Source organism: Ricinus communis, chromosome 2 (assembly GCF_019578655.1).
Source record: "Ricinus communis isolate WT05 ecotype wild-type chromosome 2, ASM1957865v1, whole genome shotgun sequence".
Lineage (NCBI taxonomy): Eukaryota > Viridiplantae > Streptophyta > Magnoliopsida > Malpighiales > Euphorbiaceae > Ricinus > Ricinus communis.
In genome coordinates this window covers 3,759,503-3,874,700 of record NC_063257.1, presented here as the reverse complement: position 1 = coordinate 3,874,700, position 115,198 = coordinate 3,759,503, and the positions used below count along the sequence as shown (strand labels likewise).

At 33.8% G+C, this 115,198-nt stretch overlaps 15 protein-coding genes, 1 long non-coding RNA gene, 1 other non-coding gene and 1 pseudogene across 22 annotated transcripts; 7 read left to right on the top strand and 11 right to left on the bottom strand.

Moving 5' to 3' along the window:
- Positions 1 to 5,933: 5,933 nt before the first annotated feature.
- LOC8288504 (LOB domain-containing protein 38) lies at positions 5,934 to 7,173 on the top strand. Its single transcript, XM_002510063.4, has 2 exons — positions 5,934 to 6,398; positions 6,517 to 7,173. The coding sequence occupies exons 1-2, from the start codon at positions 6,215 to 6,217 to the stop codon at positions 6,969 to 6,971; spliced, it is 639 nt and encodes a 212-aa protein (XP_002510109.1). The 5' UTR covers positions 5,934 to 6,214; the 3' UTR covers positions 6,972 to 7,173.
- A 2,573-nt stretch (positions 7,174 to 9,746) lies between these two features.
- LOC8288505 (QWRF motif-containing protein 2) lies at positions 9,747 to 16,433 on the bottom strand. Of its 2 annotated transcripts, XM_048371395.1 has the most exons (7): positions 16,184 to 16,432; positions 14,561 to 15,933; positions 11,718 to 11,837; positions 11,051 to 11,167; positions 10,877 to 10,966; positions 10,298 to 10,405; positions 9,747 to 10,168 (listed from the first exon to the last, which is right to left on the bottom strand). In XM_048371395.1, the coding sequence occupies exons 2-7, from the start codon at positions 15,785 to 15,787 to the stop codon at positions 10,094 to 10,096; spliced, it is 1,737 nt and encodes a 578-aa protein (XP_048227352.1). In that variant the 5' UTR covers positions 15,788 to 15,933; positions 16,184 to 16,432; the 3' UTR covers positions 9,747 to 10,093. The 2 variants fall into 2 exon arrangements, with proteins under 2 accessions (XP_048227352.1, XP_002510110.1); XM_002510064.4 differs by having other exon boundaries at positions 14,561 to 16,433.
- Positions 16,434 to 22,962: 6,529 nt separating this feature from the next.
- LOC8288506 lies at positions 22,963 to 25,889 on the bottom strand. The gene is made up of 3 exons (XM_002510065.3): positions 25,332 to 25,889; positions 23,620 to 23,681; positions 22,963 to 23,437 (listed from the first exon to the last, which is right to left on the bottom strand). Exons 1-3 carry the CDS (start codon positions 25,432 to 25,434, stop codon positions 23,240 to 23,242), a joined length of 363 nt encoding a protein of 120 aa, XP_002510111.1. The 5' UTR covers positions 25,435 to 25,889; the 3' UTR covers positions 22,963 to 23,239.
- A 112-nt stretch (positions 25,890 to 26,001) lies between these two features.
- On the top strand, positions 26,002 to 26,074 carry TRNAA-UGC. Its single transcript has one exon. It is a non-coding gene; the product is annotated as a tRNA-Ala (tRNA).
- A 6,123-nt stretch (positions 26,075 to 32,197) lies between these two features.
- On the bottom strand, positions 32,198 to 33,697 carry LOC8288508 (40S ribosomal protein S29). Its single transcript, XM_002510067.3, has 3 exons — positions 33,538 to 33,697; positions 32,928 to 33,027; positions 32,198 to 32,400 (listed from the first exon to the last, which is right to left on the bottom strand). Exons 1-3 carry the CDS (start codon positions 33,597 to 33,599, stop codon positions 32,392 to 32,394), a joined length of 171 nt encoding a protein of 56 aa, XP_002510113.1. The 5' UTR covers positions 33,600 to 33,697; the 3' UTR covers positions 32,198 to 32,391.
- A 12,269-nt stretch (positions 33,698 to 45,966) lies between these two features.
- LOC8288510 (transcription initiation factor TFIID subunit 4b) lies at positions 45,967 to 51,692 on the top strand. 2 transcript variants are annotated; one of them, XM_002510069.4, is made up of 14 exons: positions 45,967 to 46,331; positions 46,427 to 46,532; positions 47,089 to 47,633; positions 47,734 to 47,829; positions 47,921 to 48,802; positions 49,377 to 49,501; positions 49,625 to 49,712; positions 49,830 to 49,965; positions 50,093 to 50,148; positions 50,219 to 50,275; positions 50,367 to 50,507; positions 50,674 to 50,739; positions 50,815 to 51,082; positions 51,167 to 51,692. In XM_002510069.4, the coding sequence occupies exons 1-14, from the start codon at positions 46,293 to 46,295 to the stop codon at positions 51,337 to 51,339; spliced, it is 2,778 nt and encodes a 925-aa protein (XP_002510115.1). In that variant the 5' UTR covers positions 45,967 to 46,292; the 3' UTR covers positions 51,340 to 51,692. The 2 variants fall into 2 exon arrangements, with proteins under 2 accessions (XP_002510115.1, XP_015576120.1); XM_015720634.2 differs by having other exon boundaries at positions 45,968 to 46,331; positions 51,170 to 51,692.
- Positions 51,693 to 53,391: 1,699 nt separating this feature from the next.
- Positions 53,392 to 54,385, bottom strand: LOC8288511 (uncharacterized protein At2g23090). Its single transcript, XM_002510070.4, has 3 exons — positions 54,145 to 54,385; positions 53,892 to 53,932; positions 53,392 to 53,645 (listed from the first exon to the last, which is right to left on the bottom strand). Exons 1-3 carry the CDS (start codon positions 54,218 to 54,220, stop codon positions 53,526 to 53,528), a joined length of 237 nt encoding a protein of 78 aa, XP_002510116.1. The 5' UTR covers positions 54,221 to 54,385; the 3' UTR covers positions 53,392 to 53,525.
- A 10,957-nt stretch (positions 54,386 to 65,342) lies between these two features.
- LOC8288512 (acyl-CoA-binding domain-containing protein 3) lies at positions 65,343 to 68,886 on the top strand. The gene is made up of 5 exons (XM_015720407.3): positions 65,343 to 66,257; positions 67,041 to 67,146; positions 67,236 to 67,321; positions 67,435 to 67,501; positions 68,579 to 68,886. The coding sequence occupies exons 1-5, from the start codon at positions 65,509 to 65,511 to the stop codon at positions 68,588 to 68,590; spliced, it is 1,020 nt and encodes a 339-aa protein (XP_015575893.1). The 5' UTR covers positions 65,343 to 65,508; the 3' UTR covers positions 68,591 to 68,886.
- Positions 68,887 to 69,520: 634 nt separating this feature from the next.
- LOC8288513 (glycine-rich cell wall structural protein 2) lies at positions 69,521 to 70,063 on the bottom strand. Its single transcript, XM_002510072.2, has one exon. It carries the CDS (start codon positions 70,061 to 70,063, stop codon positions 69,521 to 69,523), a length of 543 nt encoding a protein of 180 aa, XP_002510118.1.
- A 5,086-nt stretch (positions 70,064 to 75,149) lies between these two features.
- LOC8288514 (subtilisin-like protease SBT1.7) lies at positions 75,150 to 78,425 on the top strand. Its single transcript, XM_002510073.4, has one exon. The coding sequence runs from the start codon at positions 75,819 to 75,821 to the stop codon at positions 78,126 to 78,128; it is 2,310 nt and encodes a 769-aa protein (XP_002510119.2). The 5' UTR covers positions 75,150 to 75,818; the 3' UTR covers positions 78,129 to 78,425.
- Positions 78,426 to 79,279: 854 nt separating this feature from the next.
- Positions 79,280 to 81,162, bottom strand: LOC8288515 (protein arginine N-methyltransferase 2). The gene is made up of 3 exons (XM_002510074.4): positions 80,798 to 81,162; positions 80,317 to 80,712; positions 79,280 to 79,729 (listed from the first exon to the last, which is right to left on the bottom strand). Exons 1-3 carry the CDS (start codon positions 81,072 to 81,074, stop codon positions 79,416 to 79,418), a joined length of 987 nt encoding a protein of 328 aa, XP_002510120.2. The 5' UTR covers positions 81,075 to 81,162; the 3' UTR covers positions 79,280 to 79,415.
- A 4,647-nt stretch (positions 81,163 to 85,809) lies between these two features.
- LOC8288516 lies at positions 85,810 to 89,516 on the top strand. The gene is made up of 5 exons (XM_015719065.3): positions 85,810 to 86,230; positions 86,440 to 86,554; positions 86,651 to 87,259; positions 87,371 to 87,554; positions 89,111 to 89,516. The coding sequence occupies exons 1-5, from the start codon at positions 86,154 to 86,156 to the stop codon at positions 89,134 to 89,136; spliced, it is 1,011 nt and encodes a 336-aa protein (XP_015574551.1). The 5' UTR covers positions 85,810 to 86,153; the 3' UTR covers positions 89,137 to 89,516.
- A 345-nt stretch (positions 89,517 to 89,861) lies between these two features.
- On the bottom strand, positions 89,862 to 90,782 carry LOC107261234 (annotated as a pseudogene).
- A 1,283-nt stretch (positions 90,783 to 92,065) lies between these two features.
- On the bottom strand, positions 92,066 to 93,706 carry LOC8288517 (protein TRIGALACTOSYLDIACYLGLYCEROL 5, chloroplastic). Its single transcript, XM_015719072.3, has 5 exons — positions 93,309 to 93,706; positions 93,134 to 93,226; positions 92,972 to 93,016; positions 92,567 to 92,599; positions 92,066 to 92,446 (listed from the first exon to the last, which is right to left on the bottom strand). Exons 1-5 carry the CDS (start codon positions 93,316 to 93,318, stop codon positions 92,265 to 92,267), a joined length of 363 nt encoding a protein of 120 aa, XP_015574558.1. The 5' UTR covers positions 93,319 to 93,706; the 3' UTR covers positions 92,066 to 92,264.
- A 321-nt stretch (positions 93,707 to 94,027) lies between these two features.
- On the bottom strand, positions 94,028 to 95,281 carry LOC8288518 (3-oxo-Delta(4,5)-steroid 5-beta-reductase). The gene is given in 2 exon segments (NM_001323774.1): positions 94,028 to 95,161; positions 95,243 to 95,281. Coding segments are annotated over 2 exon segments (1,173 nt in total).
- Positions 95,282 to 97,499: 2,218 nt separating this feature from the next.
- LOC8288519 lies at positions 97,500 to 100,210 on the bottom strand. Of its 4 annotated transcripts, none has more exons than XR_007214764.1 (2): positions 98,058 to 100,210; positions 97,500 to 97,951 (listed from the first exon to the last, which is right to left on the bottom strand). XR_007214764.1 is itself a non-coding variant. In XM_025157982.2 (2 exons), the coding sequence occupies exons 1-2, from the start codon at positions 99,964 to 99,966 to the stop codon at positions 97,845 to 97,847; spliced, it is 1,941 nt and encodes a 646-aa protein (XP_025013750.1). In that variant the 5' UTR covers positions 99,967 to 100,210; the 3' UTR covers positions 97,500 to 97,844. The 4 variants fall into 4 exon arrangements, 3 of the variants coding, with proteins under 3 accessions (XP_025013750.1, XP_025013751.1, XP_048226800.1); XM_025157982.2 differs by having other exon boundaries at positions 98,133 to 100,210; XM_025157983.2 differs by having other exon boundaries at positions 98,145 to 100,210.
- A 7,565-nt stretch (positions 100,211 to 107,775) lies between these two features.
- On the bottom strand, positions 107,776 to 110,080 carry LOC8288520. The gene is made up of 3 exons (XM_002510079.4): positions 109,414 to 110,080; positions 108,752 to 109,099; positions 107,776 to 108,659 (listed from the first exon to the last, which is right to left on the bottom strand). The coding sequence occupies exons 1-3, from the start codon at positions 109,867 to 109,869 to the stop codon at positions 108,051 to 108,053; spliced, it is 1,413 nt and encodes a 470-aa protein (XP_002510125.1). The 5' UTR covers positions 109,870 to 110,080; the 3' UTR covers positions 107,776 to 108,050.
- LOC107261237 lies at positions 109,841 to 110,595 on the top strand. The gene is made up of 2 exons (XR_001535213.3): positions 109,841 to 109,980; positions 110,148 to 110,595. It is a non-coding gene; the product is annotated as an uncharacterized LOC107261237 (long non-coding RNA).
- The last annotated feature ends 4,603 nt before the right edge of the window (positions 110,596 to 115,198 follow it).

Here is a 115,198-nt window from a genome sequence, read left to right as displayed (position 1 = left end):
ATTTATTAATAATCTATAGTAACAAAAAATTAATTATTTTAAAAAATTAATTAATAATTTATAAAAATAATAATAATGATGATGAAGTTCCAGAGCAAAATCTATTGAATTAATATAAAAAAATAAAGAGTTTATAAAGAAAGGGGGATCATTAACCTTTTTTATGTAGAATTAATATTTAATTTAAAATCAAAATCTATTTGTATTGAGTCTTTCAAATTCTTTTCTCTAAATTTATTCTTTTCGAAATTATTGTTGATAGTGTCATTAAATTAAGTCCATATACATATTAACTGTAAAGACAAATATAAATAGTTACGATAAAAGAACTATTAATTTAATTTAAGTAATGCATCATTAAATATAAATTAAATTTTATTTGTATTAATCCACTGACATTTCTTTTTTTTTTTAAAGCATGTTCAAGAAATTTAATTGGCGAAAATGCCACACGCGACATAATATTCTCAAATGCATTGAACTCGAATTTTATCGTTGAGAATAGGAAATATATAAAATATTTGGTACTGATTCTATAATTGGTCCCTGAATATTCTGCTTTGACATGTTTGGTACAATCAATTACCAAAATAATTTAATTTGTAAGCGAATTAATCTTTTAAGTATCTGCTCCATACATAGTATTGTTCGATTAGGAAAAATAAAAAATAAAAACTAAGAAAATTAATATTTAATTTTTTTTTAAAAAAAAACTATAACTTGTAAAAAGCTCTAAAATTTGTGATATTTTATAATTTTGAAAAAAATGGAGAAATAGCTTGGTGTTTAAATCGTATTGCAAAAGCTAAATAATTCAAAAACATAAAATTATCAGAATTAGAAAATTATAATTAAATTAAAAAATATGCTAAACTTAGTTATTTTTTATAATTAAATTTGAAGAAAACAAAAACTAAAAAGCAGGAGTTGAATGATAAGCATTCGAAACACATAGCTAAATATCATTATTAAAAAAAAAAGTAATAATAAAATATCAAAACATGTCGTTTCATGGAAATATGGTATCAAATCCATCGCAATAGCTTATTTCATTTTAAAAGCACACAGCAGAAAAATATGCAAAACATGGCAAAAGGTGCGATCACTAACATTACATTATTAAAGGAAAACGGTGCGAGCTGGCGCATCTTCAAAGGTGAAGACTTTTGAGTTGTGATAGACCTAAAATCTAAAGCCATGCAAATGGAAGTATCAGCCCAAATTACAAGAAAGCCTTTAGCAGATCAGCAATTAGCGAAGCCTTTATTCTTCTTTTTTTTGGGGTATCTACAGAGTATTAAAACACGAAAAGAAAAGAGTATGATAGCAGATGCAGAGTGTGTAAAAGAAGCGTGTGAATAGTGAATAGTAATCGGCATAACGCAGAGCTACACAGACACCTGCCTGCTGAAGGGTTACTTGTGGATCTAAACAAAGCCTAATAATAAAAGAGTGTGTTGAAACGTGTTTAGATTGCCTGGTGGTACTAATATCAAAATGAGGATCCATGCAACTCGTACATTTTGCGTGTGGGAAACGTATGTCTGTATATGCCTGACTAAGTACACTGCCAAATAGGAAAGGGGCTCTTGTAGATAATTGTTGTTTGAGAATGAAATGGCCGTAATATACCAAGAAAATCAGAGATTGCAACCAGGTGTAGCTATATAAAATATCATTAATGTTTTAGTTTTATCCCCAATTGCGAACAAATGATTTACAGATGGGTCAAGGATGAAGAAACATGCTAACTTATTTATGTACCAAATGGATGGTGAACTAGAGGTGCGAACCTAGGCACCATTAGATTATTAGCAATTGGTTTAAGGTGTTCAACTTGTTATTCAATAAGAATTTTAATTAGTTTTCTTGTATATAGTTTATAATGGAATAGATTCACTGTTACAAGCAAGATTCCATCTTATTTAGAAGCTTTATAGAAAAAGACTTCAAATATAAAGGAGGAGACTTCCTTTCAATTTTCCTTTTTTTAATACAAATAAAATTGAGTGTGAAAGTTGTGCCATTATATATAAATTTATGAGTGGCCACATGTTCTCAACTTGTAATTTTCTCTTGGCATAATATTTAAAATTGGCAGGTATAGATGACTCCATGAGATAGCCAAGAACGGGACAAACATGAAGCTTCATCGTATATTTCAGTAGCTTCATTTCACACTATAATTTCTTGAGATTCATAAAAGTTTTTTTGGTACTTAACTAACTATATCGATCGACGTCCTCCAGGAAGCTTCTTGTTCGCCAAGTTCCTTGCATCAATTTGACTGTACGGTATTGACTTGTATGAGACGGCGTTCTAGTTTGGTAGGCAGAGAAAGAACCCAATCCAAATATGAATGTCAAACCCTTGACTTCTATTTATTTATTTTTCATTGAAGGTTTCTAGATGACCAAGTCATGAACCTCTGCGGTCCTCACATTTTAGCAAGTAGACACATTAAAAAGAAAAGGACTAGATTCATTGCCCTTTTGAGTGCAGAATCCAAAGAAAACAGCCTACAGATACTTTTCAATTTACACTATGTATTAATTCTTTTGGCTAACAAGAAGCAGCAGAAAAAATTAGAATTATGAACACCAACTCCATATAGAAGTAACCATCCACCGGCTAAATCGTTAACGGTCAAAATAGGACTGATGCTAAGCTTAATTTCAGCTTCATCTCCAACTAAAAGCATTACAGTCCCTCAAATATTAAGATTTATGTTTATACCTAAGAAACACCAACACTTCTAATAGGATAAAATGTTGGTATTCGACAGTATTTCTAATATATTTAAATTAAAAAATAATTAATTTTACGTTCTATAAAGGGAATTTTTTTTCCTTTTCCATCATTGGAAGAATTCAATAGCCAAATAAGACAAATGAAAGATTTCCCTTAACTCACTCCCCTTCCCCATCATTTAACAATTGATTTTAAAAGCTAAATCTCCATCACAACTTAAGTATTGTGGTTTTGTAATATCAAATCCATCATATAGAGAAAGATCAATTCTCTCAACTAGGCTTCTACGATTGCCCAATCATTAGACAAAGTCAAAGGGCTCTCTTCCATAACCAAAATAAATATCTTCGAAGCTCGGAGTCTGCAGAAGTCTGAAGTTCGGTGATGCGCAGTTCTGAAAGTGGAATTATTGACGAGTGATCTGAGGCTGTGAGTTCAAAACAAATTTAATTGGAATGAACCGAGAGAGCGATGATGCTACCTGCAGTACATGACTAAGAGATTTGGGCTTATTTTCCATAAAACAAGCTAAGCTAAGGCGAGGCTTTACCATAATTCAAATAGAGAAATGAGATGGGTTTACAAATTCGGCCCAAAGCGAACCATGGGTGCCAGTAAATAGGTGTTTGTTGTTGTAAATAAACTTTCGGGAGTAATCTAACTCTTTTATAAATTAGGTTTGATTCAGTTTTAAGTTTTTGAAATTAAAACTATTGTATTTAGTTTAGTTCTTAACAAAAATTAATTAAATTGGATCGAACTGAATTTTTTATCCTTTAGTAAAATAAATATAATCGATTTAAAACTCAAAGTACAAAATAAAAATTATATGATTTGATAACCTAATAAATCAAATAAACTCGATGTAATGTCATACATGCGGAAGTCGATGTTTCAAAATAATTTAAATAATCTACAAAAAATAGAAACAAAATTAAGAATTAAACTGAGCCTAACAGTCTACAAAAACGTGTGATTATTATAGGAATAAAGTGAGAAGAAAACTGCAAGAGAAAGGCCTTAAGTTTGGGCGGCTAGTAAACTTTCATAAAAATGTTATTAGGTTTTGCATTCTTCCTTTTCAACTGTCTGGTAGTCGGAAATAAATTATGTGGCGTCACTGCCGATTACATCTGCTTTTTCCATTTCATTTTCTACTAATTCTCGCAATTTTCTTAGATTAAGAATACATTTGATAGATTTAATCATAAAAAAAGTAACTAAATTATTCTTTTAAAAGTAATGTAAAGTTTATCATTTTTTTTATTTTTTTTTAAATATGAATATTTCATTAATGGTAATCCACAAACACGTCTTAATATAGAACATCAAATATCAAGAAATACATATAAAGATATTTACTTTTAACAATCATCGATCGTAAATTATAATTCCATAGAAATAACGCTTCATTCAGTGGCACTAAGCCACATATCGACTTTATAGATATTTTTTAACAAGTTTTATTGTTTGAATATCATTTTTTTTTTTACCACTTCTACAGAAAGAGAAGTCAACACATCTTAATGAAGAACTATAGAACTCTTTAAAAAAAATAGTAATATTTATTTATAAAACTAATTAATAAAAAAAATCCATACCGATCTAAAAATGATTTGCAGTACAATAAAAAATAAAATTTTGATAAAAATAATAAAAAAAAGAGAAAAAGCGGTTAGAATTTTACATTACATTTATTTCAATATAAAGATGAAATAAAAAAAAAATATAATATTACATTGAATATATAAAAAAAATAATTGAGATTTTTTTCATTTAAAGAAAAGACATCTAGTTTGAAACAGAAAAAGAGCAATTCATTATCATTTCTTAAAAAAAATTATATAAATTGAACGTGTATACCACAATTAATAAGAAAATAATACGTGTATAGATATTTTATTATTTAAAACTAATAAACATATATATCAATTATTTATTAATTTAATATATTGACAAAATAATATACTAAATTTGAAAAAAAAAATCAGAGACACTTTACAGCTTTATTACATTATTATTTGATTTTTAAGCATCTTTTTTCTCTTTTTCTCTTTTTCGGGGAAAAAAAAAATATGGGCAACTATCTTTGGCCTTTAGTATGCTTTATTTGTTTATAATTGCTTTTTCTTTTTGAGGGGAGGAAGAAAGAGGTCTGCTGATTTATAATTATTGCTGAACTGCTTTGACTTCGCCAATAAGGAATTCTTCTGAATCCCTTTCTTCATAATTTTCTCTTTAAAATTTAAGTCCTTTAATGATTTTAAATCATAAGAATCTGGGAGTACCCAAGATAATAAATAAATAAAATTTTAAAATATACCATAGATATTCAAATGCAGAAGTTTCTAAACTAAGAACAGAAATCAAATCTTCTATTTATTTATTTTTCTTTAGATAATTTCCAACCATAGCTTCAACCTTCAACATGATTAATGTAGCTCATAAATAGAAAATTGTAAAATCAACCACGGATAAAACAAGTTGATCCATGCTCATTTTATGAGCTCAAAAGCAGGAATTTCACAGTTTCATTAATGATTTGTAGCAAGGTTTTCAGTGTAGATTGAAATTCTAAATTTACATATTATATGATTAAGAAAATGACATTAAGTAGTGAGTAGAATTATGTACTCAGATGCCTTTATCATCATGGCAATATCATAGAGTTGTTGTACTTGACATTAAGTCGCCCAATTACTCATTTTGTTTATTTATTCTAATTCCCATACATTAACTATTTTTGTCGCACAAAGATTGTTAAATTTCAAAGGTAATTAAATAAATTACGAATACAACCGTCTAATCTTATGACTAGTTTTGTCCCTCGTCCCCTTAGGCTGCTATTTCTTTATTCTAATGAATTCTTTAAACTAGAGTAACTACGGAAGGCCGAATTTTTTATTTTATTTTATTTTTTTTAAAAATAAGGATTCGCAGTTCTGTGTCACTGTCCACTTATTAGGGGCAACTTGAGTTCGTACCCGTACTTGAATAACAAGTACAAATAAAGAAATTGAAGGAGTGAACCTAACCAAAAAATATCCAACGCCACATATATATACAAGAAAATAGAAATCCAACGGTGCTGCGCGCCTGGCAGAAACAATCGACGCGAAAACACGGAGCCGCTCGTGCCCAGAGTTTGGAAGATATTCGTCTCGACAAAACCAAAAGAACCCTTGACCCCACCATCCTACGCCAAAATCGAAATCCCACCGTCCATTCCGATAAAAATCTCAACTCAATCATAGTTACTTTTTAACCATAGTTACTTCTCTCTTTTCCCCAATATTATTACCATGCCTCACTCTTCACTCTCGCGTCAATCTCTTTTCCCATCTCTTCTCTTTCTTTTCCTCCTCACTTCCTTACTTGTCAAGAAATCTCCGCCGCTACATAACACCGTCGAATATCAAGAATTTGATCATTTATTTTCTCTAATAAGTGACCAGGGGTGGAGATGAGCTGCAACGGTTGCCGAGTTTTGAGAAAGGGGTGCAGTGAGACTTGTATACTGAGGTCGTGTTTGCACTGGATCACTCCCCCTGAAGCTCAAGGTCACGCCACCTTATTTCTCGCCAAATTTTTCGGCCGTAGCGATCTCATGTCTCTCATCTCCGCAGTACCGGAATCTCAACGGCCTGGTAAACACACTATAATAACAGTACACGCCTACATAACTTATCATATACGCATTGATTTTTTTTAAAACATAATATAATTTAGTGGATATTAATAAATAAATTGTTCTTTTGCTTGTAGCCTTGTTTCAATCGCTGCTTTTTGAAGCGTGTGGACGAACCGTGAATCCCGTAAACGGAGCTGTTGGACTGTTGTGGAGCGGAAACTGGCACGTGTGTCAGGTGGCGGTGGAGACAGTTCTTTCTGGCGGAATTCTACGGCCGCTACCGGGATTACTTTCCGGAGTTTTAGCACAGAATCATGACGAGTCATCTGATAGATTCTCTGCGGAGGGATACAGGTTACGAAACATGATGACGTGGGCTCAATCAAAGCCGTATATTAATACGAATATGAATATGAATCAAGCATCGTCGGATCTCAATCTCTCCCTGACGCCAAAGCTAACAGGTAGCTGCAGAGTGAAGAGAGGAAGAGATCATGCGGTATCATTTTGTACTGAAGAATCATCAGAGATGACGACGTTTGAGAGTAATGGTGGAGATAGGAAGAAACTTTTGAATCTATTTGTTTGAAAAATAGAAAAGGAGAAATTAAGAGTAGTGTGAGTGATGATTATGATCTTCAGAGTTAATCAGTACCATCACCACCATGGCGGTGCAACTTTTTTTTTTTTCTTTCCCTCTATAAATATGAAGCCGGAATTTTAGGACCGGCGAGTTTTTGGATATGAGATAAAAACTAATTTTAATTAAAATTCGGGTGAAGTTTTGTTTTTGTTTGTTGTTGATGGATGATGATAAATAAATTGTCAGGTAGTGAAGGGATTGCCTTAGGTGGTTTTGTCCTGACCGTACATCTCTATGAAATTGTGAGCATCTGAGGATAGAGATAAGCTAGCTGCGCTAACCCAACCAAACCCCCAAGTGGCTCTTAGATTAAGAGACCTTTGCTTTGCCACGTATTTACTTTGCTTCCACCTAATGGTTTTAAGACACAGAAAGATACATTTTCCCACTGGTGTTGCCTATGCTTTGAGTTTGAGGTGTTCTTTGTTTTAGTTAGCTGTTCCTGGAACTTGCAACTTCATGTCTTGTGTTCTTGGTTCTTTCGTTGATGGTTGTGTATGTGAGTGTTTACCTGCAAGTTGTTATTCATCCACAATGATCAGATTCATATGCGTGAAAAGCAGCTAATCTTATGGGATTTGCTGAATCAAACTGAAAGTTGCCTATATATAATACTAAAGATGAAAAAGTCATCCTAGTCTATTGCACCACATGAGCACTTTGAAGCAAAGTGTGTTTTGTGCTAGTCCTGGCATTTCTTGGACCCAATAATTACATAAATGGAAGGGTTTGTGAGTGATGAAAATAGATAAATGTACATGTCGAATTCAATTTCAATTAAAATATGTAAATCTTTTGACCGACCATATAGAATCATTAACAAGAGGCTAGCACCAGGCTTTAATGGTGCAGACTTTTCAAACCATAAGGATGGACTGTGCCATTACTAGTGTCAATTATTTGCATTTGAACTATTGGCTGCAGCCGTGCGCTAATTGGGTTTTAAGACTCAAAAAATAGTTTGTCTTATATCGCCCCCCTAAAGTCTAAACCGAGCTTCTATCAAATAATAAAAAGGGATACCACTCTAACATTGATTAAAATTAAAATTTTGGACAGGAGATGCCAAATTACTCACAAAAGAGCATGAGCATCACATGAAGTCAGATGATTTTTGACCCATGGTCTCATGCTAACCAAGCAGGTCGATTCATTTGCGTACTTGGCATGGAATTGAAATAGTGTGATAGAGGGTGGGACCCAAATTAGAATTTGTCAAGAAATATAATAAAAATATTTGGTGCGGTGCACGTCAGCCTCCTCCTCCTCCATAGTCCTCCTCCGTTGGAAGTGGGTTCCACGGCATCAACAACCCAAAAGCTAAAAAAAAAAGGGGTTTTAATTTTAACTTATATGAAAAGGACATGATTGAAGAATTGAAAAGGGAAATTTTTCATATTCCAATCCATTCGAGTCGCCGCGTCTAATGGCATATGCTGTGGATCCCACGTCACTTTCACTGGATCACCATTCTCCATTCGCCTTTGTACATAACTAGTGGGCGATGCGAAAGAAGCAATTAGTTTTAAAGGCCAAATGCCAAATGTAAGGTACCCATTCACAGTAGTTCGGTTAAAAGAAAAAAAAGGATCAAATCATTTGAGTGAGAGGTAAAGGGGAGGAACTGCAAAGAAAAAGAATGTTCTCTAGATTTTGGTAGAAGAAGAATTCCATTTAGCTTTTATGCATTTCTTCTTATTTCGACCTCCTTAAGGATATCATTTTCATGGGCATCTTACTTGTAACAAAGGTACCTAATTCCTTATCTTTTTTTTTTTTTTTGAGCAATACCTAATTCCTTATCCTACACAACTAGCTTATACCATTTTCAAGTTTTATAAATTTATCTTTACGTATTTTTATTTTTATTTTTAGATTGTTTTATTGGAATCTTGAACTCTCCTTAGTCTAGGCTAAATAGAGAACAGGGGTATCCTTGTAAGAGTTGAGCAAATGAGAATCCCCTTAATCTGAGTCTCGTAATTGGTTAGGGGATGTGTCTCTGTTTTTTAAGGAAGAGGATATAGTCTGTGCGTGTATAGTTTAGGTCCATTGCTAGGCCATAGTGGGTTTCCTTTTGCTGGGCAGCAGTTGTGGCCTGTGGGTTCATCTACTTGTCCCCACCTCTTAGTCTGTCTCTCTTTTGTTAACTTTCTGTTTTCATAAAATTAAACTATGAATGAACTACTTGATAAAAATTTCTATTGCTAAAGAGAAAAAAGAAAAAAAGAAAGTAATTGTGAAAAAGACAGTGGATAAGAAGGGAAAAGTAGGAAGAAGGAGCGGGTACACCACCAATAAAAGAGTGGGCTTGATGACGCCATTAGACAATAGCAAAGCAAAGATCAAGAGAAATAAATCATTTAGGCTAAGGGAGCTAAATAAAGCCCAACAGAAACCTAATAGATGATGGCGATTGGCTCTTTCTTTTTCCCCTTGCTAATGAAAATAAGTTGTCTATACTTTCAACACCTAAATTTAAGAGAGTAGGGCAAGATAGGATAGACTTCATTTAACATAAGCTGTGCATAAAGAGGAACACTGAATTTTACCATTCACCAAATCAAGAAAGATACAGTTTAATCTTTCAAGTTATTTAATAGGGTAAAAAAGTTGCAGATAGTGACAGAAGGAATGCCTTGATATATATATATAGACACATGCAGAAAATAGTGTCACGTATTATGTTTCCCGATATCAAATGCACACATAAACACAGCGTTGGCAAGCGAAAACATCATCAAGAACACTACTGAATAAGAGAAAAAATTGGAAACATCATTACAGCATATTTACAATATTTTTCCTCTGCTCCCCTATAGAGAAAGTACCTCTATACAAATTACAATCTAATCAGAATATCGAGAATGACAACTTCATGCCATCTATGCATTTAATATAAGCTGCCCTTTTTTCGTATCTAACCTGCCATGTGAGCACTCTTCTGCTTTTACAAGCCAAGGACCATTCAATACTTTTTATTACATCTGGCTCCTTGAATCCGAAGAACAAAAAAAAAGGTCTGGGTTGATGTTAGCATTTTCCGTTGGCATCAAGTGACATGAGCTTTACACTTTTGCTGTTAGGCTGGAAGGTACACGTTTTACTTGTATAAAATGAGTTCTCAGGCTACATTCCTTCACCTGGCCATAAAGCCACTTTTCATTAGAAAACTAGGATCATGAAATATATGCTTCCTCTAAGCATAACATGACACTATTCCAGTCTGCTTCATGAACCTTCATGAAAGTAAAACCATAACACAAAATTACCTGCATGGCTGCAATGATTGATAAGAGATTCTTGCACTGATCAAGCAAAGCACGCTCCTTTGCAGCTACATTAGCAAGTTCAACCACCAGAGAGTTTACATCCCCAACCTATCAATTGAAGACGCTTTGAGATACAGAGACAAATTTACTACAATGTGCAGTAATTGGTACCCTCAAAACCAGAAGAGCAACCAATTTATGAGAGATAAGACATCATCAGAGGAAGATAAAACTTAATAGTGAAATGGGCACATCCTCGTGCAAATAGTAACATTCTCACCCTTTCTAATGCCTTTCATGAAATCCCATATAAACTACGCACAAGATTTTGGATCTTCACAACTCAACAATAAAGCTCTCATATAATAGAACCGTTATTTAGGACAAGTCCAGATTATATTAAACCTTATTTGAGAGAATTATGGCTATGTTATAAAGCTTATTTGAGAGCTATCTGAATTTTCACATTTGCTCTTATTAGGAACAGATCACAGCAAATAGGCTGATAATTTGCTACTATGGTTGGAAATGATAACTTATCCAGCCTAGTTTGATCCTGAAGTCTGGGGAGAAGATCACCTTTGATAATAATAAGCAAATTGAGGAGGCCATCGCCTGCATCACATCAACTGCTGAACAGATAGCGTCCTTTACATTTTGGATATCAGCCTGAAGAAATGATGCATCAAATGAGAAACTATAAACACAAGTTCAGGATAGTATCTTAATGCAAGCAAATAAAATGGCCCTTACCCTTGCCCCACAAACAACAGGTAGGCGGAGTGTGCTAGCTCGTAAAGCTTCAATAGCCCCAGATAAAGAACGGGAATATTCATGGTCTATAAGTGCTAGCTCTTCCAAATAAATCATCTGCATCAAGCATACTAAGTGTAAGATACAACAGCCAAAGAGAATACACAGTAGTCACATAACACATTGCTCAAAAACCATAAAGTAACATAACGCAATCTAGATATAGGCATTTATGTGAAATGAAACTCGAGAAAAAGAAAGAAAATGTTAACCTCAATTTTAATAAGTTAAAGCACAGGACCAGAAGCTTAAGAACATTGTAACTATTGGCTCCCAAAAAGTAACCCCACATAGTATATACACATTTTATTGAAAATTATATATTTATTGTAGAGAGAAGGGGCAGGCGGGAGAGAGAGAGAGAGAGAGAGAGTGTGTGTGTGTGTGTGTGTGCCCATTGGCCATAATTGAATAATAGGCATACAATTTAAAAATGTCCATTTAGGACAAGTAGCATAAATAATTGTAAAATCGTTATACAAATCATATAGAAAGATGAAGAAGCTCCCATGTAAAATAATAAAAGAAGTTCAAAAGACACAGGATCCATTATTATTTGTGCCAAATCCATATAAAACAAAACAAGAATATAGCACAAATTTCTTACCTGCCCCTTGAGGATGGAAATGAGTTTTAAATTTTGCCTGAGACATTGTAACTCCATTCTTTTTGCTCTAACAGATTCACGCAGCTTTGAAGTTGTTACACGTGCATTGTACAAGCTTTTCTGATAAAGAGAAGAACGTGTAAATGAGAAAAAATCACCTCATAAACTTGATTACAAAGTATAAAAGAAGCAAAAATAATAAAAAATAAAGGAGTTAACATAGATATCATACAAGTGGCAGGAATTCCAACCATAAAACATGTATTATCAATTGTATTTCCTTAAACAGTCAAATCTAGATATTACTATGGCAAAACTCACTATTACCATTGTTAAATACTTTCATCTTATCTTTGAACATAGGCTAACTAAAACAGCCAGTCAACTTAGAACAGAGTTGCTGCTGCTATAACACACATATCTCCACCTATGATCCAGTGATTGCTTAGATCAGAAACTATATTAGATAACTTTGAAAAAGATTATGGTAATTGAAATTTCATAAGCAGTACAACATATCATTTAATTTAACATTGTGTTTAGTTCAAATCCTACAAAGAATTCATTTCACTTATAAATGAATTTCTAATAGAACTTATTTGCAAATGAATTCCTTTATTTGGTGTTATATAATATGTATATTGTATTTAAAAATTGAATTAGAGTTGAAGAGATAAGAGAGAGAAAAAAAAGAAGGGAGATGAATTTAAAAAGAAAAGAGATGAATCAGAGAGGAAGGATGTATTTGAGATAAAGGAAGTTTTGTCATAATAATTAAAAAAATTCTCATAAGTTTAAAGTTCATTTGGAAATTCTATCAAATTTTATAGAATTTGGTTAGAATTCCAAGCACATATACATTTACACCAAATGCACTAAATATGGATTTGCAAATGAATTCTATAAAAACTTATTTAATTCATTTACACCAAACACAATGCGAGTCATCTCCTGCAACTTCGCATCATAGCAAGACAATGCCCAACTTGTCAATGATACTTTTCACCAGCCATACCATTTCACGATTAATAACATATTCTAGAATCCTCAGTTCCTGTATGCATTTTTATCAAACCTCCAATTGAAAATTTTAACTTAATATATTGGCATTTACTACCTAAAAAAGACTATGGCCTACACATGTAACCGGTCATTCTTTAGTATCACATCCATGAAGTAACCTCTGCAATCAGTAAGAATTTGTCAGTTTAACTATTATGTGCTCTTATGTGTCCATAAGCTTCTACCTTGATCATTAAAATCAATCAAACAGCACATCCCCAATACTGCAACATATACAACTTACATTGGAAGAGATTAAGGAAGCAAGGAGATATTGAATTTTCTATCAATGCAAAAAGTTAAATGAGAAAGAGAAATTACAAAGATCAGGCAGTTTGGAAACAACACCAGAGACATTTAAGATTATCCAATACCTTAAGCCAATTGTTAAGATCAGAACCAACAAGAACTAATGATGCCAGCTCATTTCCCTTAGACGACTTATCCAAAGATATATTTATTGAAGAAACAAAAACAAAAATTTATTCCTTTCCAACACTAGGCTGCCAGTCCCTCTATCATGTTAATAGCCTTATTTCGCAGTCTAGCTAGAATTTCATTTTGAATAATTATAAATAAATCATTCTTAATTTTATGCTACTTCTGCAAATTATACCACATAATCGCCAAAAACAGTTCATTCTGTGTGAATATGCGTTCTAGTAGCTAAATAAGTCAATAACCTCCAACTTCTGCCTTACAGCTAATTGCCTTGTCAATTCAACCTCTTCAAACCCATGCATAGAAAAACTTACTGACCACATAAATAGAATCTATCCTGAATATTGAACTTTTGGATCTCCAAATTATCTTTACACTTTTGCATGCTTACCACTACTTCCCTCAGAAATAAACCAATAAGCCACTACCATCTCCCAATACAGTAAAACCTCTCTATAGTCATACACTTGGAACCAAATAAAATTTATAACTATGAGGAGGTTATAACTTACATGAGGTTTGAGTTATAAATTTTTTTTTTTAGACTTTAAATTTGATATTGCTGGTCAAAGGACAGAAAAAGATATGTAAATATCTTGTCATACTATATAAATAAGATTAATGAGACAAAACAATGCTATAGTAAGATAAAACATAGCATAACATGCACTTCTTAAAGTTATATATATAAATATTACTATATAGAGGGATATTTTCGTAAAGCGGGACTTAAAAAATTTATAACTTATTATAATAGAAAGTTTATCTCTATTTATAACTGGTCCAAATTGGAACCGTAATTTTTTTATCACTATGTACAGGTAATTCCTATATAGAGTATCACTATAGAAAGGTTTTACTGTATACACAATGTGAAATAAAATTACAAAAAGGCCCTATTTTAAAGAATGAACACATATGGACACTAAAAGCAAGATTTCATGTGGCCATAATCCAGACCGATAAAACATGGCCGACTTGTTGAAATTCAGGCAATTATGTTAAACTATCCACCCCACCCCAACAAGCATGCAAGATCAACTATAAACACACACATTTCTTTCAAAATTACAAGTAGTTCATATGCAGAATGTGCAGTGTAGTCTTCCCACTAACTATTTAAGTCAACGGAAGAATACCATAGCTGAACAGTGTGAAAAGAGGGGACAACAATATGGATTCCAAGCAATAAGCCACACAAATAAACGACATATAATCACGTGAAACAATTTGATTTGATGCATCAACTGATATAGGTCACCAGAAAACAATGTTGCAATATAGCAAAATATACTAATTTGCCTACAACAGTGAGTTAAGTCCAGAAAGCAGGAACAAACCTCTGCATTCAACCTCTGGGCTGACAAGGAAGCATCAGCTCTAGCATTGACAAAACGCCATTGCAACAACCGATTATATAAAATCCTCAACACATGCACCTCAACAATCTGATGCTCTCCACTCTTGCCTCTCCGAATATCAGCGGCAAAGCTCAAAATTGAAGGCGTACTATTAATGGAATTACTTAAATTGCTACTCACAACAGCTCCTACAGCACTCCTCATTCTTGAAGGACTCACCCCTCTCATCGGTGAAAGGGTAGCTGTCGGTGTACCAAGCTTACTAGGAGAAGCAGGCCGTAGTGCACCACCACCACGAACAGGAGACAACTGTCCCCTATTGTTAACAACTCCTTTAGGAGATGAAACTGGACTATCTATTCCAACCTTCTTGGGTGCAATGAGTTTAGGTGGCACAGGTCCTTTCAATCCTCCGACAGTCCTGGAAGAGCCAGGCTCCGGCTGGCGCCGTAATCTGTTATTAGTCTCTTGCCAGAACCTTGCAGGAACAATAATCCCACGCCGTCCTTGTCCATTGCCAATAATACCCTCTGTTGTACTACCAGAAGACACACTCTCAGTATCAGAAGCAACAGAATGATCACGATCACAAAGTTCTGATCCATTAACTTCAATATTGCTAGAATCAGTGCTCAATCTACTCTCAATTGAAGACCTAATACTATTACCATTACTATTATTATCCACCAGAGAGCTTTGCAATGCCCTAACAACATTAAAATTCACAGCAGATCCAGTTAATCTCCTTCTATCATCCGTACAATCCACACTCCTAGTTAAAGAATTTGGTTCACGAAATCTCCCTGGCCATGGCCTCGAATTATTATTCTCCACTTGATCTGTTCCTCTTCCTGGCGTCGGTGTCGCTTTTCTCCTCTCCGGGGTACCTTTTCTAATCGGAGATGGAGCCGCGGGTTTTGCCTTACTCACTTGAAGCGCAAACGACTCTCCTTGAAAGGAAACCGACAAGCTTCTCGTTGAAGTAATCAGCATTTTATGTGTATTAGAAACCTCCGTTCCATTACCGTTAATCCTCAAATCTGTGGAATTTAAACGCGGCGTGTTAGGCCGTCTACGCTCGACTGATAACGACCGTTTGATTGTTGAAGGAGTAGAGGGAGTTAACGTCGTCATAGCCGTTGGTCGTGAAATCAACGGTGATGGTGACCGTTTTGGTGTTGAAGAAGAGGAAGATGTAGAGGACATGTAACGAGAAGTAACTTCTCGTGATTTAGGTCGGCGAGGAGGAGCGATTGCATTGTCAGGGTCTGATGGTAGCAAAGGAGGTCTTGCTGTCCGGCTGCTGTTGTGATTCGCTGTCGTTTTGGGATTTATCGTTGTGGAAACCGCAGCTACCATTGTTGAAACAGAAATTCAAAACTCACTTCTTCAACACATTTCATTCTTTAATACCTAAAAACCCTAATTTTTTTTTTCCACTTTCGGAGTGGTGTCTGTTTATCACACCATAAACCTCTATTAAGTTTAATTTATAATTAAAGAAGAGAGAAATAAATATTAGATAATTCCGTTATGAGAAGACGCAGCTCCGTATCGAAACTTTTTAAAAAGATCAAAATTGACCGGAAAAGTGACCGTTACCGTTCACCGGCGAGATAGAGAAAGTGAGAGTGTGACTGTGGGGGCTTCTTTAGGCGAGATTTGTGAGCATAACTGTCGTACTTGGCTTTTTTTTTTTTTTTTCAAAATCTAAATTGAATAAGAAAATAATAAACACGGGATTTGACGAGTTTGATATTTATTATTTACTCGCGGGTTATATAGCATGAGAAGAGACTCTCATGCTGGAGAAGGTGACGTGTTTCGGTGCGAGGGTACTTTTGGAAGTGGGCAAGCAAATGTTATGACGCGGGTACACGTGGAAGCGAGGTTATGGGTTTTAAATTGGCACGCTATTGAAAAAGAGTCGGGGAGAAAAAAGGGAATGAAAGGGAGTGGACGCCTCAGTTCTGTGCATTTCGGAGAGACGTTACGCAAACGACACCTGATTTTTGAAAATTCTCTATTCCTGTTTTTTAATTCAGGAAAAATTTATTAGCAACTAATTTGTATATCCATAGCCGTTTTTCTTTTTGCCTTTTTGTGATAATTGGTCCAAAATGGTGCTTTTCCAAGTCTAATTTTGACTTTTTCTTTTTATTATTTCAATTAATTAAAGGGCTACTTTTTTCTCCAAAAATATATTTATAAGACTTACCAATACAGCAAAAATGTAAACTGCGGGAGAAGAAGTGGGAGCGTTGCTTTTTGGAAGAATTACTGGAGATTTTTTCTTTTTCTTTCAGTGGCCTTCACCAAATGTCTTTTGCGTGAAGGCAACTACTATAGTATTTTTGTGGAAAAATAACCTATACTCCAAGTGATACTACAAGGGTAAAATGTAAAATTTGAAAATGTTAATGAATAGTATCAAAAAACTGAGATATTTGGAACAATTTCTTTTATTATAATCCTTTGATTCTTATACTGATACATGCAAAAAAAAACCATTTTATATTCGAGTAACAACGCTTATTTCAAAAGAGAAAAAGAAAACCAACTAATTATGGTGGTAATAAATTGTAACAATGGTATGGTCAAAGTTTATACTAAGAAAATATTAGACTAAATAAAACAGTGAGCTACGCAGCAAGGCAAATAAAAATGAAAGTGATATTCAAGTTAAAGACATTTGGAATGGGAAAGGGGGCAGACAACCTAGTTTTATTGAAAAGACACGTATGCATGATCTCTATTTCACAAAATAAGGCTAACATCTATTATATACATTTAAGTTTGTTTTTTGGTCAGATGAAAGAGCTCCTACAATGCCAAAGAATGCATCATTATTAATTATGATCGAGTACATGGACTATTACAAAGACAACATTAGATTCAATTTGTCATAACATGATGTTTTTTTCAACACAAAATTTACCTGATAAATTGTACAAAGTTACAAGTATCTATCATATTCATGTCGGATGGTAAGAACAAATTGCTGATCATTATAAATGGAAAATATAATATAATTGGAAATTCTTTTTTTTTTTTCTTTCTATTCTCTTCTTTTTCCTCTTTCTAATTTCCATCATTTAGCAATATGGTTAAAAGGGAATTGAGGTAATCACCAACTAAATTAAACCTCAATAATTAAACTTAGCTACTCAATTGCGTTATCAGTAATCAAAGCTTAACGAACCCTTAATCTTCTAATTGTGAAAAAGGACTTTCACCCTCTTTGAGTTATTTTGACTCAACTATACAACTTAATCAAAAGTTACTCATTTTTGTGATGTCAAAAGCCAACCCTTGAAGCCCAAACTATAACTTATTTGCACTCATTTCATAATATAGTAACTTTAGAATCCAACTTCACTGCAAAGAAATAAGTTAGCAAAAGCTTTATGGTTAAATTATGCAGTGTATCATCAGCAAATGAGATCAAATTAAATCATATAAACCCAATAAAATGCATTGTCCATTCTTAAAGACTAATATATGATTTCTCAATTTAGCAAAAGTTTCTATATAGAAAAAGAAAATCTGACATAAATTTAGTGCCTTGTGGAAAGGGGAGGTAGGGATCGAGGGTAATGGTAGGGACGCATACCAACTTGAGGCTCTTTATTCATGCCGCTGCATATGCCACTCTAGATAACATTTCATACCAACCCTAAACCCTTACCTAAACTTTAATTAGCTCTCATAACAACCCTCTAATTATTAATACCAAATTATCTTTTACTGTCTAATAATCCATCACACAAACTGCACAAACTGACTTTAGGGACAAGGGTTTATGATCCATCCATGATTTAATACTAGATTTCATCCATAAGTAGAAAGCTTAGTTAATCTTTCTCCAACTGATGACTCCTTTAAAAAATTGATGGATCCTTCGCCGGATTCCCCGACTGACTCCAGAGGGGCCATAAGATGACGAGCAAACAAGTTTCTAGTTTTAGAATGGGGGCGGGGGTGTTGAGTCTCAAATTGCTCCCACAGCTTTAATTATATAGATATTTTTTCCTGTATCATTTATGTATATTAGTGACTTTTAATTTGCAATTTACATAGCAAACTGGACCACTGGTCCAATTTAGAGCCACTTGCTGTGTCTATGCAGATAACCAGAAGATCTAGATGTTCCAAAATTACATGAAACGTTCAATGGACAAGTGTAAGGTCTATATATCAGAATCACATCCCGGACAGTAACACATGAATGAGTGCAAAATCAATGCACAAAAGGGCCACTCTCTCTGTGCAAAAGTTCATTTCTTCCTTCCTTAGCACTCAATTCAAAAAGGATTTCTCCTTCTTGTTATCTACAGGGAATATAATAAATCCTTTTCTTCCCCTCTTTACCAAAGAACTTAATCAGAGTAATTTTCTCATGTAATTTGTGATAGAAATGGAATTTATGAGCAGAAAGTCTATGGTAATCTTTATATATTAGAACAGTCCACAAATACTGTATATTTCTGCCATCAAGTTGTTACCATGAAATTATATTTAATCAGCCACATTAAACAACAACTGTGTTCCAGGTTGGACGGATAACAAAAAGAAGATATATGCATAATGAAATTATTATGAGGCATGATGGTAGAGACTTTAATTGCTTAATAAACACTACTTACGTGACAAGCAATCATTTTTGCAAATATTTGTCACAAGTGCATCATTATCTGCCCAATTGAAAGGGAAAAAGAAAAAGAAATGAAGAAAAAGAAAGAAGAATTATAGGACTGGACATGGATCCATTTTCCTTGTACCTGACTTGATAGATAACCACTGTTTTATCGCCAGTGAAGGAAAGCTTAAATTTAATTAATCCCCACTCCTGAAAATGCTGAACCCTACATGACATGGGCTAATTTTAAAAACAACAAAAGACACATCTCTTAGTTTCTAGGATGCTCCGTCCCATGCTGTCTATCCTCTGCCTCATTTTTTCAAAGAGGAGATGGTGCATTATTTGATGTCTTCCTACGATGAATTGTGAACATATCTTGCAGTTAAAAGAGCGTTCTTCTAATTGGGGTACGTTTAAATGTGAAACTTCATAGCTTGCTGATGACTCAGTATGGCTGAATTTCTTTTTAATTATCCATAGATGGGCTGTTGATCTCAATTGGGTCCCATTCTCAGTGGTACTGCAAGTATTGCAGATGATGACACAGCATTGCTCAAAATCCCATTCTAGTGACCGTTGGTGACTCTGGATTGGGAGTTTATCCCTGTCATCATTCATAGCTTGAAAGTTTTTACTGAATCATGCAGATTCTTCATCACCTTGGCTTCTTCTTCTTGTTTTCTTTTTTTTCCTTTTTTATCTTTTTTCCAATTAAGAACAACATAAACAGTATTATTACCCTTTCTTTTGCATGCATTTACATCTTTCAGTTCATTTAACAGATTGTTAATTAATAATTTAAAGATGCAAATTTTCTTGCTTTCCATAACCTTTATTCTCATTTAAGATAATTATAAAGTTGATTTAGTCGCTACCCCAATAATTAAAATTACTAATCGTTTATTCGTATGCTAAACGACTGTTATTATTATTTTGATTATAAAATAAATTTGATAGATACAATTTAAAAAAATATTTAATTTTTAATATTAATTTATAATAATTTGAAAAATAATAGAAAATTAATTATTTTTAAATATTTTTAATTTTGTAAAATTTTAAAATTTTATTAGTATAGTAATATAAAAATTACTTTTAAAATATTAATTAATTAATATTAGTATTATATAATTTAATACTATAATTGATATTACTATTTTTAAAATTAAGATTTTATTATATAATTAAAAATATTAATTTATTATTAAATATAATATTAAAAATATAATTTAAGATGTTATTTTTTAAAATTAGAATTATTATCTAATTAAAAAATAATATATTAATTAATATAATATAAAATATAAATAATATACTATTTTGTAGAATAATATTAGTATTATTATCTGATTAGAAAATTATTATTAGTTAATATAATATTAAAATATAATAAATATATTTTTTTAGGATGAGAACCAATATTTAATTAATAATGTAACTTATTAATAAATTAATTAATAAAAAAATAAATTTATATATAAACTTGAATTTTATGTGTCAAAAATAGTACACATCAAAATTTACAAGTTAAAAATTAAACACACGTGTTAAAAAAAATTTAAATTTTAAAAATTAATATATATATATAATAATGATTAAACCAACTAGAGACGATGGATTCTGAAAACTTCATATTAAATAGAACAAACCAAATATCCATTCCCAATTGGTAGCAATAAACACTAATGTCAGTCATCAGTAACCTACTGTGTCTTGCTAGCTAACCACTAAAACCTAACTTTCAAGCTTGAAGAATTTTGTAAATTTGCTTCTGTAATGTTAGATTTCTCTTCAGAATCCTCACTGGAAAGCAAGGAACGACAGTAGGCAATCCCCAAGCCAGTGATAAAATGACAGAGAGAGAGAATAACAAACTGCTAGAATGTCACTATTCAGTAAGGTCCAGGCTTAACAGTGACTTTAATTTAATGGAGGAGACTATTATGCCAAATTCCACAATAAAAATACACCTAAAGTAAACCAAATCTAACAAGGTTGATGGTACACTAACAATTCAAATCAAGAAACCAGTTAGTTAGAAAATCTAATCCTTCTACCTCTCCCTCAACTTCTATCAATTGCCAAAAAATGGGGAATTAATAATCTGCGCTGCAATTACTATGCGACCACAACAAGGAAAGTGCATCTAATATGAAATAATCAACAAAATTGAAAAGTTGACCATGACAGGAACTGGGTCCAGTCTGACATCTGCCACTAAGCTTATAGGTTAATTCGTTAACAACTTGTTAAAGGTTAACTTCAGCTAAAATCATATACTTTATCAACAAATGATGAAAGTTAGGAGTTTAGAAAGCTTCATGACTTCAGCAATACTTTGTCTTACAATTGGTTTTAAAGTAACTGATTTTAATAAGTACAATAGGCCATGTTAAAAGTTAGGATAAATTTTTTTTTTTTCTTTTTTAATTTGGTGGGGAGCTTGGCCCCATTGCTTTAGTGAGCAGATACTTCTTTCTTTATTTTCCACTACAGAAAACCCAGAAAGAAGAAAAAGGAAAAGTGTGACAGTTGTCAGTTGGGTCTCAAAAAGATAGTCGAGTTCCCTTTTAGAAATCTCATAATGATACCCATATTTATTCATATTATGCACTAGGTGAGACGTTGATGGATGGTAAAATGGAGGAAGGAGAGAAAATGGATGGATAAGGAAATTAGCTTGAAGAAGAAGAGAAGAGGCAGTCACAATTCAATTTCTATTTTTAAGCAAATAAGATTTCATTAAACCAAACAGGCATTTACAAGAACATTAATAAACTGAGGGGGAGAGCAAGATGAGCAAATAAAGCGTATTCCACAATTTCCATAATCGTCTGCGCACAAGATATTCATACGACAAAGCAACTAGTCATCTTTAGCACTCAATTCTCAGGTCCGTCTAAAAGGTGGCACCATCATTATTATTCTTTTCCATGTTTTCAGCTTGTTTTCTGCTGCTTGCTTACTCGCAGATGACAGTCTCCCTCCACATAGTCAATTTCGCCAGAAAAAGAAAAATAAATAAATAAAACCTTATTATTGTTACTCTGACTAAAGATAACTTCTGAAAGAGTTGGCACAATTATGTGCTAAGAATAGAAACAAACCAAAGACTGCGGCATAGACTTACTACATTTGTTGCTAAATTCTGGTTATTTATGGTTGATTGTTAGCTGGTCAGCTAAGGAGGTGTGCTACTGCTAGCTTTGATTTGCTAAGGTAGGTGTGCAGTCAAAGTGGAGGTTCAGTGACTTGGTGGAGAAAATGGTCCCCCTCCATAAATAATAACATCAGTAGTTAAAATATAGCTCATCACATAATCCTCATTTTCTCAATCTTCATTTCTGTTTTTTTTTTTTTTTCTGAAAATAAAATACTAAGAAAGTTTCTTCAACTATTTCCAAAATATTATACTATGTTACAATGCGATTGAATAGGTGATATATATATATATATATATATATAATATTTATAAAATATACCACTCTCTCATTGTACAAGTGAAAAATATTCAAATTACCTATCCTTCGTCCAACTATTAAGTGCAAGACACTGGAAGTACATAAGTATTTTCCTTAACGACTTCAATCTTCATTTGATACAAGTACATTGTTCCCGAATGTAATCAACAAGCAAAGACTATTTAGTTGCTCTACAGAGGAAATACAGTGATGCAAATTAATTTTGAGGAGATTATCATTTTCACACTTGAATCGCATTATTATGAAGATCTCAAATGTGAAATCAACTATTTTATGCACAAAAATATTCATTCATTTACTGAAATACATAATAGTCATTTCTCAAAGGATAACAGATTCCTTAACATTAAGTACATCAATTGCAAACATATTCAAACCATCTACACCGAACAAGACGACGCATAACTTAAGTTGCGCTATATAGACCATAAAATTGACAAAGTACTAAAAAGACCACATGAAAACTAAGAAGCTATGTTCTTTATGTTATTAGCATACTTCCATTTTGAGTAATGGATCAGTAAACTAGTTAAGCTAACCGACCTTCTTGGGAGGTGCAGGGCTAGGAGCAGAAGGCTTGGGAATAAATGGGTTCAGAGGAGTGCCATGCTCAATGGGTCCAGGTTTGATGGAAGCTTTTGAACTTGGAACTGGATCTATAGGGTGATAGTCATCTAGATTCAAGAGGCTAGTATCACCCTTCTTGTCTGTGCTAGGATAATAGTTGTTCTCCTGCATGTAAAAGAAATGACAAAGCCCAGGATCACAATATTAGCTTAGACTGCTTCTTGTTAATTTAACCCTAATAATAAAACAACAAACAAATCGCGTCACGGCCTTTTGTACAGCTTTTGCAGCTTGAATCAAAATAAAACTTTGAGTCCTCTTGTCCTCATATAATCATAGAGGTGTACCTTGAGCTTCCTGCTGGTTGCTGTCATTATCAGTTCACCCCCTCTGCCAGTGAAGAACACATCTGGAATACATTGTATCAGTATACCCAAGTAGAAGAAGATAAATGTTCTTTCCATTTACCCTGAACTATTAATTAGCAAAATCTTTGTGAACCATTATTGACCTAGTCCATCAGATTTGCCATTTCTCTGCTGTAAATGAGTTATCATATCTTATGCATTAAATTCATTTAGTTAATTTTGAACTGACAACATTTAAACTTTTACCAGGAAATAAATAGCATTTGCCAGCTGATCAAAGTTAAGCCAATTAGATTGGTTAGCACTGGGCTGCCACCAAATCCACATAACAAATGATCCATAACTTCACAAACATGATTATGACAGATGCACTTGGCGTATATGTAAATTGACCATGTAATAATGATGTAAAACATAATCAAGCACGATTATATAACTTTAGAGCTGTGACTGGGACTAATGAACGGGAACCAAAGGAAAGAAACCAGGAGGCAGCCAAAATTCTTATGATAAAAGACTAACGGCCAATAAATGAATGATGGTTGGTACCCATAGTCTAACAGACTATCTGCAGATTAGAACTTGTTATGCATCATAGACAAGAAGACAAGCTGAGAAAATCCATTCGATACAGCAGTATTAATCAGCAAAGATCACCCATAGAAAGAATCCTATAGCTGGAATTTTGATCTCTTCAGCTTGCCACTGTGCTGTGTCTTTTCTGGCAAGACAAAAAATAACTATGATTTTACGCTATTACTCGTAATCTTAGTCCACCAAACGCATAGACAGGCAAGTGCCAAGTAAGTCTTGACTTCAGAAGCATCACTTTTTTTAATGAATGATGATAAACAAATAGAAATATTCCTGAGTACATCCAAGTCTAATAACCTCTCTAAAAAAGAAGCTGATCTCAAAAGAACTTGTTTTTGAAATAAATTGCCCCAAATGGATCAACAATCATGAGAGCTAGTGAGAAAGGCTGCAGTACAAGTGATGCAAAGAAAATACTGATAATAAAAACTTCGTGAATTTGAGATAACTCGTGAAGTTTGACTATGATTTAGTTTGTATATGAATAACTGTATATCAAATGACAACCGAGTCCAAACAAAGATTGAAGAATCAGGCTAATAGGGATTAAAAAATTCAAGTTTTAGGTAGAAGCAAGGAAGAATCAGGCTAATAGGGATTAAGAAATTCAAGTTTTAGGTAGAAGCAAGGACTCAGCTATTAGTGACTCTTTAAATTTCAAGTACCACTAAGCAGTAGCATATAATAATCATTTGAATTTGCTGAAGTAAGAATCAGAAGCCATGATCTGAACACTTATAGAGAGCTGACGACACAGAGAAGCCAAAACCATTCAAGTTAACAGCCGTGAGAAAGAAATTTCTGTCAACATGCAAACATCACCATTCAACAAAGCATCTACGCTTCTGTGGGTATTAAAACCAAAACGAGCAGTAAAAAATACGAACTGGTTTTACAAAAATAAAAATAAAAAGAAGGGGGAAACTTCAGAGCCAATTTAACCAAAATATATAAAGACAATAAGAATTGCGACAAGATCTCTGAAGCATTTTGAGATATGATATTTAGCCTGACTTAAGAAACAAGCACAGTTATGTGTCCTTATATGGTAGTGTATACAAACCCACAAGTGAAGAAACAGTTATAAATGTACTCACCAGAAATTGACAAGCTAGTTGATGTAGTGGTGCAAGACAAGTTAAAGAACATTAAAGCTGTCCCAACAACAAAGTACGAAAACCAGATCCCAGAAACCTTCATAATGTGAGAATAACAGTAAATAAACACGCACCCACCAACTATCCAAACCAAACCACGCCGTCTCCACGAACCCAGAATGCAAGAAAATTCCTACCCTCTTAAGCAACTTAGCCCATCAGATATTTGACCAAAAATAGAAAACCGCCGGCCTTTCCTCACCCAAGATATTGAGAGAAAAAGAACACCAAGGTCTACGGGAAAATCCGTGGAGATAAGGGACTTGAGCATGTGTCAATAATGGGTGTATGTGGGATAAGTATGATTGAATTGCATTACTGTATTTATGAGGGTAAGTGATGATAATAAAAGAAAGCATGTGGTATCATTGTCTTACACTGCTGGAGAGAAGTCGAGAGTAAAATTGGGTTTGTGCTGTCTAGTGAGCAGCAGAAACAACGGGGAATGAATGAAAGTCTTTAATGCTATATCAGAAATACTCTGCGCTGGAATGTGAGCCGGTGGGCACGTTTGCAGTGAAGCTATAATATTAGCGCCTACTGCCTAGCATTTTTGTTTTCTAGCCCAAAATCCAATTATTATTGAATCTAACAAAACTCAACCATAGCCGGGGGTGTAGCTCATATGGTAGAGCGCTCGCTTTGCATGCGAGAGGCACGGGGTTCGATTCCCCGCACCTCCAAATTTTTGCTTGTAATTCTGAGGTTTTTCCTTTTCCGCAGCATGTTTTTTCCCCTCAAAGAATTCGCCCTTTGTCCATCATACCCGGGCAGGGCTGTAAACCTGTTTACTTCATTCTAACTGGTACCTTTTTAGTTTACGACACTCAAGCAGGCCGCCCGACCTATTGATATCATTCTTATTAAATAATGTAATTCTTTGTACATTGTAAGGGTAGTTTAGTCTTTTCTATATTCTTAGTATAGGAGTATATATAGCTCTCTTTTGTATTAGGGTTATAAAACAATTCATTTTTTCATTATACAATAAATCTTTCTTCAATCCTAACATGGTATCAGAGTCTCTCGCTCTTGGAAAACAAATTGTTCTTTCTTGGCGCAGTGTGTCTTCTTGCTGCTTCTATTCTTAAGTCTACTGGTGCGTCTTCTTGTTGTTGTGCGTCGACTGTTGATGTGCATCGACTGCTACTGGTTGCGTCGACTGCTGGTTCTTGTCGCAGTGCGTCTTCTTGCTGTTTCTGTTCTTAAGTCTGCTGGGTCTACTGGTGTGTCTTCTGTGTCCGTCATTCTTTGCGTCGCGTCTTTGTTGTAGGCGTCGTCTTCTCTTCTTCTTCTGCGTCGTTGTTTGCCTTGTTGTACACTTATTCTTGTTGTTATAAAGCTGCTGTGAAACGGTGTTGTTTCATATGAGCTAAAAGAAGGTATTCGGACTGAAATTGGTTTTGGAAATTGGTTTCGCTTCCGTTTGTTAGTGTGTTAGTGTGTTGTTTTGTCGATTGTTGTTGATTTATTGATTTTCTGTACAAAAAGGGTGGGCATTTTCTCTTTGTGCTAATCACTTTGGCTTGTTGGTACTATCTGCTAAACATTTTTTCTGTAGCAAGTTGACTGTTATACTTTGGGTAATTGATTACTGTTAATCTGTTGGCATGATGGCTGAAGTTAGGGATAACTCGCTCCAAGCAATCAGTGTTCAATTAGATGGTAAAAACTATGCCTATTGGAGTTATGTGGTGAAATTTTTTCTAAAAGGTAAACAAAAGTGGGGATATATTTCAGGTGCCTCCCTTAAGCCCCAAGATAGTGCAATAAGCGTGCAATATGTGGCACTACTGGATAAATGGGAGGTCGATAATTCAAAAATTATCACCTGGATCAATAATTCTATTAAACATTCCATAGGCTGAATGCTAGCAAAATTTGAGATAGCTAAGGAGGTTTGGGATCATCTGGCCAGACTGTACACAGTTTAATTTTGCAAAACAGTACCAATTGGAGTCTGACATTCATGCTCTTCAGCAGAAAAATATGAGCATTCAGGAATTTTATGAATCTATGACAAATTTATGGGATCAATTGGCTCTCACAGAATCTGCTGAATTACGAGCCTTTAGGGCTTATGTTGCACCAAAAGAGGAGTAGAGGTCGGTACAGTTTTTAATGGCCTTTCGTGATGATTTTGAGGGACTTCGCGGGTCTTTTCTGCATCGTCATCCACTGCCTTCTGTTGACTCTGTTGTTAGTGAGCTTTTGGCTGAAGAAATTCTTCTGAATCTGAAGCACTCGGTTGTAAAAGAGGTTTCTTCAGCTTCTACTCCATCTGTTTTTGCCATGCCTCCTCGAAACTTTAAATCTCACTTCAGACCATCTGGATCATTGCCGGGATGAATGCCCGTAGCAAAAGGTCATTGGAAATCTCAGTGTCCGAAATTGGGCAGAGGAAAACATCAGCAACAACAATAGTCTCAACAGTGGTCTTATCGACCACCGCCTCTCCACAATAGACCTCCCCTTCTACCTCGTCCTCACAATGCTCTATCAACCTCCTCCTTGGACCCATCATTGATCGAGCAGTTTCAGTAGTTCCTTGCTTCTCAGCCTCATGCCATGTCTGCTTCCTCTCAAATAGGTTTGTCATCTAGTTCTTCAGGTATATCCCCTTCCTCCTGGATTTTAGATTTTGGTGCTTCAAACCATATGTCACCTAATTTATCATCATTTACTTCTCTAACCCCTAAAGTTTCAGTCCCTCTTATGAATGCTAATGGTACACCTATGCCATTGCAAGGTGTTGGTTCAGTTATTACGCCTTCTATATCCTTATCCAATGTTTATCACATTCCTAGTCTTGCTTTGAATCTAGCTTATGTTGGTCAAATTTGTGATACTGGATGCTCAGTCTCTTTTTCTTCCTCTACTTGTTCAATTCAGGATCCACATTCTCAAGAGGTGATTGGGATTGGCCATAGAGAAGGAGGACTTTATGTATTGGATCAGCTTAAAACTTCTCATACTGCAGCATCTGCTTCTAGTGTCAATTTGCCATCCTTTCATTTAAGTTCATCCTCGTCTGTGTTTTATTTGTGGCATTCTCGCCTTGGTCATGTCTCTGTGTCTCGTTTGCAATTTTTAGTCTCTACAGGAGCTTTAGAAAATTTGAAAACTCATGATATTTCTGATTACAGTGGTTGTAAACTAGCAAAGTTTGCTGCATTGCCTTTTTCTAAAAGTACTACTATTTCTGTTACTCCTTCTGAACTTATTCATTCTGATGTATGGGGACCCTCTCCTATCTCTACAAAAGGGGGTTCTCATTATTATGTATCTTTTATTGATGATTACACTCGTTATTGTCGAGTTTATCTTATGAAACGTCGTTCAAACTTTTTTGACATTTATAATAAATTTCAATCTCTTATGAAAACCCAACATTCAACTGTCATTAAGAGCTTTAGATGTGATTTGGGAGGAGAATATACTTCTCATACTTTTAAAGACCTACTTACTTTAGATGGTACAATTTACCAGACTTCTTGCACTGATACTCCTAAACAAAATGGAGTTGCTGAAAGAAAACATAGGCACATTCTTGAGACTACTTGGTCCCTCTTGTTGTCTGCTAGCGTTCCTAGTGAATTTTTGGGGGAGGGAATTCTTACTTACTGTTCACTTAATTAACAGAATTCTGATTTCTCATAATTCCGTTTTGTCTCCCTATGAAAAATTGTATGGTTGTCCTCCATATTACTCTTCCCTTCATGTCTTTAGTTCTACATGCTTTGTCCTTCTTCCTCATGTTGAACATAGTAAGTTAACATCTCGCTCTACTGTATGTGTTTTTCTTGGTTATGGTGCAGGTCAAAAAGGATATCGTTGTTTTGATCCAGTCAGTCATAAGTTATATGTTTCTCGTCATGTTATTTTTCTTGAACATATTCCTTATTTTACCATTCCTGATCGTCCTTATAATATATCTATGCCTGATCTTGTCCATATTGATCCTTTTGCTATTGATATTGATGAGCTACCCTCTGCTGGCATTCCTGACACTTCTACTGGCTCTTCCCCTATATCATCTCCTGAGACTGCGGATACTACCGAACCTCGCTATCCTGTACTAAATCGTAAATCCACTAAACAACCTGATTTTGATTATTCTTGTTATTCGAGTTCATTTGCTTCTTTTCTAGCTTCTATTCATCGTCTTTCTGAGCCTTCATCTTTCAAAGAAGCCATTCTTGAACCGCTCTGGCAGCGTGCTATGGCTGAGGAGTTAACTGCTCTTCATCAAACCCATACTTGGGATTTAGTGTCCCTTCCTGCAGGTAAACGTTCTATTGGCTCTCGCTGGATTTATAAGATTAAAACTAAGTCTGATGGGTCTATTGAAAGGTATAAAGTTCGTCTAGTGGCTAAAGGTTATTCTCAGGAATATGATCTGGATTATGAGGAGACTTTTGCTCTCGTTGCTAAAATGACCACAGTTCAAACACTCATTGTTGTTGCTTCTGTTCGTCACTGGGATATAACTCAAATGAATGTTAAAAATGCCTTTTTGAATGGCGATCTTCATGAAGAAGTTTATATGGTTCCTTCTCCTGATCTTGATCATCAGCCTGGTGAAGTTTGCAAACTCAGGAAGGCTCTCTATGGTCTCAAACAGGCTCCTCGTGCCTGGTTTAAAAAGTTTTCTACTGTGATTACTTCATTTGGTTTTCATCCTAGCAACCATGACTGTGCTCTATGTACTTCGGCTGGTCGAATTTTGCTTTCTCTATATGTTAATGATATGATTATTAAAGGTGATGATGATGTCGGGATTAGTCTATTAAAGTCCGAACTGACTCGTTATTTTGCTATGAAGGACTTGGGTTCCCTTCGTTACTTCTTGGGTATTGAAGTTGCTTCCTCTCCAAAATAGTATCTTCTTTCTCAATCTAAGTATATTTTTGATATTTTTGAGCGTGCTCGGCTTTCTGATAATAAGACTGTTGATACTCTGATTGAGCTCAACGCTCGTTACTCTGCTTTTGATGGTTCTCTACTGCCGGATCCGAGTCTGTATCGGACTGTTGTTGGAAGTCTGGTTTATCTCACTATTACTCGTCCTGATATCGCATATGCTGTTCATATAGTCAGTTAGTTTGTTACTTCTCCTACTACAGTTTATTGGGCTGTTGTTCTTCGCATTTTAAGATACCTCTGCGGCACTCAATTTCAGACTCTTCTACTTTCATCTACTTCATCATTAGAGTTATGTGCTTACTCTGATGCTAATTGGGCCGGTGATCCTACTGACCGCAAATCGACTACTGGATTTTGTATTTTTCTAGGTGATTCCCTTATCTCTTGGAAAAGTAAGAAGCAGGACGTCATTTCTCGATCCTCAACGGAGGCTGAATATCGCGCTATGGCTTCCACTACTTGTGAAATAGTTTGGTTGTGATGGTTGCTTGCTGATATGGGTGTCTTTCTGCGGCAACCGACTCCTTTACATTGTGATAATAAGAGTGCTATTCAGATTGCTCACAATTCGGTTTTTCACGAACGGACCAAACATATCTAAATCGACTGTCATATTACCTGTCATCACCTTCAGAATGGCACCTTGACATTGCCTTTTGTTTCTTCTTCCTTACAGCTTGCAGACTTGTTTACAAAATGTTTTACTAGCTTCGCGGTTTCGTTTTCTGTCTGACAAACTCTCGATGTTTGTTGTATCGCCTCGTGAGTTTAAGGGGGATGTTAAATAATGTAATTCTTTATACATTATAAAGGTAGTTTAGTCTTTTCTATATTCTTAGTATAGAAGTATATATAACTCCAAATGGCTCAAGAAGGCGTAAAATAGTTAAGGAAAGATCCCGTAGACTGCTTTCTTAGTTATCAAAGTTGTTCCTCTAAAAAAGGAAATATTGAATAAATTGATCGTAATTTATGAGATTTCTCTTCCTATCCCTTTTAACTTTCAATGCTCAAAAGCTCTGTGGCAAACCGCTGCTAAAGAAGAATAGCTCCCTTTTGTATTAGGGTTATAAAACAATTCACTTTTTCATTATACAATAAATCTTTCTTCAATCCTAACAATTCTAATCATTATTGGCATCTTTGGGGATCCAGCTAACAATTGCAATTGTCGGTCAAAAAAATGCAGAATTTTTATAGTTACACTAATTCAATGGATGAATGCCTCAAAAGTCACAAATCATGGAAAACAGCTTACTGTTAAGTAGTCTAGTATCGTGCCGAAACCCAGCCGGATATCATATTACAAAGCTATGCACGAACCAGAACTCCGTAATTCCTGGTTTAGTTATTCCTCAAACCTTAAAAAGCAATATGGACTGCGTGCTTCAAAGACGAGAACGAGAATCAATTAAGCAGAGTGGCGTCCCATCAACTCGATTCTTTATTAGCGAAGACCACCTAAGCTGAAGCCTAAGGATCCGGAAAACAGTGCTCGAATGGATCTAGAAGTTGGAACTATTTTAAAGGCGTAATACCCTGCACTAAATTTGATAACAAGCATCAACCAGAGTGTTTAATATCCCTGCTTCCAAATCCAAAGAAATATCCCATGATAAAGGACAAGGGGCAAGAGCTAAATTCTATCCAAGGTTCTTTTTACCCCACGATACATCTACTTCAAATTTGCGGATAAACATATGAAGAACAAGAGAATATAGATGAATTTGCACATAAATACCTACTCAAGGTTCGAATTAAAAACAAGCCCAGAGGCCATTCTAAAACCACCATCTAATTAACCTTTCTTCACAGCCATCCATATGAATTTAGAAACAAAGGAGTATAAAAAGCAGTATAGAAAACTAAAACAGAAGAAATAACTCAAAGCAACTCTTTACTTAAATCCATATAACAAAATTACTCTAATACTGCTCGAGCATTGAACTAATAATACAATCAGCAATTCTTAATCCAGCATTACATTACTGATTGAAGCAGAAAAAAATGAAAATCTTCTCAGCGTCATACTGGAGGCAAAGCCTTGGAAATGCATAGCAGATCCATCGAACATTCAGCGATACTGGACAAACCATAACAAACAAAAGAAATATAAGTTTCAACTAGAAATAAAAAGGGAATGCAATCAACGACAAGTATCTGGTTAATTCTACATGTCAATACTTTGTTATCACTCATTTTTCTTGATGTGAGTTTTGGGGAAGTAAATAGCAGAAATACCAAAAAAAAAAACGCTCCAACTAAAGAGATTAGAAAATAATGTTAAACATTAAAGAGCATACTTCTCCTAGGAAGGAGCAGCTCAATCCATAGCTTTATATCCAACACTCCGGATAGGCAGAAGTCTTTCATAAATGCTTTATGGAAAGAATCATGTTTACAAGCTCGAGGAATCTAAGGAGCTTTCAAACTGGCTTTTAATTTTTAGTTATGACTCATAATTGGAGGGACCATTGATTCTTTGGACTATTAATTAAATATAAGTTTGAAATAAGTTTTACACTAGTGCTCAGAATACAGATGCGAAAATAATTATTATGGACAGAAAGCAAATCTCAACAAAGATGATCACTTATTTATACATCTTACCTTAATAAATCCAATCTCCTTGGCATTGCTGCGGAAGCACTGCCTGCAGCACATGAGGCCATACTTCCTAATCAATCCGTGAGGGTTTCCACAAACGCGGCTGCAAAATAAGAACAGTAAACCCAAAATCAAAATTGGCATATAATTACAAATAGATGAAATTTGACATGCTGTCAAGACTGATCATTAACCATTGCTACAAAAGGAAAATAATAAAATTACACACAAGATCAACATTATGCATAAATAATACTTGTCAGAGCCACAAAAAAAACTATAGATATCCTCAAGTAAAAGAAAAATCATGCAGTTCTTCCAAAGCATTATAAATAAACCTAAGCAATATTTAAACCCATCTTGAATCTAAGACACCAGTTGTATATATCCGTGAGAGCGAAGCATAACTGATTGATTTGATACTAAATATGCGAAATCGATTGAATTAATTTTAAAACTAGGGCTGCAAGCATGTAACCAAAACCTAATATCACATAATCAGCGCGCTTAAGATGTAAAAGAACACAATATTAAAATATTAAAGAAGGCACAATCAAAGTTGGACGTCTAAACAGTATACATCGAATTAAACAATGAGAATCAAAGAACGAACCAAGTACGAGAACCGGGACCGTAGTTCTTAGGATGCGAGTTCCAGACATTTGAGTGACCCATTGTTTTCCTGAGATTGAGAGATTGACTTGCTTCGCGCCGCCTCTCTGGAGCTAAAAACCCTAAACTCTGATTTTGTGGGAGGAAAATAGAAATTTTGTTGCATTTTATAGGTCTGGGTCTAAGCACGTGACCGTTTTTCCGAAAACGCACCGCCTTGGTCATAAATAACAACTATGCTGTATACATTTTTACTGTGCTATAAATTAGCCCCTAAATTTATGTTACGGGGAGAAACAAGTAAGAAATAATTTTTTATTTTAATAATCTCATGTTGCAATTTTTTATTCAATAGTCCCTCTTCTTCAATTGATGGAATAGGAAACTATATTTTTATTTTTACTCAATTAAAAAATTACTGTTTCATTTTCAATAAATATATATATTTTACAAATTGATACAAATATGCTAAAATAGATCACCTCAAGACGAGCCATAGCTCGCCACTATACCAATCATATTTCCCATCACAGATCAAGAACCACCCACATGACCGAACTACCGCAGTATACTTTATCATAATCCACATTCACCACTTCCTCCATGAATATAGGAACCTACTTACTCCATTATCAATACACTACTATTAGCTATTTTCTATGAAATAAACTCCCAACAATCATCATTATAAAAATCCAAAGATGTCACTTGCTCAAGGAAAAAGGTCATTTTAACTATTGTAAACACTTATATTCAAGTCTTATTTAAAGACTAATTTAAACTTCAGAGTGGTTCTCTAGACACATCGCATGGACCCTCCTAACTTGTGTTTTACAGGTAACTTACAGGTAAATTGTTTATCTAAAGATCAAAATTTTCACCAGTTGTATCATTTGGTGTAATGAAGGTGGAACACCTTTCTTTTGTGATTTAGTCTACTAGTCATTTCCATAGATTTCTTCCAACTCATAGAACTCGGACAACTTGAGAGCTTACTACCAATAAAGTACTAGAGTATTTGTTTCTAATAAATTTTTTTATTATTTTTTATTCAATAAAGGGCCAGTATCTAAGTTGCCTAATAGTTAATGTCAAGATTTTTTAAGATTCTTCATACATATTTTTTATATGATATTTGTTTCTGATGTTATGAGAAGATTCTACATTCAAGGTCTAAATTTTTTTGTTATGCTTCTAGCTATATAATTACAATTCTAAAAGGATTTTCGTAGAAAGATCTCCAAAAATCAATGAAGATTCTAAGAAGACTTCAAAGAGACCTCCCAGAAGATCTTTAACGAAATTTCTTCAAGAGACTTTCCAAGAATATCTCCAAAAAAAGATCTTATTGCAAGAAGATCTCCGAAGAAATATCAAGATATCTATCTCCCAAGAAGATCTCTAAAGAAAATTTTCAAAAATTTTTATAATAAGATCTCCAAAGAAAATTTCAAAAGATCTCCCAAGAATATCTCTAAAGAAAGTTCTGAAGAAATCTTCACAAGAAGATCTCCGAATAAAATTTCGAGAGATTTTTCAGGAATATCTCAAAAGAAAATCTCCAAAAGATCTTTAAAGAGAATATCTCAAGAAACTTCAAAGATCTTATAAAAGAAGGTCTTGAGAAAAATCTCAAAAAGATCTTCCAAGAGAAGATGTCCCGAGAATCTCCAGAAATATTCTAAGAGAAGATCTCTAAAATCTCCAACGGATCCTCCTAAAAAATCTCCAGCGAAAAACTCCATTATCAGTTATATCGTATAGACCTCCATAAATATTCTGAGCCTTTAACTCAGAAAACTTGTGAGGAGACATGTGATATAAATCGACTAAAATAGATCACTCAAAGGCGAGCCATGGCTTGCCATATACCGATCAGATTTTCATCACAGATTAGAAACCACCAACACGACCGAACTACCTAGCATACTTGGTCATAATCCATATTTACCACTTCCTCCATATATATAGGAACCTATTTAATCCTCTATCAATATACCACCACTAGCTATTTTCTAGAAAACAAACTCTCAACAATCATCATTATAAAAGCCCAAAGATGTCACTTGCTCAAGGAAGAAGGTCATTTTAGTTATTGTAAACATTTATATTCAAGTCTTATTCAAAGACTAATTTAAGCTTTGGAGTGGTTCTCCAAGCACATCGCCTGGGCCCTCCTAACTTGTGTTTTGTAAATAACTCACAGACAGATCGTTTATCTAAGGATCAGAATTAAGAATCGTTCTATCACAAATTGATACAACTAGCGAAAATTCTAATTTTAGATAAACGATATTGCCTGCGAGTTACCTGCAAAACACAAGTTAGGAGGGTCCATGCGATATGCCTGGAGAACCACTCCGAAATCTAAACTAGTCTTTGAATGAGACTTGAATATAATTGTTTACAATAGTTAAAATGACCTTTCTCGAGCATGTGACCTCTTTAGGTTTTTATAATGATGATTATTGGGAGTTTGTTTCCTATAAAATAGCTAGTAGTGGTGTACTAGTAGTGAAGTAAATAGGATCCTATATTCATGGAGGAAGTGGTGAACATGAATTATGACCAAGTATGCTGCGATAGTTCAATCATGTGGGTGCTTTCTGATCTGTGATGGAAAATATGATCGATATAGTCAAATGATTAAATTTTATACCTTAAACGTTACAAATTAAAAGAGTAAATATTACTTCAAGGAAAAAAAGGTGTGGTAGGCAATTGGTGTTAGTGATAGTTATAATGTCAAAATGCCCAACTATGATTAAATTAAGAAAGAAATTATTAATAATTTTTAAAAAAACTACTAAAATGAAGGATTTGTATGTCAATGTAGGGTTGAAAGATAGTAGAAATAATAATTTTGTTTTCAAAATTGTTTCTAATTATTATAAATAATAAAAAAATTATTCATGGAAGTAAGAAAAATGGATATTCTGTTTTTTTTTTTTTTGATAGGATATTGTGTTTATATATCAAAAACAATTCTTCTCTTTTACTTTTTTTTGACACCACGACACGAGTTCATAAGGCAATGATAAAGCCCATTGGCCCAAAAGAAATTCGAAAGTTAACGTAGGCTAGACAGGCCCCAAGCATAACTACAGTGTCAGTGAAAAATGAAAAGCTTCTGGCATGCTATAGAGAATCTAGTCATGGACCCCTTTCCTCAATTTTTTTTTGGATACAAAGGAGGGTTTAAAAAGTAAAGAGAGCAGGAAAAGCAATAATAAAAAAGAAAAAAAAAAAAAAAACACAAGAAGGAAACATTAAACAACTTTAGTCCATCTCGGCCAAACCTCACCAGTGATGTCCATATTCATCAACTGTTGAATATTACTGGATTTCTCATCCAACACATGAATCTGAATAGGAAACGCGAAAGCTATATTAGCCAAAGAGTCAGCTACTTGATTCATTTCTCTGAACGCATGCTTAATTTGCACATCCCACCTATTTTGCAGCAGATCAAGACAAGCTAAAACCAAGTTGGTATGAAACAGACTAATGTTAATTTCTTCAATAAAAGGAAAATAAAGCAGAGTTAATTTCTTCTGCAGAATTTATCTTAACTGTATATATAATGCCGCAGTATATAAATTATTTCGAATCAGACTAATGTCAGAGCATTAATTAAGATAATTGGAAGAACAAAGAAATTAACTAGATAAATAGCATTCTTCAATAAGGAATTGTGGAAAAACTATCGGATCGAGTAACGGAATGTAATTACATATTGAAAAATTATGCCATAATTAATATATATATATAACAGAATTATACAGCATTAATTATTTGAGAAAGCAAATTTTAAGGCCATTTAGGTCCGGGATGTGCTAATATGCATGATTATAGCTTATCGCACTGAGAATCTGATTGGAAAATGCAGCATCAGTGCGAGGTGTGAACGTATTAATGGTTAAAAGAGATCTGTGGAGAGACCAGGATTCAATTACTGCATTAAAAGATTTCATGTTCAGACAGCCTATAAGAAGAAAGTTGATGGATGATTTAAATCTGTATGGGTGGAGATCATATCATATCAATAATTGAAAAGTAAAATGAGAGAGCTTCAAACTTGTTTAAACCACCCAACCCAACTCATTAATCAGCTTACTGTTACTCCCAGGCCCAGTTCGTCGTTAATGTTTGTCACATGGCAGGCTTGGTTGTTGGATGAGACATTTCTAATCAGGTACAGTATGAGATCTAATTATTAAAAAAAAATTGAAGATGGTTTTAAGTCAATAAGTCAGATTTTGATGTCATGATTAACGACAGAAAATTGATGATTGTTGTGGAAAATAAAAATTAAATGATATTGACCTTCCATCGGCAGCTTTATAATTTTCAACAAGTGATGATCTTAACTGATGCATCTACAGAGAAAAACTCTCAGAGATCTGAATTCAGTCACCTACTCAAAAGAAGATCGAAGGAGTCGAAAGGAGAATGTTGTCAAGAAAAAGTGAAAAAACCATTCCATTCAAAAAGTATTCAGCACGTCAGTCTACAATTCATGTGAGCTAAAGCTTTAGATTACAATTTTTCACCATTTTTCTCCCTAGGCAAGCTTCGCGACTCCATGTGATGTGATCAGCCCAATCACCAAAACAGTGGCATGCTGGAGTAAAATGCAGGATTAGGAAGCACACCGAATTTAAAGATCTAACATGATTAAACGAAAAATGATAGGAAAGTTTGTACTGATCTACAACACATAAAATGACACAAAGTACTAATCTAAGACACATAAGACCATATATAGTATACTGAAGAAGTTTATTGCATAGGAGAATAAACACAGAGACAAGGAACTGATGAATCATATTCATCTAGGTGGATCGGATGATATATACAAACGACAGACATGAAGAGGAAACGAGACTATCTCAGCCCTCCTTTTCTCTTTTATTATCGACTGACACCCGTATCACATCCATTACGAATGCAGTGGATGAGCATATTTTGAAAGTTTCACATTACAGATGAAGAGAGATTAACAGTTGCGACCGAAATAAGGACTGCACCTAGCCCAGCTAAAGCATTTCCAGAAGCATCTCTTCTTGCTCTTCACTGGTTGTGATTGACGAGCACTTTCAGTTTCAGTTCTTCTCAGCATCTCCCACATTATACGCACATCCTCATATTCACATGCTCTTACATCATGTCTCAGCTTCAACAGCCCTATTTTTTTTTCCCACAAAAACATTATTACATAAGGTTAGATACAAAGTAAAACGGAACGTGCTCTGCATCTCATTTTGCAGAATAGATTAGACTAGACATTTGAGCATCAAGTACAATAGATTTGCTAGTAATTTTTTTGAACATTGATTCGCTAGTAATTTAAGTTGCTCAAAATCCCATATAAAATTTATTTCTAAAGGGGCTATATAATTTGCCCAAATGAGAAATGTTTCAGTATATTGTTGCTGATCCATTTAAAAGAATTGGAAAGATCAAGTGAAACCTAAATGTGGTAAAACAGAGATGTAACTCCTTTCTATTCAAGAACAGGCTCTAGAAAAACTCAAGTTTGGGCAACTGATATAACAAACATGGAAGGGATTGTCAAAGCAGCGCTGCCTTCACCGACAGCTGCCATAATTTGACTAAAGAGCATCATGGATCTTTATTTTCACTTTTACCATCAAAACCGGCAGTGAATATGAACCTTAGATCACTGCACTGACACCTAGTTTACTGCATCAACCATGAAAATCACCAATCACCTATTTTCACCTCAAAAAAGCTTCACCATTCATTCTGCTACCTTCCAAACATACATAACGGACACCCTAGCGGAATAGAACTAAGGTCGTGTTACTTAATGAACATTTCCAATACAATTGAGCCATCAAATCAATCAATTTGCAAAACAAATGGCAATACAACAGTGAAGAATAAAGAAGAGAGAGTCACCTCGTTTGCGAATACCAATCCGCAAAGCGACGCCTTTCCAAACTCTCCGCACAGGATGCATCACCTTATCCCACCACTCCATATTCTACTAGAAAGAATATATTTGTCCCTCTGGTTTCTCCTCCGGCCAAGAGGAGGAGAGAAGAAAGAGAGAAGGCGATCGAAAGACCGAAGAGATAGATATTACTGCACAAAAACAAAGCCAAACAATCTTGTAAAATCTTCGATATTTATAAAGTAATGCAACAATTTATTCCTAATCAAATAGAAACTTCGTAATTCGGATCTGGAATTAACTACTAGACAAAAAGGGAAGTTAAAAATTAAAAAGCCTGTTAAAACCAATATACTTGCTTACCCCTCCTCTCTTTCTCTCTGTCTCTCTCCCCACGCTTGGACCCAAAATCACTGAATTATTCACTTTTTCTACGTATACGGCTTACGCCATTACCCCCTCTAAGGATACCACGTGTGCATTAGCCCATGTCCGGATCCAATGCTTACATCTTGTTTGGAGAAGGGAAATAACGACGTCTTCTGGCGGGAGGAAACTGACCCGCTGTTTGATATTTATTACCACGTGGAGCATGATGATAGGCGGTAACTTTTTGATATAGTACGGCCATGTGGAGATATTATGCTTTATGGATCACCATCTGCTCTTCTAACGTTTTTTAACGGGTCCCACGTGTGGTACAAGATTTTCGAAGTCCAATCTCGTTGAAAGGCGTGAGGACAAATTAGTTAGGCTTTGTTAAGACTGGCCAAACAAATTGTCGCGTGCTGGTTACGTGCTTTAGAGAAGCGAGAGTTAGTGTTGCCTTTAGGTAGTATCAGTGGTCAGTACAGAGAGACGTGGCAATTTAAGACGGGTTGGCCGGAGAAATTATATCACCAGCGTACAACGGCACGCGAGGAAGCTAAAATGGAAAATGGGAGATCAGCGCAGTGTGTAGGTCCCATTGTGGTCAACCGAGAGCAGTGGAGCCCGACACGTAGACACTTATGTAAGAGATTTTGAATTTTATTTAGTAATAATAAATAATTTAAAAAGAAAAGAACAACGGGGTATGAATCACTAATTTGTTAGTTGTTAGTCTGTTACCATTTTACCTAACAAAGTGAACATCAGACTCATTTCGTCTGTCGGTTAAGTTAGCTGATTCAGTCCATTAATCATAAAAATAGATAATGAGTTTACAATTATGTAGTTTTCTTAATACGAGAAATACATAGGGGAAAATAAGTTTCTTTTCTTGTTTGGATAGATGGAAAATAAACAAGAAATTCATTCTTTACTTTTTACTCTCGTATTTTTTTTAATTTTTGTTTTATTTTTCTTCCAAAATGAAGAGAAGATATTTGATGGAGCAATTGTTATATTCTTTCCTCCCTTATTTTTCTTTAAATATATAAAAAAAAAAGTTTATTTTTTTCTTCTATTATCTTCTTTTATTTTTCCTCAATCCAAACAAAAGATTAGACTATATTTGAGAGGTGAAAGAAAAAAAAAATGCAAATATATGCGACTAAACGAGTTTATATATGAATAAAAATTACTTACTGTTTCTTTGGTTTGTGGCCTGAAAAATGTTTTTATTTGAGAAAAGGCTTTGCGGCTTGATAATGCATAAAGCAGAGTTAGAACAAGTCAAAGCATAACAAATAAGTATTGAACATCCCAGTCGTAAGATAATTACAAAGACTGGTGCATGAATTTCCACCACCAAATTGGGTTACCTTCACAGGTTAAATAAATAAAGCCAAACTGTATTTCTCCAGCCATACCAATACACGTTTTTATGTAAATAGGACTCAGAAAAACAAGAAAGAGAGAGAGAGAGAAAACGTCCTAAAAATTATATGCAATACAGAGGATTTAAAACACATTCTGACACAATTCATAGGGTAAAAATGCAATCCGTGCAATTATTGAACAATTTTATCAATCAACCTTTAATTTGAACTAGGAAGAGCACGTGCTTTGTTCGATACCAACAGCAAACAGAAGTTTCTTTTTTACCTATAAAGAATAAGAGCCAACCAACATTACCAAACACTAAACGAATTTTAACCCAAAGAAAAGTCAAAAGTAAAATATGAGTAAATCTCACTTTTTGTCAAAGTGAAGGGCGCGACGTTCTAAAAGAAAACCCCATGTCCTCTTTCTTCGATACCAAAAGAAAGCCAAAAAAAAAAAGAAGAATTCTTTTTTATTCAATTTGACTAAACGCCTAAATCTAAAAAATGCTAAGTGAAGAAAGTGATGAGTGAGAGAGAGGACATCATTCACCCTTGCAAGCAAAGATATTTCCGTCACAAAATTCTCGACTCTTATTTTGCATAATCTGTAAAGAGTTTAGAGAATTTTGCATAGAAATCAAAATGAGAGTTTCAAGAAATTACTAAGATTTATTAAGATTTTATATTCTTTTCATAATTAAATATCAGCAAATATATCAAATTTAAAGAAATTTATGATGATCGTTTGCTGATTGAAGTCCACCGCTAGAGACTTGCGGTTTATACAAATCATGTCAGTTGAATATGGAGAAGGTGGATCTTAATTAATTCATTTATCCATATATGAACTATATAGTATTTATATAAGTATCCAAACTTCTATAATCCATATAAACTTTTATCCAACCATTTATCTAAATAGTGTTAACTTAATTCTTTTTAATTAAAAAAAATTATTTTAAATATATTATTATTATATACTTTAAGTTCTTTTTATTATTAGTAGTACTCAAATTTGATGAATTATTATTATTATTATTATTGTTATTATTATTATTATTATTATAAAATATTTAACTCGCGCATTTCTTTATTTTCCTTATACAACTTTACTCGTATTATTTTTTTCCCTGATGAAGTTCTTTTTGTAGTTTCTTAATATATTATATGTTATTGCATTGAATATTTCAAAAAGAGACATACATAACTCACAATAAATTTTTAATGAAAATTCTTTATCTTTTTATTTTTTATTTTTTTTATGAATGAAAAACATGATAAGTCTAATTAAATAAATTTCGTATAACAAATATCTTTTATTTTCATATTTTTTTATTTTTTATTAAACTAAATTTTAATGAATTTAATTAAATACTTAAATATCATCTTCTCTGTAAATTATAATATGTTACTTCCTTCATCTTGAAATAAGTGTCGATTAAAATAAATTTTTTTATTTTAAATCAAGTGTTATTTTAAGCAACTAATGCAGTATTAATTATTTATTTTCTAATTTTATCTTTATTTATTGTAAGTCAAAATTATTAATGGATTATGAAAAACTAAATTCACTGAGGTGAAAAAGAACTTTGTAGAAATTTTATGTATTTTGATAAACTGATATTTTACTCATTTAAAATTATTTTTTATTATAATTGAGACAATTTAATGCTGTATATTTCTTAATCCTTGCATGTGAGCTTTAAAAAGACTTATTTAGGGACATAAATATTGTCAAACTAAAACTTTTTAAGTTTCATATTAAAAGTTAAACTTTATATATTTTATGTATTAAATATTTTTATAATTTACTTTTTATTGGTTGAAACCACTGATATTCGATTCCGATCAGTTTGATTTTTTTTTTTTTACTCACCTTTAGTCATATGGGATATTTTCAAAAGCTATTATAACTATAGATTTTTATTTAAAAGTTATATAACAAATGAAAGAATCGTTAATTTAAAAAATAATTAACAGTGGACTAAAGTTTTAGTAAGAATAAAAATAGAAAAATAGAGAAAAAAGAAAAAATGTCAAATATCAATGAGTTTTGTCTTATTAATATTAAAACTAATTTTAAAACTTTAAGATTTCAAATTTAAGTAATACTTAAAAAAAGGAAAGCACATTTAATTATTAATAATATATAAATTTTTTGAAATATTAATGTACATAAATTTATAAATGTACATAGTTTGAAAGCAAAATAGAAAGTTAAGCTTCTGAATTAAAGGACGAAGATCACTTATTAATCAATCAAACCTTCCCTAAATTTATTAATCAATCAAACAACTGATTTTATTAAAAAGGAAAAAAAATTAAATTTAAATAATAAATTTTGAGAGTGACAAAAAAGAGTAAGCATGATGGTCCAAATATTCGTTGATTCATTCATTTCCTTTTAAAAAAAATACATGTCATGATTGCTTTATAATTTAATGTTTTAATTTTAAAAAATATTTATTTATAATTTTTAATTCAATAAATAAATGAAATATAGAAATCATTCAAGACAAATAGTGGTTAAAGTATATCAATGTGGTATGGCAATTTTAGAGTTTCAAAATCTTAAGTATATCTTTTAATTATCTAAAACTATAAGCTACCGGAAAAAATATAATTATATTTGATAATATAGATTACATTCTTAAAATTTTAAAAATGAGTAAAGAAAAAAAAATATAAAAAAAAAACTGTATTTTTTATTTTTCAATAAATAGTTATTCATATCTAATCTAATTCACCCATATAAATAAGGATTATTTTCTTATTATCCTTTTATAATCCATTTAGTTATTATATGTTACTTATTTATTACTCATACCAATATTATAAAAATGGACTAAGATGGATAAAAAGGTAAAGGTGGAATTTGTCACCTCTAATTGGAGGTGGTCCTCGGCAGCTCATTAACTTATTAATATATATATATATATATATATTTATTATTTCTATAAATTTATAAAAATGTAATAAATAATTTCCACGTTTCAAAAAGAAAAGAAAAAAGAAAGAAAGAGAACTACATAAGTTTTCCTAAAAATTGAAAAGTAAGAATTTATTGTTTAGATGATAAAATTTTTCAAAAAAATATAATTTTGTAAATTTTTTAAAATATTATAATGTTGGAAAAAAATTCTATAGTTATTTTTTATATATTTTTTTTTGTTATGCATTAAAAATAGAAAACAGATTTTTTCGTTCAACACGAATTGTAACGTTTCTTTTCCTACTTTTATCTTTTTATCTATCGGCCCATTTCTCTGAATACATCAAACACATTAAAAAAAAAAAAAGAATTCTTTTTAAAATGTTTTTAACGAAATAAACTGGGCCTTTATATACTTTCGGATAAGATGTGATATTTTAATCCTATTATGCATGCATAATTTGCAGAGGAATTGAGGATTTTGCATATATTCCAAAAGATTAAGAGTTCAAACTAAATCTATAAAACTTGAAATGATCAAATTTAAGGTTTGTTAGTGTAAAAATTATTTAAAAAAAAAATTGAACAAGTAATTGGTCGTGATCAAGTTTCTATTACTTGAATATAAATTAAGGATCCAATCCCTTAATCACAAGCCTTCGTTTCAAATGTAGACCCTTTGATTTTAACTGCAATTTTAAAACTTCAAGAATCATTTCGATTTATTTTCAGAAAAATTTGTCAGTCAAATTCTAAGTTTGGGTTGACAAAGTATTATTTGATGAAAATCAAATGGACCGTAATGTTTGAAGGAGAACTAATCTAATGAACAAAAGATTCATTTAATTTAAGGAATGAGAGATTTCCGTCCATTAATTCTTTTCCTTGGGCCCGTAAAAGATGATGCTTTTCATTGGGCCTCTCATATTGAATTGGAAACATGATGCTTCCGAAATTTATTATTTACATTTGATTAATGATTTATAAGAAAAAAAATGGTTCAAATATGATCCTAAAGTTTTCTATCATTTGTCATATTCATCCTACATGTTTTTTTTTTTCCAATCATATTCGGAAAATCGATTTATTTAAACACTTTTCTAAATTGTTAATTGTTTACATCAACTCCGTTTCTTCCCCCAATAAATACTTTTACTTTTTGTATAATTAAATTTTATGTGTTATTTTTTTATTTATTCTAATAATCACTTCAATTTATTTTTTAATATATAAATATTTTTTTTTTCAATTTAACATGCATCTAAAATTTATTCTTTGCTAAACTTAAATTCCTATATATATATATATATATATAAACATATTGAATGAAAACACATGTTAACGAGAGCTAAAATATCGCAATAAATAAATATACGTGTCTATTATAATATCTTAAAAATCAGTTTCAAATTTATTAAATAAAAAAAAATCTTAGAAGCATAGATATTCATTTAACATTATTTTTAGTTTCAATTTCGATATTGTTCTTTGTTGAAAATACACGAGACAATAATTTATTTTTATTAAATTATTTCAATAAAATAAAAATCTAAAAGGGTCTAATTTTATTATTAATTTTCTATTTTTAACTATATTTTAGCTTAGAATAATGGTAGATATATTATTTCAATTTTAATCTTTTAAAAGGGAGTAAAAGTGAAATGGTATTATTTTGAGTAATTACTTCAACAAAATTTCCTGTTGACCATACTTCAAAGAAACGGGTGTCCCAAATCCAACCCAACTCCATCTATTTTATTATTGGGCTGGGCTCAGGCCTATCTTTTGAACAACCCAGTTTTAATCTCTTTATATAGTAAAGATTCGTGACTCCATATGCGGGAAAGAGACAGTTAAGACGCCATCCGATCATCAAAGCAGTTTCTCCCATTCTGCTCCCAGAAACACAGCATTCTTCATTTCATGGACATGGAAATATAAATCTACCTTATCCAATAACTTGCTCTTATTTATTTACTGTGTTAAAAAATCAATTCTCCTTTTTATAGATATGTATTCAACATTTTTGTATGTGTAGCTTTAATAGATGTACCATCCATAGATATTGATTCTATAAATGAATTAACTGAAGAATTATTATCTTCTGAGTCACCGTTCGGCGAGGCAGTGTTAGTCACAGGTTGTGACGAAGCATCATGGACCCTTCAATAATGAAGCTCCTCGAAGAAGACGAGGTAACCAGCTGAATTTTATCTCTTATTCGTAGTAATTGAGATTTTAGGGCAAAACATTTGGAAAATAGTTTTGGGTGTTTTTGATATGTTTACAGGACGAGAGCATGCATTCCGGTGCTGACGTGGAGGCTTTCCAGGCAGCCTTAAATCGGGATATTGGAGGTGACGCATCCACTTCTCAGCCGTCTGATACGGGTACAGGTATTGATTTTGATGGGAACCTATTTCTATTTAATTGATTTAGTTGTTTGGTACAAAAGTTATTTCTACTTGATTGTTTTGTTTGTTCGGTTGCAATTCTTTAAGGGTTTTGCTTTAGCCGTCATATCTTTTTTTTGGATTCAATTCTTGAAAGAAATAGGGATAATTAATAAAGCAGGAAACAAATTTGAATATGTTTTGAAGGCGATACTCCATCATGAATTTTGTTTTTTCTTTTTGTTCTTTAGGAGGGTGATAGTCTAATTAATAAATAATGATGGCAATTCATTTTGCTGCCCTGTAGAGTATCTATTCTCTGGTTATAGTTGTAAAAGGAATTTCTGTTATCATCTCCAAATATAAGAGCATAAAATTTCATAACAAGATAAAAGTTAGATCAGGCAATTGGGAATACTGTTTAGTGAAAACTATGAGAGCGAAACATTTCTCATTGGATTTATTTGGGAGTCTCTTATGCTCTTTCTATTTGCTTTTTTGTATAGCATACATGGAGATTTATGGGTTATAATAACATCTGCAACTCATAAAATTGCAGCTTTGTCTCATGAAACCAATCAAACTCCCAGTCTGCCATCCGCAAATTGGCAAAGTACCATACAAGATGAAAATGAGAATGCTCCAAGTCAGCAGCAGCAGCAGCAACCACAACAGCAAGAGCAGCACTCCCTTGTAACAGAACTAAAGCAGCATGAGTCTGCTGGTGAGAATCAGCAACTAAAGAATGATGTCAAACAGGAATCCAGTCACCTTCCATTACATCAGAAACAACCCCAAGATACTGTTCAACAAAGTCAGGCAGAACAAGCTCCTGTTCAGACTCCTCGAACAATCAGGACGCAAATATCTGAAACAAATACAATGCCAAAATCTGAGCCCGATAAAATGCAAATTCCAGACACTGAATCCCAATATATGAATGTACAAAATATGGGTAATCAGCAGACTATGGGCCCGGAGCAGCCTAGTAACCCAAAGAATCAATTCAAGCCGATACCATTCATGTTATTACTGCCTACCTTAAAGCCCCATCTCGACAAAGACAGGGACATGCAGCTTGAAATTCTGTTTAACAAACTGAGGGTGGGTCTCTGATATGAATACTGTGGTTCTTATCTATCTTGTATGCTTTGGAATGGGTTCCTTGTTTGTTATCCTGACTTTTCTTCTTTTTTATCGTTAGAGAAATCAAGTTCCGAAAGAACAATTTGTCAGACTCATGAGAGGTATTGTAGGGGACCAAGTGCTTAGACTGGCAGTGGAACAGTGGCAATCCCAGGTAATGAGAGGATGAGTTCAATGTAATTGTAGTGAACTCAGGAATCATCTTGTTGATCTTGAGCTAAAGGGCAGTCTGTCTGTTCTTGCAGCAAGGCTCCAGGCAATCCCAGTTACAGTCTCAAGCCTTTGGACGTCAACATAATGTAAGAATGCCTGTTAGTGCTACTGCATCTTCAGCAGTGCAAGTCCTGGCTGATTCTAGCTATCCACCTGCAGAAGGTAATGCTCATAGACCTCGAGGGGTGGAACATCTGCCAGATTCTCATGGAATGCAAGCAAGCCAATTTTCTTCCCCCAGTACTAGCACACTCAGTCAAGATAGGGAGCGATCTTCAATCTCAGTGCCAGGCCATAGTAAGCAGCAGCAGCAACATTTGCACTTTCCACAGAATTCTTTTTCAACGTATGGCAGTAGCAGTGGTACTCATCACCCATATTCCGGAACAAACATCAATACTTCTGGATCATCCATGAAGACTCAACCTCATGATTTACAGATGAGGCAAATATCACATTCAACCATGGCTTCAACTCAAATAGGAGGTTCAACGCCAACATTGAACATGGTGCATGTCTCAAAATTTGAGAGGCCAAATTCTGTTTCTGATCCCAGCAGAGTACAGAGTGGTTCTATGTCCCAGTATAATAACAAATCAGCATTGCCACAAAATTCAATTCCATGGCAAGCTCCCACAAACAAAGAGCAAACTTCTCCTCTGTTTCCGTCAACAAATTATGTGAAACAGGAACCTCTTGAACAGGCCACTGACCAGCAGCAGAAACCCCAGTTGTCTAACCCACAGGGTTTGTCTGCTGCACCTGGTGAACAAGGTAATGCAGTGCCTGTAAATTCAAAAGAGGACTCTTTAGAGAAGCCGTCTTCTAAAGTTGGTTTCTCTAACCCCAGTACTGCAGTGCCCTCAAATTCAGTTTCTCCTTCCATTGCTATCCAACCGGACCCTAACATCCAGGTATATTTTCATCTGCATTTTGCTATTTGGGGTCTCATTGTTTCTTTGCATTGTTACTTATGTGATTCAAATCCATGGAATGGACGCCTTACTTTTCAGGTCAAGAGCTCTGAACAGTACCCGTCAACAATGAAATAAAAGAGTTTAGGCATCATGTATAGCATAGAATTGCATCACATAGTCCAAAAGGGGAAAAAATCATAATCGCTTGAAATTTCATTGACTAAATACTGAATCATTGGAATCCATAAACATTGTATTTATAATCTCTAACTAATCTTAAACCTTTACGAAATTGGATTTAAAACTATTATGATCCTCTTAGGAATCTTAACTAAAGGGAATATTGTGATCTTAAAATAAGAAAAGCTCAAATAAAAGTTTAAGATTGCTATACTACTCCTTGCCAGTATTCCAAATTTCTCAAGTCTTTACTTGTCTTTTCCTGATCTTTTTGTTGTCTGCACTGCCTAATCAATTTTGTGGATGTAAATTTGCTTTATGACTTTAAACTTTGCTTTATTCTAAATGTCATTTATTGAGGAATTATAACTTCTTGTTCCACAATTAACAGGCAGGTCCTCGGTTCCCGTCTGGAGCTGCTTCTGTTGGAGTTAATGCAAGAACACCTACAAAAAAGCTTTCTATTGGTCAAAAGAAGCCTCTTGAAGCACTTGGTTCCTCGCCACCTATGTCAAGGTGCAATTGCTTCTTATTCTCACTGCGTATGGTTTGAGAATGGTTTGCCTGTTGATCTTCTTTTTATCCTTGATGAAAAATGTTATTTCACTACCTTAGAACATATTTATGTATCCTACACAGTAAAAAGCAAAAGGTATCAGGGGCCTTTCTGGATCAAAGCATTGAACAACTTAATGATGTCACTGCTGTCAGTGGAGTTAATTTAAGGGTATGTCATCTGTGTTTGCTGCAAGTATGATTTTTTGAAGTATGTACTAGTAAATGATGCATGTTGTGCTGTTTCTATGAAAGATGCTCATAGTCTGACATTTACACTCTTAAATAGGAAGAAGAAGAACAGCTATTTTCTGGGTCCAAGGAGGACAGTCGAGTTTCAGAAGCATCTCGGAGGGTTGTACAGGAAGAAGAAGAAAGGCTGATATTGCAGAAAACTCCACTGCAGAAAAAATTGGCAGAGATTAGTTAGCTCTTTTTCCCATCGCCAGTCTTATGTCTAATTAAAATTTATCATTTTTGCACTCTCTTATATATGAAATGAGCAAATGTCAATACAATAGCTTATAAAATATAGTATGCCTCTTGTTCCAGTGGTCAAATGTGGTTTGAAGAATATCAACAACGATGTGGAGAGATGCCTGTCCTTGGTAAGATGCTAGCTCCCAAGTTTTTTCGTGATGACTTTGGGACATTTTCTTATGAAACTGATCTTTGCAGTGCGTTGAGGAAAGAATGCGTGGGTTAATAAGTACCCTGATCAGGCTATCAAAGCAGGTCAGTTTTACTTTTCTGATTGTACTGGAAGTTAACGTGCTAGCCTTTTGTCTTCTTTATACTTCTCCTGATCTTATTTTAATCTTAACAGCGCGTTGATGCTGAGAAATCTAGACATCGGACTGTAATTACCTCAGATGTTCGACAACAAATTATGACAATGAACCAGAAAGCTAGGGAAGAATGGGAGAGAAAGCAGGCTGAAGCAGAGAAGCTCCGAAAAGTTAATGAAGTGGGTGCTATATCTGTAGTATGACATTTTAGTTAAGCAAGTTTTTGGAAGCAAAGAACATTGCGCAATGTTTTTGGGAGCAAAGAACATTGCATAATCGTCTTTGTATTAAATAATGTTAAGTGTGCATTCCTTAAATATCTTGGCTTGATATCTCTGAATGCAGCCTGAGGGTGACAATGGAGTAGAAGGGGACAAGGAGAAAGATGATGGTCGTGTGAAAGCAATTAAGGTATAACCTGGTCATGTAACTAAGAATAAAAAGTTTTTACCTTTTTAAGTATAATAATGAATGCCTGAAAAATAGGGAAATATCCCGGCAAACAAGGAAGAGGATGACAAAATGAGAACAACTGCTGCAAATGTTGCTGCCCGAGCAGCTGTTGGTGGAGATGACCATCTATCAAAATGGCAACTCATGGCTGAGCAAGCCCGCCAGAAACGTGAAGGTGGGATAGAGGCGGCATCAGGTTCCTACTCAGCTAAAGAAGTTACCCGCAAGCCTCAATTTACATCTGGAAAAAGTATGAAGGATAATCAGGAACCTGAAAAGAGGAGCCCTGCGGCTGCATCCAGTAAGTGATAACTATTGGAGCATATGCCAGTTGTGGGGCTTTTGCTTTGCTTTTTTCTTTTTAATGCTTAGCTTATGCTTTCAGCAGGGGTAAGGAAGGTTGGAAGGAACCAAGCATTTACGCCACAAAGTAAGGTGGCCCGTTCCATTTCTGTTAAGGATGTAATTGCAGCGTTGGAAAGAGAACCACAGATGTCAAAGTCTACACTGATTTATAGATTGTATGAGAGAGTGCAGTCTGATGCTCCAACAGAATAGCATTTTTAAGCCTCAAACTATGGAGGTGTTTAGAAAGATTGCAATGCTAGTCACAGCTCAGATGTCATAGGGGATGCTCTGATTTGTTGCTTTCACGGTATAATTTATCTGGTGCAGCACCATTGCTTGCATACTATAGTAATCAACTCGACTCAGCTGATATATTTGACAGATCATGGAAAACAGAAGTTGGGACGAAGTTCATACTGACTTGCTGACCAGAATTTCTGCTTGATTTAAATGTTCTCTTCTTGTTCATTGATTGCGAGGGCCGTTATTCACTCAGATTAAATTGCTACTCTGAATACAAATTTGGCCTTTATTAATATAATCACGATAAATTTCTACTGTCATTGCTTTAGTTCCTAAAGGAGTCCCTTGTCGATCTTCATGGAATTTTTTTAGGAATATTATATTTAAGATCTCTAGGCTATTTAAAATCAACCATCAGTGTCTCCCAAGATACTCGTAAACAGTAAAGTGAAACAAAATTATAACTACTATACATAACTGTTACAGAACAACAGTCATTGTTGTACGTCTGCGGTTTTATAAATTCTCTTCCAAAGGGATGAAGAAAATGAACCAAATGAAAAGATACAAGTTCAGTAAATTCTAATCCAGTCGTACTATTTCATCACTTTCGGACCAAGACTGAAACATCGCACAAATTTCGATGGTCTTATATTGGTTTCAAATGCAAAAGTCTAATTTGTTGTCTCATAAAATAGTCAGTTCCAGAAATAGTTAAATAACAATCACAGCAGCAACAGAGTGCATTGATTTTACTCAATTTTCTGCTTCTCCAGGTTTATATCTGATATTTACATACGCAGTCTTCTTTAACCTTTCTGCAGAGACGGCAGGAAGCCCTGGTCCAGATTTATCAATTCTGATAATCAGCATTTGGTTTCTTTAAAGGTCATATACCCTTTTGATAAAAGAAAAAAGCTTTTCAAGTAAACTTTATGTTATAGAGCTTTTTTTAAGTCTTTACCTAATGCGATTGCTGGTTATTTTTGTTTCATTTGTTTGACACACCCAGCGCACTTAACTTGGTCTATTCTTCAACCTGGATTTTGCCTTTTCTTTAAACTTTCTGAATATGCTGTTGTCTATCGTTCCGGGCTCTAACTTTTGTGAATTCATATCTGATAATCCATTTTCAATCCCACCATTACCGAGCTTCATGTTCATGATTTATCTTACTAGTTTAGTTTCCATTTGCTATGTTAGTCTCTCCCAACTTACTAATTTATGATCCGCTTGCCCTTTTATTGCTGAACCTTGAAACTATGATTTACTTCCTACTTCTAATTGTTTGTTAATAACCAAGTTCAACTTTCTCTGTCTCCCTTTCAGGCTCATCCGTACTTCTTTCATGTCAAAAAGTGTGGAGCATAGCAGAATACGGACACAATCACCATTGCTTTGCCTCTTCTAGGGCCCCTTTATTTGAGGAGATTCGTATTTCAGACTGTTATTACAGGATATCTGTGGTTTTGCATGACGAACCCAGTGTAGGCTGTCCTTCCAGATTTTCTGTTTGATATTGTAAATTTGAACTCTGATCTCTATTTTTCAATCAGTTTAATATTGTTAACATATTATAGTCAGCCGAGGTCTTTTAATAATATGTGCGCCACTTTACCGACGGATGTATCATTTTATGATGTTGAAAATTCTGTTCTTACACAAGTCTTAATAAAATCTTCCATTTCCTAACTTCCTTCGGACTTTTGGTTAAAAGAGCATAGGGCACAAAGGCCAATTCCACATCAAGTCTTGACAAGCATTATACTTTGCGTATTTGGCATATTTTCCACCATTCAGTTGATACCTCCACGTTTCAGGCCTGAAAACTTGAGAGGCTTAATTACAGTTTTGAAACTTAACTTTCGTCTGCAATGATATTGGTTTTTTATGCAAGGGTTCATCATTCAGCTGGACAGAAAGGAGTTGATTGAATCATCCAATTTCTGTTTTTAATTTTAGAGAAAACAAGAACCAGACCATAGAGACAGAACAAGAGAATAAATCATAAACAAGAAATTAAGGCCAAGCAAATAATATCAACATATTTCATAAACATAGCAATGATATCCAACAGCGTATGGAAACAAGGATATGATATGAGTGGGAGCTTGAAACCCAGCTCTACAATTTTCTTTTTTAATCTTATTGTTTCATTTCTTAAGGTGAGGGAAACAAACAAATAGGTCAGATTTTGGGTGTTTTGCTTCTGCATGCTCTCTGCACTTCACCTCTGAAGTGGTACAAATGAATGTCTGCATGCACACTTTGCACTGCAACCAAAATCACAAAAAATAAAATAAAATTTACCAGCTAAAAAATTTTAAAATTGTCATGCTGAATAAGACATTGTTTGCAAGTACATCGATAGACGGGCAAAATCGGATCCAAATCCCTTTCCTTCGTGGTAATCTTAGAGCAGAATAAGCTCAATTTTCAGCTTCAAAAACGGATGAGTTAATAACCTATGCTACTAAAGTTAATTAATGAGAATTTGCAGCAGTAGCCAAGAACAGTACCTGAATTGACATGGCTTTCTTGTTTGATTCAAGCTGGCTCCCTGCAAACAGATCGGACCATACTCGAGTGAACACATAACAATTACCAGATAGATCAAGAGGACCTATTGATCTATAAATAATAAAAAAGATAATATATAAAATTTCAACATCCAAAGAAGAAGAAGAGATAACAAACTTCTTCCTTCAAGAAAGAGAAAGCTTATAGAAGTTGCAATCCATAAAGAAAGAAAAGATAAGGCTTTAGTATTACCTTTAGCAGCAGCTTTCTGTTTCTCCATGTTCCTTTCGCGAGCCGTCTTTGCCTTCTGTCCATTGCCACCTCCCATTTCTTTCTCCTTCTTCTTTCTTTGATTGTATTAAAAGAGCAAAGAAGTTGGAATTTTGGCAGAAACCGATTTATTAAATGAAAAACCAATACGCCAAGCTTCTTGCACAACAATTCCTCAATTTTATATATCAGTGGTAGTGGAGGCCAGAAAAGACGGCCTTAATACCTACAATTTTTTCATATATTATTTCTTTTCAGAATTATCACGAATTCGTGAAGAAGGAAACATAGCGACGTCGTTTGCGCTTCTTGTCAGAAATACGTCGCCGTTTTGGTGCCAATGGCAGAATGTACGAAAGTCGCTAGGGAGTTGCTTAGAAGCTTCTCTTTTACGGCCTGCCGCTCACGTGATTAGAATAGCGAGTTGCTCTTTCGAGTTACTCTCGCACTTGTTCCTGTATAAAACACAATACAAAACGGAATTAAATCTATTTAAAAATGAAAAATACAATACTATTAATTAATTTATATATGCTTTTTTAAATTTAAATAATAAATAGATAAAAATTTAATATATTTCACTTAAACATGGCTTATTTTATTTTTACTTAAAAAATTCTATTTTTAAAATAAAAAATTTAACAAACGAGTCTTATATTTATTTCAAATGTTTAAAAGTTAAATATAATTAATTATTTCATAACAGTTATTGGTTGATTAGATTTAGAATTAATTATCTATTTTGTAAGTTTACAAATTAAATTATCATTTAGATAAAATCTTTTTATTCAATTAAACTATTATTGTTAAAATTATAAATTTAATTCAAAAAAGTCTTAGCCATTATCATTATTGTATTGAATCTCGAAAAAAAATAATAGTCGTGTTTGTGCCGTGTCAAATATAAGCATTCATTGTTATTTAATAGAACGAAAAGTAAAAAAAGAAAAAGAAAAGGAAAAGGAAAACAGTTGTCTATAATAAATAAATTTTACAATTGTTTGACTAGTAAATAAATCGTAATTTTATGGGATAGAAAACTGTATATCAAACATTTCAGAGTTGATAATTGGAAACTCAAATGTGAATTGGCACTAATCATCTTTCTAATATATTTACCCACTAAAAATATAATAACAATATTTATCCCACCAATCTATTTGATATAAACAAGTTTCATATTCTCAGGCCTTCTTCTTAATAATCAACTGGATAAGAATTCATACTCTATTAACAAAAGATTCAATGAATCACACTCTTCAATAATGTGCAGTGCAGTACGACGTTAGATTTAGTTAAAATCTGGGTCTAATAGCCATTAGATTAAACAATAATAATAGTAATAAAGATACTGTGCAAAGTTATAAAAAAAAAGCTCAAACTTGAGCCACTTGACCTGTTGATACAAGTGCACGCAGCAAATTGACCTTTGTCTCGTACTGAAATGTTTTTGTCTTTTTTTTTCTTTCTTTTTTTCTGAGCAAAATAGGTATTGACTTGACTTGATCAATCACTTTTATTAAACTTTTGTTTGTTTTAATCAGATTCAGCACTAGCGTTGGACTTGGGGTGCTGAGTAATGAAGGTGAACCAGACAGCTGGAGCTCACAATAATAAGTGGTAGTTACTCGTTACATAACACAAGCCTTACGAACACGTCATAGCACCGCCATTAGTAGTGGAACCCAACCTAATCAATGTCTCCACCAACAGTTTTACCATTAGGTTTCCTTTCTTCATTCATTACAGCCTAAATTTTCAGCACAATAAGGTTTATAAAGTCAAAGAGATTATATCACTTAGATGCCATTGGGACCACTAATCTTTGAGATTTTCAGATGCTCTGGTTTGTAGATTTCTACTCGTAAAACAAATTATGCTAGAGTTTTTTACTTGCAGGGCTTCTACTCATTTAACTTATCATTAAATGATACAGAGAGCCAATAACCTAATATGGGAAAAACAAAAGGTTCCCAAAACGAGAAGGGAAGAAGAGGATCATAAAACAACAAAACCAACAGTATACTGGAAGATGAAGAAAGTGAACAAATCCTTTTTCCTGTTGTTCCCTCTCTAACTGGATCTACAGCCAGGAAATAATATGCATAATTCTAGATGTTCACTTCGTGTTAAAAGCATCTTATTATTATTGTTTTTATTATAGACATTTTCATATGAAAATGTGGTCATCTGAATATGGATTCGTCAATATTAATCATGTATCGTTAATAAGCATTTAGGAAAAGTTGCACCTCTCTTGACGTTCTTAATTTTTTTAGTAAGTTAATTAATTTTATATAAAGTATATGTTTTCCTTAATAAGACATCATTTCCAATCTCATAATTCAATAAGAGAGGAAGTTTTATGTTAATTTATCTCTGCAAAAAATATTAGATGAATTAGAAGGTTATATAGAGGCTTCGAGCTCTCTAGCTAAGAAATGTGAGATAAAAGGAGAAATATAATATAAAAAAGTTTCTATATTAGTCCATCTAATAGAAGCTGAAAGAAAATACACTCTAAAATTATTTTAATAATTTAATCAAACATATATGAATTGAGATTAATGTTATATTTGCTTAAAATTTATTGAAGAAATTATTTTATTTGAGAATAAATAAAATAAAAACGATAAAGTTAAAGGAGATATTTTAGTATTATAAGATATACTAATTTATTAATGTAAAATTCATTTAGAAATGTAATATATTTTGTTATAATTTAGTTTGACTATAGTCAATTTTCATATAAAATCTAATTGTATAAGGTTTTAAATTAATTTTTAGTTTTTTAAAAGTGTATAAATTTTAAATTCGTAAATGAGTTCTAATAAAACATATTATAAAAGAACTAGCAGATTATAAAGGAATTTAAATAAGGAGAATAAGGGACTTTTTTTTATTAGCCCGTCTTCACATAAAGGCATTAGAAATTCAAAAGAAATAAATTTTAGAAAAAATAACAAAAAGTCTATTTTTAAAATTTGTTATCCAAAATATAATGTAAACTATTCTTTTTATTTTTATTGTGTAAAAATATTAAAAATATAATTTTTTTAATTTTTTTAATAATACAATATTAGTTATTTTTTTGATAAAATAATTCAAAAATAAAAAACAATCAAAATATAATTACACTGTTTAAAAAAAAATAAAAAAATGATATTCTAAAAACATACACAATAAAAATAATATTTTTGTTAATTTTAGAATATTTATAGAAAGCTGACTAAACTATACTACCATTGTAAGAGTCTAAAACCTACCTAAAAATCCAAGAGTCTAGCAAATCATAAAAGAGGTCCCCAACTCTTTGACTAAGAGATGTAGATGAAAGGGCAATAAGAGAGTTCTTTTTTTATTTATTTATTGACACGTATAATTATGGTCTTAATACAATAGGTTTTTATAATTTGCTCATAATACAATAGGTTTTTATAGGTTTGATTATTCTATTAAATTAAATATATTAATTTAATACACATCCATATAAGATAATTATAATTATTTCAGCAGAATATATTGTCCATTTTTATAAAAAAAAATATTAATAACGAGAAAATAAAAAACAAATTAAGAAAGACGGATATAGAAATGGAAACAACCTTCGAAACAAAGCAAGGGATCCATGAAGAATGGAAGAAACAGGGATATACACATCTCCATCTTGGAGCTGTCAGACTCGTCCTCTCTTATCATGGCAGGATGGGTTTACCAGTTACGGCCCGTATGTCACTTTTGGATACTAGGTATCTCAGATACGAGCATGCAGTAATCAGGACTATTGTCACAACACTTCACACTGGAAGTGTTGTTTTGACTTTCTTCCCAAATTTTAATTTATCTCTTAATGATCCTTATTTGTCCACTGCACTCAAAGTCCAAGTCCAGATTACTAGAGCAAACCAAGTGACTGATGCTCTTTCTACGACCCTGCACCACCAAATTGTCTACAGACTTCAAGATCATGTCTTTAATCTACAAATCCCAAGCTTCCAAGCCACCTCTGATGCTTTGTTTATCATGGCAGACTCTGACCAAGTTCTTACAATAGTCTAAGCCCCAAGGCAGTTGGAAAGAGAAGATCTGCAGAAGTTGATTCCAACTGAATGGGTGGCAAATTACGAGAAACTCCAGGCATCCTAAGCCAAGCCTGTTCAAGCTACTGATCCTCTTTTTCTCACACAAAAGGATGGTACTGTAAAAATAATTTTCACAAAAATGGAAGAATCTTCTTCTGCTCCCTCTATTTTCCAGCTTCGATGATTCAACCTGTGTCCGGACCTAGAGAAAAGATCCCTATTCATTCTTTTCAATCCTCTAGACATCATATCTACACTGCCAGGATTAAGGGGCACTTCATATGGGATATTGACCCAGGAATGTGTAAATCAGGATGCACCTACAAAGATGACCCTGATTTTGCTGAACCATGTTTTCAACACTCTAAGAAAACTCCAAGAGTCATGTCTTCAGAAACTCCGTGTTCAGTCACGGAACCGAGGCAAGATGACCGCGATCCAGACGGTCCTTGGATTGGCATCCATAAAAAATAGAAAGAAAAGCAGGATAAATCTCATCTTCCTATGTATAAAGAAGCTTTGGAACTTCTTGCAAAAGAAGGAAAGACTGTCTTTGACATTACCTTTGATGAGATGAAAGTACTTTTGGCTCAAAAAGAAATTATTTTTGGACAAAAGCCTTCTACTACTTGTAGACGGGAGATTTACTCTGATTTGCCAGCAGTCCAAACACCCCAGACAATCCAAAGTTATTTTATGTTCCAGCTTGAAGGTTTCCCTCCCCTAGGGAAGTCAGAAAATAAAAGATCAGAGATCCTCCCTTCAAGGGTTACTCCATCAGGATCCATAGAGCCTCTCACTCCACTAGAAGAAGTATTAAATTAGCAGACTTCTAATTCCATAGTCCAGAATTCTTATTTAAAGAAGATTGATGGAAAATTAGATCAGGCTCTCCATTTGGCTCACAAGTTGGACCAGAAGTTGGATACTTTCTCTCAAGAAGTACTCTAACTATATTCCTCTCTAACCGCCAAATATCAAGCCTTGGATAGAGAGCTTCGAGTTCTCCAACCAATTACACCAGCTTTCATCCAGAAGGAAAAAGAAATTACAAGGCTCAAAAGGCAGATTGATCAAATTGAACATGACCTTCGAAAAGATCAGTCTTCTACAATCCCTTCCTTTACATCAACGGTCTCTACATCTTCTGCAATTGCTCCTTCATACTATTCTGCATTTCCTTTCCTTCCAAAACCAGAACGAGAAGGAACTCATTACCAACCCTTTGGTACTTTCTCACACCTCTACCCAAAAGGCTCCACAACCCAACAAAAGAAAATATCACATCCTCCAGTCTTGAAAGAAAATAAATTACTAGATCAATCACTAATCAGCCCTTATGATTCTGATTCTTCTTCAAATACCTCTGAGATGGCTGATATAACAGAAATTCTCATGAACACCTCCACTACTGAACCCAACCCAGAAGTAGTAGAGCCTGAAGATGGCACAAAGGATGCACAGTCATATTTTATTCCTACTGAAGCTTCACACCCAAGGTCAAAATCCATAACTGGAACGGGACCTTGGTTCACCTTTGATGATTTGCCTCCATTAAAATAGAGAGATAAACTTTCTGAATTTTTGGTATGGATTGATCTTCAAATGACTTTTGATGGGGCCACACTCAAAAAGGTTCTTGCTAAATTTGTAACGAGATTCACAGGTAGTTTAAGAGATTGGTTTCAGTCACAACCTGAATACACCAGACTCCAATTTGTGACTTTGCCAACTCCATCAGCTGCGGTCACAGTCCTCCATACTCAGTTTCTTGAAAGTTATGATCTCATTATATGACAACAAAAACAGGAATACTTTGATCGAAAATGTTGTTCATTGAAGATCAAGGATTTGGAAAGACATTATTCTGCAATGTCCAAATTATATTATGTCATTGGAGGGCATGACAACGATGATACGTTGAAATATACTTTCATCACCTTATTACCAGATGAGATACAACTAGAAGTCAATAATATGATCGCCGCAACAAAGAAGCCAGTTACCTCCATTACTCTTGAAGAAATTTGGCAGTTTATTCTCTCCTCTATCAAGAGATTATGTGACTAGCAAGAATTGTTCAGAAGACTGTCTCAACGAGATTTGATTGTTCAAAAGGCCTGTAACAAAAGCCACCTCAAAATTAAATGCAAGTCCTCCAATTGTGTCTGCTCCAGTCAGAAGAAGAAAATCAAACACCATTTCCAAAAATACCCTCTTAACAGGAGTAAAGAATTCAAAGGGAAAAGGCCACATACAAAGAAGCTCAGGTACTTCCGGAAAAAGAGGAATCAAGGCAACAAATCAGAAAGATGCTACATCTGCTGAAAGAAGGGGCATTATGCTAAGGATTTTCCTCAAAATCCGAAAAAGACAGCAAGAATGATACAGCAAGTTAGCATGTCCATGTCTCTACTAGATTCATTTGAAGAAGATATAGAGTCTCTCTTATCAGAACAAGACGATCTCACTCCAGAAAGTCTCTTTGGTATAGAAGAAGAATATTCAGACTCTACTGAATCTTCAGAATAGTCATCTTCAGATTATGATAATGAAATTCCAATCTTGATGATTAGTCTCTCCTCAAAAGAAGAGAAGGACATTCTGGCAAATGTGATGCAGTACCCTTTTTCTCCATCTCCAGTTCCTGAATTATCTCAACTTACTACTAAGATTTCTCTAGTTCCTTATGTTCCTATACAAGTCTTACCTTCAAGGTACACAAAACCTATTCCAGTCATAGCTTTCTTTGACACTGGAGCTCAGAGAAGCACGATGAATTCTGAAGTCCTCTCATCTGAATACTAGAAATCTCATATTCCGTTTTCCAGAGCGGCAAATGGCCAAACTTTCAAGACTACCTTGATCACAAAATAAAAAATCGGGATACAGTTTTTTCTTGATTGTGTGGTATGGACGCACATCATTGGCTCAGATCCCCCAAATAAAGACCTCTTAATAGGTTTTGATGTTTATCATCAAGCTCAAAGGCTTCAAATTCTTCCCAATGGAATAAAGTTTAAGAGGCAATTTCATCCATACACAGATACATCTAATGTGTTCACCATAGCAGATACAGAACCAACATTCCTGCAATACAAGAAAAAATTCATTACTTTCTATCCAGAATCCCATTCACATTTTCAACACCCTCTATCCTTGTGGAAAAATTCCCAGTTCTATATCAGCCTTCCTTTCAAGCTTAACAAAGATATCAATCCAACAAAAGTCACCCATCTAGGAATGTCTCCTACAGATTTAGCTCTTGCCACATCGGAATGCCTGACTCTGCTACAACAAGGCCTCATCGAGCCCACAACCTCACAATGGGTCTGTCAAGCCTTTTATGTGGAAAAAAGATTTGAAAAACTAAGAGGGAAAAAGAGACTTGTTATTGATTACAAGCCTTTGAATCATTTTTTGCAAGACAACAAATTTCCTCTTTCCCGCATCTCGAACCTAAAAGTCCACATTCAAAAGGCCTAATTCTATTCAAAATTTGATCTCAAAGCTGGATTTTGGCAATTGGGTATCCATCCCTAAGAAAGATACAAAATAACTTTTTGTATCCCAAACGCCCAATATCAATGGACAGTCATGCCTTTTGGGCTCAAAACAGCCCCTTCTCAGTTCCAAAAAATAATGATAGAAATCTTTGGGCCTATCTTCTACTCCTCCCTTATCTACATTGATGATATTCTCTTATTCTCAGAAATAGCTGAAGAACATCATTAACTCCTGAAACAATTCCTTGCTATCATCCAAAAGTACGAAATCATGCTCTCAGAGAAAAAAAGTATTATTGGCTAGCAAGAGATAGAGTTCCTTGGAATGCATTTTATGGACGGCCAATATACGTATGGTCCACACTTGACAAAAGAGCTTGATTATTTTTCAGATGTGAATCTCTCTATAAGGCAAATTCAGCCTTGGGATACTCAACTATGTCAGGGAAGCCATACCACATCTATCCAGTTACACGTGCCATCTTTTCAAAATGCTCAAAAAGAACCCTCCCCCTTGGGGAACAAAACAGACAATAGCTGTCAAGAGACTGAAAGAATTGGCTCACAATCCTCCACCTCTTACCATTCCGTCTACAAGACATCTTATCCTACAGACTGACGTATCAGATCATGCATGGGGGGCAATTCTTCTTGAAAATCTCAATAACAAGGAACAACTGTGTGGATATGCATCAGGACAATTTTTTCCATCAGAAAGGCATTACCATTTAACATATAAAGAGATTCTGGCAGTCAAATATGAGATAAAAAAGTTTGAGTTTTTCCTGATTGGTCAACACTTCTTGGTACAAGAAACCTCATCCCAGATTTCTTATCCAGACTGTCAAAGCCATAACTAAAATCCCATACCAATGGAAAAAGGATCTCCTCAAAATCATTCATGAAAACAAATTGTTCACGGATAATGACTTCAAAGCTTCAGGATATCATGTCATCTATATTCTTCACAGGCCTTACTTCAAGCTCTCAGAAGACACCTATGCCACCAAAAACATCTGTCATTATTGGAAAACTATTGAAATGCCCTTGCATCTTGCTCCTCCGCCAATAACAAGGGAATTGAAGCTCACTCTACAATTTAGAAATGATTTAGGAAGGACCAATGTTTCTACACCACTTGTCTGCACTTACAATGGACCTAATAATCAATAGACTGAACACTCTATTATTGAACGATCTACTTTACCTATACTGCCGACTCCACTAGATGATCCAAGTCTGACCACTGAACAAAAAGATGCCATTCTGCAAGATTCTCAGCCCATGGATGATGATAGTGGTTCGTGGTGACTCATCCTTTTGCTGGCAATAAAGACAATCTCTCTCCTCTATAATTCAAGATATTAAGGTGTAAAAAGATAAGATTCTCATCTTATCTTTTCCGTCCTATTAGGAGTATTATTTTCTGCATGTGATATCTCTATGTAAGTGTATTATTTTCCGTCTTTTTAGGGATGTGATAGAGTTTATCTTTATGTAAGGGGAAAATCTCATTTTTTTTTATAAGGAAGACATGTATAAAAGATAAGATTCCCACCTTATTTTTTCTGTCTTATTGTTTTACGGCTCCTCTATATAAAGAGAAGTCTTGAGTATTGTAAGGCAAGCTTTTCTTTCATCTATCAAGAAATAAAATTCTCCTTATGGCTTTCTAAACTCTTCATCTCTTTCTCTCGATTCATTGGTTATGAGCTATTAGCTTGCACTATCTGTTCTTCTATGATTCAAAAGGACTAACTCAGCTATAAGAATCCAAAAGAGCACAAAGACCTCTCATGGCAAAGGTGCCTCCATACGGTCTTAGCTTGAGGATTTATCTTGCCTTGAGTTTACAGTATGAGAATCATTAGAATGAACAACTCTCGGCTTAAATATTTTGCCACCTTCAAATACAAAGAATATACCAATAATTTTTTATGCTCAGCACTGGGCCACCATAGTAAAGTCAAAAGCTGGCCCAAACTCAGGCTTCTAAACGACAAGGCCCAATCTGCAATGCAACAAACTCATATACCATCCGATCATCGGCCCATCTAACATTTCCCAACTACCAAATTGTTTCCTTCCCTGCAAGAAGAACTAGCTCACAAGTGCCATTTAGTAGTGAAAAATAGTAATAATTGTAACAACAGCTTTGAATTAATGAGAAACTCTAGTACGAGACCAAGAGGAAGCTGGAAACTGGAAAGCACAAGGCAAGACCCACATGGCTGCCTATCACCATCCACCTTCACGTTTATTATTATCAGGCAGCCTTCATCATCATCTCGCAAGAAAAATACGACTGCCACATAGATATTAGATAAGCTCGCCACTGCACCACAGGTTCTCTAAAGAACAAATGTCTTCAATTCTTTCAACTCTCATTTCACAGCACTCAATTTCAATACCGACCTTTTTAAGTCTGATTCAGCAACATTAACACAATTATTTATCAAATTTACACTTTCCATTTTCTTTAGTAATCATTTTAGATCAGGTTTTATAATTTACAATAACTGAGAAAATAAAATTAGACACTGCTATTAAACTTATAAGCGTTATTCCAACTTGATTAAGCTGTGTCAAAAAGTATAATTTAATAATACTTTGGACATTTGCTTATATACACACTATCAACATTTTTGAGCCAGTCAACCAATGACACGTACTCAGAGCTTGTGATTGCCAAACCGTAGCTATCCATTTGCCATTTAGACATTTTTCGTTTTGAACAACCTTCAGAGATTATGACTACCTTGATATGCTATTTAATATTTATTAATTCATTTTTTTTTTCTTTTTGAGAAATAAATTGATTTTAGATTATTTTATTTTATGCAATCAATATTTTTCAAAGACTCTTTTTAGAGAGAATTGGATATGGGTAACATTGCAAAAGCATTGTCATTACTTACATTGGCTAATCTACATAAATACATGTTAATTAAGTCCTTGACTCTAATATAACTCTAAGATAAATTTAAATAATTTTATTTCAAACAGATTGGAGTTAAGATGTTACTTTAGCCATTACTATCCTTTTTTAAACAATTTTTTTTTAAAACTTTCAGTTTTTCAATTTTATTTTATTATGTTATTTAAATTTTATTTTATTTTATTGAGTTATTATATTTATATTTTATTTTAATTAAGAAGTCATTAATAAAATAAAAATATAAGAACTTAATAATTTTTTTTTTATAAATAATACACAACATGTTATTAATAAAATTACAAATAAAATATAATAACTCAATATCATAAACTAAAAATTCAAAAATTCAGGAGTTAGTAATGGATTTTGTCAAAATAAATGAATAAAAAGAGTTGTGGCCCAAGCCCGATAAATAAATAAGCGCGCCTTTAGCGGCGAGTGAGGCTAGAAAACCTTGACGACAGTTAACCCAAACGGTCGCCAAGTAGCGACCTCACCATTTGGCGGATTACGCACTTTTCGGACACCTCCTCCGCGACATCCCCAACGTCTCTACTCGCCATACAGTCAGGCGGGCCCCATTTCCCCTCATAATTCTTTTGGCTAAAACTAAAAAAATTAAAGAAAAAAAAAGGCGAAAGTAAAGAAAGCAAGCAGAATATGCTTTGCTCTTCTCTGCAAATATCCCTTTATTAACTCTCTCACTCTATCCTTTTATTTTTTCTTTACATCTCTCTATCTACTTGCTCATTTATAAACAGCTTCATTTTCTTTTCTTTTGTTTCTTGATTCTTGAAACAAAGAAAAGAAAAGAAAAGGAATGGAGTTGCTTCAGGAACTCTTCGTCACAGTTATTGTTGCTCTTTTGTTTTCTTTTCTTATAGCTAAACTTGTTTCTTTAGGTGGTGCTGGTGATGCTGATTCTAATCAGAATTCTCAGTTATTAAAGAGTCAAAATACTGATCAGGAAAATACAAATGAAACTATCATGGAGGACTTATCGTATCGTGAAAGATTGGAAGTTAAGGGGTTTGAAAGTGAAAAGAAAGTGGAATTCGTTCAAGATGTTTCCCGGAAGGTGGATCAATTATGTGGAGAATCAAAACCAGTTAACGTTGATGAAGTAATTGAGACTGAATGCAGTGAATTGCCTCAAGATTCAATCCAAGAAGGTCCAAAAGAAGAGAATAATTTGGCTAAAGAAAACAGCGAAATTGAACCGATTAGAACGGGACAATGTTATGCTCAAAGCCAAAATGATGCTGCAGGAGAAGAATCAGAGGATATTAGAGTAGATTGTAAATCTAATAAAGAAAAAGACGAAGAGAGAAAAGAGAAGAAAATAGAAATCATTGAAAGTGATGATGATGATGATGATGATTGGGAAGGAATCGAGAGGAGTGAGTTGGAAAAGGAGTTCGCAAAAGCAGCAAAATTTCTGGAGTCTGATGACAAAGAAAAAGAAGAAGGTTTGCAAATGGAACTCTATGCTCTTCATAAGGTAGCTACTGAAGGACCATGCCACGAGCAGCCGCCTATGGCTCTTAAACTCGCTGCTCGTGCTAAGTGGTATTAAACTTTCTTATACCTTATTTGTTTTCTTTAAGCTATATTTTGGTTGTTTAATTGTTTTCTACTTATGTTTGTTAAATTGGCTAAATGAATACTTGATGCATAACTGAAACTTTTCATCGTGAATTCAAGTTTGTGAGAGGATAGTAGATTTAGTTGCAAGAAAGTTAAAAAAGAAAAAAGGAAAAATCTGGAAAATGCCAATCCAAATGGTTTAATTTTGGTGGGTTTGAATATAAAAGTAATTGAAGAACAAGATGAGATTAGCTATTAGAACCAGCCTTTACGGGAATCAAAACAAAGCAGGCTAGAAGGGAAAGAAAATATAGAGAAAAGGAATCCACGTTGGGGCACGTAGATGATAACTGTCCTCTTTGTATCATTTTGTCCTTTTCCATCCCGCGTACTTCCGCTATAATGTTTTGTTTTGTCTTTCTTCGGAAGAATTGAAATGTTCCCTTATGGTTCCAACTGTTTCACCATCTACCTCATTGCCTATCCGTCTCCATCCTTTACCCTTTTCTTTAGATATATCTGACTTGGGTATGTCCAAAATCCAGACAGCTTATCAGACATATAAAAAGTCTAGCCAGCCATCCACCTGTAATTTCTTGTATTAGCAAATTTGTCCAGCGAAGAAAAACAGTAGGAGTTTACAAAATCAACACCGTAGGGCCTACCTATACCAAATTGTACGGTATAGTTTGATAGTTAGCTATAATAACAGGGTTGACAGCTGCTATGTATGAGTGATGGAGGGCACTGCTTACGTTGTGCAAGGAATGCTTGGCAAAGGCTGGGAAACATGAATCCGGAGGTGGCTATGGAGCAGTATATCGCTCTTGTATCAGATAAAGTCCCTGGTTGGATGGAAGACACATCTACTGTACGTATTTTCCATTGAGGCATAGAGCTTTTTGGTTCTTTCAGTAGCTCTCGACTCTAAGAGAACATATGCATAATTTTATATTACAGGGCAATGGAAAACCAGGATCAGCTGAAGAAGTAAATCCTGGTGGTCTGGCTTCAGATTTAACCACAAAAAATATTGCAGAGGAAAGGTATTTCTTGGAATTTGTTAATCTTTCTTTTTCCACTGCTTTATTCTTTATTTGTTTGGTCTCGGTTGTCTTTGTTTCTTATGTTTCATTTTTCTGTCAATGTTCTCTTGTAGGAATCCAGAAGCGACAACTGATACTGAGAAAAATGATTTGACTGGAGTTTCAAACATGGAGAGCAGGGTATGTGCATGTATTGCATTTTCTTCTATATTGTCATCCTTAATTGTCATCAAGAATATGCAAGCCTGGTGTTTTTATAACAAAAATAGTTAGTACTAGAAGATGTAAACTGATTAAACCAATTTGTGTGCTTTGCATCAATAAAGTGTTGAATAACATTTGGAGCTTGTGTTTCTCTTAAACTAACACTCCTTTTTCGTAAGTTATCTGAAATTTATTAATGACGCAGAAAACAACTGGCACTCTGCATGATTGAGTTAACCCTTTCCTCTTGGAATGTCGGGAATGGCTCTATCTTTAAATTGGAATTAGGTTCAAAAGAGATTTTCATGCAGTTGATACCCCTTTCACATAATAGCTTTTATTGGATAAAACAGGACAGGCATAAAGGAAAACAGCAAATTAATAACAGAAACGCAGTTTATGGTAAGCTAATACATAAGCACCAAAACGAGCCATATGCATACAGCAAATTGATAACAGAAATTGTAACTTAGCTATAAGCCAATATATAAGACCACTGAGGAAGTAATACACGCATAATACTGTCGCTGTTACTTAACCACTTAAATACACAAGGAATGCGAATACTAGGTTCTCGTCTTAGATTAAGTTTCTAACCCCTCCTCCTTTGAGATCAGTCCTTACTATAGCTTGATTTAGTCATCATAACAAAGCCTGCAACAATGTGAGGCTGATATTTGTTATATTCTTGAATGTTTGTGCAGTCATCCTTAATGATTTGGTATATCAGGTCCTTCTGTTGTTTAGGATATCTCAAATCATTTGATTACTTTATCATTAATCAAAAATGTTAATTTGACTTAAAAAAGTTTCATAGTCTCCATCAGGCTTGGAGTGATGGATGGAACTCTTTCCTTTTCTTTCCTTCTCCAGTCAATCAGAATTTATGGCCCCAAATCACCCTGGATGAATCTGCCATCAATGATGGTCCATGTTTCACGAAAGTTGTGATTTACTTTTGTTCTTTTTCTTGGTTACTTAAATGCTTAGAGCAATTTCAGTAGGAAAATTTACAAACTGCATATAACTAAATTTTTCAGTACGCATTTTCAGGCTAAGGAATGATGAGCCTTTTCCTGCTTGATTTTCCCAACCACAGCGGTCATTCTACATTTGCTTGACCATGAACAAGTGAAGACTAATTCTTATTGCCAAGTATAAAACTGTTATTCAACTATGTAAGGTTCGTGCACTCTTCTATATTGATTTGTCTATCACTGGCTATATTGTCTGAAAAAATCTGGTGTGGTAATCAGAACATGATGTACATATATTACCTGTAATGTATATCCTACATTTATTTAACTGGACGGTTGGGATGGTCACACTATAATGATGTTAATGCAACTTCGTTTTCTGTATATGCTTGTTCGGGTTAGGTTGCTGTTTTTGAGTCCTTTGTTCTTGATATTAAGCGGGGATTTCGTGAAGGAATGTCTAAATTGTTGTTAGTCAAATAGTTGAAGCTGGAGAATTCAATCACATGCAGTTAACAGTTCCCCTCACGTTTAAAATTACATGAAAAAAGAAATAATAGGATAAAATAGTTGATGAGCCGTGTGTTCCTTCTATTTGACAAAAAAAGCATGGCAGATAGCTTGTCTTGTGTTTGATTATTTTATTGTTCTAGTGGTGGAAGATGGAAAGTTTCCAGCTTTTCTTTTCTTATAAGTTTGTCTGGAATCAAACTATAGATTTATGAAATGTAAAAATAAAAAGTCATTTGAGTGCAAATTTGAAATTGCATAATTTCATATCCATCTTGAATCAATTTTCATATACGTTTCCTGAATTTTTCGACTAGAATCGGTTAAAATTTTCTTTTCCTTTTTTTCCTGGAAAAACATTTAGAATCTTCATTAGAAATATAGAATTAAAATTTACGACAAACTTGCAAACATAGAGAATTCCTAAACTAGAGAACTTTCATCCTTATTGACTACATTAATTCTGGATGGGTGTAATGTAGGAGTCCTCCCATTCCCTTTTTAAGGGTCAATACCTGTGTTCTAATGCAGAATGAGAACCGGTGGCCATATAATGACCATATCCTCCGCCGCCACCTCCAACTACGCCCCCACTAACACCTCCACCTGCGCCCCCACTAAAACCTCCACCTACGCCAACACTACCATATCCATTTCCTCCACCGAAGCCACCACCACCTCCCCCACTACCACCTGCGAAACCAAAACCACCTCCTTGGCCGATGCCATTGCCAAAGCCCCCACCTGGTCCATAGCCACCTTCACCAGTGCCTGGCCCACCTCCTCTCCCGTAGCCTCCTGCGGGACCAGACCACACCCCTCCACTGCCCCCACCAGAGTTAAACCCGAAACCACCACTTGAACCTCCACCGTAACCGCCAGAAAGAGTTTGATAGCCAGCCTTTACACCATTCCTTTTGATAATCTCATGGCGCATATCACCCTCACCAATCATTAACCTCCCTTCTACCACAGATTCTAGAAGCCCAAAACTACAAAGCACTAATCCCAGGACAAGCATACCCCATGAGACCGCATTTTTTCTTTCCATGGCGCCTTTTCGCTGTGAAGTATCAACGAAAACAAAGAACGTGAAAATGAAAAATTTAATGTCTCTCTAAACTAAGCAAGCTTGAGTTGGATACTAGCTGTAGCTGTATTGTAACTCATGCAAGCAAAAGAAGAAAAGGATAGAGCGTGGGGTGGTTTTGAGGGTGGCCTAAAAGGACATATATAGGGTGGTTCGTCTTCGTCCTTATTGTTTAACTTGGTATGAGCAGCGGCGCGGAATCGGGGGGGGGGGGGGGGGAGGCAATGCCATCTCTGCAGGCTGTGCACAATGCGCCAAAGCGTGCGAGCTCTTTCTGTTGATGAGAGCGATTTGCATGACAGCCAGGCGCGATGTTGGTGTGAGAGTGTGCCAAGTGCCAACACAAGTCTGGAGTTGCTCCTCGGCAAGGGCCTGTGGTCATTCAGCGATTTGCTGAAGAGATTATAGCCACATAGGTGTAACCCATGGCTGCTGTGCTGAGCTATAGGGGCCTGGCCATGGAACGGCCTGACTAAAGAAATGATATCGATAGATAGACCTTTCAAATTATGATATGGGCTTATGGCCGATTGAGCAAAAGAGTGCTGAATCGGGCCAGGAAGTCTAATAAGATTGGGGTTAGTCGTGGAAGCTTTGAACACAAGGCTATGCACCTTGTACTAGGAGAACATTGAGCCCAGGGCATTGGTTCATTACTATTGAAGCTCTGCCGGGTATATGCTGTATGTTGAGCCTTATCACTTTTTTCCCCCGTTTTAAGCGGAGAAAGAAAATGAGGCCATTAGGAATTTAATCATGCACATCGAAGGCAACAAATCACAGACTAATGAATGTATGGCATGGCCATTTCCCTTAGAAATCTATGGTTTCCTCTTAAGCATTATAGAAGATGACAAAAGAAGAATACAGGGGGTCTTATAAGATTCTGAACGTAGTGTTGGTGCATTTCTTGACCAGGAATAGCTTCACTCTTGTCACCTACTTCTCCCTTTCTCATTCCATAACCTTACCAATTTTGTTCCACTATTATGGAAAAACTTTGTCAAAATATATTATTGCATGTTTTTTATTAGTCAGTGTAGATGGCAAGATGTAATAAATTATTATAATATTGTTATTTTTATAATTCCTGTAAATTTAAATCAAATTTATTATTTAACAAGTGAAAAGAGGATCATAGTTAATAGATCTTAAAAAATTCACCATCATGTAAAGTGCTTGTTTAATTTTCTTTTTTAGACGTAAAAAATCTTAGAATCTATCAATTTTATGTTGTTATAATATATATTTTTTTCCTTGTTCCAAAATCACGTCTACCAATTCTTAGATCTTATGCAGAGAATTCAAACATGTTGAATTTCATTAAATTATGGATTTCAAATGTATAATTTAAGTTGGAATTGCTTATTGTATAGTGCTTAATACCTATCAAGAAAGAGCCAAATCTAGATGCTTTAATAATTGGAACTACGGGATGAGCCAGATTTAACTTGTTTCTTTAAAATATATAAAGACAAGACCATTTTCAAATTGCAAGCAATCAAATGAGTAAAGACTAATTGGTGACTGCTTCTTCTCAATTATTTGGACATATGCATGGGAAAGTGACATATTATCAACCCTCATAAAAGACTGAAAAAACAAAAATTAATTCAATAATAAAATTGTTAGATAGGCACATCCTTCATTTCTCAAGTTTTAAACACTAAACAGTGGGAGCTCAATCTCAATCATGCATCCTTGCTTTCAAATCAGCCTCTAACAGCTCAAGAATTAATGCCTAACCATCAAGTCTAAATCAACAAGCATGTACTACCCATTGGTAGTTTACGTATATAATCACAACAAGCTTACAGTTGTATTTATATTATCTCTTTTTTTGTCAATTATTGTTGCTAATAAAGTGTTGAATAATCCACTAAGGATCTAAGGTGTTGAGGCTTTGTATCTCATAAATTCTACCCACCAAATATAGTTCTCTCTTCAATAATTGCCGACAAAACTTCACATAACTGTTGCATTTGCAATAGCTATTTGTGACAACTTATTCAATTAAAACAAATAAACTTTACTAATTCTTTTTATTATTATAATATTTAAGAGGGCCATTATTGTTTATCGCTTTCTCTTTTGATTACAGCTTAGGAAAGAAAGACTCAAATTATCGTGTCTTATAATAGTCTATCACTAATATTAGTAAATATGAAATGAAAGAATTCAAATTCGAATTTTTGGACTTATCATTAAAGTGAAAGCACTAATTAAGCCTTTTCTAATTGATTTTCTTTTTTTTCCTTTTGATTCTTTTTCATCTTATTTCATTGGCTCTTACCAAAAATTTGCTGCATTAACATGAATAAAAATGCAATCAATATTATATGTACAGAGCCACCAAAGTAGATGAGTGTAAACATGGAATGATGGAAATTATACAGGAAACAGGCATATACAAACATAATTATCAATCGGCCCATGACAGATTTGATTCCATAACTCAATTACACTGATTATTGGGAATCTTTTTATTCATTCTTAAGAATTATGGCCGACCATTCTTTTCTTTTCTTTCCTTTTTTCCTTTTTGTTTTAGAGTTGGCCAACTTGAATTAATAGACTACTGAAATTGATAAGAAACCAACATGAAAAAGAAGTATCTTCATTGCAACATGGTCCAATGTTCACGTTCCTCCATCTCTGTCCTTCCTTCCTTCCTTTCCACAAATTTCTTTCTATGATTTGGCTATCGTCCTGGCTCTTTCTCCTTTCCTTTTAACAAAAATAAATATGGGAATTTTAGATCTGTTGCTGTTAGTTTCTTTTTAATGAATTTTATTAGGTTTTTCCTAATGTATAATCCAATTTCATGAAATTTTGTAGTTATTCTGGAAGTACTTTTGGTTGTGATAATGATTATGGTGAGAATCTTTCAATTGGATTGATTTAAAGACCTGGGACGATTAGTAACATCAAATAATTTTTAAATGGAGCTTTTAGAATTTTAAATTATAATACAATTCAAAAATATTAGAAAAAACTATCACTATTTAAATAAAATTTATTTACGTGTATTTTTAGATTATATTTATAATTATACTTGTCTGTCTTTTATTTATTAATGAATGAATGAAAGAGATATAATTTTCAGAGATTATTGTAATTAAATGCAAAAATATAACTTTTTAAATCCTTAAAAGTTTTAAAATTTAACTCACCGAAAACTCACATATGGTTTTCGAAATCTCTTCTTTTCTTTTCTTTCCTTTTCAAATTTTTCTTAGCTTCTTTTTTTGTTAAAAGAAACAATATTATGAGTTACATTTTAAAATAGATCTCTATCAAAAAGGTATTTAGCATCTACTCTTTCTCTAATCACATGCAAAAGTATAAAAGCTTGTTGTTCAAAACATTATATCATAATTAATTTTTTTTTTTCTTGCCATTCTTGTTGCCTTGGATTTAAACAAAATTGATTCTTTGTCAATCAATTTCAAATATTACTTATATAAAAAAAAAGAGAGTAATGTTTTCTTTTTCTTTTAGTCGATAATTTAGATTTATTAACTAAATGTTTGTTTGAAATTCACTAAAATTTAATTTTGTTTGAAAAAAATACATAAGAGGGAGTGTAAAATAGAAATAATAAGATTAGAAGAGATATTTTAGTGTTATGTAATATTTTGACTTACTAAGTGAAATTTATTTAAAAATTCTATTTATTCTGTTAGAATTTAATTTAGTTATAATTAATTCCATATAAATTCGATTATATAGAATTGTTTCACTTCATCTAAATTTATAAAAGAATTAAAAAAAAAAAATTGGGAACTCACTCCCAATTCCCTACATAAATAGAAGAAAGATAGGTAGCTATGGGCTAGTAAACTAATAACACAACTTTTGACATTTGATTGCATATACATGAGATGACAAAACCCAAGCTTATTATATCAATTACTTTATGAATATATTATCAGTGGAAAATATATTAACTATAAGGCATAAAAAACAATTATTGGTGGTGGGGTGCATTCCAGCTAATTTGCTCAAAGATGTAAAGCAAGAGTTGTGTGGAACAGCCATATCCACCTCTGATATATGCTTATGATTATACGTTTCAATTATTCGATTATCTAATCACCCAAAGCCCTCTTTCTTATTTGCCTTTTTTCCATTTTAACACAACCTATTAATCTCTTTTACTCCCCTGCTGCACTATGTTTCTATAATTACTTATTTCACATTTGTGCTTTGGCATTAATGGGTCACTACTCTTATCATCTAACACAGTCTCCATCATCACCACCACCACCACTATTTATAATTCCCAACTGATAATTGCTTATTACTAAAGTAATTGGAAAGAATCATGGCCTTAACATTTTTGCCATCCTTGTGAGTCGGATGATTAGATTTAGTGGTCTTCCCACTACACCTTAGCAGATGATTATTTGTTTGGTAGGTAAAGGAAGAAAAAAAGAATATCATTATAAATTCACCAACTAAGGAGAGATAACATATAATATTACTTTCCTAAAAAACATAATTTTATATGTTTTACACCACTGAAAATCAAATAAGCTCGAGTCTTCAGAATTTCAAAAAAATTCACAAATTTGGAATTTTTGTTGGAATCCTGTTAAGTCAATGTGACTATTAATTAAACCGAAGAAGCTAAGGGGCTTTTCCAATACAATTTTTCTAAGACATTCATCTTCTTAATAAAGTAAAAAAAAAAAAAAAAAAAAATTTACCCTCTGAATAAAGTAAAGAAAGGGAAGTAGCAAAGTTGAAAGAGGTGCCTGCGAACTGCCTAATAAAAGCAGCAACAATAATGTCATGTTGATTGGGTGAGCAAAAGATGCATAAAATGGCATAAAAACATGAAAGGTACGAGAAAACTAAGAGCAATAGCTCGTAAAATATGGAAAAATGACATGTAAAGTTTAAAGTATCTAAAATGGGATATTTGGCAAGTCCTTGCCCACCCATTGAGCTCTATCTTATTCATCCACTAACAAAGATTTCTTCACATCCTCAACCTCTAAATTCAGACATGGATGTATGCACGTGTGATTACAAGAACTTTGTTCTTTCATCCGTGGTACTAAATCACTTAAATTATAATTTCTTGCACGGCGACACACGCATTGGAATCACTACTCAATGTCAATGGTGCTTTACTTGGTCACGAAGAGTATCATTACAGCCAGTATGCAGTAAAATAGAACTGAGATAATGTGTACTGCATTCATTATCAGCCTCATTCTGAAGCAGCCACCTCATCTTTTTCTTTTCTTTAAACACCCGCCATATATATTTATTTGAATCCTAGTGCTTTTACTCGTGGAAGTTCTGTTCTGACAACAATAATTTTTTTCTTTTTTCTGAAGTTTTTATTTTGTGAAAACTATAATGTATTTTGAGGAACCTAAAAGTAATAATTGCATCTATCAAAAACAGCTAATTATACAGCATCCTCTATTTCCCTTTTGGACTTGCAGTGTGCAAGGATCCATTCGAGTCAAACCTGGTGTCATTATGCATAATATAATATCTCCATCTGGTGCCCAGTGTGACCTACATAATCAGCATCATATTAGAATTCCATCAGTCGGCTAAAAGCCAAGAGAATCTTTCTTAGTGCTATATAAACCTTACTTTCTGTTCTCTCTGCATTTATTTTTCTTCAAATTTAAATATTATCACAAGTGATTCATAACCTGCAACTGAGTTTGGGCAAAAGCAGCGTGTGAGGATGAAGCTATTGAGTTTCAGGCTTCAACTTTTGGTGGCAGCACTTCTGTGCTTTTGTTACATGCATGTGATAGCAGGAGTAAAGAGCTCGCAATCCAAGAACACTTACATAATTCACATGGACAAATCCTATATGCCAGCAAGTTTCGATGATCACCTCCAATGGTATGATTCCTCTTTAAAATCAGTATCAGAATCTGCTGACATGCTGTATGATTACAACAACGTAATCCATGGCTTTTCCACGAGGCTCACATCTGAAGAAGCTGAATTACTTGAAAAACAAGAAGGAATTATCTCCGTATTGCCTGAAATGATATACGAGCTGCATACAACTCGAACTCCCGAGTTTCTTGGATTAGGAAAGAGTGAAGCTTTCTTCCCTACATCTGATTCAGTTAGCGAGGTGGTTGTTGGAGTGCTAGACACTGGTGTCTGGCCAGAAGCAAAAAGCTTTGACGACACAGGTCTTGGCCCCATTCCGCGTACCTGGAAAGGCGAGTGTGAGACAGGCAAGAACTTCAATTCATCAAGCTGTAACCGGAAACTGATTGGAGCAAGATTCTTCTCAAAAGGGTATGAAGCAGCATTTGGACCTGTTGATGAGACAGTGGAATCAAGGTCCCCCAGAGATGACGATGGCCATGGAACTCACACTTCAACTACAGCAGCTGGGTCAGCTGTCTCAGGAGCTAGCCTATTTGGTTTCGCTACTGGGATAGCACGTGGGATGGCCACACAAGCTCGTGTAGCAGCTTACAAGGTGTGCTGGCTTGGTGGGTGTTTTGGCTCTGATATTGTAGCAGCCATGGATAAGGCAGTTGAAGATGGCGTGAATGTCATATCCATGTCAATTGGCGGAGGACTTTCAGATTATTACAGAGATATTGTTGCAATTGGAGCTTTCACAGCAACAGCACAAGGAATTTTGGTTTCATGTTCTGCAGGAAATGGTGGACCAAGTCAGGGCAGTTTGTCCAATATTGCTCCTTGGATAACCACTGTAGGCGCTGGAACCTTGGACAGAGATTTTCCAGCTTATGTAAGGCTTGGAAATGGGAAGAACTTCTCAGGCGCTTCGCTTTACAGTGGAAAGCCATTATCTGATTCATTGGTGCCACTGGTTTCTGCTGGTAATGCAAGTAATGCGACAAGTGGTTCTCTTTGTATGTCAGGTACTCTGATTCCTACAAAAGTTGCTGGAAAGATTGTGATTTGTGATCGAGGGGGAAACAGTAGGGTGCAAAAGGGTTTGGAGGTGAAAAATGCTGGTGGGATAGGTATGATTTTAGCGAACACAGAGTTGTATGGAGACGAGTTAGTTGCAGATGCACATCTCCTGCCAACAGCTGCTGTGGGCCAAACTAGTGCTGATGTTATAAAAAGATATGCCTTCTCTGATCTTAAGCCAACAGCCACTATTGCATTTGGAGGCACACACATAGGAGTTGAACCTTCACCAGTTGTAGCAGCATTCAGTTCTAGAGGCCCCAATCTGGTTACCCCAGAGATACTCAAACCGGACATCATAGCTCCAGGAGTCAATATACTAGCTGGTTGGACTGGTGCAGCTGGTCCAACAGGGCTAACAGATGACACCAGGCGGGTGAGCTTCAATATCATTTCTGGTACATCGATGTCCTGTCCGCATGTCAGTGGGTTAGCCGCATTCATCAAAGCTGCTCACCAAGATTGGAGCCCAGCAGCCATTAGGTCTGCCCTCATGACCACAGCCTATACAGCATACAAAAGCGGGAAAACCATACTGGACGTTTCTACGGGGCAACCAGCAACACCATTTGATTATGGTGCTGGACATGTAAATCCACTAGCGGCCCTTGATCCTGGCCTTGTATACGATGCCACAGTAGAAGACTACCTAGGCTTCCTCTGTGCATTAAACTACAGTGCCGCCCAAATAAAGGCTGTCATAAACAGAGATTTCACCTGCGACCCAGCTAAGAAATACAGTCTGGGTGATCTCAATTACCCATCTTTCTCTGTTCCCCTTGAAACTGCTTCAGGAAAAGGAGGTGGTGCTGGCGTAACAAGCACTGTGAAGTACACCAGAACTTTGACTAATGTGGGGACTCCTGCAACATATAAGGTTTCAGTGTCTTCAGAGACTCCATCAGTGAAGATCTCAGTTGAGCCAGAATCACTCAGTTTCAGCGAACAATATGAGAAAAAGATTTACACGGTAACATTCTCTGCTACTTCTCTGCCATCTGGTACAACCAACTTTGCTCGTCTGGAATGGTCGAGTGGAAAACATGTGGTTGGCAGCCCAATAGCTTTCAGCTGGACATAAATCTCCAAAAAAGTTGGATGGGTTAATATTATTTACAGGACATGGAGTGCCTGAATTTATGTATAATGAATGTCTTCTACTTTCCCGTTCCAGATTCCCAATGTTCCAGCAACTGCTGAAGCAAAAGCCAGCCGTTGTGCTTGTAATTTCTCTCTCAGATGATCATAGGTCAAAGAAAAAGGAGGGAAAAAAATAACTGTACAGAAAACCAGGCACAAATTGTATTTGAACTTAAAAGTGGATTTGTAATCATATCTCATGCTTCTTAAATCAAGGCTTGTACCCCTTATGTCTTCACCATATACTCTCTGTTTCTTTATGGCTTCGAATCATCTAAATCATTAGAAGGAATGTAGTGGTTGTATAGCCAATACAGTTACATGAATTGTTAATACTAGTTTTATAAGGATATCATTGCAATGAAGCATTTACTTCTCTGTTGCATTTTGTTTTGTTTGTTTTTGTTTTTTTTGAGATAGAGGACTTGGTATTAATCATGGAGATCTGGTTTTGTGGTCTGGTCTATGTGGTACTCCTTATTAACTTTTATTTCTTTATTTGAACTGTTGTGCTTATCATTTACAACACAGTGTTGGAAGTTGGGCATGCGCATACAAACAAAGATTTGTTTCACCACCAGGGAAGCTCAGTCTTTGAATGGATTGAATCTGTTTTTTTCTTTTTCCTTTTCCATCTCATGAAGGATCAAGTTAAAGGATCTAAAGAAGGCTAGTATCTCTATGACAATCTATTCCCATATGGGTAGTGGATCAAATGAAATATAAATATAACTTCACGAGGAAATATCCATCAAGAAAGCCAGCTCCTGAAATGGGTTCTTTGTTGCCTCGTGGCTGCTTAGATAATGGTTGCCACATATAAAAAGTGAAGGAGTTTCTCGTTTGTTTCAGCAGGGTAAAAAATCAACAAGTCTGTCATTTTAGCTTTTAGTAGACGTGACATTAGGGATATAGAAAGCTTTGGCCTAACTCCAAGAAGGCTTGCAATATTAAACATAATTCATGAAATCAGCTCCAATTCATGGCGAACAGGGTGTGCTCAAGTTCACTCTTCAGTGTCAAGTGTCAATACCACCATTACCTTAGGCTCGCAACTAGTGACATCCAATAGCATTTAACGATCCTCAGATGTAGCAATAAGCAAACTACCTATCCAAATTCATTGGATGGTGTTCAACACAAGTTTCAGTAATTCAACAGCCCAATATTATCAATAGCATCACTAATGTTTAAGAAAGGAGAAAATTGATGGGCAAGAATTAGAACATCATTCAGAATCTTGTATAGACTGACAAACAGGAAGGTAATATGTATCAAGCTGCCAATACTTGTGTCTCACACCTTCCCAAACTTCTTCTGCCAAACAATCCTTAACAGGCAAGGGAATCAACTGGGTAGAGTAGCCCAAATTCTCGAGTTCTAGAGAAACTAGATTACAGTAAACAACATGGAAGAATGCATTACCTCCGCAAAGTCCATTGAAGAATGAGTAAATTCCTCCAGGTTTCAACAATACAGGAAGATGTTGATGGAATTCTCTCAGATCCTCGTAATACTCTCCATAAGTGTCAAAGAAAATACCTGAAAGAATTTGCCACTATTTGGATCATAAGTAGGCAAGCCAGATAATAAATTTTACTAGATCATACTCATTTTTCAGTCAAGAAACAAAAGCAAAAGCCAATTTAAATTTGTAAACTCGTTGCCTTTATTTTAATAAGGAAAGTCAAGGCGTTACAACAATATTTCAGGGCCAAGCATTCCAAGAGAAAAAATTCTAAGAAGCTGGTTAGGAAGATAAAAATAACACCAGAAGTTGGAAACTCAATTCATCACCAGAAATGAATCCACTTGCACTGCACAATTTCAAAGGCTCATCATGTTACTATCCCTATATAAAAAATGACCAAAAGGTAAATGTGTTTTAACAGAGAGTGAAATTTAACAATGTGCCAACTTCTTTTTCCCATACTCAAATATGGGATTAGTAGCACTAGCACTTGTGTAAACAATCTCGGGAAGTAGTGATTTTGCAGCAAATGCCACGGGCACATTAACTGATTAAGCATGCATTTCTTCCCATTAAATACATATAATGTTGCCTAAATTCACATACACAAAATGCATATCTGCAAGCTGACATATCTTTCGAAATAAAATTGAATTACCATCATAAGTTCCAAGTTGAGAAAGAACATCTTGCCACCGACCAAATACGATCTTAACATTATCTTTCTCACCCCAACCATCACGGATCATACGTTCATAAACCTCTGGATGCGCCTCAACAATTGTGTGAGTAGCTGGACTATACTGCTGAATGGCAGTATCAACTAGACCCATTCCAAATCCAATATTTAACACGTGACCACCTGCAGAGCAAACAGCCTTAGCATGTGCCTCCATTAGTGGTTTCTCCCAAGCCATCATAACAGCTTTGCTATCCGCATCCATCAGCTTATCCTCGCTGAAATTAACCCTGTCTTCCAAATAATCCCTATCAGAATCGCCATTTTCATTTTCTTTCCTAGCAATTGTTCCCAGTATTAACTCAGATTGAATTCCTGCAGCAATTTAGTATCAAGTTTACAGTTACTATTGCCAATGGAGAAATAACGTAAGGAAATGAGAGATTATTTATGAGAGTACCGGCACTGAGGAGGATTTCGAAGGCTTCTTGGTGACCTTCCTCCATCGCTAAGTCGCCGGCGGAGAGATTTGAAGGAGAAAGTGCGTTCCAGGGAGCACCGGCCTCCAGAAGGGACTTGACAACAGCGGAGTGGCCGAGCTTGGCAGCGTGCATGAGTGGAGTGAAGCCATCGCTGTCAAAGTAGGAAACATCGGCTCCTGAGTTTATGAGAGATTTGACTTTGTCTATCCCACCGCTTTTTGATGCCTCGCAGAGGAGTTTGTCGTTGTCGTCCATGACTGCGCTTCCTCCGCTGGAATTTGCACGGTGAAACCCTCCCTACTGTACTATTCGTCAGTGTAAAGATCGATTTGAGAAGTTGGACTTAATTACACTTCTCGCCCACAAAACTCATGTAAATTACATTTCGGTTACAGTAATTTCCTTTTGAAAAGGTAGAAAAATAGATTAAAAAAAATAATTACATTTCTATTACCTCATTAACCTTTTCTTTTATAAAATTGTTAGATAAGAAAGATTAAAAAAAAGATAAATATGAATGAAAAGGGAAATAAACATAACTTTACCTTTTGTTTTGTTTGGCAGGTTAAAAGTACGTAGAGAAAAGAAAAGGTATAAATATTAAAATATCTTTTAAATTCTTAGTTTTAGAATTTAAATTTCTTTCTCCACTTTGTCTATATTTTGGGAGAGTAAATATCTAAGAGAAAACAAGTGTTATTTTTTCCCTTTATTTTCCACCTATTTTTAAATATCAAAAACTAAAACTTCTTCTTTCTTATCCTCTAATTTTCCTTCTTTCAAATAAAAGGTAAATTTCATTACAATCTTTTTTTAAATAATTAGAATATTACTTAAGCCTCCAAAAATTTCAGTAATTAAACTTATATCAATGTCTAAAATAATTTTTAATCCGATTCAAGTTGTATTTTGAATCTTTATTTTAAAGTTTAGAAATTTGAATGTTGATATTTTTTTATAAAATCAGTTAAGCTTATTAGTTCTTACTAAAAATTATAAATAAAAAAATAAAAATAAAAATTTAAGATTTTATTCAAATTTAAATTTATATTTAAACTATATCAAATACTCGAGTTAAATTACGAGTTCCAATTAATTTCGACTTTGATAATGCCTAATACTAATGCGAAACTCAAATATGGTCTTAAAATGAGTATAAATATTGACAATCATTGTGGAAAAAAAAAGGAACTGCACGAATGCATTTATAATGGCTACGGGCTGAGAAATATACATGTAAAAAAGTCATAGTATATAAAAAGGTTAATTAAATACTTAAATTAGACTGGGTGAAAGGAAATTTTAAATTAGACTGAAATTATATTAATTAAACTCAAACCAACACAAAATTTCAATAAAAACGACTGATTGAGGTTCAATTTTTATTGAAGTTATCCGGACTCGCCTAAACCTAGTACGAATAGTAATAAAAGCTTAGGAACAGTAAGTTAGTAATTAATTAATAATTAAAGCAAGTGGTTGTTGAATTTACTACGTGAGTACAAATAGTAATAAAAGTTTAAGACGGTAAGTTATTAATTAATTAATTTATTAATTGATTAATAATTAAAATAAATAGTTATTGAAGTTATCACGTGAAGAAATGGTGGAAAAAATAATGGACAATTATCTCCACTTTGTATCTTAACTTTACAAGTAAATAAGATAATGGAACTCAGCAGTTATTTTTACAAGTAGGGTGTAACGATCCAGAACCATATCACATAAGATATTATTTGATTTGGCTCTCACTGTCTCACGGTTATCAAGAGGTCACCCATCTTGAAATTTTCTTTAATCAAACACGTTTAACTTTGGAGTTTCTATAACTCCACAGCAAACAATCAAAAGGCGCCTCATGCAATTAGTTCTAACTATTTACATATATGCTATCAACCATTCCCGCCCCATTTTGATATGCAATTTGATTCATTCATGTACTATCGTACCTTAGAGTACTGATGTATCCCCGTACCTTAGAGTACTGTCATCCTAGAAGCTTGCCAGAAGCCACTCCATGTCCAGGCATCCTATCCTTGTCCTAGCGTTCACTTCCCGCTCTTATCGAATTGCTTCTCTAGGCTAAGCTGTGACATACCCACCAATTTCCACCTGGTTCGTCCTCACCTAGATCCATATGAGATATTATTCGTTTTTAACCCCCACTGACCTCATGGTTTTATCCCTTTGACGAATTCGAGAACTTTTCAAGAAGTCACCTATCTTGAAATTTCATCGAACCAAACATGTTTAATTTTGGAGTTCCTACAACTCCACAGCTAAAAACCAAAAAGGCATCTTATATGATTAGTTCAAACTCTTTACGTATATGTTATCAACCATTTCCCGTCCATTTCTATGTGCATTTGATTCATTCACCATCCTAGAAGTTGCTTTTTGTCCATACATCCTATCCTTACCCCGACGTTTACTTCCCGCCCTCATCGGACTGCTTCTCTAGGCTAGACTGTCACACGGAAAGCATATCTCAAAAAAAGTGAAACTTGAGGATCCCTACAAAATATTTAACAACCAACAACGATACTGCAAAACTCAAAATCCTCCAACACAAACTTTTTACAAATATTCTTTTATATTTTATTTCAAGCATGAGTTGTCTATATAAATTTTCAGTAATTTAAATATAAACCTTTCAGCTTACTTATTTTTAATTATTTATTGATATTCAATTTAATTCTTATGGTTTTCCTTAGAGATTTAAGCAAACTATCAAGAGAGTTTAGAAATTCATCAAGTATGATTAAAATGGTAATTTAAAACGTATTTAAATATAACGGTTATTTTACCTACACAAATTTAACGTTTCAATTTTTTTTTTTCAAACAAAACTTAAAACTTGCTTTAAATTTGAACTGAGGTTTTTGACCCATTAAATTTTTGAGAAAATAAATATATTAATTTAATGAAAATCAAATTTTCAAATTTATAAATTTAATATTATATTTAAGTGATTCACTCATATAAAAAAAATTAATATACACTATGGGCGGTGGTTTCAAAAAAATACAATAATATTAAATCTTAATTCAATTGATTTGTATCTTAATTTCTCATAAAATTATATTTTAAATTTGATCCATATTAAAGAACCAACTAAATAAAATTATGATTTTTAATTTTTATGAAAGATATAATTATTATAACAAATGCTATATATATATCATGGAAATGAAAGGTTACAAATTTAAATATGTTCTAAAAAATAAATTTTATAATCTTTAGTTTTTAATTTATGAACTAGAATTAAACAGAAACTAAACCATATACAGAATTATAATAAACTAAAACTGTAAATCAATTCAGGAGTATTTATCCCTTAATTGTAAATCAAACTTTTTATGAGAAAAGTGGTTCACAATTTAATCTTTGAATGAACTATAAATCAACGGTTCAAGATCTGTGTTAGGCTCGTGCTAGGTCTAATTAAACTCTACAACAACAGCGAACCATAACCTTGGCAACTTAGTTCTCTATAGCAATTAGCTTAACCTAAAATTTCCTATCTTTTTGTTGCTTCCATTTGTCAAACACAAACTTTCTAGTACTCTTCATTTCGGTTCAACAACAATTTCAAGTTTATTTGTAAAATTTAATTGTCACCTTTAATGTTTAATTTAATTAGTAGTTTACTCGTGTATTGCATGATCATTATTATTATTTCGATTATAAAATTAAATTAATAGATACAATTTAATAAAAAATTTAAATATTAATTTATAATCTTTTAAAAGATAATAACAAAATTACTATTTTATTATTTTAATTTTTAAAATTTTAAAATTTTATTAGTACAATTATATAAAAATTATTTTAAAAATTTTTATTAATTAATTTTAGTATTATATAACTTAATACTATAATTGATATTACTATTTGTAATATTATATAATTAAATAATTAATTTATTATTGAATATAATACTAAAAATATTATTTTTCTAGAATTAGAATTATTATCCAATTAAAAACTAATTTATTAGTTATAATATTAAAATATAATTCATCTACAGTTTTTGGAATAGAATTAGTATCATTATCCGATTAGGAAACTAGTTATTAGTTAATATAATATTAAAATATATTATTATACTATTTTTTAATATTAGAGTCAGTATTTAATTATGAATTTAATTTATTAATTAATAAATTAATAGAATTACATATAAATTTAAATTTTACGTGTCAAAAATAATATATTTATCAAAATAAAAATTCTACGTATTAAAAATTTAAACACATATGTCAAAAAGCTTTTAGATTTTAAAAATTAATAAATATATACATTGGCACCTAATTAAATTTGGAAATAATATAGCATTAAATTCAAGAAACTCATAATTGATTAGAATTCATTTTGATTCCCACAATCTCTCAATTAGAAGATAACAAGTACAACTTATAAATTATAGTTTTAAGTGCTTCACGGTCATTGATATATGCTCACATAAATTTATAAGAAAGGCATCAATATAAATTCCAATCTAAGTATTTAGTGAATTTTTTTTTTTAAATTACTCCACATTTTAGATTTGGAACAAATATAATTTATGTAATTTTATTTATCAAGAAAAGCTTAATTTACATATATGTCCTGCAACAAAAGATTATAATTTATATTAGAATGACGAAAGGGTAGCTATCTAATGGATAGAAGAAGTAATTTATAAATTAAAAGAGGGAAATGGAACAGTCGAATTTAAAATATACAAGAATGTGGGTGCAGCGAAGAAGTAAACGATAAAACAGTATTTTGTTTGTAATTGTTATTACCTTCATTAATATCATGGGAATGATAGGGCACTGTCTGTCGACCAATCTACTTGGACTCCATTTAAACGGACACTATTTTTGACCTTTGACTGCATTTCTGATTTTGGTTTTCTTGACTCGCTTAAACCATATCCGCGTATATACGCCGTCGTTCTAGAGCACGTGACAATATAAATATTCAGCGTCTCACTCCATGCCATAGGCACGCGACAACTGAGATAATCTCCGTTGACGAAAGAAGCTTGTTAATTTATTAACATCATCTGGCTGCTGTGATCCCTTCTTCTTGACATTATTAAATCACACGCGTCACGCGCTATACTTTCTCCCGGATTTTATTATTTTATCTAAATCTAATTAGAAATTCCCAAAAAAAGCTCCCCCTCCCCTTCTCCTTCTCATTTTAGATTACAACAATCTTAGGTTCTTCTTTTCATCTGCACTTTCAGTTACAAATCTTTTAACAAAGGTTATCATCAGATTTAAGATACATTATTTAGTTTCTTTGTAATTAATTCGGTGAAGATTTATTTAATTTATTTAAATGGCTTCGAGTTTTGATCGCTGGGAGAAGGATCCCTTCTTTTCTGCGGCGGAGGAAGTTCAAGAATCGGCCAACAGGTATCCTTCTCTTTCTTGATTATTCTTATTGCTGTTTTTTTTTTTTTTTTCTTTTTTACTTTTTGGTTCAGGAAATGTGAAACTTGGATTTCTTTTATAATGTTTCTTAAATGACAAAATGGAACAATTACCTATTTTGTAATGTTTGTTAAATGACATCATTTTATTTTGGTACTTCATTTTACAATATCTGTGTATTGTATTTGAAGGATGGAATCGGCGTATAGAACATGGATGCACTCAAAGAAACAAGAGTCAAGTATGTGGAACTCTGATGAACTCCGTCGTGACCTGCGGACTGCCCTTGGCACCACCAAATGGCAGGTGGAATATGCATTTTACTAAAAAAATTAATATATTTTTAATAGTCTTGTTGCAAGCACGGTGATACTTAATTTGGTTTCTGAATGGATAATGCAGCTAGATGAGTTTCAAAGGGCTGTCAGCTCTAGTTACATCAAAAGCTCTACTGAGGATGCAAGAGATAGACATCGCGATTTTATTATTGCAATTGAGGACCAAATTTTGAAAATTGAATATTCCTTACAGGAATGCTCGCTTCCTGAAGGCAATTCACCATTGCCTTGGGTGCGATTGGATGAAGGCGAATGTAATGAGCTTGCATTGTTTTTGTCTGGTTCATCAGAATTTGGAGACAGTACTAATCTGATAAAGCATAGCAGAGATGACAAGAAACAACAAGGGATGAATAATGAAATGACTGCTGATTGTTTGAAGAGCTCAGACCATGTTGTCGAGAAGCCTCACGGGCATAGGAGGACAGCCAGTGCTAGTGCTGACATCGGTGCTTGGAAGATTGCAATTGCTGAAGTTAACTGTCCTTTAGATGGTTGTAATGTGCAGCCCCTACAACCCCCACGAAAGGTACCTAGCTTCTCAGGATTCTTAAGTTCCATGGAATATGCACCAAAATTCAAGTGGCCAAAGAATGGTGTTAGGAAATGGAAGGCGATGGATGTTAATCAAGATTCTGATGCTGCACCATTGCGATCTTCACAGATGACCAAGGTGAGATTTTCTGACTTGTCCATTACTTGAATCTGCTATTTGGACTTTGCTTATTGTTTTTCTCATTAGCTGCTAAAATGTTACAAGTCTCTCTTCTTTTTGGTACTTCAGGGCATCCATGCTTGTTATGAGAAGAGTAAGAGCTGTCTGGATGGCTGCGATGAATGTTATGATAAGCAACTTTATGGGTGGTACGGAGTTACACAGAGATTGCTTCAGCGGTCTCAGTATCAAATGCAATATGGTCGACCTGTTCAAGTGGTTATTTGGACTGTTCTTCTCCTTTGCTTAATTGGTGAGAGAATGAGATTCAGTGATATCTACATTCTTTTTTCATTAGATTATTTTCCTTCATGTGTTGAGTGTTCGTTGTAGGAGTAGCATTTCTAGCAATCCTATCAAATATTAACTTAGTGGCGATGCATGAAATGTTATCATTGACTTAGGAAGTGATCACCTTGGTAGTTCGAAGTCTCAACTACGTTTGGAATAATTGAAACGAGAAGAGGCGATGGCATATATCCTTAAAATCTTATGTTGCCCACAAATGCTCCATGATTAGCAAGTGTAAGATGTATATAATGCATCTTTGCTTTTAATGATTTGGTGGTGCTGCTAGTGATTGGGCTAGAATACATAGGCCAAGATGGAGAGCGAATATGCCAAGTACTTGGGCACCTGGACATGCATTTAACAGCTAAAATGATGGTTCCTGTTTGCTCTGTGGAACCATATCCCCTCATTCTACATGTTTAGAGTAACTCCAGTGAGGAAACTCATCTTTTCTGTTGCTCTTTTTCCAGTTCTCTTAAATCATTAGTTGATATTTATATGATTTGTTGCTGAACTACAGCTTATTTCATTTTACTTAAGTTATAATGTGTAGTTTATATAGAGGCTAGGACTTGCACCATATAGTCGTTGACCTTCTCTATTGACTTAAAAGCTCTGCCTTATAATTCGTTGTGGTATTTCAATTTGCTTGCAGAATTAATAAACTAATGTCAGCCTGTCACCAACCGAGCATTATTAGATCGCTTTGAATTTATTCTTTGTTTTGAAATAAATCATGATTTACATTATCATGATGCTTTCTAAGCACTCACTACTCACTATTGCTTCAAATACACTTGACTAAGACTGATCATAATAATTGTTACTTTCAAGTTTGGTAAACAAGATATGAATGAATTTGAAGTGATATTGTTTTAATGTCACATCTATCACATTTCAGGTAAAAATGGCATACTAAGTGAAATGTTAAGTGACTATTTTTACCTTGGTCAAGAAAGTTATCACATATTGCCTATAAGCATCCAGGAAAGATGGTTGAATATAATATCAGATCTGTGTAATCGATGAATTTTATCATATCTGTATGCATGACCAGTTATTCATGTTGTTGTCCTCTTTTGCAACTTGGATTGATTACTGAGAAGCTAGATGCAACATATCTTTTCTTTGCTTAAGGGTCAGATTACTGAAAGTAATTTATAGCAAAATCAATTAATAAAAGTCAAGAAACCAATAAAGACATTCCAGTTACTAGTAGCAACTACAAACTTTTCGCGAAGAACTGTTTAATGTGAATAAAACAATCATAAAAAGATTTACATGTGTATTTGTATTCTGCAGTTATTTAGTGAATAGTGATTACTTCTTTTATTTTTACATTTGATATTTATCCAGTCTTTTGGCTTATTAGACCATGGAAGATTCCTAGAAAACTAAAGAAGGGATTACATACATTTGTTTGAGGAAAACCCTTTGTATGAAGGATTGGACAAGTAATAAAATTAGAAATTTATTGTCATGTTCATTGATGCTGATTTTTGTGGGTTCGCTCTGCAGTGTTATTTGTATTGCGTGCATTGTAAGGATCTACGGAACCGCCATCCAGCATTCAATGGTCAGTGGCAATATGTGATGGCAACAGAGGTATTCTGGTAGCAGGATCTGAAGGAGATTTGCTCGGCTTGTTGGCAATTGAGCTGCTAAGGTTTGTAGGCATGCATTATCATGTTCGGCACATAATCTTTGCCTTTCTAACCTTTTTGTCCCTCGTTGCCTACCAATTCTCACTTTTCCTCCCTTCAAATTTTGATTTCTCTGATGAGGGGCAATATATGTGTATAATTCTAAGAGCCAAGAGAGGCAGAGAATGTCGGCCAAGAATGATTCTTTTATGTCATCGGATCCTGTAATGCCATCTTTTCTCTTGTAGCCATCTTTGTACAACTGTATATCTGCTTCTGTTGATCTTTGTTTTTTTTCTCTTTTTTCTTTTCCCCGGAGACTTGGCTTTCTGTGGCTTCCAAGTTCCTGGTTAGTATATTTATCATTGATAGGAAGTTGGGCCTTACAATTCGTTCCGTTTGAATTTGAAATTAAAAGCTCTACATTCATCTCCGATGTTTCGAATTACCAGGCCAGCTTCGAAGCTAATGTCGTCTGATGCGTCTGTGATTATTGGAGTGTTTGCTTTTGGCATTAGATTGTGGGTGAGTTTTAGTGGCCTAAGCCCAGCAAGCTGATTATTTTGGGTTTGTAATTTTTCAATAGCCTCTGCCAAAAAGCAGAAAAGAGAAAAACCAAGAGAAGCTAATGAAATTTGCAAACTTCATTCAACAAGCAGAACATGGTTCTAATACATCAGCGACGCAGAGCTATAAACAGGGTGCTGATAAAACAAATGGTGGTATATAATCCATCACTGGTCAAGTACATCTAATTGACAATATTTGTAAGGTATTTGCAAGTGAAGTAAGAACCAGCAACCAAAAGGGGCACAAAGAACTCGACAAAAGCTGCATACTCGGGCATGCCATCATCCTCGATATCAAAGGCACTCATCTCCAATTTGCTTAGAAGACTCCTTCATAGAAGCATCGTTGGTATGTCCCTCTTTGAAAGAGTTACCTGCTATAACAACCACCAGGTACTTAAGAAGCATGTTCTCGGCAGCTTCGCCGTGTCCAATATCCTTGAACTCCTTTTTTGCGTCCTTTCCTGCCGACTCAATCAGCACTTCTCCACCTGGGTGCTCTTCCAAGAATTTTGTTACGTTAAGTACCTGTCAAAACAAAAGCAATTTTTGTATCCAATATAAAAGTATTATAATAAAAATAAGCTTACCCCAAGAATGGTCTAATCCTCGTATTCAAAGGTTTGATCCATGTCACTAGCATCTAACAAATAATGTCTAAATTCTAATGCATAGCTAAGTATGGGATGTGCTGCGCTTAGTAAGCATGAACTTTCTCTAGACACCAGCTGAATTTTTGTTTAACCCCCCAAAAAAAAAGATAAAATAAAATAAGAATGAGCTGAAAGAAGAGGGGAGGAGAGGGAGACTTGCTCTGCCATCGATAATAAGCCAGCAATTTTTCTTGGATTTGTGCTGGGCAACCTGTGAGAGAGTGAAAACTGGTATGCATACGAGGATCACGGCACCAAATTTATATAAGCGGGATTGAATGAGTTGAACCTTTGGTAGCTTCGCGGGAACTACCACCTTAGAGGGTTACTCGGAGAGGATGGTGGTCACGTGCAGTACAGAGCTACCTAATCATAAATGTAGTTAAATTGCATTTAAAGCACATTTTTTTCTACTAAAATTATAATCCCACCCCAAGTACCTACTTTATTTAAGTCCAAATATCTAACCTCTCACACCAATATCTTCTCTAACTTGTGAATCTCATTGAAAATCCTCTTATGTTCAGCTTGGCTCATAACATAGCCAAAGCAGTTTTCTCCAGCTAATGAATACAAATTTATCTTTGTTAAGATAAAATAAAAAACCAATATCTAATTCATGCAGAAATATACACTAATCTTAAAATTCCCGTTCACCCTATTTCAGAAAATTATACTATGAATACTAAATTTTTCAATCTTTTTATTTCTTCATTATTTATTGTTTATAACAATCTTGCATTTCTAATTCATCATAACAGTTCTCTCAATTTCTTTCTATAAATTGGGAATTGAATCATAAGATTTGATTTAAATTCCTAATATTAATAAAGATAATAATTATTCATGTAAAATAAAAATACACTTAAACATAATACTAAAATAAATTTTTATTACAAAATTCAAAGTGATATACACACTGGAATTTTAGATATAAAAGATGGTTCATAATTATGATTCTGCCTTTCATTACATGTTATCAAATTTATATAGTTTTAAATCAATGATACCAAAATTGCAATTAAAAAAAAGGAAACTATTAATTTCTTATAAAATTGTCATGACTCAGGAGTTATAATTAAGAACAAACAATAGAAACTAAAGAATGGTGTCTTTAAAGCTGGAGTGGATGATCTTTCTTAAAAGCAGGGAGCAGTGAAAGGTCAGCAAGATATTAAGTTGATTGGATTATCATAATCAGAGTCATATATTATGGAACCGGTTATCAATGGAGAGAACCCAAGTCTCTTTGAAGATTGAATGGCCCGTGGAGAAGGCTTTTTCTCTATCTGGGCGCACGAATGCATTAACATACCGGACGCACATTATTTGCTGATAGTAAAAGGGCTGACAGAAATGTGTTTCAGAAAAGGACTGACAGATGAGAGCATTTTGTTATACAAGGATCACAACAACAAGGTTTCTCTACCTGGGTGCAGTGAGGGTATCTCACAACCATTAATCTCAAACATACAGAATTTATTGATGATAAAGGATCCACAGAAACATCCATGAGGACATTATATAGGGATCAATAATGCCATCATTCATTTAAGACGGTAAAATAGTTGCAGGAAACTCAAGAACAGAGAAACTGCAGACACGAAGTTCAAAATTCACAGATTAAGGATATAAACTATGCAAATGAAGTTCTTTTCATCAAATTTCAAGTGCATGTCATTACATTATGTGCGGCCACGATTTGTAAAATATCTGATAATCTGAATCCGAAAAGCTCAAAGACATATCGAGAAGCAAAACTCGATAGACATAGCGTCCTCTGCTGATAAGAGGATGGAAAGAAAAGCTATTGAGAAGCACGAACTTCCCGTGTGCTTTTCAATATATCTTTAGACTCACCACCAGCAGTAGTTTCTTCCTTCTTATCAAATTCTATGCCCTGAAATGTGACTCTAGCTGATCTATACTGACTACCAAAGGCATTGCCAAAACCCCATCCAAGGCCTAGACCAACCCCACAGCCGCCACCTATTAGAAAACATAGCTCCCATCCAAGGTTAACCTCTGAGCATAGTACTTTAAATGTAGTTGTCAAATAGATTAACTAGAATTTGCTTTGAGCTTTGAGTAAAGAGAGAAGTTTTGTACCTGCACCAAGACCCAACACATTCAAAGGCATGCCTGCACCATAAGAACATCAACCATGAGCAAAATGAGCCGCCCAGTGTTCAATCAAGAAGAAGAAAAACTCACAAAGATAGTGAATCTCTATTTAATGGGGAAGTTTAAATGAAGCCCCAATTCGGAATTGTAACCATTTCCGCACAGCTGAATTCAAAGCTATTGAGCTGATTACATAATGGATTAGGTTAATTGCATATTTCCTAGTAAAACTTCAAATGCGGATACACGTAAGTGAGCAGGATAAGCTTTGTTAAAAAGATAAGAACTACTTAGAATCAGCTACATCAAATCATATAATTGATACTGAAGCAATTCAAACTGATTAATAAAATGATTTAAATTTCTCGAAACTTTTCAAGAGGAACTGACCTCCGAAACCCCATCCCACGCCGAAGCCACAGCCAACTCCAAAACCTTAAAAATCAATATTTAAATTAGAAAAAAAAGAAGCAGGGAAATTTAAATAAAATAATGAAAAAAAAAAAAACCCACAACATATTCTGAAGAGAAGGAATGATAGGATATGCATACCGAATCCGATACCAACGCCATTGAAATTAGTAAGCACCATGCTTTCGCATATGAAATACAAACCTAGCTGCGACAGTAACTGTTTATAAAGAGCTACAGAAGCAGCAGAGGAAAAGGAAGGGAATGAGACTCAGCAAAAACAACGACGGAAGCAATCAACCTGAGATGAACTCACCCCCACGCATTACAATACTCAAGAGTCACAATCACAGGCAGCAACCCGGTGGAAGAACCAGATTATGCGAAAGAAGGATAAAAGAGTTGGGCCTCCTTCTTGTTTACTTCCAATGGGCCTCGTAGCCCTGAAAAAAGCACATCAGCATTTAGGCCCAGCCATGAAAGAAGATAAATGTAGCCCAAAGCATATATAACGTAGAAAGAGTCATTGCAAGGCGCCCATATAAACAGAAGTCATGATTATAATGCAACTACTTGGAAGGCTAATGATAAGCATGTAAACTGATGCGGAGAACCCAAATGCTTCAAGCGTCATGTGATAGGATTATGAAGTCGAAATTTGGCTTCATTTGCCCAGAAACGCTTAAAAGCTGTAGGCCAAAATTCAGCCAATTTAGTTCTCTTTTGGCAATTAGCATCCACCGAGTATGAAGGGCGCCCGCAGTAAGGAGAACGCGTATCTTCTATGTTATGCAAGGGAATTCTTTTTATCTCTTTCAAGCATTGTAATTACCATAGAAAGTAGCAAAGTAAATAAGAAAATTACTCATAATGCATGGACTCTTTCTTTAAACATAAAAAGAAATGACAATACAAAGGAACCCACTCCACAACAAAGCATCATAAACTGATGCAAACTGTCTCCCACTTGAGAACTTATTTTATATAACAGTATCCCAATGATTGAAATATCAAAAGCAACCCGATCCCCACATCTCAAGGCACAATCTTATAAGCCTTCATCTTATCAATCCAAGAAGCGAAAGAATTCTTGGAATTCCTAAACCCCAAAAATCCATGTTCCTTGCTCTTATTCATACTGGAAATCACAGCTTCGCCACCCAACATCAGATCAACAAACCACCAAACTGCCACCTCATCCAACTTTGTGGGCTGCAACTGATTCTCGCTAACAATTTCTTCCCACACCGCCTCTTTCCCTTTCATCATCTCCACCAAACTCAATCTCTTCTCTCCTTCCTCAAACCCATATTCCTCTATCCCAAACTGCTCCGCTAACACTTTCCAAAAATGTTTCCACTTGAACACATCTCCATTGTTACAATTAAAAGCTTCATCTTTCGCATAAGGATCCACTGATGCCCAAATTTGATGCTCCGCTATCAAATCAGCATCTGATGCAACTGAGTAACAATTCCATGCTGCTTTAGTTCCAGGAAACAGTAAAGGCAGCCCCTCATGTTTACAAATAGTTGCATACACGCAAAGAGTACCAATAATATTCATCAAACTGTAGGGAGAGAAACCAAAAATCTGGTCCGGCCTGTGAATAGACCAAGTCAATCCCTCTTTTTTAGCTACCTCCTCAAACATGATATCCTCTAAGGTATAGTAAAAATTGGGTGCGTCTAATCTTGGCAGATCCTCCGTAAATGGCGGATCGTGCGTTTGGATTTTGCCAAGAGACTCAAATGGACCCACGTAATGTTTTGCTCCGGTTTGGAGACAGATGTGACGGAGATTGGGAGCATTAGGGATAACAGCTTGAAGAACATTCCGGAACATAAGACCGTTAATTTCACAATTCTCGTCCTCCGATTGTCTGTTAGTCCACGTGACATAGAAGATGTGAGTTATATCAGTTAGCTGAGAAAGCTTGGATTGTGTTTCGGCCGAGTCGGAGATGTCGCACTGAATATATTCAACCGGATGGTCTGCGTTCCAGGTTGGGCGGGGACGGCGGGCTACTCCGTAGACTTTCCATGGGCCGCCGGGTGTGTCGGATAGAGGGAGGATTTCGGCTAAACTGTTGCCGACGATTCCAGTGACGCCTAGCACGAGAGCTACGCTCTGGAAGCTTCGAGGCGCGTCATCTTCTTCCTGTTTTTTCTGCAAAATAGAAACAAATTTAAAGAATTGCAGAGAAAGATTTGAAGTTAATAGATGAAGCTTTCTTTAGAAAAAAAAAACCTTGGCAGCACCAATAGCACCGGCCCACCACCAGCTCATTGTTTTAGAAGAAGAAGAAGAAGAAGAAGAAGAAGAAGCAGACAAAATTGATAGAGCGAGCTAGCAAGTAAAAGAACAACAGGCTAATGCTAACAGTCGGTCTTACTCTGATTCAGGATCTTTTTGGGTTGGATTGACAAGTAAGAAGAATGTGGATTTATAAGGTTGTAATTGTGATTTTCTTTTAATGGATTTGGTCCATCATCCATTTTTTTTAATAATTTTATAGACATGGGACAAGGCAATAATTGAATTGTTTGTGGATTCTGAAAAGTAAAAGTAATTGGGTTATCTGAATATTTGCCCATTAGCCCATGGGCTAATACTTCTCGCCATGTCAGTGTGGGCATGAAGCTGGTGGGGAATTCCATGATTATCTATTTCTGTGTGATAAAAGAGAACAATTATTTGAGAGAGAATAAAAAGTGCTCTCCACTCATAATTTTAATAACTTATTATTCGTCTTATATGTTAAACTATAATTAAAACATGCGTATTACCAACCATTTCATACAAATATATTAATTATTGGAATCGTAATATTGAACGTTATCAAATTGGTGAAATATAAAGTTTCAGAAGAAAACGATTTTCATTTATTAATTCATAAATTTAAAGCATGATTATTGTATCTAAAACTGGAAATTATCAATTTTTTCTTTTTATCGCTTAGAACTATGACCTCCCAAACCACTGATTTTGAAAAATAAAATAAAATTACATAAATGAGTTGGATATTAGTGAAAATAAATTTTGCTTCTATCACTTAGATAAGAATATTATAGAAAAATACTTTGGTTAAAAATGGATTCTTTCTAATGATTATTCAAATTTCTTCTTTGCGTGGAAGTTTCACTTGAATTTTTTTATTTGTGTATTTTATGTTATTCATTTTGACTGCAATTGCATTCAAACTTGTTGCATTAACTACACTCCAATTTGTATTCTTTTGTAGAGTTAATTTAAAAGGTAATCGATAAGATATTTAAAATTGATAAAATATTATATTAAAATAATTATATATTTAAGATTCGAATTATCGAATTCGAGATTTTAATTAAGCTACACATACATGATACAGTTTATATTCTTATTTGTACTATGATCGTATTTAGTCTTATAAGTCCTTGCGAATGGAGGCAGAACAACAAAATGGACAACCTTTCCCCACGAAAATCAAATGTCAAAGCTCCGGAAAGAAGTTTCAATTAGAAACTTCCGAGCTGATCAATGCAAAATAGACCGCAACACAGTGTTCAAATAAAATTTGGTGAATATCTTTTATAATCTTGTTCATGGTTTCAATATTAAAGAAGATAAATATTAAAAATCTCTTCATGTTATTGATTAGTGAATAATCAGATGTTTTATATATATATATATATACTCCATAAAACTTCACAGTGTTTCTTCTCAGAAAATATGAGGAAATAAAAAAGAGATAATTGATATATTATTACATGATAGAGGACAAGAAATCTAACTTTAGAAGATTTGAACTACTTCTAAAACGTTTTTCTTCAAAAATTATTTTCATTCTCATGAACCATATAATTGGATTAGGTCTCACCAAAAAGTTTCAATGTAATTATCTTATATTCATATCTGTATGAATTGACATCTGAGAGAGAGGAGTTGAGCTATGGTTAATAATAATTCTTTTAAATAAAAGAAAGGCTCTAAAAAATACACATGTGGAGCATTGTTGTGCAAGGAGCCTTTTCATGTATCAGGTCTTATTATTGATATGGAATCGCCAGAGCATTTGTAAGCGAAATAGCATGTGAACAACATTTTTGAAAGAAGAAGATGGAGAGGTACAGTTTCAATGGGTAAACGTAAACCAGATGGAGGGAAAATATTAAAGGAGGAGACAGCACAACTTAATATTTCTTTCTTTTTTCTTTTGTCTCTAATTACATGTGGGTGCCAATCTGCCTAACCTAACCCCCAACAACAACCATGATGTCTTTTCTTGAAAACTTATACAAAGGAAACTTTCAAAATTAACACACCAATGATTCACGGGTCAAGAATTTACAAATGAATTGCTCTATAGATCCATATATTGACTTTCAGGCCTCTAGCTATTTATAATTACCCAATGCCATCTTTCAAAAGTGAACTGATATTCTGTTGATTTTTATGGACATGGGAAACTTTTGGTGTTTTTGGCATCAAGAATACAAAGTAATATATGCACATCATTTCTTGCTTATAATGCACAAAACTATCATTCGTTAACTTGAACAAATATAACAAATAGTTTTTTCTTTTGAACCATATATATCACAAATAGTTCAATCCTATCCAATGCAGATTTGGAAAATATGCATAATTCAAATCAGTTTTTGGTTGATCGAAAATCCATGTGCATTCTTCTTTTTGACTGAAAAATCCATATGCATTTGATTCCATATAAACTGTAACATCGACATCATTGTCCAAATCCCAACTTCTACACTCAGAAAACAAACAGAGGCCGAAAAGTACCCAACACTAATCTGATGCCACAAAACTGAACTGAGCTCTTCAACATTATCACGATAAACCCAACTTGGCCTTACATAGATCGAGCCACAAAAGCAGTCTTTGCCCTTGTTGCCCTACCCAGCTTTCTTTTGCTCTCTTCTTTTCCCACCAGTGGTTCTTCCATTATAGTCGATAGACCTGAAAAAGTTTAAAGCAAGTTAAAACTGATCAAACACTTTGGCACGCCGTATTTGACAAACTAAAATGACCATTTGAATTTTGAAAATAGTTGCAGAAAATGTACACTATGCGAGAGAGAAAATCATGATTAAAGTTTAACATAATGCTCAATTTCTCATCATAATGCACTCTTAATCACCAGAGATCAAACCCTTTTTCTCCATCATAAATCTCATCATCATTTCCTCATATTTCTTCATGCGATCATTGCCACTCTTATCACAATCACCTTCCAATCTTTGTACTTGACCTCTTACTGCCTTTGACTTAGCACCTGCAAAAAGCCACGTTGCATCCATTTGTTTGCTGATCATACGTGCTGCACAGTGTGGAATTTTCATCCGTTTTCGTGTTTCAGTGTTGATGCAGCTATTCAGAAACATTATACAGTCCATCAAACTTTCTTTAGCTAACCCTTTCATGTCATAAGCCTGCGATCTTCTCCAAAGGCTTTTACTGTGAGAATTCGCTGGACTAGACAGGGAAAGAGCTCTAGTTGATTCACTTATGGCAGCATCAGGATCTCCTAGTAGCAAGTGACAATGTGCTTTATTACTATGAATAACCATTCTTTCCTTTCTTAACCTTAATGGGCACATATCTAATGCTTCACTGTATTTTGCCAATGCTTCTTCTATATCTCCTAGCCAAAAAAAGCGGTTTGCTTGTTGTTTAATCAAACCAACCATAACCCTTCTCTCTTCAACCTTTTCTTTAGACAACATTAACTTCTCTCTTCTTTGCCTTTCTACCTTCAAGTCCCATATTTCTTGTAAAACTTTTCCAACTTTTTTGTTCTTTTTCTTCAACTTGCTTTGTTTATAGTCTAAAAGAAGTGCTTTTGTGATTGTTTCACCAACGTTTAATCTATCACCCAGGTTTCTTAGTTCAACCAAATCTACAAGAAACAAGGTGGCAATTTCTATGACTTCGTGCCTTGTATCTTGATCTTTGAGAAGTAGTAGAAGGCAGTCGATCCCCATGTATTGCCAATCATCTGAAGATCTCGAGAGATTACAAAGTCTTTTTATAACTTCTTCACATTCAGAAACTCTCTTTCTTCCATTTATACTGTAGCATAATATTCTAATCAGTCCAATTCCTGCAGGTGATGAGTGATTCACCAAGCCACCCCACATTCCACACAAATCTTTTAAAAAATCTTGCCTACAAATGAGCTCTAAGGATCTCTCTTTGCAAGCAAAACAGTTTAAAAGATAAAGAGACCAGCACTGAAGTTGACTAGCCCATTCCTCAGCTTTTGTGTTCTCCGTATCTATCCCTCCAACTCCTCTTGTAAGCAAGTCACTGTGATACTTCAACCTTTTCTTTACATCCTTTACTCCAACAAAATTGGCATATACCGCAGCAAGGCAAGTAGAAGCTAACTCTGTAGTTAACTTAACTAGCTCTTGTTCGTACTCTGCTACTGCTGGAAAGGTTCTTTCATAGCTAGCAAGGTGACCAAGTGCTCGAACAGCAACTCTTTGCTCTACCCAACTAATCTTTCCTCTTAAAAGCTCCATTAATGGAGGTATGACACCTGATTCAACAGCTTTCTCTGCAAACTCAGCTTTGTTCATGGTGTAAGAGCCAATTACATGCGCTGCATAATAAGGAATGTATATGTTTTGATCCGTTAGAAGCCAACTTCTATCATTAGTACCTTTTCGAATCAAACTTGCCATGCAGTTGAAGACGCCGAGGGATGGGAACTCTGGATCATCAGGCTGTGTCATAGCAATGTTCCATAGACCACTAAGCACTAGAACGTGTTCTTGACTATCTTCTAGAGGCATTTCTTTGAAACAACTGGCTATTCCTGCTCGCCTGAGAGATAAGTCTTGCTCTTTCATGGCACAAAAGAAGCAAATAGGATCTGTGCAACTATTTTCTGTACTCATACTATTAGTTTCAAGGGTGGTTGTAGTGGCAGTGGTAGTGGTAGAGGTTATTAACCTCTCCTTTTTCATAATGCAGTGTTTTGAGAAGGGTTTTCGGGTACATGAACAGGTTTAGGCTTAGGGTTCTTGTATATAAAGATTTACTAAATGAACACTAAACGGGAATTGAGCAGGTGACTAATAAGTGGTGAAGTGGTACCTAGCGGCGCATGAAAATATTATATGATAATCTAGAACATCAGGTTCCTGTACATGCATAATGCATTTACCATATCTGAACTTTGAAGGGTGCCTTTTTCTCGGAGAATGTTAAGAGCTCAATATCCATGAATAGTTTTAAGAGGAAGTGAATTATACCAGTTTCTGACAAAGATTGTACTTATATACATATATTTACGAGCTTAAGAACTATACATATACATATACATATATATTTTCCGTGTGTGCTCTCCAGGTGCTTCACACATCATAAAGCAAGTGGTCCTTATCAATGCCGGTTTAAAGCCCCGTATAATATCACTGCACTTATACATCTCTCACTTTTTTAACTGTATAAATTAATCGTTTCAGATGTATAAAGGTTTTTGTCTTATGCGGTAAAAGATATCATGATCCGTAAGCAAAGAAACCAAATCTTCTAAATCTCCTTGAAATTACACAATAATTTAAGTTCATTTATCCACATTTTTCATAATGTTGTCCAGAACAATAGGTTTTGGTCTGTCCTTTTTTCAAAAGCTATCAATTTTAACTCCTTGCTACAAGTTAAAGTTTAGCCGCTGCTTTATACAAAAGTATATATTTATGAAACCGGCAATTCTTGGGAGGAATTATAAGTGATCCGCTCAGTCGATTCTAACATGGAGTATATGTAAAATAAAGGAGAGAGAATCACAATCCGATAATGCAATAATCGAGCCTCTATTAAATTCCTATACCACTCTAGCTATAACGTTGAGCTTCGATATTTTATATACGAGCTTCCATCATGAATGTATAAAGGAATGCTGCATCAGTGATGGCATGTTTGGTCGAGCAGTACTGGATATATAGTTGGATGCCAGATATATTAATTATAAACCTTAATCTTCAGTCTGCAACAAAACCTCTGATTCTTCCACGTCCAAGCTATATATGAGAAGGGTTGATTAAAGTGTAATGCTCTCTCAATTGGGCTACAAAAAGGAGCAAGGGACCACAGCTTCGATATGGGAAATTGTCTCTTCAAACCTACAAGCACAATGGTGGTCCCTTCTCATAAATCCCTCTACTTACAGCTTCAAAGTAATAGTTAACACCATAACTTGCAAGTAAAGTTGAGATAACAAGTATTCAAATAAATTAAAAAGAGTTTCAAGTACAAAACCTTTAAGGTCTCAAGAATATGCGGTGGTTACATTAACATATATATATATATATATATATATATATATATATATATATATATATATATATATATATATACTTTAGGCTATCTCTGGTTACATATGAGAGTGCTGATATATGACTGTAATGGGATGCACGTATTTCTTTTCTTTTCCTTTTCTTTATTACTAGTTTGTAAGTAGGCGTGGAAAGTATATACTAAGCTCATGATGATGAAGATTGGATACACACAATCTAGTGTGTTTATATTCTCGATTTTGAAAGTTTAAACAATTCTTCAATTTATTGTTTAGAGGATCAAAACAAAGAAGCTTCTATTAATTTTTTTTCTTTCATGTAGTATAAAACTGTAATAGAATATATGTTTGGTTGAAATCTATAAAAAAATATATGTTATTTAAAAAAAATATAAAATAAAATAAAATAAAATAAAATAAAATAAAAATAATAAAGTTGAAAGAAATATTTTAGTGTTTACTCATGTAAAATTCATTTAAATATTCTACCTATTTTATTATAATTTAGTTTAGCTATAACTAATTTTACATCAATTTAATTATTTAAATACTAAATTAACTTTACTCCATTTGAAGTATATATATAAATTTTAGATTTACAAATAAATTTCATAAACTTTATGTCACGACCCCATCTGTGGGCCCGTGACCAGTACTAGAGAATGGGTAGGCGTAATGCCACCGAATCCCGTAGTAAGCATGACACTCACTGACTTAAACAAATCTCATCTATTAATATTATTAATTCCACAATTTATCGGAACCATTAAATTTTACACAATTAATTCAGTCTGTAAGAAGAATTTGGCAAGACCCAAAACTCAGAAAATTTACAACTGATACATCTACTATTATTACTACTGCGAAGAATCTAAGATTTTACAAATTAACATACAAAATCAAATACACCACCCGATGATGGAGTTGGGTTACTGAATAAGAGTCGCGGGAAGACTAATAGTCACGAATCTGAAAAACAGTAAATTGAGACTGTTAGTCTCGAGAGTGAGTTAAAATCATATATCTAAAAACAACTACAAACATTTCAATAATATATTTATTTAATTTAAAATAAATAATAAGTCATGTAAAAATTAAACTTGTCATGTCATGCTTGAATAAAATAATTTTCACACACTACCGGACGGAGTATTCCAGTAGAACCCTAATTCCAACACAAACATCTCGATCAATCTCAATACTGACATCTCCACTAATCTCAACTCTAACATCTCGACTAATCTCATTCCAATAGGACTGGCGCCCAGAGAGCAAAGCTTGATCAGGGACCTTACCTCCAGTCTAGTCACTTGTCTTAGCCTTTCGGCTCTCTTAATCCAACAGATCTGGCACCCAAGCTCGATTAGGGACCTTACCTCCAGCTTGAACATTTGATTTCCAACTAAGCCGGCGTCCAGAGAGTAAGATCGATCAAGGACCTTACCTCCGAGAAACATACTCTACTAAGCCCAGAGAGCAACCTCGATCAGGGCAAGTCCTAAACTTTCCTTTTTAAATTTACTTATTTATCATTTTCCATCACTCTCGAATTTATACCGGAACACTAATCAAATTCTTATATTCTATTGTCATCCCATCCCGAGTTAACACAAAATCAATAAAAATTATAATGCGGAAAGTGAAGCATGCATAAACAGTACATAATCAATTAGTCAAAACATTAATCATTAAATCAGAGATATCATATAAAATATTTGCATGACATTCCGCGCCCCCAGCAGTCGACCTCCAACGCCCGCAACCCACTTCTCCTTCCAGTCTCTCCCTTCTCTCTCTCCCCGATTCCTCTTTTCTTCTTTCTCCTTCTCCATATCGACATTTGGCCCCTCTTACCTTTTGGTCCCTCAACTTTTTTAATTACTGCAATTTTATCCAGCAAAATTTCCATTTAACCCCTAAACTTTTATTTAGCCTTTCAATTAAACCCTGACTTATTAATCTTGGCCAAATTAGAATTATTGAAAATACACAATTACATATATACTCTTGCTTTTTAATGTAAAATTACCAAAAAGCCATTGCTGACATATTTAATTACAAAAAAATATATAATTTTCCATTAAAAACCCATAATAATAAAATTATACTTTTAATCCTCATCCCAAAATAAATTTCCAATTAAATCCTAACATAATTAATTTAATTAATAAATTGCAAAATATTTTTTCAATAAATTTAACGCCATTAACTAATTAAAATATCCTTTTTTCTCCAATAATTCTTTTATAAAAACATCCTTTACAAACTCTTCTATAATTCTCTAATATATAATTTAATTAAATATATCATTTGGAAAAAGTTGAATAATCAAAATATAATTTATTCCTCAAATAATTTACTTAATTAACTCCTTAAAAATTAAACTAATTGGATATGAAAAATAACTCATTTATTTGTCTAACATTAAAATTTTCATTACATCATTCCAAATTAAACAAAATAAAAATAAAGTAAAATTAATTTAAATCAAAAGTCATTTATTAATTATTATTAAAGAAAATTTTCAGGTATTATACTTTATAGATTTCAACTAAATACTATGTAAAACGTAGTTTAAATTCTTGAACATAATAAGCCTTAATAAGTCATCTCGAAACACCGATGCTGATTGCGATAATGTTTGTATACATAAGCAAGAATAAACATCCATTGATAGATGTATTAAGAATAGAAATGATTATTAAATTTTACATATAATTCTATTTTAATCATAAAATTTTAATTTATCTTACTTCAATTACTCAATTCTAATTGTATTTCAATTTAATTAATACGTATAATATGTGGCAAAAATAGCCGATGAAAAGAAAAAGTAATTAAGAGCAAAAATGGATAACTTCTTATGAAAAATTATTAACTTATAACTAAAATTAAAATTAAATAATTAAAATAAAATAAATTAAAGTCTTATAATCAAAACCTAACTAATTATAAAATTTAGTGATTGTCATATTATTATCCTGTAGTTATTGTCTATAATATATAAGTGAATTGGATTAAATTTTTAAAATATAGTAACGTCTACTGGTCTATCATTTTGGACAAAATAGAAATATTGTATCTTATGAACTAGTGTTTTTAATGAACTTAACTACAGTACTGTTAATAATTTAGAAAAAAATTTGTCTAAGTTTGGTGCATATGTCTCAATTTATATACACCAAACCATTAGATGATCAACACATATTCATTAATTTTAAATGATGAAGTATGTATCAATCATTCAATACCAAAGTATAAAATTCTCATACACACATGTCACTCTTTTATTAGTTATGGTGTATACACTAAATCTAAGTAATAAACTCTCACAAAATTTAAATATATCTTCAACTTTTAACCTATTAATTAGCAATTATGATGAATTTTTAGCACACGTCTATAAATGACTCTTAAAATCTAATATGTAATAAATTGATAATTATATTAATTAATAAATCTTCAAAGCAATGTCAATCTTCATTGAACAGTTATATTATTCACAATTAATGAATCTAAAATAATTATAATTAATGCAATTTATTCATATACCATTTTCTTCAGGAATTTTTATTTTTACGTTTATGATTGATGGCAAACTTTATGATGATAAATTTTCTTTATTTTTTGTAGTAATTTTCTGATTTTGAGTTTATATATGGTTTTCTTAATACATTAGTCTTCTAGTTTTCATTCTTTATAAATTTGATAGTTTAATAAATTTTTAATCCCTTAAGTTTATTAATTATAAGAAAATCAACTATACTTTACAAAAAAGTATATTTGAATAACCAAAAAAAAAAAAAAAGTATACTTCAAAAGGATTTTCTTGTTACGAATAATTATAATTTCATAAAAATATAACTAATTGGGCATAAATCAACAATCCTATAAAAAAAATTATTAAACTTTCTAGATGAATTATTACTTTTATGTAAAGAAATAATCACTCTGTATCATAGTCCACAATCAATTAGACTTTTCCTATATTAAAGAAAATGCATCACTTTTCCTCAGTAATTGACTGAAGTTATGTGCTTGTGGCCAAAGAGAACATAATTATTTCATATTAATACAATTGTAGATAAAATTATGATTTAGATAATACAATATCATTGATGATTATCCACTCAGTTAACGCTATAATACACTAATCTATCTATAAAATTCTCTATTCTTAACAATTTTCAAATTTTAATTATTTTTTTTCTAAGCTAATAGTTTATCTTTTAAGGAAAGAAATAGTTATTATAGTAATTTTCTCACTCAATCCAAAAAGAAAAGATAAAAGATTTTATGAAAGCTAAAACTAAATAACCAGCCCAAATTCTTAATTAGTTGGATTAGGCACGGTTATAAGGTACCGTCAGGAGGGAACCACCCCAGTGTCCTCACTGAAGTTAAGAAAATGGCCCAATTTGTTTACTCGGTAGGCCCAACGCCGTAACACCCACCGGCAGTTAAATGGAAATTCACAAATTGAGTAGTTGGCAGTTTTGGTTAAGTAACACGTTCAGTCAAATCTTTCCATACTAATATTCTATATAGTAATAATTTTTATATAGTTTTAGTCTCAATCTGAACCAAATGAAAATAGAAATAAACTTTATATCATAATAAGTTATACAATTTTTAAATTTTATTTCAAAAAAGTATTTCTCTATAGTAAATATATATATATATATATGTATACGGTTATTCACGGAAGGTGAGAAGGAGATGAATAATCATCTGCTTTCGGAAGAAATCGAAGAATTTCTTGGGAATCCTACAAGATCCATTCGTTATTTTTTCTCTGACAGATCGTCAGAACTTCATCTGGGTTCGAATCCTACTGAGAGGTTCATTAGAGATCAGAAATTATTGAAGAAAGAACAAGATGTTTCTTTTGTCCCTTCTAGGCGATCGGAAAATAAAGAAATAGTTAATATATTCAAGATAATCACGTATTTATAAAATACCGTCTCAATTCATCCTATTTCACCCTCCTGGCTATCTCTGCACCCCTACCTCCTTTATCACTGAGCGGTCATTTAAAGGCCTTAGTTGGTGATCCAGGCTGTTTCCCTCTCGACGATGAAGCTTATCCCTCATCGTCTCACTGGCCGACCTTGACCCCTGTTATTTTGAGGTCATATCTAGTATTCAGAGTTTGCTTCGATTTGGTACCGCTCTCGCAGCCCACACCGAAATAATATGGGGTCAAAAAGTCAAAATAAATTATTTTTTTAGCCCTTATAAAAGGAAAACTGATTCTTGAGAACCCTTGCACGCTCATGTCACGTCGAGGTACTGCAGAAGAAAAAACTGCAAAATCCAATCCAATTTATCGTAATCGATTAGTTAACATGTTGGTTAACCGTATTCTGAAACACGGAAAAAAACCATTGGCTTATCAAATTATCTATCGAGCTATGAAAAAGATTCAACAAAAGATAAAAACAAATCCACTATCTGTTTTACGTCAAGCAATACGTGGAGTAACTCTCTCTCTCTCTCTCTCTCTATATATATATATATATATATATATATATATATATATTAAAAATATATGCATGTGTTATATTATATTTTATTATATTATTAGTCTTATTAATATTATTTATATAATATGACAAAATATTAATATATCTTATCTTCAAATACTATCATTTAACTAACAATATTAAGTATTAAATTAAAAAATATTTAATCACTCAATTTTACATTATGTTATAATTTACTCATATTTTACATTATGTTATAATTTACTCATAGTCATATATTTTATTTGTTATTTGGTTACAAATATGTGAATATAAACACAGTCATGTGATTAGCTAGACAGATGAGAATGAAAATAAATTATGCTATCAGTCATGTCTTTGGTTAATTTCAAAATTGGGTATTGAAAGTATTGAAAATTTTGGGTATTGGGACCAAACCTCAGCAAAATTCGAGAACTTGTGCAGTTATCCTTTTTGAAACCCTAATCTCAGCAAAATGCACACAGTTGTTCATTCCTACCCACTGCGGGGGTCAATTTCTGTTCGAGCGTAGTCCCAAGAAGCTTTGTTAAGTAGCCGGTAGAACTTGCGGGCATATGGGTACTGCCCACAATTCAAAGCTTCTCATTTAGTTTCTCTCCGCTCGCACTCCTTTACATATATATACTATAAGATGAAAATGACTTCCATAAAGCAATCTTAAGTTCGCCTAGAATTTGGGCCTGTCCCCCTCCGCAATTTCGCGATTGCAACAAAGATACTTGCATGTAAGAAACTTCAATTAAATGAGACTCATTCTACGTGAGAAACTTCCCAACTTCTCCTTCAAATCAATTTTTTTATTGTTAAATTGTCTCAAGATGAGCTTACACAAGAAGACAGATTTCAGTTGATTTACAACATTTGGGAATCCATACAAGAACAGTGAACTATATATATATATATATATATATATATATATCACTCGCGAAGACAAGCATGCAGGTAAATGAAAAAACAAATCTCTGTCAGCTCTATCAAGCACTATAAACCCAAGCGATGAGTCGATATCGGAATTTTTCCTTGGAGAATACAAACTATTCAACCAAAAACTGAGAAAACATGCGACTTACTGCTCTATTTACAAATTATAGGAGACATTGATTCAATGCCAAAACTTTGCTACAGCCTTCACCTACTAATTGGCTGGTCCGGTAACTACACCCCTAAGCTAGCTGTGCAATAACATGCCATCAGTCCGTCCACTTCCTAAATTTTCTATCTTCTACATGTTATTGCTAACAGTATTGTCACGAGACCTATCCAATGCCACAACTTTGGTGCGATATGTTGCGGCAGCCACAGGAGGTTTTATCCTCTGAGCTTGAGGAAGCTCGCAGGTTTCGCTGATAGAAGCAAATCTTAATTCAGCAGGAGGAATAAAACAATCCATTGACAGACCTGGGACATTGAATGCTACTTCCTCAATCGCCCATGCTTCTTCCATTCTAGTCCTGGTGTGGCTCATTGCTGTATCACCAAACCGGAAAAGGGTTACTACAGAACGTCCAGAATGTGCTATCATGACACCGTCCACAGGCCTATAATCATCAAGAAATGAATTGATTGTAGTCTCCCAGTACACAGCATCACCACCGTTATTTTGAATGCGAGTCAAATGAGAGTCCTCTATGTGCACAAGGAGGCCAGTTTTCTGGCTAAAGTAGCCAAATAAAACGTGCCTTATGATTTCTGCTGGTCCTTCACTTCTGGCCTTCAGAGTTCCAGGATCTGCACATATCTTGAGGATAAAGCAATCATCACCATTAATCTTCTTCTCCCCAATGCATCTTGCATTGGTAAACATGCTTGCAGTTGTTTTGGGGTCAAGACCCTGCAAACAAAATGGAATCAAATAATCGGGTAAAAGGTTGCACAGTTGTGATTAGTTACATAGTCGAAACAAAAGAGAAAAGGCAGAGTCACCTGAAGTGCACGGCGCAGTGGTCTAACAGGACCTTTTGCAGCATGTGCACCTAACCAAGGTGTGTGCCTCCACACGAGTTTCCCATTGCAGCCGGCATGAACCTTGCTGCCACCAAGTGCAAGCTCCACGTACCACATGTCTGGATTCATTTGCCACAGAACAAAGCCACCAGACTCTGCAGCTTTGGACGAATTCCGATTCCTTGTGACCTTGTTTGCTGTTTCAAACTCAGAAGCTATCATCCTCACCTTCCCCATGGCATAAGCATTATGGATTGAATTTTGAACCCTTTGCCCTCCTGAAGCTGCTGTGAACTGCTGCAATATGTACTGAGCAGATGAAGTTTCCTGCAAACACACCCCAAAATAACACTTAAAAGGAAGCATAATACGCATGATTAGAATAAAGAAAGTGGCCACAGCATCTCAACTGATGACTATATCATACCATTTCGATGACACGAGGAAAATATAATGTTAACAAATTTTACCTTCTTCTTTTGGGCCAGAAATTAATCACATAACAAGTTTTGTTACTAACCTTTTTAATACTATGATCTAATAAATAACATAAGAAATAACAAACTACTAAAATTTGCATCATATATTTAACTATCCATAAAGGAAGACAGCATTATAAAGGTGAAAAGAGAAAGACTAACAATTGGAGTATCCTTTATACTAAGGTGAGGCAACGGCTCAGTAGTGGTGACGTGCACCGGAGCAAGCGGCGCCCCGAGTACACCCAACAACAATCTCAGATCGGAGCGCTTACAACCATTTGACGATGCAACAGAAGGTGTTCTTGACAGCTGTCCTTTCATCCACTGGCCCCACCTCCCTTCGATTCTAGAATCTCCACCGTCGTCCTGATCTGGCCCTTCTTTTAACGGCGATAAAGCCTCAGCTGGCCTCAAACTCCCCGATCTCGCTATAATCAACGGCTCTGGATGCGCCACGTGGTGTGCATGCCCATGTCCATGTCCCTTTCTCCTCCGTAATAAGCTTGACATTGGCGACGCACTCCTCGCCGGACTTTTTGCTCTGGTTCTTGCCGGCGATAAACCTCTCACTACCTCCTCTTTTAGCGCCGAAAAGAACCCCTGTTTTCTCTCCATTTTACAATTCTGCCACTTCAAGCACAAGGTGTTCTTACAAAGGGCAGAGCTAACTGAAAACAGAGAGGAGGGAGAGAGAGAGAGAGAGTGAGGAATGGCGTTTAATAAAAGGTAATTATAAATTTTGTAGAAAAAAAGATATAAAAAGAATAGTGATATAAACTATAATACAATGAAATTGCCGCGAGACACGATAACTGTAAGCTTGTAGTGTGGTTCTGGTTTAGCTTTCATATATAATTTTAGTAGCTTTTTTATTTTTTATTTTTTTTCTTTAGGACTTCTGCGACAAAAGGACAAGCAGACCTGCCTACTACTGGTACTGGCGTTGATCTTCTTTTTCTTTTTCTTTTTAATTTTTCCTTCACGTCAAATGAAACGGTTGAAGTGAGAGGAAATTAGCGCCGTTAGCAACGGTCAAGTGTGTGGTCAGAATAATAATAAATAAATAGAGTCCCCTAGCCTGGTTCTAATTAAGTATATACTCATCATCATCAAGTATGATAATCAGTAATCAGCATGGTAAGCACGCGAGCCTTATTTATCTTTTTGTTGATAAGAATATTCAACTGGGTGAACTGAAGATGGTTACTGCGTTCAGCCAGCTAACATAGCATTTCTTGCGTGAAGATGTTTATACTCATGAATTTGAGACGGAAACTTTGTTATATAATACATACTTTCTGTATAATGTCCTACCTATGCTATCTGATTTTTAATTTTATACTTTTCTTTGATTTTATTTATTTATTTATTACTTTTTTAAAAATTATAATGTATTTATTATGAATATTATTTATTTATTTATTTGTCGAATGGTCGGGGATATAACATTGACAAAATTCAGGAAAAAAAGAAATCTTAGTGGTTGAAACTGTAGGGCCGAGTGGAAGATTTCCCTCGTGCATATGAGAAAGGCACAGAATAATCAAATTGAATAAACCATAATATATATATTTTAATTAGTGGACTGACTATAATTCATACTTTGATTCATGTGTGGAATGGGGTCCTCTGCACGTATTTCATATTCTTATTTAATTATAAACAAAATCACCGAGAGCCAATTTTTCCTCCTTTATATTCTAATATTTATCTTAAAGCAACGCCTCCAAGCTCGCCAATCACGCCGAATTTAGGCTTTATTTTCTCCATTCTGAATGTTATGTTAGTTTTGTGGAGTATTGATGGAGAAGAAGGTGAAAAGCAGTTATGGTCACAAGTGGTAGAGATATTATTGATATGGACGCCACATTAACATACATTAAAACATTATATAGTTGTGTTGAGCCCTAAGGACTTTCAATAAGTGTGTACTATTTATGTGATTACTTAAAAAGAATCCTCTTTTCATTTACTTATTGAATGAACATGGGTTTCAAGAATAAAGTGCAATGATGTTCATTTATTAAGTCCCCAAATTATACTACTAAGACATGAAAAGGGATAAATTTGCACTATCTGTTAAATAATGTTGATTCCTCGCATTATTGTCTAACAAGTATTCCTTTTTAAGCTTCTAACCTCTATTGCTCTTACATTTTGTATGCGTGTAAGACATTTCTTAGTTCAAATTTTTGTATCCATTAATGTTGTTGAAAATTATCATTTTTGCAGTAAGTTAGTTGAGTTATTCTTACTGTGAAATCCATATATTTTATTTTTTTAATAGATTAAAATTCAATTGAGAAAGAAATTGATGTACATATACATTAATACAATTGATGGAAAATAATAATAATTATAAAAGGTATACATCTTTCATGAATTAATCTTTTGAAATATGTTGTTATTTTTTTAAATCATGATTCTTTTTTTTTTTTTTCATGCAATTAATTTTTTTATCTATATTTATATTATTTTGTACGTTCAACTATGAAGTATATAATTAATTTTATCAACTATGAAAGATATAGACTATTAGAATTTGTAATTGTGGTAGTCTTTAAAAAAATGATGACAATTCATGAAAAACAATAATAATCCATTTTAATCAATCACTTAAGTGGGAATCGAGTTTATTTATGAAGTATATGATTATTTAAAAAAGAAAATTAAGCCAAATGGCCTCTGAAATATTTGGAAATAGATATTTCTTTGAGATCTTAACATAAACAAAATAGATTTATTTAAGTTGGCTTCCCATCCATACATGAGGTTAAGGACTTCCTTTCCCCCGCGGCATCACGATAAAACTGAAGAAGAAAAGGTTCTATTTTGGCCTACGACGTCCATTTCATACTTCCACTTCAGTTAAATGCACTTTACTATTACTAATAAATAATACTCTGCTTAAATTTAGTAAAGTTATTTTATGTGATTAACTCCAAAAACATTCAATCTACAGCAGTGGCATCCATATCCTACACAGAGAAAAATCCAGCAAAATTATTAAGCTAATCTGAACTAGATTGCTGAAGGGCTATATCATAGGCATGTTATGTTAAGTAGCTGACCGCAAATAGCCAAAAGGTCAAGGCTCAAAAGGCAAAAAGAAATTAATAAAAACAATGGTATCGAGTCACATGTCAGAATCTCCGTTAGATGAAAGAACATCTCGAGATCTCACACACTCTATCCTAACCCAATCCAATCTTACAATTTTCATTCCCCCGTTCCACTAGCGTGATACTCGATGTAAAGTATCTCATTTAATCCCACCCGTCTGATATCAATTCCTCGCCGTTAGATCATTCATCATCTAGGCTCCGTGCAACCAGACAAACTAGGCTTTGGGCAGTGGGGCCCTTTTGCCCTTTTTTTTTTCTTAATCATTGGTGTCCCTTGTGGTTTCTACCCTTCGCAAACTAAAAAATAATCCTACACGCACATTAGAGAAGGACAAATTACAATTGAGCATACGATTTCATTTCTTTTTCAAACTGAATATTTTCGATTATAAGTGGGGCGAAAGGAGACCCTTCGCAAACTAAAAATATTTACAAAATAGAAAATTTTAAAAAACCAGTAACTACCAACTGGAAAGTTATACAAAACCCAAGTTTTAACATGGAATTCCAGCAAAGATTAAACCTTGCCTCTTAAAGAGATCTTTCTCTTTCAAACTTCAAACTTCAAACTCAAACCAAGAAAATTCAATCCAACTAGAAGTGGGCGAATCACCAAAAGTCTTACTAAGGAAAAAATATCGCAGTCTAGCTCAAACAAAAAGAGGAAGAACAAAACTGAAAAACAAACTATTGAACTTGAAAATTTATCAAAGGGATAAGTAATAATTTCTTTTAGAAAAAGGGTTATCACAACAATGTAAATACTTGTTAGAACAATATATTTATAAGTAGGAAAAGCGAGCAGCAATAGGATTAAAAGAAAAAATACTAAAAATTCACTATTTTTATAAATTTCTCTATTAATTTTAAAAAAATATTAAAAAGTAATTTTATAAAAATAGTAATGCAACATCAAGTGGATAAAAAATAGAATAATAAATAATAAATTATGTAACATTACTCATATCAAAAAAAGAAGTATTCAATTTTATTCCTATTATTTTGCCTAGCTCATTTGAAGAATAATAATATATAAGTATTACAGTTCCTAAAAAATTTCATTACAGATTTTCCAATTAGAAGATATTTTATTTAATATACATATATTTTTTAATTAAGATTTAAGATGTAGGTTTTTATATTTCCGTACATTTTTATAATCTTGTTGATTGCTTGTAAAATATGAAGTATACCTCAAATCTGCCATTAGATTGTAGTAGTGGGTGATTTTATGTTTGACGATTATTTAAAAAGCAATTGGCACTATAACCCAATATATTATGATTTTAGAATTTTATCTTTTTATTAATATTTCTTTTCCTTTTTTTGGTTATAAATAAAGATGGGAAACTCGAATTTTATACTTTCCTATAGGTAAATTGATGGAGACAAGTAAATTATCACCTTTTATATAAAATAGATTTCTTTCTCATTATCTTTAAGCTTAAGCAATCTTCTCTCTCTTCAAACAAATTTTCTATATACAATTCTTTGTAAATTTATCTTTATAACTAAACGGTTTACCCACGTATTGCATCACCGTTATTATTATTTTAATTATAAAATTAATTTTAGTATTATATAACTTAATACTATAAATGATATTACTATTTTTAAAATTAAAATTTTATTATATATGATTAATATTTTGATTTAGTATTAAACATAATATTAAATAAATAATTTAAAAATATTAATTTTTAAAATTAAAATTATTATCTAATTAAAAACATAATTTATTAATTAGTATAATATTAAAATATATATATCAAAAACCTAATTTTAATTTTAAAAAATCTAATTTATTAATTAATATAATATTAAAATATAACTAATATGCTATTTTTTTATAATAGAATTAGTATCTTATAAAACTATTTATTAGTTAACATAATATTAAAATATAATTAATATGCTATTTTTTAGAATAGAATTAGTATCATATAATTTAAAAATTATTTACTAATTAATATAATATTAGAATATAATAAATATATTATTTTTTAAAATTAGAGTCAGTGATTTAATTAGGAATATAACTTATTAACCAATAAATTAATAAAAAAACTATAAAATTACACATAGATTAGAATTCTATATATCAAAAGTACATATATCAAAATAAAAATTTTACATATAAAGAATTAAACACACGTATCAAAAAAAATTTAAATCTAAAAATTAATATTATATATATATATATATATATATATATATTTTCCAACATAATTTGTTTCTTAATTCCCTAAACCAACAAGCCTAAAAAATTGTAAATCTATCAAATGTTGAATTAATTGATGTACTGACCTTTGAGACATTAGAACGATTGGTGTTCAGCTTGCAGCATATATTTGAGAATTTCATTCTACACCTATTTTTGCTATATATTCTATTAAGGAAAAAACACAGCATAAAATATTAAATACGATTTCAATTATTTTTTTTACTAACCACTCCATCAATTTGTTTTCTATTTTCCTATTAAAAGTGTTAAAATTCCCACAGTTTCAGTAACAAATTATTGTATAGGTAGGACCTATATTAGATTAGTTTCAACATTCTAGTTTGTTTTTTTTTCGCTTATAATATATGATATCAATAATATTCAAATGGAAAATAATGATTAGTGCTTTAGCCCTGTTAACTGAGTCATCTATTGCGCATTATGAGACCCAAGGTCATCTATTTTGAAAGTGATTGAAAATGCAAGGATTAGGAAGCACATGATTTTCATTATCAAAATTAAATTAATTTTGAAATAAGGATAAAAATCAAATAACAGTCAGAAGGGGTGGGATAGTGGGGTACAAAAGAAACGT

Bases quoted from the DNA above. Each gene is read 5' to 3' on its own strand.
- LOC8288504 (XM_002510063.4), top strand. From the start codon at position 6,215: ATGAGCTGCAACGGTTGCCGAGTTTTGAGAAAGGGGTGCAGTGAGACT. The intron at 6,399-6,516 runs GTAAACACACTA...TTTTGCTTGTAG, and splicing joins ACCGGAATCTCAACGGCCTG to CCTTGTTTCAATCGCTGCTT.
- LOC8288505 (XM_002510064.4), bottom strand. From the start codon at position 15,940: ATGGTAGCTGCGGTTTCCACAACGATAAATCCCAAAACGACAGCGAAT. The intron at 11,168-11,717 runs GTAAGAAATTTG...TGCTTGATGCAG, and splicing joins TTTCCATCCTCAAGGGGCAG to ATGATTTATTTGGAAGAGCT. The intron at 10,169-10,297 runs GTAATTTTGTGT...CTTTATGGCCAG, and splicing joins CAATCATTGCAGCCATGCAG to GTGAAGGAATGTAGCCTGAG.
- LOC8288506 (XM_002510065.3), bottom strand. From the start codon at position 25,434: ATGAAGGTTTCTGGGATCTGGTTTTCGTACTTTGTTGTTGGGACAGCT. The intron at 23,682-25,331 runs GTGAGTACATTT...AATGTATTCCAG, and splicing joins AACTAGCTTGTCAATTTCTG to ATGTGTTCTTCACTGGCAGA. The intron at 23,438-23,619 runs GTACACCTCTAT...TTTTACATGCAG, and splicing joins CAACCAGCAGGAAGCTCAAG to GAGAACAACTATTATCCTAG.
- LOC8288508 (XM_002510067.3), bottom strand. From the start codon at position 33,599: ATGGGTCACTCAAATGTCTGGAACTCGCATCCTAAGAACTACGGTCCC. The intron at 33,028-33,537 runs GTTCGTTCTTTG...CTTATTTTGCAG, and splicing joins GGTCCCGGTTCTCGTACTTG to CCGCGTTTGTGGAAACCCTC.
- LOC8288510 (XM_002510069.4), top strand. From the start codon at position 46,293: ATGGACCCTTCAATAATGAAGCTCCTCGAAGAAGACGAG. The intron at 49,966-50,092 runs GTTAGCTCTTTT...CTCTTGTTCCAG, and splicing joins GAAAAAATTGGCAGAGATTA to TGGTCAAATGTGGTTTGAAG. The intron at 50,149-50,218 runs GTAAGATGCTAG...TGATCTTTGCAG, and splicing joins TGGAGAGATGCCTGTCCTTG to TGCGTTGAGGAAAGAATGCG.
- LOC8288511 (XM_002510070.4), bottom strand. From the start codon at position 54,220: ATGGGAGGTGGCAATGGACAGAAGGCAAAGACGGCTCGCGAAAGGAAC. The intron at 53,933-54,144 runs GTAATACTAAAG...ATCTGTTTGCAG, and splicing joins ACAGAAAGCTGCTGCTAAAG to GGAGCCAGCTTGAATCAAAC. The intron at 53,646-53,891 runs GTACTGTTCTTG...TTTTGGTTGCAG, and splicing joins AGAAAGCCATGTCAATTCAG to TGCAAAGTGTGCATGCAGAC.
- LOC8288512 (XM_015720407.3), top strand. From the start codon at position 65,509: ATGGAGTTGCTTCAGGAACTCTTCGTCACAGTTATTGTTGCTCTTTTG. The intron at 66,258-67,040 runs GTATTAAACTTT...ACGTTGTGCAAG, and splicing joins CTCGCTGCTCGTGCTAAGTG to GAATGCTTGGCAAAGGCTGG. The intron at 67,322-67,434 runs GTATTTCTTGGA...GTTCTCTTGTAG, and splicing joins AAAAATATTGCAGAGGAAAG to GAATCCAGAAGCGACAACTG.
- LOC8288513 (XM_002510072.2), bottom strand. From the start codon at position 70,063: ATGGAAAGAAAAAATGCGGTCTCATGGGGTATGCTTGTCCTGGGATTA.
- LOC8288514 (XM_002510073.4), top strand. From the start codon at position 75,819: ATGAAGCTATTGAGTTTCAGGCTTCAACTTTTGGTGGCAGCACTTCTG.
- LOC8288515 (XM_002510074.4), bottom strand. From the start codon at position 81,074: ATGGACGACAACGACAAACTCCTCTGCGAGGCATCAAAAAGCGGTGGG. The intron at 80,713-80,797 runs GTACTCTCATAA...AAATTGCTGCAG, and splicing joins CGAAATCCTCCTCAGTGCCG to GAATTCAATCTGAGTTAATA. The intron at 79,730-80,316 runs GTAATTCAATTT...AAATTCTTTCAG, and splicing joins TCAACTTGGAACTTATGATG to GTATTTTCTTTGACACTTAT.
- LOC8288516 (XM_015719065.3), top strand. From the start codon at position 86,154: ATGGCTTCGAGTTTTGATCGCTGGGAGAAGGATCCCTTCTTTTCTGCG. The intron at 86,555-86,650 runs GTGGAATATGCA...TGGATAATGCAG, and splicing joins TTGGCACCACCAAATGGCAG to CTAGATGAGTTTCAAAGGGC. The intron at 87,260-87,370 runs GTGAGATTTTCT...TTGGTACTTCAG, and splicing joins GATCTTCACAGATGACCAAG to GGCATCCATGCTTGTTATGA.
- LOC8288517 (XM_015719072.3), bottom strand. The intron at 92,600-92,971 runs GTCAGTTCCTCT...CTTATGGTGCAG, and splicing joins CGTGGGATGGGGTTTCGGAG to GCATGCCTTTGAATGTGTTG. The intron at 92,447-92,566 runs GTACAAAACTTC...GTTTTCTAATAG, and splicing joins TGTGTTGGGTCTTGGTGCAG to GTGGCGGCTGTGGGGTTGGT.
- LOC8288519 (XM_025157982.2), bottom strand. From the start codon at position 99,966: ATGAAAAAGGAGAGGTTAATAACCTCTACCACTACCACTGCCACTACA. The intron at 97,952-98,132 runs GTGATTAAGAGT...AAACTTTTTCAG, and splicing joins GAAAAAGGGTTTGATCTCTG to GTCTATCGACTATAATGGAA.
- LOC8288520 (XM_002510079.4), bottom strand. From the start codon at position 109,869: ATGGAGAGAAAACAGGGGTTCTTTTCGGCGCTAAAAGAGGAGGTAGTG. The intron at 109,100-109,413 runs GTTAGTCTTTCT...GTGTGTTTGCAG, and splicing joins GTATAAAGGATACTCCAATT to GAAACTTCATCTGCTCAGTA. The intron at 108,660-108,751 runs GTGACTCTGCCT...TTTTGTTTGCAG, and splicing joins CACTGCGCCGTGCACTTCAG to GGTCTTGACCCCAAAACAAC.